Raw genomic sequence first — 144,179 nt, forward strand, 5'->3', positions numbered from 1 at the left:
CCCGGTTACCAGCTTTCGGGACATTACCCGGATGTACCGAGAGGAAAGGTGCAAACTGCCAGAACCGCACCCCAAACTCACCAGGCAACAACAGACCATCCTGCGTCGAGCGCAGGCGGGATCGCTTGCGCATCCCCTACTGATGAACCGCATGTACCCCGTGGAACATGATACGCTCTGTCCTTTTTGCAAAAGGGAAAAGGGCACCCTGCCGCACATCTTGGCCGAGTGCACAGAACTCAAGACCCCCCCTCCTCCCCTTCCCGCCAACACCCCCAATCCCCAACCCCTTGAGCGATGGGAGACCTTGTTATCCAGCCCGCCCTACCGATTCAGCTCGCACTGACGGACAGGGGCCAGGAGCTGCTGGGAACATATGGGTCCCGTAACTAGGGAACCACCCCGTCTGGTACCTGTGGGCACCACCGATATATTTTGGGACTAATAAATTTTTATTCATCATCATCAATTTCTGGAATACTAAAACAACGGTGGTTACATAACGGTTATTTGTGGGTGTCTAGAGGAATGACTTAAACTTTTCAATAGAATTTATGAACTATCACTGCGGTGGTCGATTTTCCCGTGGTAAAAAAATATCTGGATTGGGAAAGCTATACAACATCAGCCATGTTTGACAGGGTCAAACGAAATTATATTTGTTGGGAGTGGTCGCAACATTGCTGCTATAGAAGGTTCGATCATCGAGATAGAACTTTAGGCTAGAGGTGGGGAGTAAATGTTACTTTTGTGTGCTCTGCATTTTCAGCTGAATACTTCATTTTTCACAGGAATACAACTCAATGCTGAAAGGTGTCACTTTCATCATTCAATAATGCTACACTTAGGGTGTCGCTGTTAAAGGTTTATGCAGACACGTTTCAATCTGGAATCAATGTGTCATCAATGGAAGGTACACAGTATACATTTTCTCAAGACACAATGCTTGCAGTTAGAGTGTAGCCGTGAATTCAACATTACGTTCATTCATTCATCACGCTCTCGAAGTTGTATCATTTTAATTGCCGTTTAGTAAATTTTAGTTTATAGAAACTATATACAGGACACTGACGGAAAGTTTCCGTCATTTCCTCAACGTCAGCATCTGCATGAGGTCCTTTATGATGTCTACATACGATAACATCCCATCGCACCACGCGCGCCGTATGCTGTAGGTGCGGCGAAAAGCGGACGTGAGTGAACTGAGAAATGTAGTTGCTAAATGGGCATCGTTTTTCCGCTCACCAGCGGTTGTGCGCGGTAACGTGGTCAAGCTGCGCTAAGAGGGGAAACGGATAAAATCGGATAGGTGAGCGCACGTCCTCCGCTTCTAGCCCTGCCGTTGCTGCGCGTGGCGTGGCTAAACGCTGCTCAGCGCTGTCTATCTTAAAGATTCCCAGTGGCGGCTCCAAAGCTCGGGGAACCGAGGTGGCTGGTGGCTTCATGCATGCTATGCTCTCACGTGCCTCATGTAGGAGGTTTTGGCACGTAAAACCCCAGAAAGAAGAAGAAGAAAGAAGAGGGAGGTTGCACTGCCATGCTTCGGGTACGCGTTGAAGCGTTCGCTCGCCCTTGCTGGCGCTCTTCATCACGCCACCATTGCTACAGTGAGTGTCCGCGGTCTTCGGGGGACATCTGTTCATGTTTGCCATAACCCACGTGATATCGCGGTCGTTCATTTTATTGTTAAGCGAATATGTACTGCAATTCACACGGCCTAAACAAATACGAAGCTTACTTTGTGTAGGTGCCGTATAGTTTGCTATCGCTATCAATGCTTCGCCTTTCGGGCCATACGGCGATATTTTATCAGGCAACGAGCTATGACAAAGTAACGCAAGAAATTTGTGATGGCTAAGAAATAGGCAGTTGATACTCTCCTGTGGCGATGGTATTTGGCAAATCGTGCCAATCAATAAAGGCCGCAAAACTTAACGTCGAAACATTATTCTTGTTAGAATGTTTCTGCGGTAATCAAGTTTTTTCGCTGGCAAAGGATACGTGTGACAGGATGTGGCCTGTGCAACATTCGTGTGAATGCTTTGCGGAGTTTCTTTGATGTTAAAAGATATCTCCAGCGATTGCAGGGTAAATATTCTGTGACGCATTCAATCGCGTAACTGACTTATTTAACTTGTACTTTCGTCCATGGAAAACATTGTTTATTTAATATCCGTATTCCGTATACGTACCACCACTCTTGCTTTTTACTTTAAAAACACCACAGTCCATTCCATCACTCTGGTACAGTAGATACTCATCGTACGGATATTCACCTATAAAAAGAAGAAAAAAAAATGCATTGGAACGCTTTTGAAACACAGGTTGTCTGCGAAATCATACATTTCTTTTACGCTTAACGTAACATTTGGCATACTATCATAGTTCGAATCCTGTATGCAGTCAGTTTGCTAAAGCTTTACTTACACAGTGAGCTCCCAGGTACTCTCTAAATTTATTTGATATGTTAATGGTGCCAATATTGTTTGCACTGGCATATTCCAACTGTACATTTATAATCTACAGTCATTTTCAGTGAAGACTATGTCTTATCAATGTAAAAATATGGATCTCAATGGAAATTACTCTTTGCAGCGGAAGAAGAGCGGTTTGCAGATGACATTGTCCTATTGAGCAACAAGGGAGAGGAATTACAACAAATGATTGAGGACCTTCATCGAGAAAGTGCAAGAATTGGGTTGAAGATGAATATGCAGAAGACAAAGATAATGTTCAATAGCCTGGAAAGGGAACAAGAATTCAGGATCGCCAGTCAGCCTCTAGAATCTGTAAAGGAATATGTTTATCTAGGTCAATCACTCACAGGGGACCCTGATCATGAGAAAGAAATTTACAGAAGAATAAAATTAGGTTGGAGTGCATACGGCAGGCATTGCCAAATCCTGACTGGGAGCTTACCACTTTCGTTGAAAAGAAAAGTGTAGAATCATTGCATTCTACCGGTGCTAACATACGGGGCAGAAACTTGGAGGTTAACAAAGAAGCTCGAGAACAAGTTAAGGACCGCACAAAGAGCAATGGCACGAAAAATCTTAGGAGTAATGTTAAAAGACAGGAAGAGAGCGGTGTGGATCAGAGAACAAACGGGGGTAGACGATATTCTAGTTGACATTAAGCGGAAGAAATGGAGCTGGGCAGGCCATGTAATGCGTAGGATGGATAACCGGTGGACCATTAGGGTTACAGAATGGATACCAAGAGAAGGGAAGCGCAGTCGAGGACGGCAGAAAGTCAGGTGGGATGATGAGGTTAGGAAATTCGCAGGCGCAAGTTGGAATACGCTAGCGCAAGACAGGGGTAATTGGAGATCGCAGGGAGAGGCCTTCGTCCTGCAGTGGACATAAATATAGGCTGATGATGATGATGATGATATTGGCCTTTGTGTGGTTAGAAGAACTGGTAAGGCTTACGCAGTGCTGACCAATGGCCACGTCCTCTGCTACAGAGGCCTTCCAGATAAGAAAGAATCCGGGGTAGGATTTCTAGTGCATAACAACATAGCGGGCAACATTGATGAATTCTACAGCATTAATGAGAGGGTAGCAGTCGTCGTAATAAAGCTGAATAGGAGGTACAAAATGAAGGTAGTACAAGCCTATGCCCCAACTTCTAGTCATGATGATGAAGAAATAGAACAGTTTTATGCAGATGTTGAACTAGCAATGAGAAAGGTACGAACTCAGTATACTTTAGTCATGGGCCACTTCAATGCAAAAGTGGGGAAAAAGCAGGTTGGTGAGCAAGCAATTGGCAACTACGGAATTCATTCTAGGAACGCAAGAGGAGAGATGTTAGTAGAATTGGCGGAAAGGAATAGTCTCCGAATAATGAATACCTTCTTCAGGAAGTGCAACAACAGGAAGTGGACCTGGAGAAGCCCTTATGGAGAAACAAGGAATGAAATAGATTTCATACTCTCTGCCGATCCAAGCATAGTGCAGGATGTAGAAGTGTTTAGGTAACGTAAAGTGCAGTAGTCATATGTTAGTGAGGTCTAAGATTTCTCTAAATTTGAAGAGAGAAAGAGTGAAATTAGTCAAGTGGAAACAGGCCAACCTAGAGGCAGTAAGGGTAAAAGCAGACCAATGCAGGCTGGTGCTCGCAAACAAATATGCAGATCTAGAAAATGAAGGTAAAGACAACATAGAGGTAATGAATGAAACCGTAACTAGGTTGATCTCAGAAGCCGCAATTAGAAGTGGAAGGTAAGGCACCAACGCAACCAGTAGGTAAGCTCTCCCAAGAAATAAAGGACTTAATAAAGAAACGACAAAACATGAAAGTGTCCAACTCAAGAGATCAGATACAATTCGCTCATTTGTCAAAACTGATCAACAAGAAGAAAGTAAGGGAGATTCGAAATTATAACGTGCGAAAGATTGAGGAAGCCGTAAAATATCCTTGTATAGCTGTCCACTAATTGAAATTCCCAATCGTGCTTTACCTTTCGGACAAAACTGCGACTTCTTTTTTTATTGATTGTGGCGAAAGGAAAGGCTTCAGAAGGATACTGGCAGTGAACGGCACCTTTGCTGAAGCGCCAACAACCACCAACGCCGTTCACATTGTTCTCTATATCCAAGCGGGCCGAAAATGATCGAGCGATCTGGTGGTGACGGTTATGAAATGAAGATCAAAAGACACGTGGCTATTTTCCCTTCCCTAAAAATTCGTCGTCCCGATGTTAAAAATCGATTGAGTCTGGTCACAAAGACGACAATGGAGAACAAAGAAATAAAGCAAGGAAAGAAGCACCTAAGTAGCGTCGACACGGGAGTACAGTAGAGGTAAGTTATCTTGAGTTATAGGGCTTCATTCGAACAACGTATACGATTGCGGGCTTACGGCAAAAGCGACAATGGGATCACTTTGTAGTTGACATCGTTTGTGTGCTTAGAAACCACGTATGGACCAAAGTAGCAGCGCAAGTGTTTTTCGGAGTGGCCTGGTATTCGTGTGGGGCGCCACAATCAGACGTGATCACCAGGGCAGTACATGACCTCTCTTTGGCGGAGGTTTTAAAGGGGCATCATAGCGTTGCTTACACTGAATACGCAGTGGCGCAAGCTGACGAGCTTCTTTAGCCCATTCGGCAAAGGAATCCGAGTTCGGGAGAGCAGTTCTGTATGTATTAGGCATTATAATTGCATCCAATATGGTAGTAACGTGGCGTCCGTATAGTAAGCGAAAAGGGCTGAAACGTGTGCTTTTCTGATGCACAGCATTATAAGCAAACGTTGTGCATGTAAGCACATCGTCCTAGTTGCTGTGTGCGTCGGTGACGTGCAGGGACACCATGTCAGCAATTGCATTGCTTATGTGCTCGTTTAGGCAATTGGCTTGCGGATGGTACGCAGACACTGTTTGGTGTTGTTGGGTTTGGTGTTACCTGGTGATTCCATCCCGCCGTTATCAACCACCAGCTGCTGCGACTCGTGCCCGAGCGGTCATTCCGTGTTTACGTGGCTGGTGATGTGCCTAGTACCGGGCGATCAAGAGGCCCAGCGAGACGACAAGAGGAGTAAAAAAAGGTTTATTTACAGCATTTACATTTTGAGAGATTCAATGTACAAGCACGAACGAGCACTCCTCACAGCACTTAAGGTCCGCTTTTTAGGCCCTTCACTTTCCCCCTTGTTCTCATCGGGCGATTACACTGTTGTTCGCGTTCAATCACAATTGCCGCAACGGCCGTAAAATCCCGCCCCTGACGATGCGCCGTTCTGCCGTATTACGCCTCCATAGTTGCCTAAGCGCCCCCACATACGGGCAACCACTTGGCGGCTTGGAACCTCAACTTTGATGCGTTCCCACGTAGAGTCTTCCCGTTGGCCCCTTGCAAGAATGATGGGGATTTTCGTGAAGATCAGCTTAACAGAAACATTGGCCTTCACGAAGGGTGGTGTTGTCGTCGTCTCAAGTGAGCTCTTTTCTTTGAATGTCACAGCCCATACCGTGATGGAAAAGAGCGACGATGTCGTTAAACGGTGCACCAGACTGATGACTAAGAATTCGTCTCGCCCATCCGCTCCCAGCAGTCGAACAGCCTGAAGGCACGAAACACAATTGCTCGGCCACTTGTCGGATGATGCTGATCAAGTCGCCAGCTCACTGGACTTGCAAAGACGCTTGCCAGTGTAGCATCCTTTGACGAGAACAGCCGTCGGGCGCAACTGTGCTAAATTCCAATCGTAAAAGTGTGCACTGCCATTTAGTTGCATTACTTCGTGCACAAGCTGTGTTGTAAATGCTCCGTGATGACTTGTGCTGGCGCACAATGGTGGAGAAAGGTGTTATAACCAAATAATTATCGTAATGTCAGAGACGGTGGCTCGCTTAACTGCCTTCCGTTGCAGTGACCCTTCGCCTGCTGTTTGTTAACATGTGATTCATCTCCCCTGTATTCTACTGGCTGCGTCGTTCCATCTTGTATTTCTCTCGCCATCCCGTGTGGACACCACTCAGTGTACGTGTTTTTGTATTCACAGGCTACCGGATATTTGTTCTTTATTTCTTTTTTTACTCCGCCTATTGGTATTCGTGAATCCGTACGTTTTTTCTTCACTCTTACAGAGAAAATGTGTAAATTGAAGGTTAGGTGCTTGAAATCGCACTCTTGATGCCAAGTCATGAGGATTCACATAACCAAACGTTTTATAGTATATCAGACGTGTTCTACCTCAAGAAGAGCACGCGCTGCCAGACCACCGACCACGGGCGTCGCGGGGAGCTATCTCCCCCGCTTTCACTAGATAGCAGCATCTACAACGCTTGTACTTGTTTCTGGATATTGAAAAGGCGAACGACTTCAAGTGGCGCTACGTAATGCTGCGCTACCTCTCCCGAATGAGTACCAGTGGAAACATGCTAAGCCTAATAGAAAGCTATCTGTCGAATCATGCTTTATCAGAATCGTGAATGCTTTATTTAGTCATTATCATTAGAAACTAGATTAGAGGTGAGTGTAGCGCTTAGCCCTTCCTTTTATATTGCTGACATATTTCCTTTACGTTCATCAATTCCACTTACTATGTATCAAGTTGTACACGTAGATGATGAGCAGATAAGATTCAAATCATGTAACATCGCAGTCTGGGAGTTACACGTTCAGCTTGGTCAGAGAAAAGTGCCAACATCGGCTACTGAGAAGGAGTTTAATCTGAACCCCCTAATGTTCGTGTGCACTTTTTGCAAGGATAAGAAGCCTGATTCCAGAACCTAGTATTGACCTCCATGGACAGCGTTTACGTGTGAATGCAGAACGCAATTGATACACCAATATGATAGACTCTAAATTATGTGTACATCAAGTACCATAATAATGAATGCTTAAAAAGTGAACATTCTGAAAACTCGTTAGCGTCGGGTAGTGATGGAAAGCGTCTTATGAGCATGCACAATATCCTTGTAGGATTTAGAGTACGACAACGTGGTTTCTCAATCTTTTCCGCCAAGTGCACTCAAGAGACTATATCTTGTTCACCATCTAGAGAATTGTGTTGAGACCGGTACCTTCAGAAATCTATGGGCATCTATAAGCAATCAAATGCCTGGTTACTTCATCTGCAAAGGACGCACTTCACCTTCATGTGCTTCCCGCAAGTAATTTCTAAATACGAGCATCCATGCTATTCTGCCGTAAATGATACATCTGCCACTACATTTAGAACAAACCTTTAGTGAGAGAACGCTTGCCACGGTGTGTGGGGAAATTGAGTAATGAAATCGGTGTTCCACTGCTTGTGCGTCAACTAATAGACCGAGGAGGGCGGTTACCTCCGCGGCAGTCGCAACTCGTGCAATGCGACATTTCATGTGCCGAAGTAGATAGAATAATAGATAGATAAAGAACTTTATTGAAGTCCTGAAGGAATGTGAAAAAAAAATTGTGTAGCTTGCACTGGAGGCGCAATGATAAAGAGACAGCGGAACTGATGGGTGCCTAGCTAGTCCTGGCTTTTGGGCCAGGCTAAGCACTACCAAGTCATCCCCGGCATTTTTCGGAATTTATTGATAATTGATCGATTATCAATTAGCTATTTATTGGTTATCGCAAAGTATTGCCCACGTATTTGGGCCAGGCTAAGCAATACCAAGTCGTCCCCAGCATTTTCCGAAATGTATTGGTTATTGATACATTATCGACTACATATTGATTGGCTATCGATTGGCTATCGATGACTGACTAAGCTTAAGTAGTCCCAACCATGCTTCGCTAGAATTAGCCAGGCTCAGCTTCGCTAGTTTACAGAGGTATGTGCCATTGTGCTAGCACCCTTTCTGCACTACCGCGAGGATCAGCCCATATTTTTTGTTTACGCGTCCCGTACTTACGACCGGCTTAAACAGCTCCGCTTTTAAAACTGAACACGCTTCAATGATTCACATCGGTGTGTACTTCCTAGAACTTCATTTGAGGTGCTCCTGTCAAGAAGTTGATACCGATACATGAAAATTGCGTAACGGCGAATGTCATGCAGCAACCGGTCAATCCTTCACATAGTTCAAGGCCCACCTCTCTGCCTTTTTAATATATTCTCTCTCTCTTCGCATAGCTGAAAGTTCTGCCCGCGGGGACAACCAACTTAGAGAAATTAAAACTAAAAACAAGGTTATCATATTTACAGACTCATTAAGTCTAGTAAAAGTTTTACTCTCTGCGGATAAGTATTCAAACAATTTAGCCAGAGACCCATTTTCATTCATCTGCAATACCTATGCATCTAACAAGCACGTCGTTATACGGTGAGTTCCAGGCGTAGAGGCACCATTAGCAATGTGCTTGCAGACAAAATTGCTACACCCATGACAAAAAAACAAATGTTTCTATACCCAACCATGCCAAGACTCCAAGCTTTTTTGGCGCATAAAACTGTGATAGGTTTGGCAATCCATCTTTGACAAAGAAACCTCGAATAGCGTCTGTATAATTAGGCCGTATTGAAGAACTTGGCCGAAGATAACAAGAGAGAGAGAAATAGAAAGGAAAGGCAGGGAGGTTAACCAGACGCATGTTCGATTCGCTGGCCTGCACTGGGGGAAGGGCACGGTGTAAGATATATACTCTTTAGGTGAGGACACTCGCCAGACTCGATCGACCAGATAAAGTAGCAAAGGCGTGCGCCGATCGGCCCGGTGACGGCAGCGGATGCCTATCGGCAGTACGACGCAACTTCAACACAGAAAGCTTTTTATTGGTTTAATCTCGTGTTGCTATAGCAACCGGCGGTTCGCGGGAAATCCGAAATGATTGAGTGGCGCACGAAAGTAGGTCATCGGGGAGAGGACATGCGCGCGGTCCTTGTCGGCGCACGCTCTCGCCTGCATTCTAACTGAAGTTGCGTCGTTCCGCCGATAGGTATCCGCTGCCGTCACCGCCCCGAAAGACGCGCGCCCTTGCTACTTTATCTGGTCGATCGCGTCTAGCAAGCAAGCCGAGAAGTGTCCCCACCTAAAGAGTATATATCTTACACCGTGGGGAAGGGGTATAGGGATGAAAGGGAGTTAGAGAGAGTTTGTTTTGATGACCAGTTCTCGCGACTGAGCATAGAGCACACATACGTTACCCAATGTTTCTCATTAACTGGTCGTGAACCTCTCAACTGTTGTAGATACGGCAAGAGGCTGCCCCTCCTCCAGGCTTTATTGTAGTGTCTTCAAGCAGAAACTGAAGCTAAAAAGCACTTTCCTATTGTAAAGGGGGTTTATTTGGGTCGTAGAGCGGCAGCGAGAAACGCAGCACCAGCAGGCAGGGCGTAGCCAGAGAGCAAACTGGGTACGAGCCACACGATGGCAACGGGGCTGTTCAGCGTTCCGATCTTCTTCCTCACATTATAGCTTATAAAGGTCATCTTTTGCTACACCCAAGATTGTTCATGGCTCAGAATCGTTGTATGAATCAAAATTGGTTCTATTTTTCTTGAATTATTATTGTTACATGTTATCTGTCGAATAGATTTATAGCACACCCTCTCACAAGAGAATGGTGCTGTGATAGTATCGTTTTCTACAACCCACGCATTCAAAGTGGTTGGTGAGGCAACAGTGCTACTGTCACTGACACGCTTAGTGTATTGTAACATAGTTTTCATGGTGACATCACACATATCTTGTAATTGTCATTACTTTATTATTGCGATAGCAATTATATGGACACCCAAAAGCAGATTTCTGCCGTTGGCGTCGCCGTCGCCGTGAGGTTCCGTATGACGTCAATGGAGATTAAATCGTCGCCGCGATAAGTGGTTCTTGAGGTAAAGGGAAAGGTTGGCGCTATCTTCTGCAGCCTTTGAGGGAGCACGGCTCAGCGCGCGCCCAACGCTGTATGTGCGAGTGAAAGGGCGCGAGGGGCGCGCGCTTTCACGGGGAGTGAACGCACGGCGGAGAACAAACGCGCGTTCTGCGCCGTGCTCCCTTAAGGGCTGCAGAAGTAGGCGTCTCTTTCCTCCTTTACAATCACCATATATGTAGAGCAAACGAGCCTTCTTCCAATGCGCGAGAGGCCGTGGGGGAGGGGGGGAAGGGGAGGGAAGGGAGGCGACGTTTAGCTGCGGCACCAAGTGCCTATTTATATCAGAGGCTCCGGCAACAGTCACCAACGCCGCACGCATTTTGAGCGAACACGGGCAAAACGCCGACGGCGTCGACAACAGTTCTGCGTGTTGCCGGTGCTGCTGCATGTACAAGTTTATACAGCTGATAAAGCTAATATCACTACTCCGTATAGCTCTCTACCAATTTGCTATCGCAATTGATGCTTTGCCTTTCAGGTGAAACTGCGACAACTTTTTAATTATAAATTTACGTGCTGAAAGCAAGAAATCTTTGTCGCTTTACAGCCGCATTACATCTACCATTAGCATTATATTTAAGTTCTTGCAAACTATAACTACTTCTTGGTACTCGATGACCATCCATGGCCTATGGGCAACAAATTACACATCATCCTATTACGCTGGTAAGTGTTACCTCTGCTGTATTTGCTCACGTGCTATTTTACAACGAAAAACTTTTCAATCTTTGCTAAGCTTTCTTAAAAAATGGTTTGTTTTATTGCTTCCTCAAAATTTTATTGAGAGAGACTCTTTAAATGCTTCACTTCTGTGATCAATCTAAATCGCAAGCATGTGCCACGTTGAAAAAAGGCTCAACATCAATGAGAGGGTGGTTGTACTGTTGAGGCACTGCAACAGTCACAATAAATTATTGTAGACCTAAAGGAATTACTAAGATCTGCTGCCTACTTTTAGGGATTTTCTTTTTGTATGTAATATGTACAACCATGTGATCTTTATAAAAAGAATAATAATCAAGGCTTAACGCTAAAAGGACGGTACTATTGTGCTTTGAGTAAAAGGTATGATCCCACCATCGGACACGTGAATTTTCTTCTCGTCTCGCCAAAAATGCACGAAAACAGCGTGGCAGGAACCACTAACGTTTTGCCGCAAAATTCCTACGATGAAGCTACGAATCATCATCATCATCAGCCTATATTTATGTCCACTGCAGGACGAAGGCCTCTCCCTGTGATCTCCAATTACCGCTTTCTTGCGCTAGCTGATTCCAACTTGAGCCTGCAAATTTCCTAACTTAATCTCCTCATCTAGTTTTCTGCCTTCCTCGACTGTGCTTCCCTTCTCTTGGTATCAATTCTGTAACTCTAATGGTCCACCGGCTATCCACCCTATGCATTACATGTCCTGCCCAGCTTCATTTCTTCCGCTTAATGTCAATTAAATATCGACTATTCCCGTTAGTTCTCTGAACCACAGCACTCTCTTCCTGTCTCTTAACGTTAGGCCTAACATTTATTGTTCCATCGCTCTTTCTCCGGTCCTTAATTGTTCTCGAGCTTCTTCATTAACCTCCAAGTTTCTGCCCCATATGTTAGCAGCGGTAGAATGCAATGATTATACATTGCATTGTACATTGCAGGTGGCGTGGAGCAGAGGTATAACACACGGCTTCTAATCTGAAGGTCCTAAGTTCGAATCCTGCTCCAGTCCACTACATTTTCAGGCATGAAATGACGCCAGACACCGGCAAAAAATATCGCCGAGAGGTAGTGATGCTGAAATAGTCTAGAAGCAACTAAATTAGGAAGGCCTCACAAAGCTTCAACAAAGTCACTCCCTCACCAGAACAGGAATTGTACACCCTTGTACATTATTTTGCCAGTATCTCCCTCATGACGCCTACAATTAACGCATGGCCCTCAGTCCCCGGCGGCTGCGGAACACCTGACCAAGGCGGCGGTATTCGGAGTAGGACTTCTAGTCCATAACGACATAGCAGGCAACATTGATGAATTCTACAGCATTAATGAAAGGGTAGCCGTAATCGTAATAAAGCTGAATAGTAGGTATAGAATGAAGGTAGTAGAAGCCTACACCCCAACCTCCAGTTACGAGGATGAAGAATTGGAACAGTTCTATGAAGAGGTTGAATTAGCAATGAGAAAGGCGCAAGCTCAGTATATTCTAGTCATGGGCAACATCAATGCAATAGTGGGGACAAGCAGGCTGGTGAGCAAGCAACTGGCAACTACGGCATCGATTCTAGGAACACTAGAGGAGAGATGGTTGAATTCACGGAAAGGAATGGGCTCCCAGTAATAAATACCTTCTTCAGGAATGCACAGCAACAGGCATGTGAACTTGGAAAAGTCCTAATGGAGAAACAAGGAATGAAATAGATATCACACTCTCTGCAGATCCCAGCAGAGTGCAGGATGTTAAAGTGTTAGGAAGGATAAAGAGCAGTGACCATAGGTTAGTGAGGTCTCGGATTTCTCTCAATTTGAAGAGAGAAAGAATGAAATTAATCAAGAAGAAACAGGCCAACCTAGGTGTAGTAAAGGTAAAAGCAGACCAATTCACGCTGGTGCTCGCAAACAAATATGCAGCTATAGAACAGGAAGATGAAGACAACATAGACGTACTGAATAAAACCGCAACTAGGCTGATCTCAGAAGCAGCAATTGAAGTGGGAGGTAAGGCAACAAAACAACCAGTAGGTAAGCTCACCCAAATCAGAAAGAACCTAATAAAGAAACGGCAAGACATGTACGTGTTAAGCACGACAGATAAGATAGAATTCGCTGAACTGTCGAAACTGTTCAGCGAGAAGAAAGTCAGGGATATCAGAAATTACAACGTGGAAAACCTTGAGGAAGCAGTAAAATATGGACGCAGTATGATATCACTGACAGCAAAACATAATATAGGACAAAGCAAAATGTATGCACTGAAAGATAAGCAGGGTAATATCATCAGCAATTTCGATGACATAGTAAAAGCAGCGGAAGAATTCTATACTGACCTGTACAGTGCCCACAGCAGCTAAGACGCTAGCGGAATAATTATCGTCTTTCTGGGGCCTCTTTCTGCACCATGTCAGAACATTTGGTTCTAATGTAGATATTAAGAAACAATCTTCAAAAATACGGCGCAGAAAGAAAAATTATACCAGAGCTGAGCTCAGGATGGCTACGAACCGTAATGCGAATAGCAATCGATCAGTGTGGTGACAGACCACACTCTTGTAGTCACCTGTATTTAACAGTAGTCGTAATTCTGATACCTTCGTTTTTAGGCTAAGTGCCACCTACTCCGATATTGTCCCAATTTTCTAGAACCCTCGCTTGAAAGTTCGCCCAAGTGCATGAGAGCACGACGGCAACTTCATGGTGCTGACTCACTAACGACGAAATGACGAAGAAGGATTGATATCGACCGAAGAATGAAGCCGTATCACGAAGACGCTGACATCCATGAGATGTTCGTTCCTAATCGAATGACGACGACAGAAAAACGACTACGTGGCGACGATGACATGAGCACAATGAGATAACAACTACTGTATGGTGATGATAGTATGGCGAGAACCGGAGAACGAAGCGAGAATGATGACGACGCAATGACGACGACGAAATGATAATGGCGCATAATCACGATAGTATAACGACAGCAGGATAACGATAGAACGACGGAGATGGAATAACGGTGGTATGATGACGGCGGCATGAAGAGATTGGGATGACGATACTGAAGCGATGACGATGGTGAAACGAGTGCGTGACGAGGATCGTATGACAAAACCGGCATGGCGATGACGATATGACGACAGTCGGATGTCGAAGTGGCACTGATGACGATAGAACCACCGTGATGCCAATCCGAGAATGCTATGACAACGGATGCATGAGATCAACCGTATGACGACGATTGAGTGGAGGCGACAGCGGGACAACGGCATGACGACAATGGGGATGAGGGCGAGTGTGTGACGACAATGACATGACAATGAGTGTAACACAAAACATGTAAGACAACGATGGCATGACGACGACCGCATGAGAAAAAACCAATTGCGAGGCTGGAGTGACCGTGATGCCACGACTACGACAGCATTGCGACAAAGGTCTGACAATGGAGGTGTGGAAGCGACGTTCTGACGGTGATGGCATGACAGGGGGGGGGTGGGTATAATCACGATTATATGACGAATGTGATTAAACTACAATGAAGAAGAAATATTGGCGTAAATAAAACGACAAAGGTGGTATAACGACGATGGCATGATGTTGATGCCATGACGTTATAGAAGTGATAAAAACGGCCAAACGATGACATCACGATGACTGTGTGACGACGATGGCTTGCGGACGAGGGCATGACAAGAGCTCGATGACTATATGACCACAATGCAAGACCACGGTGGCATCACCATCCCGAACACATACTTACTTTCCAAAGCTATTAAACACTTGAGACAACAGGGTCGCAGTGGAAGGCGGAACGAAGACAGCATGACGATAATCAGATCACGAAGTTGGAATGCCGCCGAGTGAACGAGCACGCCGGCATCACTATGGTGCAGGGGCGTAGCCAGGGGGGGTTTCGTGGCAACGCTTCTGCGCTTGGAGTCACAGAACGCAAGGATCCGAGCACAAAGTTTCAAGGGCTTTTCGAGAGCGAGCGGGCGCGTCGCGGCATCTCGCAGCGGCCGTGGAATCTACGGACCGCATGGATTTCAATTCCGAACTTTGTGGGTATAAATACTCATAAACTGATTAATAATAATACTTATTAATTGACAAAATTAGTACTCATTATTAAAGAAAAAAACGCGGAAGCATTATTATCGGTTATTTCTGCCACAATATTGAGGACATACGAATATATTTTATATGAAAAAAATAAATATATGAAGTCACACGGCGTAGCGTGCAATATACGTATGCAGAATCTAATATACATGGCATTGGCAATGACAATGCAGTTATTATTCATGTATGTGATCCCTCGACAAATTCCACAAGGAGGAGGCCGCTCTGCAACCTGAGCCCTCCCCCCCCACGAACAACATTTCTGGCTACGCCACTGCTATGGCGGTGTGACAACGAAAGCATGACTGCTCTCAGAGGGCGATGGCGTGACGTCGGCGGCATGACCAGTGTTGAAGACCACAAAGCTGAAATATAGGTGATACAACGACCACGGTGGCTTTACGAACACGGCCATATACATATTGGCCCAAGCTATTATACAACTTGGGCTAAGTGGTCGGGTTAGGTGGCGTCACGATGACGGTTGGGCGTCTGGACGTTACCAAATAGTGCCTCATCCAGTGCTACGGAAAGCCCAAACTCGTGCACCATGTTCTCTGGACCTACGGAGCACAGTTATGCTGAAATGGGAACAATGACTTCCATAATCCCCATTCTTGGTGTTATAGAAATCCCAACTGGCTACGAGAACCCAAGCACCACTTGCGGTAGTTAGCAAATATTTAGTGCGGCATTTTGTTTAGCCGCATATGTGTTACCTACGTTATTGAGAGAATACTGACAGGCAAACATTGCACGGAGCAGATACCATACGTGGTCGTGTCCAGATCTGTAAAAGAACATCCCCTGAGCATGCTCGCGAAGACGTGGGTTAAACGACATGGAGACCAGCGGCACTCATGTTCGAGTGGCGTGTAATTTCTTCACAAGAACGTTCCTAACCAGTGCAACGGACATGGCGGCCCAGTTGCTTGGCCAGCAAGGTAGCCAGACATGTCCCCGTTGGATCTATGGTATGTGACTTGTCTCCGTTAGGTATGCGTCACGGTCTCAGGGTGGTAAACACGACGCAAGGAGCCATTGGGTTAGGAAAAGCCTCTATGGGGCATGAGCATAAGAAAAATACAAATATTAAGAAAACACGCGTTATCAACCCAATATCCAAACCCTAACATACAACAAACTATATACAAAGCTGGATAATTACAAATACTAACTTAAGTCCACGCACACGACGTATAAACAGTTCAAAATATTTACATGAAGTCCCTTGACATGGCCACGTCACGTCGTCATCGCTGCTTCCGGCGACACGTTGTTGGGCCCGCTGATTCGTCGTAGAGTCGGCGTCGCTGGTTCCGACGTTCGGCCCTCGGTTGAGCTGGTAAGGAGGTCAGGATGGTGGGGTGACCTGCGCGCCTGGAGCACCCGGTCAACTCCGCAAGCCTGCGGATCGTAGCCGCAGGGAATCCGGGAAGCAGCGCCGTCAGCCCGTAGCTGCGGCTTCCGATGGGGCGTTCGCTCAGCTCACGGGTCGTGGCCGCGGCAGCTGAAACACAGCTTCCATTGGGTTGCCGCCGTCTCCGCGATTCACCCGTCCTGTTCGGCCTCCAGCTCCTTCTGCGCCTCGTCGTCCCAGAGCGTAGCTGGGCTGCTCTCTTCGGCTACGTGTCCCTTATCCCATTGGCCACGTAGCTGCGCGTGTACTTTTGCGCTTCTTTTGCTTTTATGTTGCATTCCTTTGAGACGCTCTTATTTTCTAACTTCTTTCTTTATTTCTGTCTCTGACTCCACGTGTCTTCTTGTTCTCTTCTTCTGCTTTTTCTTTTTCTTTCTTTCTTCATTTTGTGGCTCATGACAGTGAAGGATGAAGTGTACCGGTCAAAGCCCGCTTATCTCGATTAACTTAAGCACACGGTAAGGACTGCAATAGATAAAAGTATTGGAAGTCGTGATCTGTGCGTGAAGTTGAGCGTCGTGCACAAATGTGAATTTGTGGGGAAGGGAAACGTATTGAGCACTTACTGTAAGCATTGTTTTCTCTTTTGCACCATTATGTTGAAGCATATTTATTAGCCATTAGCTTACATTTATTTACCACAAAACATTAACGATGAAATAAGTAAAAAACGGGTTGATGATCTGTTGACTAACTGAATACGCTAGTGCTAAACATCCACGACAAAATTTCAAAAGGCAGCAAGTGTACCGTTGTTCAGTAAAGGATGAAGGAAATTTCCGGACAGACGATTATTATAATTCGCGTTATCTTCCTCGTGGACCTGCGTGGACAACAGCTCCTAAATCAAACATAACACAGACCATTTAGTTGGTTTTATTTAGCCTTATTTAGCACATTGTAATTGTACTTCCGCAACGGCAACGCCTGTATAGTAAATCAAAATTAACGTTAGTATCAATACAATGGGCTGATTAGCGGTGTTCCTAACCTAAATTACGCCTCACATGTATTTCAGCGGGTTTACGGGCGAGTGGTGCGAACGGTTGGGCGGAGACAGCAAGCGGAGCGCCGCACGATATGAACTCAGTGATCCCTCGTCCGGTCGAGCAGAAAACGGATCGCTTTGCTGCTCCTGCTGTCGAACAAGGTTGGAGTTCCTATTACGAAGTGTCAGCGCACGACCCAGCCCTAGCTCCATGTTCTGGATCGCGGTCGTCCTATTGAAATGGTCGCCAAACGGCCTCGTTGCTGAAACCTCTCGCAGGATCCAGAGTTCCTCTTCAGTGGTGAAACACATCCGACGCTTTTTCGCCTGCAGGCGAGCCAGCGTCATGTTCCCAGACATGGCACGGCTGTTTGTGCGCGCTCTTGCCATCTTTATTTCGCAATAGCGCTGGTCCTGTGCGTGCGCTCCACTGGGAAGATGAGACGAGTATGTGAGTGGCCCGCTCCATAAAAGCACTGGCCACCCGAACGTACTGCACATGCGCAATGACGTCTCTGCTCTCCCTTGGGGCCCGCTGGCCCGCAAATACGCTGAGCTACGTTAGTGTCGTCTTTCTGGGGGCCTCGGTAGTGCGTGGCATTTGCGCTCTTCACCGTTTTAGTTCTCCTTTCGGAGGTAAATTTGTTCGGATTCCATCACTCCGCAAAAATTACGACCGCCGCTTTTTTTTTTTTTAGAATTCTCAGAGCTATGGGCTCGCTGCTGGATAGACTTCAATTCTCCCCTTTCACCCGATTGTCTGCGTCCGCTGGTTAAAGAGGTAATTAGTTTAATTTGTATAAACATTCCCGTGATAAATGTCTCCACTCATCTTAATATGTCTGCCAGCACAGAAAAAGTAATGCCGAAGGTGGCACCTAAATATTCTATTTTCCGTATGTTTGTGGATTTCGCACAGTTTTCTTGCAACACCTGGTATAGTAGATGTTCTTATCGTTGTTTACGTTGCAGCCTACTTCTTTCTCGAACAAAATGTACAACTTGTGTCGCTATCTGCAGTAGTGGTCCATTATAGCACCAATAGGATCACAGTATCAGTTCGACTACATCCGGTTGGAAAGAGTACACGCCGAACATTTCAGATTTACATAATTGAAGATCATGTAAAAATTTTGTCATGTTTTAGGTGAATTTGTCTTAAATGTCCAATAGACACACTCTCTCAAATAAGTTTCGCTGTTCCGATGATGCTGCTGATCAAAAAAATGTATTTATTGTAGGATGGCTCGAAGGCCTATTATGTGGAATAGGAAGGGGAGAGGGGAGGAGAAATTAGAGTCGTCCTAGAAGCTGCATGTCCTTCGCGAAACCCAAGAGCGAGTCCGGCGAAACCCAAGAGGATTAGCGAATCCGCTAATCCAGTTGCTGGCCTAATCCACTCCTCGTAGGACGACACTTGCACCGGCTTCAGGTGGTGGTCGCGCTGCTTAGCGTAGCGCTGGCACTCCCCAAACAAATCGGATGCGGATGGTCGCGTGGCCACGCTGCCGTCGGGGCACCTGTGCGGCTCCTGGGGTGCTTCTTCGTCCTCAGAGGCTGTCGAGAGGTCAGGTTCCTGCGAGGGAAGGGAGTCGGGAGAAGCGAAAGGAGGGCGTCTCCTCCGGCATAGCCGATACTGCCCCCACCGCTACAGCACGTCCGGTGTGAGGACGAAGCCGAAACAGAGCCTATGCAGCAGGACCTGCACCGACCTGGGAAGACTCACAGGAAGTTGGTTAGGCTCTAGCGGGACGCGCGCACGGAGTTCCTCCTTGCGTCAGTTGGCTGCTACACTCAGAGCTCTGTCGGGGTCATACGATGGTCCTTTTGTCGTGCTAGTTGTGCTGGTGCTGAGGGTCTCTGATGGATCCCGGGGGCCGACGCGGTTGGAAAGAAGGGCGCGCGCCGCCTCATGGGCTGGCTCATTTCCCTCGATGCCCTGGTGACCTGGGATCCAATGAAGTATTGCAGTGACCCCGCGGGCCTCCGCACGCCTGAAGGCCTGCTTGACTAGGAGTACTTCGGATGACGCTGTGTGGCGAGACTTGCAAGCATGCAGCGCATATTGGGAGTTTGTGTATATATCGATGTGTTGCATGCGTGTTGCTTCATACCTGGTCTACTGCCCACCCTATCGCCCGGAGTTCAAGTTCCGCTGGGTCGTCGGCATCAACAGTTATGAAGGTAGAATGCATCGCACAAGAACTGACTACGTGGTAGGGTACTGCTCCCTCACTGGTGCGTGGGACGAAAGCTGCGTCATTGTGCACTTGTTCTTGGCTTGGTGGTGCATCTGCCAGACTCTGCGTGTGACGCGCAACAAATGCTGCCCGACGGTGCGCATTTTTCGCGCCCATGTTTCGTGAAGTTGGTGTATTGTTGATGACAGCAATCTCATCCCAAGGTGGAATTTCCGATGGCAGTTGGGGTAAAGTTGATATGTCCTTTCCCATGTAGGCCAGTAGCAGCCTGCCTTGTCTGGTGTGCTTCAGGCGCTCCTCATGGCCTACCTTCGATGCTTCGATGGTTGGACGGAGGGTCGGCAACCTCGCATATCGATGCAGCTACTCGACACGTTTGTGCTTCAGGAGCCCCGTGATGACGCGGAGAGCTGCTCTGTGGAGTACCTCCAGCTGTGTCCAGTGCCGAGCAAGCAGGTCATAACAGCGTGCACCATATATCGCTCGGGATGTCAGCAAAGCACTCACAAGTTTTCGGCATACGTCGGTACCAGCCGCACCCATACGGAAGCAGATCCATTTTATGAGGTGCATAGTCTTGTGCCACGTCCGGCGAAGGTCAGCAAGCCACTCATCCACTGTGCCTGTGTGGTCAATAGGTATCCCGAGAACGCGCACTGGTTTTTCTGATTGCTGCAGTGTTTCACCTCCGAGAGAGAGAGAGATAAAACTTTATTTTGTCCATGATGGGGTCTGGGGGCGGCGGGTGTTGGGAGACTAACCCCCAGGCCTCCCCTTCCTCAGACGGCGGCCAGCCCTTGTTTTCTGGCGGCGTCTTCGGCCATCCGGACGGCCCAGAGCTGCTCTTCTGGGTCCAAGCTGAGCAGCAAAGTCTCCCACTGCTCGGCCGTAGTTATGATGTGTGTAGTGTTAGTGCGGTGAGTGTTGGTGGGTGTAGCTTTCGGGCATGCCCAGATGATGTGATCGAGGTCAGCGCGGGCCTCGCAGGCTTTGCAGAGTGGGGAGTATGCATCGGGGTAAATTCGGTGGTATAGCACGGGGTTTGGGAAAGTTCGCGTCTGAAGTAGTCGCCAAGTGGTGGATTGTGATTTATTCAGTGTTTTGTGTGCTGGTGGGTAGCGTAATCGCTCTCTGCAGTAGTGGAGGAGGATTTCTCTGAATATGACCATGCGGTCGCGCGCGTGTCCGCGGTGCAGAAGTAAGGGCTCATCAGGACTGGAAGATCCAGGAGACGGATGATGCGCCTGGTGTGCGAGAGCTCGGGCGGCATCGTGGGCGGCTTCGTTTCCAGCCAGACCCGAATGACCAGGCGCCCAGATGATCTGTACGCGGCGTTGCCTTGAGGCGGGAGTGTCGGAGAGTATTTTCTGTGCTTGGGGTGCTATGAGTCCTCTTGTGTAGTTGCGAATGGCCGTTTTTGAATCGCTGATGATGTAGTGTGCATTGGTAGAGGCATAAGCCAAGGCGATGGCCGTTTCCTCTCCTTCTTCGGGTTGAGTGGCGAGTATTGATACGGCCGCGGCGAGGTGGTACTGCGAGCCCGCGACTACGGCGACCGCCATGGCGTTCTGATGGGGGTATTCCGCGGTGTCCACGTAGGCTACATCTGCGGCGTGGTCGTAGCGCTTTTGTAGATGTTTAGCTCTGTCTGCACGTCGCTCCTGATTGTGTTCTGGGTGCATATTACGAGGTATGGGCGATATAACTAACTGAGCGCGAATGAGAGTGAGTGAGCTTGAGGGCAGCTTCATCTTGCGCTGAGCCTCGGATCACCGTGTACATTGTCTTCTCTGGAGATGGCCGCATACCAGTTTGTGGCAGGTAGTGGTCAATAACGTCAAGTGCTGCCTGCAGGGTATCTGCAGGCGGCACTTGACGTTGCGTATCTGCGTAAATGACGATGGCATCTGCGTAAATGGTGAAGCCTAGTTCGGAAATAGCCCCTAGTCGCTGATCCAGGCCTATTATAGTCAAGTTAAAGAGCAGGGGTGACAGTATGGAGCCTTCTGGGACTCCCACCATGTTTGGGTAAGCCTTCCCGACGTTTCCGTCTACCCGTACGGAAAAAGTGCGATCATGAAGGAAAGAGCGCACGAAGTTGAGTACGCGGCCTGTGATTCCGTGCCTCTCTGCTGCTTCGATAATGGCTCATGCGTCGCAGTGTCAAAAGCTTTTCAGATGTCCACAGCCATGATGATGCTCGGATGACGGTTTTCTCGACCGACCGTCTTTAGACGCAGTACACCTTCCTGCATAAGCAGGAGACTGTCATGAGTGCCAAGGTTTGGTCAAAACCCTGTCTGTGCTGGTTGGAAGCGACGCTCTGTTTCTATAAAGTGAGATAGGCGCGTCAGGGCGATTCGCTCCGCCAGCTTACACGTAGTAAGTGTGAGTGATACTGGGCGCATGTTCGACAGCACATCCGGCTGTTTGTTTCGTTTAGGTATGGGTGTGACGATCGAATGCTTCCATCCTGCTGGGATTTTACCGTTGAGCCACACTGCATTAATCTCATCGAGAAGTTGCTTCTTTCCGTATTCTTCAAGATTTCGCAGAGCCGCCCACGTTCCGCCATCATGGCCGGGTGCGCTGCGCGAGTTTATGGAAGAAAGTGCCTGTTCGAGCTAGAAGAGCGAGAATGGGGCCTGGATGGCCTCGTCCGTCAGTGGCGGCGCTTTCCCGGTAAATGTCAGCGGCGTTCGGGGACCTCGACGGAGGGGGAAAGAACGTCTTCGCGGCATCATCTTGGAGCTGGATGACTGACTGGTCAGTACTGAGCAAGACGTTTGAAATAGCACTGCGTGTTTTGCGCTGACCTGTCATAGCCTTGAACGTGTACCACACCTTATGGAGGCCAGTTCTTCCATTGAATGATGAGCAGTGCTGGCTCCAGCGTTGCCGATACAGGCGCTTGGCGTATCATCTAGCGACGGCAGTGCGACGTCGAAGTCGCACACGCTCGCGATGTCGTCGGTCATTCTCTACGTACGTCAACTGTGCTCGCTTGCGCGCACCCCAAAGGTTTAGCATGTGTTTGCCCGGCGCAAGTACATCAGCTCTTACCTCCGTCTCAGCAGTGGCCATTCGCATGGTGCGCGACGCCCGCTCTCGTACGGAGGCAGTCTTGGGTTGCTCCGCAACTGCTATTCTGTAATCATCCCACCTGACATTTTCGTCCCGTGTTCAAAGTAATCCACAGTGGATAGTGGCCGCTGCCCCAAGCGTCTGGATCGCATCGCCAGTCTTTCACGTAGTCTTGTGTGGACAACGTGAGGTCCGGGGTCGTGTTACGTTGTCCACTATGCAGCGCGGCTCGGGTGCGGTAGTCGGTGTCCTTTGCGAGCGCTAAGTCAGTTGTCTCCGTGGCATCTACGAGTGCCGTTCCACGGGGCATGTGATAATCATAACCCCACTGTGGATGCTTGGCTTTGAAATCGCCACCTATCAGGAAGTCGTTGTTTGGGTAACGTCGGCTCAAAGCGCAAATCCATGTGAACAAACCACGTGTGCGGGAGCTAACTTCCTGGCGCATGTATACCGATACCAGTGCTAAATTGCGCTTTGCGATCTTACAACGGACAGCTACCACTTCCTGCACGGCAGACGAATACTTAGGGCCCATTCACACGTGCGACTAGGCGAGGTCGCGCGACCAAGTTAGTCCCAAAGCGACCAGTCGCAAGTAGTCGCAAATGGTCGCTTTTATCGGAATGCGACCGTTTCGGGCCAGTCGCTCACTGCTCAATTTTTCAGTCGCGCGACCGTAGTCACAGAACAGTTGAACCAATCAGATGCGAAGGAACAGGACGCCCGTATACGCTGACGCTTATTTTATGCGGCGATGACATTTCAAGCAGACATGAACGGCATGTCGTGAGACATTTCGGTTTAGCGACTCGTTGGTCGCATTTGTCAGTGTGAACATCGTTCGTCTTGAGTAGCTTTCTGGTCGCCAGTCGTAACATTGTTTATTGTGAGGCGAGTAAATAGACAAGAATAAAAGCCTCGGCCCGCACCATATAAATATAGCATGCAATAACAGGGCGTGCGAGCCTTGTCGCAAGTGTTAATGGGCCCTTAGACATGTCAACCTGCGCTTTGCGGAATGTCTGTGCGTAAAAATACAGCCGCTTGTTCCCATATCACAATTTCCTCGGCTGCACCGGCGATACCATTGGGCTGTGGGGTTTGGTTCCGCTTCCTGTTTCGATGGTCTATTGATGGTTGGTAATAACCATTGAACTGTCGTAGTGTCGGATCTGTGCCATTGGTCTCTTGAAGAAGAAGCGCAAGAGGGCGTCCGACACAGTCAAACAAGAGGTTCAGTTCAACTACACAGGTGCCCAGCCCCGACAGTTCCACTGTAGCACGTGCGGAGTGGGACCGTCGAGAGCTGTACGTGAAGCCAGGTGGCTACTGACGCGAGGCGAAGAGCTGCAGGAGCAAGCCATATTGTCGCTGGAAGTGCTGCTCCTGCGCTTGGAGGAGAGGATGCAAAATTTGTTGTACCAGCAGAGCCAGTTCCGTCTGCTGTGTTATGGTAGTAGAGGCCGTTTCCTGCGTTTTAGTGAGCTCCTGCGGATTACGTGGCTGCTGCTGTCGCTTTGAACGAAGCCGTTCGAGTAGAGCTGAATGCCTTTTTTCATTCTCTTCTAATTTCTGCCGCCGTTCGGCGTTCTATCGTGCGAGTTCTGCGACCTCAGTTTCGACACTATCTTTTGATGGGTCGACCAGCTGCGATGGTGAAGGTGGCATCGGGGTGGTATAATGCAAAACGTTCGCCGGCTCGGACGCACTTGGTCGAGTTTGCTTGAGTGCTGCTGCGTTGGTAAGGTTGCAGCCGCTTCCTCTCGCAGTCGGTTGTGCGTAGTTCTTTGAAACAATCTCGTTCACTGCTTCCTTTAAGGTACGTGGCTGCGTTGAGACGTTCTCGTCCTCAAGGCGGTGCTATGTCGATTTAACGTCATGGGGCTGGACCTTTGTGCGGAGGCTTCTCGATCGGTGCACGCCATGCCTTTTACGACGAGAGCGGGGATGTGGGCGGATTTTCTTAGCGATGTTTGCGAAAGATTTCAGTTTCGCTGTACACTTCGGATCAATAGCCGTGTGAGCTTCTTCACAGTTGCGGCACTTGGGCTTTGTCTTTTTGCATTCATCGCCAGCACTAGTTCTTTTGTGTGTATTGCCGCATGTAGGGCATACAGCTTTGTTCGGACAGACATCCTTTTTAGGACCAAAGCGATGACATAGATTACAAACAATGCTTTTAGGTTCGTAAATTGAAACCCTGGTGATGCGGTCGTAGTAAACGACGGCGTTAGCGGGGTGGCGCCATTCAAATGTCAGCAAACATGTCCCACGCTTTCCCGGGAATTGGGCGCGTGCCAAGGACGTCGGTGCTCACAGGTCAGGGCTGCCCGAAGTTCGGTCTTCGTTTCATTGCAGTCGACGTTGTATATCACGCCTCGGCACATGTCTCGGCCGGGTGCCTAATAGACTTGTACTGGTATACGCCCGCGGTTCCCGTCTAGTTGCGCAAGCTTGAGAAGCCCGTCAGCTTGCCTCTTGTCGTGAACGAGCAATCTAATGGTGTTAGATGCTGGTTGTAACGTGTACGTCACAGGTCTGGTGTTGACGGCAGCGGATGTGGCCATCACGAAGTTGCGGTGGAGGTCCTTGCTTAGTACATTCGTGAACGCCACATTTACCAGTGGTTTCACGACTAGCACGAAAGCTTCTGGTGGTTTTTCCTTCTCGGGCCGTTTTTGGCGGTGCTTACGCTGTTGCACTTTCCACTCTCCTCCATCGCCGTAATCGTCGAATGCTTCCTAGGAGAAACCGCCGGCGTCTCGACTGGCCTCTAGCTTCTCAGCTGAGGATGCGTAAGAAAACAATTCTTGAGACGCGGGCGGTACAGTCTCTTTTGTCGTGGCCTTGTCACATCAGATTGCTTGCTTGAAGACGCCGGTGCTGCTTGTTTTTGCATGTCGTCTTCGTCGCTGGAAAGGGCGGACGCATCTTTGTAGACCGATGACGTGAAAGAGTCGCGCGGCGTTCGTTTCGACACCACGCTGGCCGTCGTTGACGAGCTTGCAGAGCGGTCTCTGTCACGACGGTGGCGGCTGCGGCTGCGTTCGTTGAGTTCCCGATGGTTCTTTCGTCTTGGGCGTTCGCGTCTATGTTGTTCGTCAGCGCTAGAACGACCGCATCGTTCTTCATGGGCCTCAGCAAAGTGTCCCATGGTAGACACTCCTGGAACGCTTTCAGGACGCTGCGTAGCCGCTTCGTTGCTCAAGTCTTGGGCTGGTGCCGTCAAAGGTGATCGTCCCAGTTGTTGCAGTTCATGGTCAACAGATGGTTGTAGCCTCGATGACCCAGGCTCGGCCATCAATGCCGCCCTGGCCATGCATTAGGCTTAGCAAGGCCACCCGGTGGTGCGAGAAAGCGGCCGTAGAACAGCCAACAAGCAACGCACCTTTCAGAGGCTTGTCTCGACGCGTTGCTCACGGATCGAATACAAAATATAGGAAAACAATATTATGTTGAACAGTGCGGATTCAAACAGGCGAATTCAAATAAATCATTTGCAAATCGTGTGCGAAAGCTTGCAGTTTTCGAGAAAAAACAATAGCATTACCTCCCATGGATCACCCACCGCAGTGGCTCAGTCAGCTAAGGCTTTGCGCTGCTGAGCACGAGATCGCGGGATCGAATCCCGGCTGCGGCGGCCGCGTTTCGATGGAGGCGAAATGCAAAAACGCCCGTGTGCTTGCGTTGTAGTGCACGTTAAAGAACCCCAGGTGGTCAAAATTAATCCGGAGCCCTCCACTACGGCGTGCCTCATAATCAGAACTGGTTTTGGCACATAAAACCCCAGAAAGAAAGAAGAAAAAAAGAACCTCCCATGGATCGGCGCCCCTTTGACTAGGAACACCACTTTTATTGAGCCTGGCATTGCAAGCCATCGCCTGGCGAGCAGGATCACATGGCATGCTTAATAAATCTCAGTAGTCACCACAAGAAAAAAAGAACGAGTGAGAAACATGCAGCAATCCGCACATCGAAGGACAAGATTGTATCAATTTCGGAGATCTCGCAAAAACAGACGCTTCCATGGCAGCATCGCCTGTTTGCGAGCGCATGCCTGTAAACAACGTAAGCACAACTGCACGACAGCCATGCTGGTAAGTATCTCGCGGTGACCCTTTGACTGATAAGAAGCGCGAAACAAACCTATGATAGCACCGCTAGGTAAAGCCACGACACAGAAATTAATAGTCAGGAAAGGTGCGGTATTTGAATTAAGGTACAGACATTTTTCCAACCTTCGTAAATCCAAATAAAACGCGCGTAAATGCCGACATAGTATATATATTCACACCGGACGCTTTGTATGCACCCACGACAGCATATGGCCGCACTTGCTTCTTCCCGTATTTTTTTTTTCGTATTTTATGTCGATACCATTTATATAGACCCTCCAAGCGCTATTCTGGCACCGTCGTCGCCGTCGTCGTCGCCGTGACGTTCCGTATGAAGTCCAATGGCAACATTTTCGTCGTCGCAGGCTGTACGCTGTGTGGGCGCGTGAAAGCATACGAGGGTGAGCGGGCAATCGCGGGTCAATTTACCGCACGCGACGGAGGAAGGCAGACCGGAAGAGAGCCGTCTTCTTTTGCGCACAAGGCACGGGGGTGAGGCGACGGAGAGGGAGGGGGGGGGGTGCGTACTGCATCGTCGGCTGCTGCTCACAGCGCGGGCGCGCGGGCGCCATATGTTGAAAGCGATCTGCGATGTGGGCGAAGTGCGCGCCCGCACGGGCCTCATCTTCACAGCGATATGCGATGGTGACAAAGTGCTTGCGCCGAGTGCCCGTAGTGTCGTATGCGCTGTTCTTTGGGCGGTTAGGTTGCGTTGAAGTGAGACGGCATACAGCGCAATGGTCAATTTCCCCACTGCTGCTGGCGTGCTTTCTCACTCTGGTGTTCTCACAGCGAGTTTACGAGCCATCAAGTGAGACGGGTTCATGTTTACCTGTGAGCGTGCGACACCGTGCTTGTCTATTTAGTTAGATAATTTTTACAACTTTACACGGCCCATTATACTGCTCTCCATGCTTCGTGTAGCTCTCTACTAATTCGCCATCACAATCGATGCTTGACCTTCCAGGCGAAACTGCGAATTTTTGGTTTCCCCCTTTCCTTCAACACTTTCTTGAAGGGCAAATTGTAGACCTATCGCACTCTATTCTCGAAACGTAATTTCGTCGCCAATAATCAGCTACGTAAGAGAAAGCTGCGTGGATTCGGCTTTGGACACCAAAAATGCTATAAAAAGTATTTCACTTGGTTCAATCGTTTAAGATATACAGCTTTTTCTCGGCATGGTACGTTAACCAATTGCTTAGTTTTTAAGCCACTAGCTACTGCGTTTTTCGAATATCGGGTGGGTGGTTCCTTTGGTTGCATGCCTAGGTACCGTACCATCATTGTATTGTACGCAAACAACAAGCTACATAATTTCAAGGTTTTCTGTTACATGAACTTGGCTTCTTCGCGTGCTTTTAAGATGATGAGATGAAAATATGTATCTACTTACCTTGAGGATAAACTTTCATAATACTGTTGTAATTCATCAGCCTTGATAGATAAGGATGTGCCTCGCCTTTTAGCATTCCAGTCAACTGCTTTTCCACCCTGTTTTGGTTGTACATGCACCATATGGTATACACTCATTCAGGCTAAAATTCTTGAACTTACCTTGTGCCGTTCCTGTAAAATATGCGCTTGAAAGACACTTTACCATTTGTTACACTTGTTACATCATACAGTTTACAAGCGGTGTTATCTTGCCCATTTATTGCTGCTGCCTCAATAATCCACAATTTTCCGTGAATTTTGAAGAACTGCAACGAATACATGGAATGCTTAGAGCTCGTAATGTATGTATGTATATGATAAGAAATGACTGATGAATATATTGTTGTTTTTGTATTATCATTTGTAAAATAAAAGTCAGTTTTGCACATCAGGAAGCTATGCCACTAACCATAGAACGAAAAGATGCAACAGACCAATAAAAATACCGGGGAAAGGAAAGGGCGTCACTGGAACTAACTTTATTCTGAGAAACTTGCAGCGCACAACTTGCAGCGCACAAGTAAACGTGTTCACAGGTTAATCCTAACGGAAAGTTCATGCTCGCTCAGCAGAATTTCATAAATACCCTTCGTATGCTGTTAAGCAAGCTGCATACTCCGTCAGCACGAAGTGCAGTACAAGTACTGGATACTCTTAATCCAGTTCTTCCAAGTCTCGAGTAAGCCCCGTGGCTCACCCACCGCCTCCTATTCACGCAACGACCACTGGCCCTTGGTTCATGTCAGATGACTTCAACGCACATTACCAGCTATGGGACTTAACTTTGGTGTCATGGTGCATCGCTGCACACACAATGCTCACTCTCTTCCTTTTTTCCTCCTTTTATTCTCCCTTCCCTTACCCCTTGTGTAGGGTAGCAAACCGGACGTTCGTCTGGTTGACCTCCCTGCCTTTACTCTCTTCGCTTTCTCTCTCTCTCTCTCTCTCTCTGCCGTTTACACATCGACCCGTTTGGCCAATGTAAAGCCTGCCGCAGCTCAGCGGAATTTCATAAACCACACCCACCCACCGCACAGGAGATGTCGGGGCTTCAATGCCTTTTGCCACATATAGATGGACTCGGCCCTTGTGAAATCCGCGGGACTGGCCTGACAACTTCCTTGGTGCAGAGAAGATCAAACCAACCTTGCACCTTTTAGCTACCTCCTTTAGGTTCTTCCCAACCTTATAAAGTTAGTTGCCACAGAAGCCCCTTTCTTTTGCCTGTTTTTTTTTTCTGTGTGTGTTGTGTGTTTCGTTGTTTGAAGCGTGTACCATCTAGCCGAACTAGTTTTACTAAGCTATGCCACTATTTCAATTCAGTGCGCTTGACGCTTGTTGAAAGTACAAAAATAACTTATTAGGATTTCCACATTATTATTTCTATTTCGTTAGGTATATCTTAGAAAAATAGGTGCATATCGCAAAATCCGGATCAATCATTGAGCGCCTTTTTGTTCCCATGCAGAGAGCGCTTGACATTTCTAGTAGGACTGCCTTGAATCGTCGTTTTCGAACAGTATGTGCTTGCTGCTTGCCATCTGTATTTGTTGATGGCCTTGTACTTGTGTCTTTAATGTTTAGGTAAAGTTTGTCTGCGACTGTATCTTCCCGATTGGCAATATGATTTGCTGTCTGAAGCGTGTTTGTGCGAATGAATACTCCATTGAATAGGACAGTAAAGGTGAATGAAGGAGAAATGCCGTGGTTTGTTAAAGCAATATGTCAGGTAGCATAGGGCTTTTCGTAAGGTTCGTTCATGTTAACTGAGATTAGTAATCTACACTTGTGCATAAATGGCTATGAAATTTTGTGTACATTCAAGAAGTAAAGAGAAAAGTAATATGCGAGTTGATACGCCGTAAAAAGCTTGCAAATATCTGCGGTTTTCATAAATAAACTAGAACGAATAAACGCCATCATTACCACTGGTCAGAAATGATTCAGAGCCTTAAGTGCTGAAAACTAATGCGGGACCTACGAATGGTACCTCACAGATCTTTCGGCGCCCAAGGAGTACTGAATAAGTTTGGTGGCAATGTGCTGGTAAATACTTCACTAGACTGACTGCGAATGGCGAGTTCCTCTGTCGGTTATAGTTTATTGTATTGCAGCGACAGCTGTATCTCGGATATCTTTCTGTTTATTTAGATGTTTCCTGGTGTCTACTTCCATCCATCGCTGGATGGAGGAAAGAACAAAAAATGCTCACTCTGCCGCGAGTATTTCAGCTCGCGAGCATTACATTTGTGTGTAGGATACTACCCCACAACCAGTTCGTCGAGGCTACAGAATCGACTATTCTGAATATGCAGTACGTGAAAGGCCTAGAAGCTGCCTATCAAAGTAGCTCGTGCCGTCAATAATAACGCCAGAATTCCGTGTCAACGGAACCAGGGGCCACAATTTGGCGCCAACCTCTGTGTACTGGATATATCTGGCATTCACACGTTGTGGGAGTGTTCTAGCACGCAATTTTCTCAAATGCAGAGTTGGTGCTAAGTTAAGTTTTTTTTCACATCTATTCAAAATGTTTAGAGCTTCTGCTTCGTCTTCATTAGTCCTCTCCTAATGTTCGGTTTCTTCTCATGTTGACAGGATGTCGCTGACATCTTCTTTTCTTCAAAACAGCATGAAGCCTATTCATGGGGCCGCCAAAATGTACGCTCGAAAAAAGCCAATACACTTGCGGAGTAAGATGCTTAAAGGCTCTTTTAGAAGATGACTTGATTTTTGTTATTTCTTGAAAGAAGATGCCAGCGCCCACCTCCTGCGAATGTTCACTCCAACAAACACTATGGAAAACAGTGTGGCCTCTTTATTCTGGAACATTTTTGAGTGAGCACTGCGCTTCAGCTCAAAAGGTGGATATCAGCACGGCTTATAGACTAAAGTGGGCACTGCACTTCCCTGCCACGCCAGAAAGATTTTAAAGAAGCATTATGCCTCTCAATCAAAGGAGTAAGAGGTTGCAGTCCAAGATTGCTCGAAAATATGGGGGTAATGCTTACTTCTCATCATATCCATTTTGTCAGCTATCGTGTACGTGCTTCGAGCTCAACGCGAAATTGTAATAATTATCGTGAAAACTGCAAAGCGCACTTTTCACCTTAGAGAGAAACTAAAGTAAGACAATAAAATCAACTTAGACTAATAAAGTATTCGAAAACTCTGCTGTCTTTAATTACACTGCAATGGTTCAATTTTTACAAGGGACAATGAAGCTCAAAGCATTTGTGTTTAAATTCGCGCGGAAACGCCAACGTCAGCACTTCAGTGTGATGTCACGACTTCTAAAGTATTTTTTCGTACTTGGGCCATGCTGGCTCAATAAAAGTGCTTGGGCTGATTCGATCTTGGGCTGATTTAAAACACAATTTTGTCAATCATTACCACTAAAGAATAACTGTGAACTAGAAGACGCCGCCAAAATCCAGGACGTCATGTTGAGCTGGTGCGGGAACTTCAAGGCGGCGTCGCCACTCGCCCTTGTGTTTTTCTTTTGTTTCTGGCTTACCAAGTGGATTCTCTCGGTAAGAGTGGTGTCTTTGCTTTGCTTTCGAAAAGGAGACATCAGAGACATCAGGCAGGCGACGTGCCGTCTTGTTGCGCTTGTCCAGTTCGTCGCGTATGATAAGTTTTATGGTCGTCGCCAGGTCAAATGAAGAGCCTATATCGATACTGGCCAGAGTGGTAACCTTGGCCAATCGGCCAAACTTTGGCGTTATTCGGGGCATCTTCAGTGCCTCGAACGTACGGTAGTGCTTCATGACATCAGACACTGAAGCGAGGCTGTCCTTGCCGATCAAGAAATTGTACACATCCTCTGCTATATCCTAGAGCAGGTGCCCCACCTTGTCTTCTTCTGACATTCATGTGTTAGCTTGCTTGCACAATTTCACGACCTCCTCGATGTAGATAGTGCAAGTCTTACCTGGTTGCTGTGCTGGCAGTGCCAGGGAGTGCTCTGCGCTTTTCTTTTTTTTTTGCGTCCGAGTCACCGAAGCATTCCTTTAGCTCATGCACGAAACGATCCCATGTTAATAATTACTCGTGATTCTCACACCACATCAGGGCTGTGTCGGTGAGTGCGAAGACAAAGTTGGTTAGTTGGTCGGTAGTGTCCCAGTCGTTGAACTTGCTTACTCGTTGGTAATGCCTGAGCCACTCGTCTACGTCTTCACCTGCTTTCCCTGCGAAAACCCGAGGTTCTCGGTAGTAGCGCCACGTGAAAGCAGGCATTGACCCCTGAGTGGCAGGCATCGGTCCATGGGCGTCTCCTTCGTTGGCCATGTTAACAGGCAAAGCAGGTAGTTCGGCGAGGCGAGGACTCCGGTGAAGAATAAATGGATCCGGGTCCGTCGTTGCTTCAAGTACCCAGCACCTTCTACCAAAACTATTAGTCCTCGGGGCGAGCCGCCAGCAGGAAAAAACGTTCTCTTTCTCATCTTCCCCGCTGACACTCCTTCGTGTTCCACTCATGCGGCTACATTGACTCTAATACAAGATATAACACGCATCACTCCCCGCGAGCTAAAGGCCATATCTCCGGTTGCAGTTAGTTCTCATTTATAAGACAGCGTACCCTCCATCCCATTTATGCAAGCAGTCCTTCTCGAGGGGATATCAAGTCTGGGCCTTCCGTCTCTGAAGCCCCGTCCGATCTTACATTGCTTATCAGACGCGTGCGGCTGCTTTTTCCCAAGCGCAATCTTTACTTCCATCCCGCTGGAACCCGGCTGACTGCTGAACATTCGACAATAGGCCCATTTGTTTTCATTTTGTCCGCAGTAGACGTATTGCCCGTCATTGGTGCAGCCGCCACCTGTCGCCTCCTCGATGGTCCGGCAAGAGCTACTACCCCCAAGCGCAAAGCCCTCGTACGTTATTCCCTTACACGCGAAATCTGAAAGTGAACGCCGACAGCGTTTCGCCGAGATCGAGGGGGTCTCCCCGTCTTCGCAAGACCTTCGATTTTGTTCGCCTCTCCTGTCCCGATCTTCGTCTCCATCGGCAACCAGTCACTACACTTCAGGAAACTAGGTGGAGCAGCAACCGGAATGGACGCTGCAACAACGCCATACAACATGTACCTAAAAATCATATTTTGTCCCTGCCTACACCTAGAATTAGCATTACAAGGGAGTTGGTAAGCGTTCATAGTAAAATGCACCGCAGGAATTCATAATAAACTACACCTCGAAGCCTATTGGATGCTGAAGTAGATAGTGTTCGTCTCAGATTTTTCGGCGACACTGGAGCGCTGCTGTCGCCTGTGAGCGTAGATAATCCTTGAAGGCTGAGGAAACTTCTGACACCCGCCGTGCCCTGTACAGCGCCAGTCGCCGACGACAACACTTCACCTGTCATCGGAATGCGCACATCACGTGAAACCACCGTCTTTTTCCCGATGTTAAGTATCAGGAAGACACTGCATACGGCCAACTCAATGCGAAGCACCGTCTATCACGGCGTCAGTGCGCAATGTGGCACACTCGCGTATATTGCAACAGTCCCTCGGTGAGTTTAGAATAGGAGGAAAAAGTTCGCAAATGAGTTTGCCTATACGCGTTGATCATTCGTAATTGCGGCTACTTAATTCAATATCCTCCAGCTGGTTGATTACGCATTGGTCTGCAACAGAAACTGAAAGTATACTCGTAGAGCACGCTTATGCTCCGCCTTTAAGGGTGGAACAAGATAGTATTCAAAGATGCTTCACTGCTTCTAACGCTTACCGGAAACTACAGCTTCTGTAACCATAACGTTTACCTGGAAACGCTGGCTGCGAACGCTATGCACGTAGGCGAGCTATCTGGTAGAAACGCAGCCTCTTGCGTGGTCCGATCTCGGAGATCGTGCACATTCACGGCAAGAAAGTTGCCTCATTTTCAGGTTTCTGTTAGTGTTTCGCACTTTAATATTTCATTCTGAGAAGGTATTACGTAAAGACATGCGCGGTGTTTGTCTTGTTTTATGTCATTTGTTTGCGGGCTGGAATTCTCAAATTACCGTGGAATAGCATTGTCAAGAACGCAAGACAAGGTATGAGCAACCTTAGTGATAGAATGGTTTGGCAACATATTCCTCATATGCCGATGTCATTTAGAAAGACATGGTATATGCATATACCTAAATATTGTTACGGAGAGATTCCATATACAATGAATATGTTTACAAGGCAAGGCACACAACACTGCAACAATGGCAAGGCCAGCACGTGCACACCAGATAGCCACACCGTCGTCGTCGTCATCGTCCAAGCACCGACCTCAACATCGGCGCTCGTGACATTACCCGCCGGTGCCATTAGGGCTTGGGCCGAGAGTGGTTCGGTTTAAAGCGCGAGACATGGACTATGTCACCCGCGATGGTTGCAGAGGCTGCCTTAGGATTTAGCGGAGCGATCTCACAGATCACATTAGCGAATTTGCGTGTGACGCCGTAAGGGCCAGCATAACGTGAAATGAGTTTATCGCGTAGGCCAACGCTACTTCACGGGAACCACAGCAAGACGAGCGATCCTGAAAGGAAGTTCACCTTCCATTGTCGGCTGTCATAGAGAAATTTTTGATTGGCCTGTGAAGCCGATAAGCGATCGCGGGCAACCTAGGGGGCGGTGTCAGCACGGGTAAGAGCATCACGAGCATAGGCAGTGGCTTTGTCTGAGTGAGGATGTAGTATGGTGTCCATGAGGAATGGTGTGTCGTAGTCAAACAGTCGATGAAAAGGCACAGTAGCCAGCTGTGTCATCAAGGGAAGAGTTGTAGATGAAGGTCACAAAAGGCGAGTTGATTACTCAGTCTCGGTGGGCCTCACACGCACATAGCAAGCATATCTGTAAGAGCATGGTTGAAGCGTTCAGTAAGGCCGTTCGTCTGTAGATTGTTCGCAGGGGTGAACTTGTGATTGGTCGAGTAGTAAGGAAGAATGTCGTCGACTACTTTAGACAGGAAGCAGCGGCCGGTGTCCGTGATTACCTGATGAGGAGCACCGTGGCGCAGGATGACATCATGTAGAATGAAATCAGCTACATTACACAGCTTGTGGGAAGTGCTCGTGTAACAGCGTGCCGCGTTGCGTAGTCAGTAGTGAGTGCAACCCATATATTACCAGTGGTTGACAAGGGGAAATGCCCTAGAAGATGAAGCCCCACCCGGAAAATTAGCTCATCAAGGATATCAAGGGGCTGAAGGCTGCTAGCAGGCAGTAGCGCAGGAGTCTTGCGTCTCTGGCAGAGGTCACAAGCCGCAACGTACTGTCGCACAGAACGGTAGAGACCAAGCGAAAAGAAGCACCTACGGATGCAATCATACGTGCGTGATACGCGTACGTGTACGGCGGTTGGTGCATCGTGAAGCTAGCGCAAAACCGCAGAGCGAAGATACGCGGGAACCACAAGCAAAAAATCAGCGCCGTCAGACCGGGCGTTGTAGCGGTGTAAGGTGTCGTTGTGGAACACAAACATCCGCAGGGAAGGGTCAGGCTGTGGAGAGTTTAGACCGTCTATAACAGGCCGCAAAGATGAGTCGCGGCGCTATTCGACAGCTATGTGGACGAAGTCTGCAATGGCCAGAATGAAGGTGCCAGGCTCATCTTCCAATAGATCAGTGGGGTCGACTGGGTATCGTGACAATCAGTCGGTGTCTTGGAGAAGCCGTCCAGATTGATAGAACATGGAAAATGAGTATCATTACACGCGGAGTGCGGAACGGCGAAAGCGACCAGTGGGGTCCTTGATCGAAGAAAGCAAGCAAAGTGCATGGTGGTCTGTAATAACGTAGAAGTGCCTACCATACAGGTATGGTCGGAATTTTGCGACGTCCCAGACGAGAGACAAGCACTCGCGTTCTGTGATCGAGTAGTTTTGCTCCGACGGCTACAGAATGCGGCATGCGTAGGCGACCACGCGATGTAGGTCCTGCTGCTGTTATGCATTGACGGCGCCTATACCGTGGTCACTGGCATCGGTACGAACATCCGAGCTGGCTTAATGGTAGAAAAGTGCTAGAACAGGTGGGTTTGTTAGTATGGCAACGAGGGATGAAATGGCGTCGGCTTGTTCACGACCCCAAGTGAAAACGACGTCCTTCTTGAGTAGGCCAGTGAGAGGGTGGGCTACTTTCGTGAAGTTAGGGACAAAGTGACAGAAGTACGGGCACAGGCCAAGAAAACTGCGGACGTCCTTGGCCGACCGCGGAGTAAGGAACAGACTAACCGTGCGGACTTTGCCAGGGTCTGGCTGAACGCCTGCAGCGTCAACAAGGTGGCCGAGTACCCAGATTTTACAGTGAACAAAGCGATATTTTGACGAGCTAAGCCGAACACGAGGGCGGTGATAAACATCAAGCATGGTGAATAGGCGAGTGAGATGCTTTTGAAACTTAGTTGAATAAACGATAATATAGTACAGGTAGCAAAGGCATATGGACTATTGATGCCTCGAAGAAGAGAGTCCATCATGTGCTCGAAAGTAGCAGGAGTGTTAGATATGCCAAAATGCATCACTTTTAATTGATAGAGTCCATCAGGTGTCACGAAGGCGGCCTTCTCGCGGCCTTGGTCGTCCACAGCGATTTGCCAGTATACAGAGCGCAGGTCGATGTAAGAGAAATATCTGGCGCCGGGCAAGCAGGCCAGCGCGTCATTAATATACGGGAGAGGATACACATCCTTTCCAATGCACTATTGTAAGGCCAATTCAATTGCTATCAAGTTTCTTCAACTCTAGCTTGAGGTCATTAATTGCTCCAGTGAACTTGGTGGTCACTTCCAGTAAAACATCTGCCGTTTCCTTTATGCTGTTTCGGGCTTTATCAGCTTTAACGATTTATCACGTCGCTCCTATTTGAAGCCATTGTAAATGCACAGTAGAAGGGCGGTCAAAAGAGCAGATGGCACCAGAGTATACCAGCAGCCGTTACCTACAAAAGCTTTAGTTCACATTTATGTAACCGTATAGGAAGCCTACCTGCAGCGAAAAAACAGGACAGCGTTAGCGAGCGTGCCCACGCAGCTGCCGAATCTGCTCTGATGGCAGTCCAACGGCGCTGTCTGCTCTTCTAAGGCCAGTAGCAACGCCTCTCTGTCTAAGCTTGATAGGACGCTGACCATGCCATGTGTTGAGGTGGTAGAACGAGCCGTAAGCGTGTGCAGCTGAAGTGGCACCAACTTGCGGAAGATCGTGACAGCATGTATATTGCCACCTGTCGATAGTGGCAGCATCCGTGGGTCGAGGGAAAGAGTGGGTCGAGCCCAAGAGAACGAAGAAGACGGCGCGTCTCTTCCATGCTCGAGAGCGAGCCCCGACGAACACGTTTTCCAGGAGCCGGCTGCTCTACGGTTTATGAAACCCACAAGGATACTTCTGAAGGCTCGTGACAAGCTGATGGAGGTGCGGGGTACACGCCCTCACGGATGTTGCAGACCCCGCCAGTGCCTGTAGGGCCCCTTCATTGCAGACGAATCCAGTGCCTGTCGACACTTCGGTGCAGAGGGCCACCCGCAGATGCGATGTGTGAGCAATCACAGTGATCTATATGGCAGGCCCATATTGAACTTGAAAACCGTACTCAGTTGGCACGGCGCCAAAGGCAGTATGCGGCATTAGTCATTCTAGATATCTCAAAAGCATATGACAGTGTTGAACATGTGATCTTGATCAATCAGCTTCAGAACATTAACCTTCCAAAATACCTTCAAGTATGGATTACAGAATTTTTAAGGAACAGAGAATTTTATTGCTTCCAAAGCGGCATTTCGTCGGCTAGGTACGCGCAGTCAAGAGGCATTCCACAAATGGCAGTACTTTCTCCTGTCTTATTTAATATTCTAATGAGTTCCATCCCATGTCATGATGATGTACATGGGATGATGAGGTACTTTTTGCACGTTCCGATCGAGACAGTTATTGCCACTGACGCTTCTCAAAATGAAGAAGAGTGTGGAATTGGAATATTTTCTCCTATTCTTGATTGGTCGTTCTCTCTTCGCCTCCCAGACTACGTACCTATCTTTCTAGCGGTATTTTTAGCTCTCGTTCTAGTCTTCCCTAAACTCAATAAATTAACACGTTCCACAGTGGTCGTGACGGACTCATTATCTCTGGGCTCCTCCCTCACAGATTCCCATAATTCCCCGGCTTTGCGAGCTTTCAGATCGTTAGTGCCCCTCACTTAGCTTTGATTAGATTGGTGTCGGTACCAGGGCATAAGGGCCTATTTCGAAACGAGATGTCAGATTCGTTGGCGAAAGCGTCACTGAATGGCCCGGTAATTCAAATCCTACCGGTTTCAGCTTTCATCATAGGGCTAGATTTCGGAGAAAAATGACGCTGCGTGAATTTCACGCCCCTTCTTTAACAAACTCCTCAGATTTTCAGCACTTGTCGCATTATTGGAATAGCAAACTCTGTCAAACGCGATCACTTGAAGTCGCAATCACTACACTATGCTGCAGAATTCCATTTTTAAATTTTTACCTACACAGAGCTGGTCTGTTTCCCTCACCTAACTGACCCTATTGTGGACAACATGAAACATTAGATTATTTTCTCATTGTCTGTCAAAGATATTCTGAATTGAGAAAAATAACCTTAGAAACACCGTTCCGCCTTTTTAGATTAGAATTAAATGTTCATAATTTACTATCATTGGGGGCCTCTACCATTGGGCACAGCGACAGGACGGTTGTCGATGCCATCCAGGATTACATTGCAGGGTCTGAAAGATTTAGATGACAAAATCAGGGCTTAGGGTTCCGAAATATCTTTACAAATTTGATGACTAGCTGTTTATTTCTTTTTTTAGTCATTATTTATTCTTTTAGTGAATTCAAGTCATGTGAGATATTCTACTTATTCATTCTCATATGCGTATATATACCAAAATTTGTTTGCATTATTTTATAAATCTCCTTTTTCATTGTTATTTCAAACTACACGGTTCTTGGCCAATCCACCAGAGTGGGTATATGCCACTAAATCCAAGGCTCGACATCTACATCTACAGCCAGCCGCGACGGTCGCGTTACCAGGAGGCAGCTGCTGTACGGTTTATTAAACCCACAACACTACTTCTGAAGGCTCGTAACAATATAGTCGAAGACAGTTTCCTAAGAGTTGCCTGCAGCGTTAGCGAGCGTGCCCGCGACGCTGCCGGATCTGCTCTGATGCCAGTCCAAACGCGCTGTCTCCTCTTATAAGGCCAATGGAAATGCCTCCCTGGCTAGGCTTGATAGGACGATGACCATGCCATGCGCTGAGGTGGTAGAACCAGCCGTAAGGGTGTGTAGCCGCAATGGAAATACCTTGCGCAAGACCGTGAGGCTACGTATATAGTCGAAGACAGTTTCCTGAGAGTTTCCGGGCTCGAAGACGGGCGACAAAGACGTGATGCCTGTTTGTGTAGCGTTGGCAGAGCGTCCCTAGGCCGAGCCAGGAGGCACCCCCGCTGCTCAAAGGAACTGGGCGGTTCCGGGAACGTCCATGGATCAATGTTCACGGTCGACCTGTGCTTGGCTGATGGAACTTACTGGCCAGTCAAGCGAGAGCACCCGGGCCTGCCCCGAAACCTGGACTCCGCCGACCATTGCTGAGCACTGATGCCATACACGGCCCTGCCCATGTGTCCCGGAGAATGCAGCTCCGACACGTTCGTAGACAGTGCTGGTAGTGATAACTCCGCTTGGCGTGGCAGACAGCATCGACAAGGACCTCTGCGGCTCGTCCTCTGCTTAGCCCTCGGCAACCACCCCGCCATCTCGGCCCACGCAACTATCCCGGTGAAGCCGTGTTTACACATTCATTGAGAATCTGACTTGCCGCGTGGTTACAGGGGCCCTGAACCGCTTTTCATCGAAGTGGAGAAATACATTTGACATAAAAATAGGCTATTTCAGATTCACTTTGCCGCAAAAAGTACTCTAATACGTTCAGCAGAAGCGGGCTTATTGGCAATCAAACACGGCCTTCGTTGTGGTCCCCTACGTTCTTCAATGTTTTGCACTGCGAAGGCTACGGCGGAGTGGAGCGAAGCCACAACGCTCCACCTCCGGGACGTCACCGTGGCGCGCAGTTCAAATTTCATTTTGGACATCGATTTTGGTGCCTACGAAGCGCTAAACGTAAGCCAAACGCGGTTGTCTTCAGCCAGCTGCTGTGCGCTTAGCCAGTGGACTCGTGGTGGCACCTCGTGGCGGCCGCGGTGTAGCCGACCGCAGCGACCAATAGCAGCCGCGTATTGGAGTGTGCTTTATTGGGAAATAAAGCACACAGACAAGAGCGAGGATCACGGTGTTTTGGAAACGAGAGCGTTTGAGAGAAAGGTGGCTTCGCGCTTCGCTTGCGAGCTCCAAGGACCGCGTACGACAGCAGAACGTGGTTGAGATGTTCAGAACAGCGTATTCTACCCGCGCACTATGTTATTTCACCAAGCCCAAGGGGTGGTTCAGGGCCCCTTTAACGGGCGGAACAGTGAAATATTTTGAGTTTCCTTATAACTGTGATCGCGTCTAGCCTATTCGTGCCTACCTGTTATAACAATGTTTTCTCCCTAACGCTCCTGTGCTGCACTAAGTATACGTTATGTCCTTTCAAGAGAGTTTAGCATGAAAAGATCAAATTTTGTATACAAACCGCTCTGTATTATTCGCACCAAGGCTGCCCTTACTTGCTCGATATTCTCTCAAGAACATGTCATAACACTAAGTAAAAACAAGCAGGGAGCAAGAGCATTCTAAACAGCCAATTATAGGCTGCCTGGATGCGCGATACAGTGCACCGCGAAATTAACGAGCTTTTCAGCTTGTAAGCCGCCATCATCCGTTTGCTGGATATTAGCTGCTAGTCTACATCTGCAGGCTACCAGTAAGAGTACGCTCAAATTTACCTATTACGAACAGCAATTTTTATACATATCAGCCTAAGGTCAGTGCATTGAAATTTTTCTCCAATTGGCGGTTTTATGAGGTCTAAATCTGAATGCACAAAATTACCTTTTCAATATCCTGGTATGGAGGCGGGCTGGGAGGTCTATATGCACACATTCCGTTTGTCATTACAGCAGCAAGAAGAAGAGTTTCAAAAACGTTTCTCCTCCTCATACTGCAGCTTGAACCTCAGGTTTACACACTGGAACATAAAGGTTTACAGATGAACATGAGAAGTAGTAGTTCACAAGGTCACAGCCAACGAAATACATTTTGGCTTGGTTTTCTTTTTAAGTGGGTATGGCTGAGGCAATGCAATTTTTTTAACGCGACTTGTTTCTTTTCTTGCAGCGGAGATGTTTCAGCACTTGGTTAGGCGGCGTAGTGTGAACAAAAAAAAAAAAAAAGAACTGGGCCTGACGATGACGTCACCGCGCGTTGCCTTGCAACGCCTCGCACCAAGTATGCGGTGCGTTGCTAGGCAACGCCCCGCATCGTGTGACGGCGAGGATACCACCCCCTCCCGGTTACCTTCGCCACAGCGCGAGTCGAGCTGGACAGCTGGAGTCGAGATGAGACATGCTACATTCGGTACCGGTCTCGTCACCCAGAATTGTCCGCATCCGCGTCTCGTCGAGCAAGATGGGCTTATGGATACTGGTAGCGACACGTACAGTGAGTTCGCAGTTTGGTATTATCCAGAAACTCCTAGTTTCGTATAAAACGCACAAGCGCCCAGGCGGCGCGGCATGGCATGGCACACACGTTGGACTATAGAGGGGCCGGTTTACAGCGATACGTCGGCCACGCCTCGCGCTGGACTATATATAGAGTGCTGCGCTTTCGCTGGCGTGGCGCCGCGGAGTGTCGAGCGTGCTCGCGCGTCAACGCTACATCGGACTATAAAGTGGCATTTAGAAGACTGCTCGGCGAAGTTTGGCTAAGAACCAGCCAAGCCAAACTAAGTTGAGCAAAGGAAAGCGAAGTTAAAGCTAGGACAAGGCCGCCAGCTTCGCTGTTTACCTAGTCTTCAAACCACTCACTGTGAAGCTGCTCCTAACTTTTTTTTGAAATATCACAAGATTTAAAACATACAACGGCAGCTACATATGCTACTAAACAGCCGATAATATCCTTCGCCAATATTTAAATTTCTCTCATCGATATTTGCACTCCAAGTAAACCTTCAAATGGCTAACCTTATCCGAGGTATAGAAAAGTGTATACCTTTTTACAGACTACTTCTCAAGTCAAGTCAAAAAGTCTCAAGAACAAGTCACACAACGAGCTAAATGAAATGGATGAAATCAGTTGATAGTATCAATACATCCCACAGTATGGACGCAAGAGTTACAACCTTTCTTCATGGCTTATAAAAACACGCGCATGTTCATCACAACCGCTTCGCAACCACTACATACCGCTTCGCAGAATCAAGGCAAACGATCGCCCACCTTGGTTCACACCATGGCTGAAACGTTTCCGCATTAAAAAGCAGCGTCTCTTCAGAAAAGCCAGGTTATCAGCTGCGCCCGCACGCTGGACAGCATACCATGCCACAGAGAGCGAGTATACGCATGCTCTGTCACATGCCAAGCTTAAATTTTTTCAAACAACGCTTTTGTCTTTGTTAATATCAAATGCACTAACATTCTGGCAAGTGGTAAACAGTGATGCAAAACAAACAGTCGAATTAGCCACTGCCGGCGATGTTGCTGTCTCCAGGGATGAGTTTTGCTCCGTACTTAACGCTGTATCTCGATGTCATTTGTTGATACTGAGCCAATTGCATTTCCTGAAATTACTACACATAATTTTCATATGGACCCTCTCATTATACATTTTGATGGAATACGCCACCTAATTCATAAAATAAAGCTTTCTTCACCTCGTGCAGACAGTATAAACCCAATGTTTCTGAAAAATACTGAAACCTACTCATTCATCATACTATCTATGATTTTTTGCAGTCCCTCGAACATGGTGTGCTCCCGAACAAGTGGAACATATGCAAGGTCGTTCCTCTGCACAAAACTGGTAGCAAACATGATCCTGATAATTATAGACCCATTTCATTGACAAGTATGCCTTGCAAACTCATGGACCATGTCATTTATTGTCACCTATTAGAAATCTTGGAAAAAAACTCTTTCTTCACTGCACAGCAACACGGGTTTAGGAAAACCTATTCCTGCGAGACACAACTGCTGTCTTTCACTAACGACTTATTCTCCGCTCTGGATAGTTCCTCTTTCATAGACTGCATCTTCATAGATTTTGCGAAAGCATTCGATTCGGTATGTAATAAATTGCTACTACTCAAACTACGCGCTCTGAATTTAGACCCTAAGGTACCTAAATGGATAGACTGTTTCTTGTCAGGACGCAAGCAATTCGTTACAGTTAATGACCATAACTCTGCCACTTGTCCTGTGACATCCGGAGTACCACAGAGGTCAGTACTAGGACCCTTGCTCTTCCTTGTATACATTATTTACCTGCCTAAGAAGATTTGTTCGTCTTTAAAGCTGTTCGCGGATGATTGTGTTATATATCGTGAAATATTAACTGTTGCCGACCACCTAACGCTTCAATCGGACCTCAGTACTATAGATGCATGGTGTGAGACCTGGTTAATGAAACTGAATACGAATAAATGTAAGGCAATGAGAGTTACACGACGTACCTCTCACGACACATCATTTACATATTCTTTTAATTGCATTCCCCTAGCTCAGGTTTCCACTTGCAAATACCTAGGCATTTATATTTCTAAGAACCTTTCCTGGCAAACTCATCTGAACCATATAACAAGTAATGCTGGCCGTACTCTTGGTTGTATAAAACCTAAATTTAGTCTAGCTTCCCACCAACTTAAAACTTTTGCTTTTTGGGTCACTTCAATGAAATACAATCTCGATTTGCCTAAACTCACTTCGTCGTAAAATCGCGCGTCTATGTCTATTTCATTAAATCTATCATTGTAACCCTACTTTAAGAGACTCTCTTTTGTCACCACCATTGTACATTTCTTCCAGAAACGATCATCAGTTCAAAGTTTACGTGCCATGTTGCCGCACGAACACGCACTTCAATTCATTCATTCCAACAACAAGCAGCGACTGGAACCGCCTTCCCGCTTCCATTGTCTGACTCGCAAATATGCACGAATTCAAACGAGCCCTTCTTAACCACCTTTTGTAACCTCTCTACGCTGCTAAAATGTTTTTTTTTGTGTGTGTGTTTATACTACCCACTCCTCTCTGTAATGCCTCGGCCTTGAGAGAAAATAAATGAAATAAATGAAATGAATGAAAAGGAAAGGAATATGCATTCTTGGCTATGTTCATATAATCATGAAATCGTTTGCGTGCTTCTGCATCCAGTAATGTCTAAAATAACTTTAACAGACTTCTACTGCCTGTTCTCTCAAAGTGTTTCTGCGGTTTGGCAACCGCGAATGGTAAACCTGTCAGAGTTACATTGAGGCTCCAGCTATACCCAGTAATATCCGATCATCTGTTAACTCCTAGAAAAACCAACGATCCTTTGTGTCATTGCTGATTTCACCAGTGAATGCCTGCTGGTAGAACTTTTACGACTTCCTAGAGTCCTTGTGTTACAAATGACTGTCTTTTCATGAAGCACGCCATGAGTGTTCAAAAAAGAGTATTGGATCATCGCACACGAGTAAGGTACGAAAATAATTGCGAAAAAATGCCAAATAAATATTTGCCACTAAGAATGCAACAAACCTCCTCCATAACTCCATTAATTAATCCATGGCCCTCACTCCCCAGCGGCTGCAAAGCACCTGACCAAGGCGGCCGACAGACCTGCGACGCGGCAGAGGGTGCTAAGAATCGCTGGGTCTCGACAGGCCGCCACTGCAAATTGAACCTGGCAACGTTCAACACGCGCACCCTATTGAGTGATGCTAGCTTAGCACGGCTATTTGGTGAATAATCACGTATTGCCTGGGATATTATTGGCCTTAGTGAGGTTAGAACAACTGGTGAGGCTTATACAGTGCTGACTAAGGGACACGTCCTCTGCTACAGAGGTCTTCCAGATAACAAAGAATTGGGAGTAGGATTTCTAGTCAATAAGGACAAAGTGGGTAACATTGATGTACTTTACAGCATTAATGAGAGGGTAGCAGTCGTCGTACTAAAGCTGGATAGGAGGTATAGAATCAAGGTAGTACAAGCCTACGCCCCAGCCTCCAGTCACGATGACGCAGAAATAAAACAGTTTTATGAAGATGTTCAATTAGCAATGAGAAAGGCACAAACGCAGTATACTGTAGTAATGGGAGACTTCAATACAAAAGTGGGGAAAAAGCAGGCTGGTGAGCAAGCAATTGGCAACTACGGCATCGGTTCTAGGAACACTAGAGATGTTGGTAGAATTTGCGTAAAGGAATTGACTCCGAATAGGCTCCGAATAGCCGGAAAGGAATAGGCTCCGAAGATGTAGTAAAGGGAAAAGCAGACAAATTCAGGCTGGTACTCGCAAACAAATAAGCAGCTTTAGAAAAGGAAGATGAAGACCACAACACAGGTAATAAATGAAACCGTAACTAGGCTGATCTAAGAAGCAGCAATAGAAGTGGGAGGTAAGGCACCAAGACGACCTGTAGGTAAGCTCACCCAATTCACAAAGGACCTAATAAAGAAACGGCAAAACATGAAATTGTGAAACTCGAGAGTTCAGATAGAATTCGCTGAACTGTCGAAACTGATCAATAAAAATAAAATAAGGGATATCCGAGATTATAACGCGGAAGAGACTGAGGAAGCAGTAAAATATGGACGCAGCCTGAAATCCGTGAAAAGAAAACTTGGCATAGGACAAGGCAAAACGTACTCATTGAAAGATGAGCAGGGTAATATCATCAGCAATTTCGATCACATAGTTAAAACTGCGGAAGAATTCTATGCTGACCAGTGCAGTATCCAGAGCAGCAAAGCTACTTTCATTCTATGTAGTGATTAACAGGATACAGAGGCTCCTTCTATATCTAGTGATGAAGATAGAAGGGCCTTGCAAAGACATGACCAGGGGAAAAGCTGCTGCAGAATATGGAATAACAGTCGATTTAATAAAAGATGGAGGAGATATCATGCTTGAAAAGCTTGCGACTTTTTATACGGAATGCCTCACGACTTCAAGTGTACCACAAAGCTGGAATAACGCCAACATTATACTCATTCATAAGAAGGGAGACGTTAAAGAATTGAATAATTATAGACCCATTAGCTTGCTTTCGGTATTGTATAAAATAATCACCAAGATAATTTCCAATAAAATCAAGTCAACACTTGTCTTCTGCCAACCAAGAGAACAGGCTGGCTTCAGGAAGGGATATTCTGCGACGGATCATATCCGTGTGGTAAATCAGGTAACAGAGAAATCTGCGGAGTACAATAAACCACTCTATATGGCTGTCATAGCTTATAAAAAAGCATTTGATTCAGTATAGATACCAGCAGTCATCGAGGCATTAAGTAATCAAGGAACACGGGAGGCATCCGTGAATATCTTGTCAAATATCTCCAAGAATTGCACAGCAACTTTGGTTCTCCACAAGAAAAACAGAAAGATACCTATCAAGAAAAGGGTCAGGCAAGGAGACACAATCTCTCGAATACTATTCACTTCGTGCTTAGGAGAAGTATTCAAGCTCTTACACTGGGAGGGCTTAGGAGTGAGGATCAACGGCGAATACCTCAGTAACCTCCGATTTGCAGATGACATCAATAACGGGGACGAATTACAGCAAATAATTGAAGACCTTAACTAAGAAAGTGTAAGAGTTGGGTTGAACATTAATATGCAGAAGACAAAAATAATGTTCAATAGCCTGGCAAGGGAACAAGAATTCAGCATCGCCAGTCAGCCTCTAGAGTCTGTAAAGGCGTACGTTTATGTAGGTCAATTACTCACAGGGGCCCCTGATCATGAGGAAGAAATTTACAGAAGAATAAAATTGGGTTGGAGTGCACACTGCAGGCATGGCCAAATCCTGAATTGTCATTCCACTGTCATTCAAAAGACAAGTGTATAATTATTGCATTCTATCGGTGCTAACATATGAAGCAGAAGCTTGGAGGGTAATAAAGAGCTCGAGAACAAGTTAAGGAATGAGGAATTAGGAATTGCGGAGAGAACGTCATTATTAAAAATTTTTTAAAGGAGTGGTCCTAACACTTATCGTAGAGGAACGCCGCTGGTTACCATTTACGAAGAAGACGTTTGGCCGTTGACGTTAACAAAACATGATCTATCAATAAGATAACTCCGCAAAAGATTTACATTTGACGAGTCAACACCAAAGTGCGTAAGCTTGATGAGAAGCAGTGAGTCGCTTACCACATCAAAAGCTTCACTGAGGTCGCAATATATGGCGTCTACTTGCCTCCTTTGAAGTAACGGCGCGGAGATACGTGTCATAAAGCTTGCGAGATTTTTGATAGTGGAGCGGCTGGTGAGGAACCCATGCTGATTCCGAATCAATGTGTTCTTCACAGAACAAGACGATACGTTGTGAACAGCAAGATCAAAGACCTTAGACGGGGCACAGAGAAGAGAAATCGGGCGATAATTTGAGACATAGGTCTTCCAGCCAGACTTAAATACAGGAAAAACATGAGCAGTGTCACACATGCGAGGGAAAGTGGAAGTATTCAGAGAGCTATTAAATATAAATGTCAATACTGGGGCAAATATACCGCCGTACGCTTTAAGATTGCGGAAGGGATGCCATAGGGACCGCATGAAAGGGAAGGCTTCATGCGCTTAAGGCATTCGCTGATCAGCTTTTCACCAAACACAGGACTAGATGGAGGAGCCGTTGTGTGCTGGTGACTGACACCAGCGTTGAAGCCGGAAGGTTTATATAAGGAAGAGAAATGGGCAGGAAAACAATCCGTGACTGCTTGGACGTCTACTCCGCTAGAGTCCAGCAGGCGAAAACACTTTCCGCGATTACTAGTACGCTTGCGGATATACTTCCAAAATTCCGCCGGTCGGTCGGAGAAGCTCTTCTTCAAGAATGCAATAGATGAGTCATGATCCCGCTTATTGAGGTGTTTGCAGAGAGTTAGAAAAAAGCGGAATTCTTCTCGCCACTCTTTAGGCACAGGAATTCTGGATTTACGGCGCGCGCGATCTTTATGCTTTAGGGCAGTTATAAGTTCAGATGAGAACCAGTGGGGATATTTAGAGCGCCTAGGACTGTACTGAGGAATGTATTTGCGCATACCGCTTAAAACATGCTCCGCATCAATATTTGTCATCAACATTGGTTTTATCTTTGACCAGGGACCAATCTCTGGTGGACAAGAAATCATACAAGCCAACATAATCACCCCGCTTGAAAGCAAAGCGAAAACATTCATTAATGCCAGTGGAGACGCTCTGCCTCAAGGCTGACACAGAGGTAGTTATCTTAAGTGAGAGGTGAAACTTATCGGGACGGACAAGGGAAATGTTAGAACGGGAGACATCTATAGCTTGAGCGTTCGAGAAGGAAAGGTCTAAAACGTTGCCACAGAAATTTGCGATCAAGTTGTGCTGCTGAAGAGAACAGGACAGAAAGTCTAACAACAGGCTACATTTGTTCTTTATGTAATGATTATAATGAGAATTTGTAAGCGTGTTCCAATCAATTCCTGGTGTGTTAACATCACCAATAAGGATTACTCTTTTTTGTGATGAGGAATAAGGATTATAAACAGGGATAAGGTGCCTCAGACAGGCTGGCCAACGTTTCGATAGGAGGACCTATCTTCGTCAAAGGCGGCCTCGTCATCCTCGGCGGCGGCCGAGGATGACGAGGCCGCCTTGGACGAAGATAGGTCCTCCTATCGAAACGTTGGCCAGCCTGTCTGAGGCACCTTATCCCTGTTTATAATAAAAACTAACCCGCCGAGGATGACGAGGCCGCCTTTGACGAAGATAGGTCCTCCTATCGAAACGTTGGCCAGCCTGTCTGAGGCACCTTATCCCTGTTTATAATCCTTATTCCTCGGTTTTTTGTGATGGGAGGATAAGACACTTTCAATAGAAGATATGACCTCGTCAAACAAGGCAGGAGAAATATTTGGTGGAACGTAGAAGGTTCCGATTAACAATTTTTCACAATGCGCTAGGCAGACTTAAAGGCGAATCCATTCCTGTACACTTTCTATGTCGCTGCGCCTTACCCATGTCATTGAGCTGTCAACGGCAATAAGTGCGCCACCAAATTTTTGTTTCACTCCACTGAAGTCCCGGTCACTGCGAAAGGCGTTATAATGTGGCGGAAAAAATCTGAGGTGGAAATTTCACTGCAGAGCCATGTGTCGGAAATAACAAAAATACGAAAACAAGACGAAATGACATTGGCGAAAAATTCACGTGCCTTGGTGCGAAGTCCACGAACATTTTGGTAGAAAATGTCCAGATTACACACCACTTTGATCGTTTGGAGTCTTCTATGAAGCATGCCGTCGTGGAGCACCCCACGGAACGGTTTAAACAGGCATCCCATTGGCCCCATAGACGGGTCGTTAATGGTGCATCCAGACGAAGGAACGAATCCGGATTTTTAGAGGACGCGGACGACTATGCCACGGACCGTCCGGCTGCAGGCGCATCCACACGGCGGACGAAGCCCTAGCAGACGACAGCGCCACCGAGCCGGATTACTCTCGACCGCAGCCTCTGCGCTGGCTAGCAGCAGACTGGTTTGAGAGTTTCTTCCTACAAAATGGAGGCCAGCAAAAAGCGACGTTTGGCCACGATGGCTGTTGTTCTGTTCGAGATTGACGAGGACTTTGATTTGTTTCCACGAAAACGGCGTTGTTGGCGGAAAGACTGGATGGGAAGGAAATAATTGGGGGTGCAAAACCTGCTCTACGAAGAGCTCCTGAAAGCTGACCTCGACGAATACCGGAGGCTGCTTCGTGTAAACAGAGAGCAGTTTCTGCAACTGCTGTCGCGCGTGGGGCCCCGCATACGAAGGGAGGATACTGTTATGCGCCGTTCTATGTCAGCGGAAACCACGGTGTAAGAAATATACTCTTACACCGTGCTGCAGGTCACACTGTGGTACCTTGCTTCAGGTAAGTATCACACGTTTCCAAGTTATTACAGAGATCGCCGTGGTAAATGTATGTCGGTTGAAAACTGAGCTTGGGGCTGATCGAAGGCCGCTACACATGTGTCTTTAAGTGCGTTCGTGTGGTAGTGTACAAGCTCAATCGCGCCCAAAATATTCAGTGCACATCCAGAGGGTTCACGTGGAAGGGGTATCACGAGTGCGCACAAGTTTTGTATGGCCGTGCTGTCGGCACCGACTTTCTGCATAAACATGCATGAGATAATATTGATCTGTTTACACTAACTACACCACTGAGTGTGATTGGTTTTCACTTATACTCTATTCATTTACTGCTCTGAAACAACCAGATATCAGATGTATTCGTACACGTCCTACTTTTTTTGTAGTCTGCTAGCGAGCAGTTGACTGAATTTTTTTTTCTTTGCAGGAGAGTCACTATTCCCTTATTGTGACGGTGTCCGCATAATCTGCATGACTGAGGTCCACCAAAGTGGGAAACTCTTCCACGCTGTGGTTGAAACAATAGGCGGCATCATCGCACACAATCATTGTTCATAGAAGTGAACGAAACCAGGATCTTTGAAGCACTGAAACCAGGCGCCAGCAAACAAAGTACTGATGCTGACTGCAATGCGGCTGTCCTCGAGCAGGAGAGAAGTGTACTGGTTGCCAGAAACTGCGTGTTTATAAGCTAAAGCTGCGGCTTTTCCCCGCCAGAATCCGGATGTGAAAAACGGCTTGGCGTTATCCGTCCGCGCGCCTCCCGGACGAGGCGCGGACGAGGCAAATCGCTGATGTGAGGTCACGTGACGCGCCGTCCGGCCCTCCAAATCCGGATTCGGTCCTTCGTCTGGATGCACCATAAGGCGCATAAAAGCTTCATCGTCGACTGCTTCATCAGCGCAGATGAGAAATGAGGCATATGAATTATGCCTCGTTTTGAGGCGTTTGCAGGCAATCGGCGGTGCTCCGACGTTTGAAAGGTGGGCAGTCAGATCAGCAGACTTGGTATTATGAGAGCGCCTGGACACAAAAATGGCTTTCGGTTGAGGGCGCGTTTCGCTACAGATATTGCCTTGCTCTCCCCAGCTGCAAAACAAGCAGGCCGACGTTCACTCCGAGTTGCCTTGGAGAGATGGTCAGCGGTGGCAGCACTCGGCGAAGCAATCTGGATGGTCGCAGCATACCTTTTCTTGGACCGGTGGAGCGGCACCACAGTTGGAGAAATGGGAGACGGCTTGCCAAGCGCATCACGCACGGAACGCACCTCGACCCGTAGCGCACCTATAGTCTCGGCCTGCTGAGCGGATGCGAGCGCGTTTTCCCTGTGCAGACGCTCGTTGTCACTCTGCAGTCGCGCCACCTCATCGCTGAGGAAGGATATTCCCTCGAGCGCCTGAAGTAGAATGCCACGTAGGGCCGCCATGTCACCAACCGCCTCAAAACCGGTCCCGGCGAGAGTGAGGCCCGGTGGAGGGGCCGTCGATGGGGAAGCAGCGGGCGTGTTGGCATCGCTAAGCCTAGCCGCTGGAATGTCGGCGTGGTCGGCGTTCTGGCACAGGTTACACGTAAAAGCTTTCGCACCAGACTTCAGAAGCTCAAGTTCCTCGACGGGCTATGCAATACACTTGAACGAATGAATGGATGAATGAATGAATGGATGAATGGATGAATGAAAGTCCTTTATTTAGAAATAACTTGACGTGTGCACGTTTTTGGCATGAAATACAGCGATGAAGCTGCTGTTTTCCGTAAAAAGGCTGGGAGCACAGAATACAAAACGTCCGTGCTAGGCGCCATCTTGTTATAATAATAGTAATATTGTTATTATTATTATTAGAAAGTAGTAATAGTATTAGTTTTAGTAGCAGTGGTCGTGGTGTCGGTGGTAACGGTAGTAGTAGTAGTTGTAGTAGTGATTCTTAACGTTGTTACCTTCGTTTTTACACGCTCATGGAAATGGTCAGTGGCTGTTTTTGAGTGAAAACGATAGACTAGAAGTGACATGGATGTAATAGAAGACACGAAACAGACGCAAGCTTTGAGATGGGAACATTGGAGCACTTAAATCAACAAATAGCGCAGATAACTTTACTCTTTATTGATTTAGAGGCTCCGAGGGCACCGCACCTTATGTTACAGATGAATTGCAGAAAGGCAACGCAGTTCCAGTAGTGCCACGGCTTTGCGTAACAGTTTCATAGGATGCCTAAGTTTTCACCAGATGGAACACGAAATCAGAGGGCGGCCGTATTGGTTGTCGAAGTGATATATATATGTATATATAACGCTCAAGGAGCGTGCTAACTACCACTCAGTGCCTACGTTAAGTGTAATAAATACGTTTTATGATCTCGAAAAGTTGATTCGGGGTCACATGTGGCTCGGAGATCAGTGAATTTAATTCTATGCATCATATCATGGAAAAAAGAAGTAGCTCTTGCCTCGGCCAAGGGACTTCTATAGCCATTTTAACCAAGGGGAGAAAGTCCCACATATTTTGATCTACTGCAAATTTCCGTAAAACGCTTTTCAATGTGTGGTACTGTTTCGTGTCTTTAAAAAGTATTCACTCTCGCGGATAGGTAGCTCGTAGCAAACGAAAAGAATGAGTTGGAACGAGAAAGAAAATCGCCTTGCCTGTAAATTTGAAATTTTAGCTGACCTGCTATAGGCTTTTTTGCATCCTTACTGCTTCTGACGTTAACAGAGACGTCGCTTCAACTCCAGGAAACAGACCCGAGTACAGAGGGATGAACGGCATTTGCTAGCTCAATAAATAACTATTTACGTGGTTTTGTGGCCATGAACCCGGTTAAGGTACTACGTCATTAGTTGTAATTTGTCCCCATTGTTGCTGAATAGGGCAAAGTCATCTGCAAACCGGAGGCTGCCGAGATAATCGCCGTTGATCTTTACTATTAAGCCTTTCCAGTCTAAATGCTCGAATGCTTCTTCTAAGCATGTAGTGAAATTGGAGAGATTTGGTCTCCTTTCCTGACCGCTTTCTTGACAAGTAACTTTGTACTTTTCTTGTGGAGAACTGGGGGTAAGCGAAGCTTCTGGCAGGATAACGTTTTCTCAGGCATTCAGCTTCGTTTGCCTTAAACTCAAGCTACAAGGTATTTCCCTGACGCTTGGCCTCAACATCAAATTCCAGAAACTCGGGGTCTGCAACTCTAGGTTTAGTCTGAGTTTCGGAAGCCCTCGCACTAGAATAGGTTATGAGGTTATCAAGCCAGAGGCAGCCAGAGCGTCTGCGTTATGACCAGCAGTTCCAGAAGACGAGCCAGCGGTATGTCGTCATGTTATTACTGTTTGGAAGGAGGACGTATCATATCTGATGAAAGCGCATGGCGCTATCTACACGCCCGATTGCCACGTGCATATACCTGCCCCTCACTGTTACTAACCCTTTCCACCTTCGACTATAAATAACGATGCAGAATAAACGAGTTCGTGTTTTCCTTCTTGACAACCCAGCTGTCCATTCTGTTCGTTGCACACATGAACAAAACAGGCAGTAATGCCCCAGGGGCGGAGGGTGCACGGATCAGGGCCCATTTATAACGCAATGTGACGAACCATTCCCTTCCTAGTAGGCTTCCTGTATATGGACGGCAAGGCCTTCCATATTTTTCTCTCTCCTCCATGCCCCGCAAAACTTCTGCATGGGAAGTTGCACTGAATTTCAAATAAATTAAACTGGCGAACAGAGGTGCCACACCCCACACTCAAATCCAAGGCTACATGCCTTCACTTCGGCAGGAGGACAGGATATCGCCGTGAGAAATATGGTAAATTGCGTTTGATGTTTTAGGGGCACAATCAAGTGAACGTGCGCTACCCACTCAGGCGCACAGAAATTTGCTAGTAACAATTTCCACTTAACGCTGCTGCATGAATTCAGTGTGAATTTCTACAATTATTTGCATTGTGGCTATAGAACCATCCTTTTATCATGAATCATAACCGTTCACTACTTATGTCAATAGCCAAAACTGCGAAGATACTTACGGAGTGTGCACGGTAGCGATATGAGAGAAAGTCTAGGCTGTGGTGTTTAGCAATTGTACGGCAATGGCTGCTATAAGTACGGTAGAGTGCTATAGCCTGCGTGTTTCTCATGTGCATGTAAGTAACCCTAAGCACAAGAATTGTTTCGCAAACGAAGCAATGAAGAAAAAAAAAGCTTATACAACCAGACAGAAGTACAGGTAAGTATAAAAGGATGAATTGCATGAACTTTGAAATACAAGTCGCTTTTTGCCATGAAATATCATTGTTCTTTTTGGAAAATGAAAAAGAAAACGTCATGAACAAAACTATTCATGCTGTAAGTCTAAATGCTCCTGATGCCAATACTCGGATTTTCTGTCCACCACACAGAAAAGTAATATGTCACGCTTTGTACGACGTGGCGCAATCATCTAAGTTTCCAGCCAGGCAACTGTCTTCAAGTACTTTCCGGTTTTTCAATAAAAAATTGCATAGAAACAGCGCAGCAGCGAACATTGTCTTTTTGTCCCTCCGCCGATGCGCTCCATTTAAAATGGTTTACCAATTAGAACGGTCCCAACTATTGTACAATTACTTGAGAGACAGGTGCTCTGAAATCTTTATTTCTTAAAAATATTATTCGGCACTTTTTTCTCTTTCGTTATGCCTCCCAGTACGTAAAATTCTCTGGACTCCTTTTTTTAATTACAACAACCGAACCATACTTTGACACCTACCGAAAAATGACAACCAATGAATTTCTACACCTGATTCCACATATTGCTTCACGTCAAAGCAATTGCATTTTTTTACGATTCCACAGAGCATCATAAGAATCCACCGAGCAATTTAAGCGCGGTAGAAACGGTGGTACGCTTTCAATTCAGTGACTTCGAATCATTTAGAAACGCATAAAAGTGCCGATTAATAATTTTTACATAGAAATAAAGTTTTCAAAGCATCATTCTGAGGCTTTATTGAATAATTATTATATGTCTCATACTAATATCTGAGTCGCAAGTGTAATGCTTACTAGTATTTTTATGGTTTCCTACGAATTTAAACTCGGCGTCAAATACTATTCTTCCAGGGCAATTTCACATGCTACCCTTACATTGCAGTTACATGTGGATAATGCTTTCCTGCATGAATCTAATACGAGTATTACGTGTCAAATATCGAATTGAATATTCATAGTCAAGAGAAGACGAATAAATTTATAGCATTATTTTTTTTCAGTATAACGAGGTAGAACGCTTGTATAAGCAGTGGAAGATAGCCTACTAAGTACCCGCGACAATGAATCAGTTTAAGGAGTAAGATCCGGAATCGTCATATCTGAGCAGTACGAATAACCCCGCAAGATATTTATACATCGGCTGCAAACAAGCTTTCCGAGAATAAAAAAAGCTGCTGGCAGAGTATCTTAAAAAAAAAAGAAAACTTTAAATTAATGATTCGCGAAAACCGATATCAAGTTGGGGAAAAAGAAAAAAAAAACAGCGGAAGAAATTGTGGGCGTAAACACATATAATCAGGCCCGTCTGAAGGAAAACATACCGGTTGGAGCGTAAATGATCACACAGCTACCTTGCCGCACTTACAGAAGTATAAGTGGCAGATCACGAGAAACAGTCGTTGTTTTCATGTAGGCTTTCATCGCGAAACAAAATTAAAATCTTGCCTTACCGATTACTTTGAAAACTTATACTGTTGTTTCACTTCTGATTATTTGCGATAGTTTGTTTAGCAGGCAGCGAAAGGTACGAAGATGTTATGAACCGGCTGCGAAATATTTGGTTGGTTTCGAGTATCCCAAAATGACGAATATTTTGCCGAATACGAATACTTAGGGCTTAATCTTGGATTCGTATTCGCATATTCGACGACCCTTAGTAACAATAACAAACCATTCATACCTTTAAGGCTAAATGTTTTGTCAGTAATTATTCAAGAGCCCTAAGTTGAACATTAAAAAAAAAACATTAGAACGACATTATTCGTGTACGTTATCAATTTGTGGTGTGTATTGTAGGCGCTTGTCTCGGCCTCTGCTGGCTAATATATGCCTTGCAAATGCTACAAGTTCTTGAGTGCGGTGATAGTGACCAGCTGTGATTGCGTGTCTGTGCTGCCTGTCTTTCTCTGTCTCTACACTGTCATTCTTTACTTCCTCCTTCCTTAGTATAGGGTAGCGAAGCGCAATTTACATTCGGGTAAGGCTTCCTGCCTTTCCCGTTTCTACTGTGTCGCCCTCGGTTTCAAGATGTCATAACAGTCTCAGGACCATAAGTACTTCGGTCGGCTGCCCGAGAGGTAACTCCAGAAACTGCGTCGTTTGTATGCCGCGAACAGGTAGGTTGTTCAAAAAAAAATAAAAGTGCTTGTGGAGATCGCAATGACTTTTCACCGTAGCATCGACGCCTCTTTGAGTGAGTCCACCCGTGTTATGTCATGAACGTATAGGGAACCTCAAAGCTGCAGTGTAGTTTCGGGGTAATTAAATGGCGCTTGCTCAAGGTGATGACGGACTGCCGCTGCCAAAAGAAATTAACTACAATTAGTACCGAATGGTACTCTGCTTATACAGGAGATGCCATGGTTAGACATCGGTAAACCTGTCGTGGCGCTTTCTCGATCCACAAGTAGCGAAACGCGTCCTAATATTCACTGGTGACACTTATTTGCACGACCGGTTTTGTCTATGTGTGCTACTATAAAGCGATATGTGTTTTACGAAGCGAAGCAGCAGCCCTATAAAATCGGCATTGAGGTTCAGCGTGGAGTACGGGCATTCGTTCTGCGAGAGTTCTCATTTTACATATGAGGAAGCATCGAAGAACACTTACGTTTACTATGCGGTCCTTGAAGATTACAGCCTGATGTGGTATGTAATACACTGGGACTTCATCATTATCATCCGTGACCTCGGTTGGAGTGTCGATGGCACGCTTACGTATTGGAACATCATATACGTGAAAGTCAATGTATAGCAACGCCGATAACAACTACGAAATTAAAATCAACATATTGTCAGAAAGCTTCAGTCAACTTGAAATAAAATTTATCGAAATAATTAGACAGGTCCTACCATTGCCACGGGTGAAGGCCTGAAAAAACATGGAAAAGCCGTGCCTTTTTTCTAACCCCATGCGCTTACACGTATGCGCATTTAAAGGCCTCTTCGTACAGCCTCACCTTTAAACTGTGACGGACCTTCACTTCCTGATGAGGTACTCAGAGGTGAACTTGACACTTCTTTACCACCAGAAAGCGAAATATAGGTGTGATGATTATGGACGTTCGTCACTTGTCTGTGCGTCTTAAGACGAGAAAAGATGCACAAGAAACGCTAGTAGGCAAAATTTTTTTTTCTTTCAAGCGCACGATGGGCAAGGAAAGGAAATGAATGCAAAACAAAACAATGTCACAAAGAAGTTTCACACCCAGTTTGATGTACGCGACGCTCAGTCCTACACCACCGTTCGGTGCGTGAAGAGTTCCAAAAAACCATCTCACGGTTTGGGTCGTGACGACCCGCTTGTCGTTGCCGCGGTACGGTTGCCGAGGCGAGCCGAGGCAGAGGTGGCACGGCTGCTGCTGCTGGAACCGTCTCCGGCACACGGCTGCGCTACCGTGTGCGGCGCCTGGCTATGTTGAGGACACCACTGCGATGTCCGGCCGCAAGTCATGAGGACCGCGACCCAGGGTCGACCCACGCGGACATCACCTCGGTAGGCCTCGACCAAGAACGGCCCTCAGCAAATGCGCCCTAGCAGGAGCCGCTCAGCAGGCCTCGTCCTTGATCCCGGAACAGGCCTCCGCATCTGGCCCGGGTAGGCACGCCTTGGTCACTCGGCCGCAGCAGAAACAACGGCCCGAGCTCTTCTTCACGAGCGTCGCACCCGATCTGCTGCCACCGTGGCTTCGCCTCCCGAGCTCCGCCGCACGCTCTCCACGTAGCGCTTCTTTTCCTTCGTTTTGTTCTTTTTTCTTTCCAGATCCCGTGCCACCTGCCCTCATCTCGCCATCTTCACTTCGGTATGCACTTCTACTAAGTCCACAAGTCGCGGAGTACACCTAAAAAAATGCACATAAAAATTATTGTGTCCTTTCCCCACAATATCCCCCCGCTCAAGAAAGTTGTTAAGAAAAACAACATTTAGAAAAAAAAAATACACACATGAGTTCATTTGTAAACGGTGAAACGAAAAGTATGAGAAGTCCAGAAGTCAAACGCGGCTGAGGTAGTCGGCACCTATGTTTTCGGCGCCCTTAATGTATTCAACCACGAAGTCGTGTTCGGTTAGCAAGAAACTTCAGCGGAGCACTCGGCTATTCATATGTTTGGCAGAGTTTATGTGAGGGAGAGGCTGGTGCTCCGTTTGCAGAACGAAACGTTTGCCGAAGAGGTACACATGAAACTTTTGAATAGCCCACACAACTACCAGGGCTTCTCGCTCGATAGTTGAGTAGCGCGTTTCCCGTGCGAGTTTACGGCTGGCACAGGCTACTGGATGTAGCACCCCGTCGTGATGCTGCAATGAGACGTCGCCAACACTGGATGAAGATGCGTCCGTGCGCAATATGAAGGGCTCTTGTAAGTCCGGTGATCGTAAAACAGGACTAGACGATAGTAGGCGTCGCAACGTTTCAAAAGCTTGTTGCTGACATTCTTCCCACGTGACCCTGTTGTGACCTCGGTTCTTGGTTGTTTCCCGTTTGTGTAGACCAACAAAAGGTAGTTCTTTCACTTGTGCGGTGTCCATTTGAACAGCAACTGCGGCGTGTTGCAGGACGTCCGTCGTGGACTTCCTTTCCTCGTATTTCTTTAGGAGGTTGATATGAAATAGGCTCATTCCAACTCCAAGGTCTACCAAATAGTCATATTCATTACGTTTTTCGACGACTGTAAAGGCCCCTTCCATGTCAGAATCAGCTTGTTCCTATCTGATGGTAGGAGCAGCAATATCTTCTCACCTGGTGATAGCTGTCGAACTCTCTTTTTTTATTATATTACTTCTTTTGTGTAATGTTTGCCTTTTGTAGTTCTTCATGGGCTACCTTGCAGGTGTTTTGCAGGCACTCCTGGAGCTCTACAACGTATCCATAAGTTGTCTTCATTTCGGCATCGACGTTATCGACTGTCCACAGTTCCTTCAGAATGGACATCGGTCCCCGGACGAATCGACCGTAAAGTAGGTCGAATGGCAAGAATCGAAGGCTTGCTTGGGGAACTTCACGGTATGCGAAAAGCAAGGGAGCCAGGTATCTGTCCCACTGTTTAGGGCACTCTTGGCACATGCGGCGGACCATTTGTTTGAGAGTTCCATTGAACCTTTCCACCAGTCCGTTTGCCATGGGATGATAGGGAGTTGTAGGAAGTTGCCGAAATGAAAGTAGTCGCCCGAGTTCTTGCATAAGGCTTGATGTGAACGACTTTCCACGGTCGCTCACTAGTTCTCGTGGGACTCCAACCCGGGCAAACATTTCTAACAGTGCTTCTGCTACCCGCTCGGTCTCAATGCTCGGAAGTGGTACCGCGTCCGGATAACCATCGTTAGCACGTATCTGTTTCCCTTAGCTGAAGTTGGGGACAGGGGGCCAATAACGCCGACGGCGACCCGTTGAAATAGTGTGGCAATGACGGGCATATTCCCCAAAGGGATGCGACCAACGAGGTGTTTTGGTACTGTCCTTTGACATATGTCACACGACTTTACAAAACGTGTGACATCCGCCTTTACACCAGGCCAATAAAATTCTCCAAGGACACGGTCTGTAGTCCTTCTTTGCCCCTGATGACCAGACAGAAGACCTTCATGTGCCATTATCATCACTGTGTCCCGGAAATTCTTGGGCACCACAAGTTGCTCCAAGTCTCACCGTTCTACAGTGTGGTATCGCCGGAACAGAACGTCACGTATCAACACAAACTTCGTAACTGCTGATTTCTTGGATGTGGTTTTCTTCCCCAACGCTGCGAAACAAGTTTCTAGCGTGGGATCGGGGCTCTGTAATTTCCGCAGCTCTTTCGGGCTGATGTCCAATTTGTTAATCCACGGAACTGACAATTCTCTTTGTTGCTTGTCTTCTTTTCCTACAGCTGCTGACACATTCTTTTTCCGTCCTCTATTCGGTGAAGTTATGCGCTCACTTTTGTCTTGATCGTTAACCTGATACGTGCGGACCAGTGTGGACCGAGGTCGCTGTGCCGGCTTCGGGATATGGGGAGTATCGAAAGTACTCCGGTAACGTTGCCTAGCACAACTTCATATAAAGGGTTCTCCATGCAAACAGCAAGAACCTGTCCCTTGAAAAACGGAGAATCAATACACACTTCTGCTTCCGGTAAACTCTTCGTAGACTGATCCAACAAGCGGATAGTGAGGATGCTACCAGTTAGTTTGGAGTCAGGAATCAACGACCGTTTCACCACAACTGTATTGCATCCGGTATCCCGTAATATGGTCACTAATTTTCCTTCGAGGTAGCCCTTTGCTGTCGGTATCTGCTTCGACCCGCCATCACCAGTCGCATTACTTTGTGTGCCGTCGCAAATGTCGTGACTCGGGGTTACCATCTTCCTTTCATGTCCAGGTTCCACTAACTCTTCATGCTGTGCTTTCTCGGATCCTAAGAGAGAGCATGATGCTTCCCTTCTTTTTCCAGAGTCAGAGGGGCAACTATCATATCTGTGTCCTGTCTTTTTGCACGTCCAGCACTGTGGCGACTTCGGTGCTCGGGACCTGGTCCAGCAATCCGCAGCTCTGTGAATATGCCTGTTGCACAGAAAGCAAAGCAGTTTTCCTTCGCTTTCGTTTGTAGTGCCCACTTTACCAGCAACCAGATTTACCTTTTTCTTCTTTACCCTTTGCAAGATTGACGATTCCCTGGGCTTCCAAGTACTGGTCTGCCGTCGTTGCCAGCGCGTCCAGATTACGACATCCTATTGCCTTCAGAAAGATAGCCAACTTCACGACGCACGCTCTTATAAACTGTTCGGACACCATCTTGTCTCCTAGAGCTTCATAAGTCTTCGACGTCTTCGCTAGCTCTTGCCAATGGTCGAAGTATCCCAAGAGGCGCCCTGTGAACTGTCATCCTGTGTCAGCATTTTTGGGCCGGCCATCCCGAAACTTCACGCGGTATCCCTCCTCTGTGTAACGGAACCGCTGTAACAGCGTCTGCTTCAGCTTTGCGTAGTCCGTAGAGTCTTCAGTAGACATGTTTCTTACCACCGTTAATGCTTCTCCCGTGAGACACAAACTTAGCGACAAGGCCCACTTGTCTGTTGGCCAACTTTGGCTTGTGGCCACCCTCTCAAATCTCTGTATGTAGGCATCCAATTCATCTCTACCCTCATTATACGGCGGAATCATCTTGTGCGGGCTGCGAAAACTCAGACCCCCCTCCGTGCCGTCGCCTACAAAACTCATAATCGGACGCTGCGCCTCTGCAGCTCGACGTCGCTCCTCAAGGACGGCTCGTTCAGCCTCCATGCGAGCTAGCTCCCGCTCATGATCTGCCTTTGCTGTTATGCGCGCCTCTTCTCGTTCTTTCGCTCTTTGGTCCCTCATTTTCTTCTGCTCAGCACTCACCCATGCCTGTAACGCCTCTCTACTCAGCCCCATCTCCTTCCCTAGCTCCACTAGCCTTCTCTTCTCGTCCATTCTCGCCTACTGCACACAAACAACGTGAGGCTCAAAGATGGAAAGAGAGCTTCGTCCTGTTCGCGGACGCCAGACATTGTGATGATTATGGACGTTTGTCACTTGTCTGTGCGTCTTAAGACGATAAAAGATGCACAAGAAACGCTAGTAGGCAAAAAAAAATTTCTTTCAAACACACGATGGGCACCGAAAAGAAATGAAAAGAAAACAAAACAATTTCACACAGAAGTTTCACGTGCACTTTGATGTATGCGACGCTCAGTCCTACACCACCGTTCGGCGCGTCAAGAGTTCCAAAAAGCCATCGCACAGTTTCGGTCGTGACAACCCGCTTGTCGTTGCCGCGGTACGGTCGCCGAGGCGAGCCGAGGCAGAAGTGGCACGGCTGCTGCTGCTGGAACCGTCGCCGGCACACGGCTGCGCTACCGTGTGCGGCACCTGGCTATGTTGAGGACACCACTGCGATGTCCGGCCGCAACTTACGAGGACCGCGACCCAGGGTCGACCCGCGCGGACAGCACCTCGGTAGGCCTCGACCAAGAACGGCCCTCAGCAACTGCGCCCTGGCAGGAGCCGCTCAGCAGGCCTCGTCCTTGATCCCGGAACAGGCCTCCGCATCTGGCCCTGGTAGGCACGCCTCGGTCACTCGACCGCAGCAGGAACAACGGCCCGAGCTCTTCTTCCCTAGCATCGCACCCAATCTGCTGCCACCGTGGCTTCGCCTCTCGAGCTCCTCCGCATGTTCTCCACGTAGCGCTTCTTTTCCTTCGTTTTGTTCTTTTTTCCTTTCAGCTGCCGTGCCACCTGCCCTCAACTCGCCTTCTTCACTTCGGTATGCTCTTCTACTGAGTCCACAAGTCGTGGCGTACACGTAAAAAATTATATAAAAAATATTGTGTCCTTTCTCCATAATAGGGTAACCAGGATACTTCGGTTGTGAATGCGGCACCTAAAGTATGAACGTGCCATGTTACACATATCGCGTTGTTTTAATGCGAAACATTCTGTAGGAAGCTCTCAGGAAGGCCACGCAGGATCACTTTAAGTGCGAGGCACTTTAGGGGCAAGGGCTGTGGACGTCTATCGCGTGATTACGCTCAAATGCAAGTGCTCAAAACACAGTCAACACAAGTGCAAAACTGATAAAAGCCGGTTCAAAATAAACTAACGTGATTCAGAATAATTTAAAGAGAGAAATAATCAATCGTTAGGCGCATTCATTCACTGAAATTTGTTGAAATCGCTTCTAAATATCAGCAAAGGCTTTGGGTCCATGTGCGTGGCGGTTTCCCACCAGTTGACAGTATCTTTGTCTTCTGCATATCAATCTTTAACCTCACTCTTACACTTTCTCGCAGGCGTGCAGCAGAGGTAGAACACCCAGCTTCTGGTGTGAAGGTCGTAAGTTCGAATCCTCCTCCAGTCCACTACATTTTCAGGCATGGAGTGGCGCCTGCATGAAGGCCTCAAAAAACAAAAAACAAAAATCACCCAGAGCTAGTGAGGCTATATGGTCCAGGTGCAACCATATTAGGAAGTCCCACTAAGCTTCAACATTGTCAATCCCTCCCCAGAACAAGAATTGGCCTCCCTGGTGCACTATTCGGCCACTACTTACCCCATGACTCCTACAATTAACCCATGGCCCTCAGTCCCCAGCAGCTGCGGAGCACATGAACAAGGCGGCGGTCGGACCGGCGACGCGGCAGAGGGTGCTAAGAATCTCTGGGTTCGCAGAGGCCGCCACTAGAAATTGAAGCTGGCATTCGTCCAACACGCGCACCCTCTCGAGTGAGGCTAGCTTAGCCGGGCTATTTGAGGAATTATCAGGCATTGCCTGGGATATTATTGGCCTTAGTGATGTTACAACCGGTGAGGCTTATACAGCGCGGAGTAACGGCCACGTCCTCGGCTACAGAGGTCTTCCAGATAACAGAGAATTCGGAGTCGGATTTCTAGTCCACAAGGGCATAGCGGGCAACATTGATGAATTCTTCAGCACCAATGAGAGTGTAGCAGTCGTCGTAATCAAGCTGATTAGGAGGTATAGAATGAATGAAGTAAAAGTCTACGCCCCATCCTCCAGTCACAATGATGAATAAATAGAACAGCTTTATGAAGATGTTGAATTAGCACTGAGAGGAATGAAAACTCTGTATACGGTAGTCATGGGCGACTTAAATGCAAAAGTAGGGGAAAAAGCAGGCTTGTGAGCAACCATTTGGCAAGCACTTGCGTAGCAATAACTTGGCTAAACACTGGTACAATTTTGTTACTGAGCCAGGTTTCCAGCGATACATAGGCGTTGCGTTTGAGCTTGAGCGCTTCCATTGTATCACACCGCTGTGAGCAGCCAGAGATCGGTATGTGGAATCAATAGCGAGAAAGGTGATTGCGTTAGGGCTATCACTGTGGGTCTCTGTTCTGATGAGCTTTGGCACTACTTGGAGGAAACCAATCCTTCTAGTGCGCGGAAAAAGGGCTGTATTGAGAATACTTCATAGCCCTGCTCCATGGGTTGCTTCACTTGCGCGGGAGTCGATGTACTCGAACTCCTCGTCATGTTCTTCATCGTTCTTGTTACAACACCAATCTCATCGCTAGCGGATTTCAACCTCCAGCTTGAGATTTCGTTATCATACCATTGTCTAAACTTAGCATAAGCGTCCTTGCAGCATGCCAGCTGCCAGTGACCCCCAATATATTTCCATCCTCACACCTTACTCAGACACCATGGTTCCCAATACCGCAGTTGTATCGACAATCTTGTGCGGAGTTTTGATAGTACGGCATCTGAAATAAGAGTGGTTTCACTTAGAAATTGTTCTTAGAAATTTGAGGATTATTGTTATTTACTAAGAGGAGGGTCAGACAAAGTCAGAGCAGTGTGACTAAAACGCGGAGTTATGCCAAACATTATTCCGAATGCTTACTTGCGAAAACGATGTAGAAATAACACAAAAACTCTGGAGGGGGAGGGGGGCACGCTTGCCAATAGTACCTGTTATGGGATTGCGGAGTGCAGAAATTAAATGTGCTTCTCGAGAAACAGTGCTTCTCGAGTGATGAAGCAGAGCCAAATAAACAAGGAGGCTGCGTGGCAACAATGCCGTTGCCGTCACATATGATACCACAGATGTTGTGGAAGGAGAGTTGTGGATATTGGCGTCTCCTGTAGGGCAGCTGTTGTGTTATGTTATTTGTTATTGTGTTATTCGTTATTGGCAGAATCGTGTTATTTTATTTTTCTTGTTATCTGTAAGTGGCGTTACATTATGGAATGGGCGAGTGGCACGTGCAGGTAATCAGTGTGTCTCGTAAGGAGAAAACCAGAGAAGAAGGGAAACCGAGGGGCTCAATTTTGTTATTCATGACCGTATGAAGCCAACATACAATGATGCCAAAGAAAGCATCGGGGAAATTAGCTGTGGTTGAAAATGAAATGTAGAAAATAATAAGGAAAACAAAATCAAAGTGGACGAAAACATAACATGTCGCCGGAATGAGACTAACCCATAAGCTCCGTATTACGCGTGCCTTAAACTACCGACTGGAAAACGGGGATGGCTATCATTCCGTCCATTAACTGGAATATTTATGTTTGATAGTATCTACAGTCGTCGCCGTAGCACAGCCGGCATTGCAGCCCATACTTATAGCGAAGATTGTGGCTCGTCTCCCATTGGCGACAAATGACCTTTTCGTCAAATTTCATTTCCCTTTTCTTAATCACTTTCTGCATTTAAATTTCTACCGCAGCTAATTTCCCCGATGCTTTCCTTGGCATCATGGTCTGTTGGCTTTATATGGTCATACGGAACACATGGTGCAATAACACATTGCTGTAGTTTTCCACACTACTTCGTAGGTTAGTGCAGCGTAGAATAACATCAGCTGACACCGTTATTTGATTGCCAGGTTTACCAATGGTAATCGCCACAACTGGGTATGCGGTCAAGTCGAAAGTCGGCGGATAGGTTTTCCGCACACTAATGCATAGGTCGGAAACTATTTGATGGCAAGTGTTATTGCCCGATGTGATTTCACTGACGCCAAAATTGTGTTGAAAATTCTAATTCTCAAAACTAAGCACATTTGCTGACACGCTGGTAAAATGCCAAAGTTGACTATGCGAAGTATTCTGGGCCATCGTACGCTGAGCCACGAGGCTCGCCACAACTGCTCGGGCAAAGTCCACAGAGTCCTACTGTGATATGTGCAGTGCGCGAGTGCCGTGCTCGTAGTGGGCAAGTGCCAGGAGTGAGCCACAAGCAAGGAAGCAAGCAAGCTACAGCCATCGTGGCAGACGTGGAAGAAGAGGGAGAAGAAGATGCCCAGGGTGCGGGAGTAGCGGCCAGTCAAGATCCTGGCCCAAGGCCGCTCCAGGCTCCCACCTGGAATCAACACGACGTCCAACTTCTTCCTGCAGCCTGTGGTTGGCGAACGTCGGCAGGGCGTCCGACCCAGGCGGCCCAGCGTCTCCAGTGCCGTGCCCGAGCTTCGGTTGGCGAACGCCGCAAGGGTGTCTAGCCGTTACCCGTCTCCATTATGCCTGTCTTTACAGCAGTGTCGATCATGGCTGCCTGATGATAAGGTGCCGAACGACATGGGAGAAATGAAGCCCTTGTACCGGTCGCAGAGGTGAAGCCCTTGGACTTGTTCTCCGGTGACAAGACCTCTACCGTACCAAGGATATCTATCCATGTTCCCAACGTCACAGTGGAACTGGCGCAACTTACTCCTGCATTATTGGATCCCTGGTGTTCGCCTGGGGGTGACCAGGATTTTCATCGACGGCGTCTATTTTCGAATACGCTACTCCACTTCGTGCTCCACCTCTGTCACCGCTTCTGGTTCATCTCACAGCTCCAGTGCGAACCATGAAACTGTAGGCCCCTTCTAACTTTGATGCTTTCTTTCTAGACTTAGTCCTCTTTTGTTTTTGTGATTAGTTTTCTGACTTTCGTTTTCTCTTTTCTCGGTATTTTCTTTAATGAATGGCTGGTTGTGGTAACAAACGGCTTCGTCATTTCATGCGCTGAGGCTGTGCCTCAGTAGCGAGTAATTTATTGAAAGAACCTGCATCACACCTACCTACTCAGACATACGCCCGCTGCCAACTATATAAACAAAGCATTCCGACGTTTCATCAAAATGGCATGGTGGATGAGATGTTAGGTTAACATCTTCAGAATGAAACGGCCTGATACGAACGAAAGACAGACCACGCAATTCGGGCGCTCACTTGAACCTAATTGTTTTAGGGCACTGAGAGATCATATAGACTCATGCAATAGTACGTGGTGCATGACAGATTTGCAATTCGGCCTTTTGAAGTATATCCGCGCGTCTTAACTATTGCTGTGGTTAGCCCTGTTTCAGGAATCAAAGGTTCTGTTTCGAAATAAAAACGACAAAAAATGCGACGTCTAAGAAACATAGAATATCGACTATTTTGTGGTGTTTGTGAGCCAAACGTCTGTCAGCATGCGCAAAAAAAGTGAACTACATGAGCGACATGGTTTACTGACGCGGCTTGAAAATCAGACATGAAGCAGCTGGCACTGTATGTTTGTATTTATTCTTTTAGGTGAAATATGCCATTCAATTTCGATATTGCGCCCGTGTTGTGTGACTCTTTGTTCTTGCATTTCATTTCGAAAATGAACCGTCTATGCTTGGCGCCTAAGACCATGTGACAATATCTCCTTGAGATACGAAATATGATCGACTGTCGATGCATATGTGAAACATACATAATTTTATGCCAAGGTGCTCGAAACTCCACTGAAAGCAAATCAGGATGGTAGAATGACTCTTTGTGCATTTTATGATGAGTCATCATAATTACCGAGTAACTAAATATTTAAATATTGTAAAGTCAGTCCTGTAGTGTTCCTTCATAAAATGGATTGAATCGCCCGCTCGAAGTACATGCACAAGTTATTTATTGGCCACAAGCATTTCAACAAGGAAAACAAACATTTCGAGGATGCTACCGACGTGCCCACTCAAACGTCATGTAAAACGCGGTAGTGCCTTTAACAAAGCGGTACTCTGTATCGATACATATCACTCAGAAGTAAAATGGAAGTAACATAGGTTAGCACAATGTTGAATGTGCCCTAATCTTCATGTTTGTGCTTTATTCTTTGCTCCCACTGGACAGAAATTCCAAAAATAGGTCGCGTCCCTGAATATGGATGCCCTGTCTGAAGGAGACATGCGCGTGCAGAATACTTTTCCAAGGTGACTAAGCCAAGTAGTAAACGTGCACCGCAACCACCAGTATAAAATGCGCATACACTGGCAACAATGGCGAGAATATATCATTTTGTGAACTGACCTTAAGTATTGATATTACAATTCAAAAATAAGATACGTTAGGCAGCAAAGTGCTGTGTCTCATCTAGTCTATTGTTCGGCCCGTTCTTGAGCTCGAAGTAAGAATAAAAGTATGGATGGGTACGTGGTGCCGGTAGTTCCGCTTGATAAAGATCGCTATCAAGTACACAACAAGCGGTAAATTGAAACAGGTAAGCGATATTTAAAAAAAAACTGAAAGATTATATATAATATAGGGATGTGGTTTGTTGAAATTCTTCTTTCTGTTAGGACGAAGCAAATGTGTGCCTCTGCCGTAATATATTGGACCATAGGTCATTAAATATCTGAAACCAAGTTAACTGTGGCAGGGAGAAGACTGTCGACGAAGAACTTATTTAGCAGGATTGGCGCCACTCAAATAATCTCGAAGGCGAAGGAGTACGTCGCCATCTGAGCAATAGATGTAAAGAAAGGATAAATATTCTGTGGGTAGAAAATATTAGCAAATCCATTGCATCGTTTCGGGCGTTCAAATTGTACTCCTCATTTAACGAATGTGCGTAATATACAGTGCACAGCCCACTTAAATCAACGTGCCAGTACGCATTATGCTTGAGGTCTATGAGCGTTCGAACGTGTTTTTAGTGATACGTTTTAGTTATGAAACAGCAGCGTTGTGAACATACTTGTTGGCGTTCCACAAGAATCAATAGGCATAATAACCCGCACACCCATATTTTGACACAGTTTTCTTTTACGTGTGTATGTATATTGCCCAGCAGTCTCGGGCGTTTTTTACTCACCCTATTGTCAGAATGCTGCGCAGTTAATCAGGGTCGTGATATTGGCTTTTGCCACCTTGGTACGGACTTTTAAGAAGTTTCATCATTACCATCAGTTAGTTCATGAGTTTTACAACTATATTATATAAATCATAAGCTCTGCGACACCTAACCGTGTGTATTGGCCTGGATAGCTATGCCGTGCCCACTTTCTGACAAAGCAGAAGCTCGCCTTCTTACAATACCAACCACCCCTTTAGCGGACATTCGCAGTGCTGCTAAGGAAAAGTTTGTTTCGCATAAATAGATGGTAAACCAGTTAGATATATAAGATAGAGTGCTACTTTTGTACTCTGCTTTTACTTGCGCTAAATAGCCTTTTTCTTAGTATTAGCAAACAAAAAGCCAAGACTATTACAATAAAGACCTTCACAGCAGGCAACAGTGCCTGCCAAATATGTTCCGAGTTTGAAAGCCACCGGACGAGGAAGTGAAAGAGTGGTGGCTACAAGAACGACGCGCTTTTTCTGCCAACTCCAATGAGGACGTTGCATGTAAAGTCATACTTCATTTTCTAAGCTCAAATGAATGCAACGAGTTTTACCGCATGCAAATAAATTGCAGATAAGGTAGAATTGCAAAAATACGCCATAAAACTTCCTACACGCCTTAAAGTCAGCAGGGACAATGGGTATGTCGCAGACTCTCCAGTTCAAACTGGCGAAGAGTGCTCCATAATGGCGGTACGTTTCTATGACGTATTTTCAATGACGCAAAACTGTAGGCGTTTGGCCGATTCTGTTCATGTCATCTTCACGTACGTAGCCCACAAAGAAGGGGGGACAATAACGACAGACAGAGCGAAACGCTGCGCTACGTGTGTCTAGGTCTCTCTTTGTCGTCCTCCTTTTTCGAGCCTTTCATGTAAAATTTCATTCAAGGGCATTTCTGCTACACTTTTGTAAGTAATCGAAACAATGAAATCGAGTTCGAGTCTATGACTTCGGCGTGTGAAAATTAGATTTTGGTTGCGTGGAGAAAAACCGTAGTGCTAATCAGTTTTGTTACAAAGAAATAATGGAACATATTCAACATAAACTATTTCACACGATGCTGTGGCACTGTGCAAATGAGCTGTACTCAGGGTTCTGGCATGCATAAGTTTGCAGGGCAAATTATTACATATAGCGCACTTATTTTTATTGCAGAAAATAATTAGAAGATAATTTTTCGTTGTGATTGTTTACTACCGTGAATAAGCAAGAACTTATGCGAGTCTGTTGCTTTACTATGTATATTTATCAATATTGAGAAAAATGTTTACAAGCTTCACAATGTATTTATAACTTATTCAGTCTCAGTAAATTTTGCAATAAATAACCTAAGAATGAAAAGTTTAGAGTAAGACAAACCTCTCACGTATCTCTAGAACCGGCAACCAGTGATAAAGCGGGAAACCAAATGAGCTATCTAAACAGACAAACAGACTGGAAATAAAATATTCTAGAAAACAGTGGTAAATACTGCACTTCTTGAAACCAGGAGTTAAATATAACTTCGCTGTCATCCTTAGAAGTATAATAGGTATTATTGATGCGTTCAATTGCCATTGTGTACATGCATGGGAATGAGCAATGCTGATGAAGTGGGCGGTGTAAGAAACTGGTGAGTCAACGAGAGCTAGAACTTTCGACTGGAAATTTGCGTGTCCGAAATGAAAATTATTAAAGATCACCTTGTGCATCTCGTCCGTCACCGACAGACCTCAATAGAACTCGGGCCGCGAGCCCCTACTGCAGCTTCGAAGGATGATCTATTTAATTGTAAAACAGTAAAGCAGGCACTCCGCGAGAAACGTGGAGTAGGTAAAGATTTGGCAAGACAGTAGAGGGGGCTTGGGCTTGATAGGGGAACAGCACAAAAAACACGACAAGCAGACAAGAAGGGAGACGCAAACCAGCGCTGACTAACAACTGAATTTTGTATTCACTCGTCAGTCAGCGACTGGTGTTTGTCTCCCTTCACGTCTTGTGTTTTCTGCGCTGTTCCCCTATCAAGAAAGATTTCCCAATTTTGGCCAAAGGCCGTAACAATGAAGGCACTAGGAACGTTTAGCAGTATATAGGCTGAAGCTCCACGGATGGTGTTGCCGCAGAAAGCTAGGCGACACGTGGGCAAGACGCAGCGTGCCGACCAACTCTTTCCGTGTAGCTGAAACTGGTATCTGTCATCTGCTAGCCGTCTGACAATGCTGGCGGGACGAGGCACGCCGCCAGTGACGGTACAGGCGCCACACCTTGATGGTGCGCGAAATTAAAGCGAAGGAAAACCATAAGTGTATGAAGCTCTATTTGCACTGTCGGCTCTCTTAAGGGTACTGTATACGCCACAGTAAAGTGTACACGCTGGTCTTTGGCAGGAACAATAGCGTGTGTGTGTGCACAACGCTCATGCCTGCAGTATAAGTTAGAATGCGGCTCTAGCTCCTCTGCAGAGCTGACTGTGGTATGAGTGAGGATGCCTTCACTTGTCTTTGTCGTTTCCCCTGACATCATTCTGGAAACGCTCATCCATTCTCGCACGGGTGGTGTATAAGACGCCGATATTGTCACTGCACCACCAAAGCACGAATGTGCCACGCGTGGCCATAAAAACATTATCGCATTGAAAGGACAGTTTACGGGAGGGAAAACGTCGAAGCAATGAGGGCAGCAGTGCATAATATTTGTGGGGACGGGGGCTCCCAGAGCTGTGACCCACAGGAAGAACAGCAATACCAAAATCAGCCACGTTTTGTTCTTTTTAAGGGACGGGAGGCTATATAGGATTCCTAGGCGTTCTCAACCAAGATGATGATGATGATGATCAATAACATCCCCTTTAAAATGGGGCAGTGACAAATACGCACCTAAACTGCTTGATTGAATCATGTATGCTATACATGAGTTTTATCCAGCATTTTTGCATACATCTCGTTAATGTATTTTTTTCTTTCAAAATCTACCTTGTACCGCTACCTATGACTGTAAGAGACCCCATCGTATCAATCTCCTAAATGTTTCTTATAGCGCAGATTTTAATCGCCCGTTCCTGCGACGAGCGTCGGCGGCGTAGCCGAGCGAACGAGCACAACACGCAAAGGATGAAAGAGAAAAGCGCAGAGTCGATGATCGCTACGAGAGGGCGCCAGGATACAACGCGTCATATGTTCACTGCGCTTCACTTCGGTCACTGCGATCACGGCGTTTCAAGAAATGCTAAACGTTATACCTCGATGCACGACGCGTCAGCATGTATGAGAAGTTTCTGGAACGTTATCAATAGTTCTATCGGTTGGCTGTTGTCACGAAAGCTTTTCGTAACCTGATTGCATGCATGCGCGACGCGAGTTGTGTAGTGCTTTCTGGTAGCCATGCCAGCAGCAGTGATTACTCTGGAACCTTCCACGAGTCATCTATACCCGTGTACTGGCTGCGACCAAGCCTACTTGTATATAACAAATACATTTTCACTAACCTCTATATCAACCAGTATCGTTGTTGGTAGAGGTGCTGGGCTTCGGCTGACGACGAAACTGCGTGGATGACTTGTCCTCTGCCATCCTACCTTGCCGACAGACGCAGCGACAGCTTTCACGGCGCCCGCGGCGCCATAACAATGGTTTATCTTATCCCAGGGGCGTGTCCTTGGGACCTTTGCTACCACAGACGCCATCGACGTCGATGAATGGCTTGGCACATACGAGCGCGTCGCTACGCACCACCGATGGGGCCAGACAGTGATTCTCGAAAACATGTTTTTATAGTTGAACGCAAAATCTCGCGTCTGGTATAATAATAACCATCATCAGCCTGCATTGATGTCCACAGCATGACGAAGGCCTCTCCCTGCGATCTCCAATGACGCCTGTTTTGCGCTAGCTGATTCCAATTTGCGTCTGCTTATTTTCTAATTTCATCCCTCCACCTAATTTTCTGCCGTCCTCGACTGTTTTTTCCTCCTCTTCGTATCCATTCTGTAACTCTAATGTTCCACGGGTTACCCATCCTACGCATTACGTGGCCTGCCCAGCTCCATTTTTTCCCTCTTAATGTCAACTAGAATATCGACTATCCCCTTTTCCACCGCCCTTACAAATTTTCTCGAGCGAACATTCGAGTGACCGACCGTCTTCAGCTTCATCGCGTGCGACCTCGGTGCTTTCCACGGCGTTTCACGGCGCCTGCGGCGCCGCAACAATGGTTTATCTTATCCCAGGGGCGCGTCCTTGGGACCTTTGCTCTCACAGACGCCTTCGACGTCGACCAATGACTTGGCACCGACGCTTTTGAAGAAGTAGATTTGAACGCATTCTGAGTTTTTTTATTGTTATGGCAGAGGATTGTGGGCTTCCATGGAAGCAAGACATTGAAATGAGAATTGTACATCTCTACCGTGCTGCTTAATGAATCAAAAACTGCATTTGCGTCGTAGATCTTGTTCTGGCAATGAAATTTCAACCCCAACATTTCTAGGCTGCAGTAGTTAACTGTGGTGATGTTGCGGTCCCTCACTGCCGCCTTCAAACCGACTGTCTCGCTGCAGTGAGTAACGGTAGCGCATTAGGATACAAGTCTCTGCAGTGTCCAGTTCAAGGAAGTCTCGACGGCTTTGAGTCCGCTGTCCAACTTCTGTACGTTGCTCGTCACAAATGGACAGTAGTAGTCACTGCCGGTTAATCTATAGGCATCCTTTGCACTTTCAGCTTGGTCGATGTCAATGAAGCAGTGAATTTGGTGCTCAAGCTTGTCGGTAAAGTCTACTCAGCCATGGAACGGATTCGTCGCAGACCTTTGTCGTGACGAAAGGTTCGATCAGCAGTGAATTGCAACTCTGCACTGCACTGAGGTTGGCAAGCACGCACCGGATGGCCTTCCCGTCATGATATCTTAGAAAATATATTTTGGTAAGGTCCGCGTGATCAATACCTTGGCAATTTAGTATGTCATCCGATTTCTCAGTCACAAAACAGCGCTGTCTGCCTCCATTCAATAAACTCGAACAAAACTTTACTTTCCTGTCTAGCTATCCAAATCAAAGCGGTTTGGAGATATACAAGCTGATATCGTACACCCCACGATGCAAGTAGTCGTGCACCCCAACCATTGCTATAAAATGTACACATGTATAAGAATGACGAAAATATACTGTTTTGTGAATGGGTCTTACGTAAAAAGAAAATAGATGCACTAGGAGTGAGTGAGTGAACTTTATTGGGTCCACAATAGACACGAGTAAACTCGACGTCACCTGGCTAGGCCCATCGGAGGCCATCAGGTCAAACCTGATGGCCCTCTCGCGTGCCCTCTGGACTGCCAGTATTTGAGAGGTCTGATCCTGGGCCTTAATAAGCATCATCACTTCCTCTTGGGTGAAAGGGGGACCGGCAGATGCGCAGCCCCACAGGACGTGCTCGAAGTCCGCATAACCACCACACAGGGGGCAGTCTGGGCTTGGGAACCGTTCGGGGTACATTGTGTGCAGGTCTGCAGGGCTTGGGTAAGTGCTGGTTTGTAGAAGTCTGAGAGTCACTGCCTGGACCCTGCACAGTGAGGAGTGCGGCAGAGGCAGGAGTCTTCTTGACAGGTAATTGTGTTTGCATATCTCGTTGCACGAGCAGAGAGGCTCGGGTCGCCCTAGAGAGGACGCATTACCCGGCGCACGGTCAGTCAAACCTCATGCAGCCGAGTGTGCCTCCTCGGTGGGGTTGAGCGAGGCACCTTCAATGTTTCCAACGTGCGCAGGGAACCAGGCCAATGAGTGATATTTGAGGTCTTTGGCGTTTTGAATGATACGTAGGGCCTGGGAAGCCACCATTCCCACCTGAAAGGCCCTGATAGCGGTCTTGGAGTCTGACTAAATCGTATCATGTAAATCGTCTGTCAATGCAAGAGCGATGGCAACCTGTTCTGCAACGCTGGAACTAGAAGTGCGGATGGTAGCACAGCTGATGATTTTAGAATCACAGTTGATGACCACTGAGGAGAAGGCTTGTTCTTGATCGTACGAAGCAGCGTCTATGAAGCATGTTCGATCCTTGTCCAAGCGGGCACTGGCGAGCAGAGCCTTACCCCTGGCTCGTCTTCGTCCTTCTTTGTAAGTCGGATGCATATTGCGTGGCATCCGGTGTATGGAAATCTTGGATCTTATGTCGTTGGGCAGGCTTCACGGCGTCGGGACCAACGACCGTACGGTTACGTCCCAGCATGCCAAGTATGGCTCGGCCCGCTGGGGTGCCGGACAGTCTGACAAACTGAGAAAACTCTTGGGCTTCAACAATTTCTTCGAACGTGTTGTGGATGTCCAACTTGAGGAGGTCTTCCGTGTGCGTTCGGACGGGAAGGCCAAGGGCAAGCTTGAATACTCTTCTGATTAGGGCATTGCTCTTGTTACGCTCCGACACCAGCCAGTTGTGCATAGCCGCCGAATAAGCGAGGGGGCTATGCACAACTGCGTGGATAATGCGTGGATGCGTGGATAATGCGTGGATAATCCGGATCAGATTGTCCTCTCTGATTCCGCGGTACCTGTTGGCGATTCTTCGGATCAGTCCGAGGGCGCTTTCGGTCTTGGATCAAATGCGTTTGACGGCGGCTCCATTGGACCCGTTAGACTGGATAAACATTCCTAGGATCACGATAGTGTCCACCCGCGGAACTGGGGAGCCGTTACCAGTGAATAACGTAATGTGGCTCTCCGTTGCTGGCTTCCAGGACCGGTGAGAACCGCCTCTGGGCCTCTTTTTGTAGAGTAAGAGCTCGGATTTGGTGGGCGAGCACCTTAGCCCAGTGGCGACGAGATATCGCTCCCTCACATCAATGGCCTCTTGCAAAGCACCCTCGATCTGACCCTCACATCCGCTGGGGCACCAGTTGGTGATGTCGTCCGCGTAGATCGTGTGGTTAATGTTAGGGATCTTGTTCAATTCAAGGCCCTCGACAGGTTGATCATGGAGATGTTGAACAGCGTCGGGGAGATCACCGCTCCTTGAGGTGTTCCCTTTGGCCCAAACTGAATTTCGTGGGTCAAAAACTCGTCAATCCTGAGTCTAGTGGACCTCGAGGAAAGGAAGGAGCACACGAAATTGTACGCCCGCTTGCCGACGTCAAGCTCTGTCAGGCTCTTGAGAATGAAGGCGTGCGATATGTTGTCAAAGGCCTTTTCTAAATCCAAGCCGAGAATTGCCTTAGTGTCAGCGGAGGTGGAGTGAATGATCTGGTGCTTGATCAGCCTCATGGCATCCTGAGTCGAGAGTCCCGACCGAAAGCCAATAATCTTGTTAGTATAGCATTGGTTAGACTCGAGGTGGTCAGTGAGGTGGTTAAGCATGACGTGCTCGGCCATCTTCCCTACACATGACGTCAGGGAGATGGGCCTTAGATTGTCGATGCTCGGCGCCTTGCCTGGCTTGGGTATGAGTACTGCGTAGGCTGCTTTCCAGCTCTTGGGAATGTGGCCGCTGCGCCAGATTTCATTCATCCTGTCTGTAAGAAACTCGATTGAGTCGTCGTCGAGATGCTTCAGCATTTTCTTCGTGACCCCGTCGGGCCCAGGGGCAGATCTGCCGTTGAGGGATGCGAGAACCCGCTTGACCTCAGCCACGCTAAAATCCTCGTCCATCGATGGCGCGTCGCGCCCTTCGTACTCGGGAAATTGGGGGGGGGGGGGGGCATCGTATCGTCCGTGGCCGCCAGGTACTTGTCTATCAGCTGCTCCGTGACCGCCTCATCTGGAGTCGAGTCGGTGGCCAAATGAACAGCTTTCACCAAAGCTCTCTTCTGATTGGACTTGGTGTTGCCATCGTGCAGTAGGTGCCTGAGGAGTCTCCAGCTTTTACCCGTTTTGAAGTGGCCCTCCATCGAGTCGCACAGCTCGTCCCATTGCTGCTTGCATAGCACCTTGCAATGAGCCTCTATCGTACTGTTGATTTCGGAAATTTTCTTGCGTATTCTTCTGTTATGGCGCTGAGTCTTCCATCGCGCGAGCAGTGCCTGCTTGGCTTCCAACAGATGCGCGAGCCTACTGTCCATCCTGTCCACCTCCAGATCGGTTGTCACCTCCTTGGCGGCTCTAGCCACATCCTCTTTTATCCCGTCGCACCAAGAGTCTAGGTCCGTATCCTGGGTGAGGACGCTCTCGGAGCGGTTGGCTCTAAACAAGTCCCAGTCAGTGAACTTAAAAGTCCTCGTCTTGTTATGGGCAACCTTGATGACCACTTCGATGATGCAATCATCGCTACCGAGGTCCATGACTGTGTTAGTCCACTTGACGTTTTCCAGGTTCTTGACAAAGGTGAGATCCGGAGTCGTATCTCGGCACACCGAATTCCCCCTCCTTGTCGGAAAGTCTTTATCGGTTACCAGCGTAAGATCTTCTTCCGTTGCCGTATGCCCTATGTCTCTACCCTTCTTCGTATTGGTGCGATAGCCCCACGCCTGATGCTGCGCATTGAAATCCCCCATGACAACTAGAGGTTGACAGCCGGCAAAATGCAGAGCTTCTTGAGAATACCACCAACCCTGGCTCTGTGAACGCTAGGTCTGCAGTAAACCTTGAGTATGAAGATACTATTTCTTCTTAAGCGCCGCTTAGGGGGGTTGACAAGGAGTTTGGTCATGACGTACTCGACCCCATTGTCCGCGGGACCGAGGTCTCGCTGAATGCACGTGAACTTTTTACTGACCAGAGTAGCGACCCCCCTTCCCCCTTCAGTGGAAGCCACCGTTAGAAAACCGGGGAGCTTGATGGGTGCTGATGTGATCGTTTCTTGCAAGGCGATTATTCGGGGTTTGTCCTTTACGCTTTTTAGGTACTGCCGCAGTGCCGCAGGGTCGCCCGTTTGCTGACAAACCCTGCGCAATTCCACTGCCACATTGTTATGACGTTAGTTCCGTTATCCATGACTGCGCTTGGGGATGGATTGCGAAAGTGCCGCCTCCAGGATGGCACCCTCCGTCGGTGGGGCAATAACGCTGTGCAAGTTTGAGACTTGTGCTGTCGATGTGCTTGGCAAAAATCCGTGGCTTGTCCCCTCCAGCCTAAGTAATCTCGTGCTGAGGGCGACCAGGCCTAACTGGGGGTGCGCGATCATTTCTTGTACGTGAGAGATGATGATGATATATGGGGTTTAACGGCGCAAGGGCCAATAATGGCCAAAGAGCGCCAAGCCAGTGTTAATGAGTTTAAATTGAAGCGATGGATTACGAGTGGTGGATATGACGTGGCTGTAAAGGGGCCTAAAATTGTCGCTGTAAAGTGTATAAAATCTACAGGTAATAAAATTATGGGAATGACTAATGGCGTGTGCTATGAACATTGAATATGCATTGCAAATAAATATTACTATTTCCAAAATATGTCCGATGGGAAAATTGGCATGAAGCACTATTGCCTCAACAGAGCCCTTGAACATAAAGGCCTGGAGGCATGTGCTATACTAAACACTATTGCAACAGCATCCTCTGGCGGGAGGATCTGCTACGAATATCTAGGGCTAATTACATGTAGTACCACGTCATTCAAGAAACCTAGGACTGCTTTGGTATTAAAAATCGGTTCTTTGCCAAGAAACATATTGGGATGAATAGAGATATGGTATCGGTATGCAAGAGGAAAATGTTTCCTTCTCTCTGTTTCTGCTTCCCGGCACTCCAGGAGGACATGGAGGACGGTCAGCCTCTCACCACATCGACCACAGGTTGGAGGCTCGTTACCAGTCAACAGAAAGTTGTGAGTTCCATACGTGTGTCCTATTCTGAGACGGCAGAATAGGACATCAGTTCGTCGTGTTTTAGTTGTACAGGGCCAGAAACCTAACTGTGGCTTAATCAAGTGGAGCTTATTATTTGTTTCACTGTCCCACATGCGTTGCCAGTGGCTTCGCAGTTTCGTTCGCAAAAAAGTCTTGAGATCGGTGACGGGAATAGCACAGCTAAGATTGGTAGCTTGAGATGTAATTGATGTGGCCATTTGGTCTGCAATCACATTACCGTCGATGGATCTATGACCAGGAACCCAGCATATTGTCACATGTCTACCAGATGAGTAAATATTGCACAAATATGAGTAAAGTTCAATAAAAACAGGATTTTTGTGTTTCCTTAAAGACATTAGTGCCTTTACGACACTTAAGGAGTCCGTGAATATTATTGCCTTCTGTAGTTTTAATTTCCTGATGTGTTTAAGCGCACACAGTACTGCATAGGCTTCTGCAGAGAAGATACTTGTATATCGGTTCAATACGTCCGATTCAGAGAAAGATGGACCGACAGCCGCGTAAGATACGCCAGCATGTGACTTTGACGCGTCGGTGTAGAATTCAGAGCAAGAGTATTTCGATTGGAGTTCGCGGAAATGCATTTCGATTTCGAGTTCAGGAGCGTGCTTTGTGACCTCTACAAAGGAGATATCACATTCTATCACCTGCCACTCGCAGGGCGGTAATAGCTTACCTGGAGGCATTAGACAGTGTTCAAGAAGCGGGACATCCATCTCTTCGCCAAGCTCCCTCACGCACAGTGAGAAAGGACGTCTCACAGAGGGTCGGTTATGAAAAAGTGTAGTACATGACAAATCGTTAACAGTTTTATAACATGGATGTTCATGATTAGAGTGGACCTTGAGGAAATACGTGAAGCTGATGTATGTTCTCTGGAGATGGAGTGACCATTCATTCGATTCTACGTATAAGCTATGAATAGGGCTTGTTCTGAAAGCGCCGGTGGCCAGGCGGATACCTAGATGGTGAACGGAATCTAGCATCTTTAGTGCGCTTGGGGCGGCATAATGATATACTACAGCCCCATAATCTAGTCGTGAACGAATCAGACTCTTATAAAGGTTCAATAGACATTTCCTGTCGCTGCCCCATGTTGTGTGAGATATAATCTTCATTAGGTTCATTGTTTTTAGGCATTTTACTTTGAGATATTTGATGTGTGGAATAAACGTTAGCTTGGAGTCATGTATGATGCCTAAAAACTTGTGGTCTTTGTTCACAGGTATTTGCTGTCCACACAGTTCTACACAAGGATCTGGGATCAGGCCTCTCTTGTGAAAAGAACACAAGAACTTTTGTGGGGGTTAACTTTGAACCCGTTTTCGTCTCCCCACTTAGACACTTTGTTCAACCCCTGCTGTACCTGTCTCTCGCACACGGCCAGGTTACAGGACTTGAAGCCCATTTGTATATCGTCCACGTAGACACAATAAAAAATAGCCGGTGGTAATGAGGCACGAAGTGTGTTCATCTTCACGATGAACAGTGTGCAACTGAGCACGCCTCCCTGGGGCACACCAGTTTCTTGTATAAATGGACGCGACAGTGCATTACCTATTTTAACCCGGAATGTGCGATTGTGTAGGTAGCTTTCAATAATGGTTAACATATTACCACGGATGCCCATTGCCGACAGATCGCGCAGGATTTCGTAACGCCAGGTCGTATCGTACGCCTTTTCCATATCGAGAAACACGGACAAGAAGTATTGTTTGTGTATGAAAGCATCACGAATGTTTGCTTCGATGCGCACGAGATGGTCGGTTGTAGACCGTCCTTCTCTGAAGCCGCACTGATATGGATCAAGAATTTTGTTTGACTCGAGGAAGTGTAAAAGGCGATGGTGTATCATTTTTTCAAAGAGTTTGCAGACACAGCTTGTCAGGGCTATTGGGCGATAACTTGTTACTAATGTGGGGTCTTTACCTTGTTTCGAAATCGGAACAACAAAGGATTCTTTCCATGCAGTAGGTAGGTACCCGGTAGCCCATATAGTATTGAAAAGGGCGAGTAGCGTTATTTGAGTGTCACTGTGAATGTGTTTAATCATGTCGTACATGATACTGTCGGGTCCAGGTGCAGAGCTCTCAATTCAGGAGGCTCTCAATTCAGCGATGTTAAAAGGCATGTTATAGGGTTCGTTCTGTCTGCATTTGCGGTCAATAGCCTTGCGTTCTGCGATTTGTTTGTACTTTAGGAATGCCTCGGAATAATTATTTGAACTAGACACGCGCTCGAAGTGTTCGCCAAGAGCGTCAGCTTGGTCTTCCAAGCTGTTCGCTTCATCATTCACTAGCGGCAACGGATGAATTTCTTTTCCCTTTAGCCTGATTAGCCGGTCCCATACTTTTGCCTCTTGTGTATAAGAATTGATACCTGAGAGAAACCTCTCCCAACTTGCCCTCTTAGCCTGTCTTCGCGTCCTTCTTCCCTGGGATTTAACATGTTTAAATTCTATTAGGTTTTCAGCCGTAGGACATTCACATAGTTTGGCCCAAGCTTTATTTTGTCTCCTTCGTGCCTGTCTACAATTGTTATTCCACCAGGGGACCCGCCTTTTGAATGAAGTGCCACTTGTTTGAGGAATGAATTTCTCAGCGGCGTCAATGATAAAAGCAGTAAAATATGATACGGCATGATCTATAGTAAAATTATTTATAAAATCTCGTGATAAGTACGTGGATTCCTTAAAGCGTTCCCAGTCAGCTGCGGCCAGTTTCCAGCGTGGGACATGCGGAAGGGAGTCATGTTCGGTTACTAAATTTAGGGTTACTGGGAAATGACCACTTCCGTATGGGTTTTTAATTACACGCCATTCTAAATCAGGGAAAAGTGAGGCAGAGCCAATCGACAGGTCTATTGATGAATATGAACTATGATGGATATTGTAATATGTTGGTTCATTCTTATTTAGGAGGCACGCACCGGAGTTAACAAGAAAGTTTTCAATGAGTCGACCTCTCGCGTCGCATCGCGAGTCTCCCCAAAGAGTGTGATGAGCATTAAAATCACCAGTGATAATGAATGGTTCTGGAAGCTGGTCGATGAGGCTGTAAAATTCCGTTTTACTGAGGTGATGGTTGGGAGGTATATAAATGGAGCAAATGGTTATAAGCTTGTTGAATAATATTGCTCGCACAGATACAGCCTCGAGAGGCGTGTGTAGGACAAACTGTTGGCAAGCAACAGACTTATTTACAACGATGGCTACACCTCCGGATGATGCAGAAGCGTTGTCAAGATCTTTACGGAAAATGGCATATTGCTTCAGAAAGTTGTACTGTGTAGGCTTTAAGTGTGTTTCTTGGACACACAGCACCTTCGTATTAAATTCATGTATGAGTTCTGTGATGTCGTCGAGGTTACGAAGTAATCCTCTGACGTTCCACTGTAGTATCTGTGTGTTCATGTTGCAGACAATGTTTGTGCTGTGTGTCTCGTGTGAAAACACTAACTTAACTTACAGAGCCCTTGTCGGGCCCTGTGATGCGGGCTTTTTCTTTTTTGGAGCGGTCGAGAGATTCTCGCCGCTCTTTTGGCGCTGGCTGCGCCGTCTGGCTGGAAGATGTGTCCATTGGCTCTTGTAGAGCGCTGGACACCCGCTCTTGAGAGCGGTTTGTTCGCGGTGAAGGCCTCGTCTCGAGGGACAAGACCTTGGAGGCCACTAGCCCGGAGGTTGATGGCCCCTTCTGCTGGGGTGGCGGAGCAGCGCTAGCTGCATCCGCCGAGGGTGCGGATGGCGTCGCTGGCAGCTCACTGTGTGTGAGCCGGACAGCCGCCGGAAGCCGCTGTGGCGCTGCCCCCTGACGCGCCACTTCGGCAAAGCTGGTTTTCGGCAGGTGCAATACCCGCCTGCGTGCCCCCTTGAAAGTTATGTTTTCCTTTACTTTAATAGTTACTATTTCCTTTTCTTTTTTCCAGGATGGGCACGACCGCGAGTATGCGGCGTGCTCCCCATCACAGTTCACACAATGTAGAGAGCTTTCACATGACTCAGAGGAGTGTTCATTACTACTGCATTTCGCACAGGTTTGGTGGCCTCGGCAGTTCTGGGAACTATGGCCGAACCGCTGGAATTTGAAACATCGAAGAGGATTTGGCACCTATGGCCTAACACGAAGCTTGATGTACCCGGCCTCGATAGACTCGGGCAGAACACTTGAGTTGAAAGTAAGTATCAGATGCCTGGTCTGGAGTTCTTTGCCATCTCGCCTCATTTTAATCCGTTTTACATGATGACATTCTGCTCACTGAAACCCTCCAGGAGTTCAGCCTCACTCAGCTGCAACAGATCGTCATCTGAGACAACGCCACGGGTGGTATTCATAGTACGGTGCGGGCTTACTGTTAATTGGGCATCTCCAAATGATACTAGATTGGGCAGTTTTTCGTACTGTTTCTGGTCTCGGAGCTCCAAGAGGAGATCACCGCTCGCCATCCTAGATGCTTTATAGCCTGGTACAAAAATATCAGTCAAAGTCTTTGACCCAAGGAAAGGTGAGATTGCTCGGACAGATTTGTCTGTTTTTTCTGCGTGAATCACATGGAACCGGGGAAAAGTTTCTCTTTGACGACCAAAAAACTGGAAGACTTCATCGGTGCGCCCTCGTTTCCGACGGCGATCGGATAGTGGGGGGAATGAACTTGCCATAAGTATATAAGGATTTTTCGGCAGCAACGCCGGCCACCCACCATGGAGCCCAACAAGGGGACGCTGCAGGGCCTGATAACACAAGACCTGCAGACGCCAGCCGTACGTCACCACTATAACCAAGTATGGAATATCCAAGGTTGGCTACCCACACAAGGTTAACCCTAGCTGCCTGGGAAATTGGAAATAAAAGGAAGTGAAAAGAAGACAGGATAGATTGAAAGTGAGAGAGAAAGACGAAGATTCAGGAGGAGGACAGGCAAAGGCAACTGCCGATTTCCCCTGGGTGGGTCAGCCCAGGGGTGCCGTCTATGTGAAGAAGAGGCCAAAGAGGTGTGTTGCCTCCGCCGGGGGGCCTTAAAGGTCCGAACACCCGGCATCGGCTCAACCCCCAGGATCCCCCTTTCCCCAGACACGGCTCAGCCGCGCACGGCTACATGCGGGAAGGTCCGACCCCCATGTGCTCGGGTCCGTGGTGGCGCAACTCACCAAACGCCTGCTTGCGCAGACGCCCCTGCGGGGTGTACGTGAGAGAGACCTGTCTGTATTTTGGAGATTGCATTCTTGAGCTCCGAAAGGAGTTCTACCGTCTCGTCTCCCCTCGAGTCATCCAGGCCGCCACGCTTCACTGCAACTGTCTTGGCGGGGCCTCCGCCGTGTCCATAGCGGCGGGCTTAGGAGCCGGTGGTGTGAGCGCCAATCGTCGTATTTCGGCCATCTCGGCGGCTAGCCGACAGATTTCACGCTTGAACTGAGCGTTTTATTTCCTAAGACTATCATTGGCACGCCTAAGCTCTTCGAGCTCGTTCGTGAGACGCGGGTCATGCGAGTCCTGGGAATTGGACGCCTGCGTTTGGTTGCCACAGGCCCTATTGGCCCACGTTAGGGAGGACTTCACTTGCCTTTACCGCCGGTGGGGGTCTTGGATCATGGCCTGTTGGACGAGTTGCTCCCGGTGCCGGACTTCCCTATTGAAAAATTTGTACGCGAATTGTGCGAGAAATGTGCGAGATGTATGCATATCGCACAGATTTGACGAGAAGTGTGCGATGTGCTACGCACATTCAACGAGATATCGTAGAAAATGTGCGAGATCTGTACGCATGAGCTGCGTAGACTTCACGAAGTGTGCGAGATCTATGCGAGGTGCTACGCGAATGCATGTGCGAGATGTACGCATGTGCGAGATGTGTGCGATGTGCTGCGCCAACCTAACGAGATTCTGTACGAGGTGTGCGAGATAGCGCGTGATGTGTACGCACTGTAGTCATATGAGCAACGAGATCTTGGCCGATGACTACGAATTGCATACAAAGTGCATGCACCTAAGTCGTAGTGTATACAGAAGCTCGTGAATGACAGCAAGATTTTATGATGAATCGTTTGTAGCACATGCAAGGACATAATCAATGTGCTGTATGACGACGTCGAATCATTGTGCCACATATAGCAGCATAAACTGCAGAATAAATAAGAGCGCCAGTGTTGAATTTCTGCAATTTCATATAATGGACACACACATCTCCATCAAAGCTCATGTCAGTCCTAATGATGCAATGATTTTCACTTGGGGACATATTCTCGGATAATCACTTAGGGCAATACTATTGCCTTCGTGTGACGCATTGCTCAACCAGCCAATAAGCGCGCACTGACAGTGATATAGACAAAAGCTGGTGTCTGAGAGTACGTCCCTTGTTCAGAGTGGATCACCCGAAGCTTTTAATGCAATATAGGGTTGAGTACCTTCACAGTTTCGGAAAAAAATGCTATAGGTTTGTTTTTATGCAGAATAAAAGAAGCTGGCAATGTGATTATAGCTCACTGAAAACACATCCAACACGGACGAGTTGGCAAATGATTTTATTGCATGCAGTTTGATCAGTAACAGAAGATGCACGCGCTTTGTCACTGCGTAATCATATTGCTTGCGTCAGAGCTGTCAGTCAGAGGTAGCAATGCAGAAATTTCAAGCTGCACATTTTCCAAACAGCTAAGTGTGCCCCCCCCCCCCCACAAGACGAGTAATTAACGAAGAAAGTTGGGTTAGTTGGTGTTGATGCAGTTGCTGTGACTAGTGCGAACAACGGAAAAAAAGGTGGGACAGGACAGAGCCCTCTCTCGTATCCCACCTTTCTTCCGTTAGTCTTGTTCGCGTTAGTAATTATGTCACAGCCCCCACAAGACTATCAAATCTGCTAGTCACTTTTTATTGCCCATATTTTAAGAGGTTGTTAGTGCCTGTTTATGCCAAACTGTAGCAGGCAGGCATAAACTGGCCATGCATGCCCACATGTAAAAAATAAAAAGAACCACAAACTCAGTGTAAATAAATTGGTGAATAAATAGCCAAAATAGCAGCCAAAATCTATCGCACTTTGACAGAAAAAATAACGAAATTACATAACCATCAATCACTAATGCTGTCATACGATCAGCACATTTTGCCCAATTGCTGCTTGAAAAATTATTTGCACTAAGTCTTTCACAACTTGTGCACTGTATGCTGAGAGAGCTTGACGTAGTAAAAAAAACCTCGTATTTGCTGCTCAACAGCAGCAAATACGAGTTTAGCGTGGCAACTGAGCATTATCTGTGTATATACTACACAAAACTGAATTTGAAGTTAACGGAGAAATAACTAAGTAGTTCGTGCAGTGATGGTTCAGAGCAAGGCAACGCTTTGCGATTCGTTAAAAGCTGACCTCGAAACGACCAAAATGTCAATGTCCCTACATTCAAGCAGGGTCGTTAAATGACGAACATGCAGCATATCCTGGCGTTCGCGCACGCCGGAAACAAACTAAAAACACTTTTGCAAATCGCGGACGCAATAACGACGCATATCAGACGCGCGCACACACGCACGCACGCATACACACACACACACACACACACACACACACACACACACACACACACACACACACACACACACACACGCACACACACACACACACACACACAGAACACAAGCAGTGTCCGAAAGCACTCGCGACAGACAGTGCGGACGTTCTCGCGCGTTGGCAAATCGAGCCGGCGTGGCAGCAGCGTCCGATGCACAGACGGCACTCTTCATGAACTATACACATCCGCAAAACGGCACACAAGCCAGAACAAAGTGCGTCGACGACGGCACTCGACACCAAATGCGTCGTCGATAACGCCGCATTAAAACACGGACACCTTGTAGAATTCACAAACATTCACAAACCAAACCACAATATGCTGCGATTTAACGGCCCTGACTGGTTGATACGGCTGCTCCGCAGGTTGCTGTCCTCGATGTTGAAAGAAACGTTGTTGAAACACGCCGCATCACTCGCATAACATGTGAATACCAGCCGCCACCATGCATGCGATCACGATTACCATGGAGCACCGTGCCGATACAGTGGTGCCGAGGAGCCACAGACCAACGTTGCCCGAGACGACAAAACGGTAGACGACGATGTAAACAATATGGCCGCCATGACGTTTATCCGGGACTTGCAAAGCTTCCGGTGCCTCTATCTTGACGGAATGACATCATTTTCCCGCGTTCGGCTGTCAAAATGTTACCAGTCTAGAAATGTTGGGCTGTCGGTATGTGAGCGCAGCACGAATATTTTCCTTGCGGACGGTCGATGTGGTAGTTTAATCATATTTCCGCTTTGCCGAGAGAAAATGTGCTCTTTTTTGTGCGCATCAGCGATCGCTAAGCCCCTGGGCCTGTGCAACGCTGCTAGCTAGCTGTATCTTTCGTGCGGTGCGGCGTTGTTGGTCATCGTAGTTCGGTCTATTCGTGCTCTTTGTTCCCGTCTCATTAGCAGCCTCTGGTACTCTCGCCGATCTCGCAGCGGTTCACTGTGCACGGAAGAATGTGTTGGAAATTGTACTATTACGTTCATCCGCAATTTAACAGTGTTTATGCCAGAAGGACAGTTCGTCTAGTCGATGCCGCCGGACCTGACACGAAGGAGCGTTTGCCGAGTATGTCTCGAAATCTAAGTTCGGCGCTTGGCGCATTTTTATAGTTCGTGTAGTGTGCCTTGTTAGGCGGAGCACAAGATGATTAGTACAGCGGCAAAAATTATAAAAGTGATTTCCTAATGTTTGTTATTAATGCCGTAGTACACATTTAGCAAAACGTTTTATGAAAATTACCCTCAAACAAGTATAGGATGTTGCCAAGAGCTTCATATATTGTTTCTTTGCTTTCTGTTATGAAATACACTAGCGCCGAGTATCGTTTAGTCTGAACGGGCACAAAAATTGATGCCGCGAATGTCGCTGCTTCTGTACGTAATTTCTCAGCAAGAAATGGTATATGTGGTGAAGTACGTTGACGTATTGTCTTCACAGCTAACATCTGCGCGAGACGGCACCGGATTGCTCTGTCTGACTCATGAGCACATTTTAGCTTGTATGCAAAATTTTCTGCTTATATATTGTCAAGACAACCTGTGTTTCTTGTGTTGAGTGTTCTGTATGTCTTCGTCCATTTGACAGGTTAAATAACTGCCCGTGATGTCAGAATAAGATATTTGCACAACCATGTAGCTGAGGTCTTTTCACAATTTAACGCGGTGTTGTTAAATCACAAGTTTGCAGTTTCAGCAGTGATTGCAATAAACTGAACGTTTCTTATTGTTTAGGGATGTCACGATTTCGTGAGACGGAGGCATCTCTGCACCACATGGGAGCCTGTGGAAAAATGCAGTCTGAGCAGCCCGACAGGGAATGTGATCTGCTTGCTTTGACAAGGTGTGTACAAAACAGTCACTGCCACTTATGAGTTCTAGGTTCTGTTGGTATAATTCGTACGTGCCATCGGTCCTGAATCTTTTGGTGAGATTTACGAATTTGGACTCTACAATTTTACTATTGTTGCATTGAGTTATGAGAATGAAATTCTATTGGGAATATGTTGTGAGAATCTTGAAAAATGGGGTGGTATGAGATTGCCAAATTGCATCTAAAACAATAAATTGTGATGGCACTTGTGCTGATTTATTAGCAATGCAATATCCCTAACGAGTATACCGGAGGGGCACTTCCTACCAAGCCCGATTCAGATCAAAATTAGCTACTGCAATTGGCTTCCTCGCGCAGCTTGCACAAAAGAGCCAATCACAAGTGAGAAATTCGATCCGGATTGGGCTTGATCGCAATGAAAAGTGCACTGTATGACACCCGCATTAGACGAGCTTATTGAGATAAGTTCGTAAAGCCGGCTAAATCGGCAACAGCAAAAGCACTGAAAAAAGCACACTGATCTAAAAACAATGTCAGTTTCTGCTGTTCCAAGTTAATGGTTAATAATGTGTCTCTATTGAACAATGTAGGCGCTGAGAGAAAACTTTAAGCAAATACATGCTGACTTTCCAACACAGCATTGTGTCTAGGATTTTTGCAAAACATAAAGTTCACAGGCTGGCAGGTTTGGCATAACGTACAACACTTTTGCTTTAGATGCCATATTCATAACTTCCAGTTTCGACATAAAATTCGAGTACTACTTGAACTGTATATTTTAAAATATCGCCTACCTTCAGTTTAATCAATATACCTAAGTAGCCTCCTCTGAGTCAAGTATAATTGGGGCTTGAGTAGATATACATGATATGCTACTTACTGTCTGTATAGTGACGTATTTTTTAGGAACTGTGTTTTGAGGCACACATATCCTTTTATGTCTTGTTATGAGTTGCCCGACGAAAGCAGAAGGGCATTGCAAGTTATTGCATATATTACTGCACTTAATTCCTTACATACATGCCTGCACAGATTCTGTGTTCCTAGATTTATTTCTCTAAGTAGTCAAAAATCATGTATTACACTTTTTTTCCTCTTTTTTTGGAGGGGGCGGCTGTTCATTGATTCCCATTCCTAAAGGGACGTTGAAAGTAAAAACCACGAAAGGTGGCTTGAAAGTGTTTGAATTTTCTGTTTAACCTCTTATTATTTATTCTTCTAAAGCACTACAAGCATGAACACGTTTCTGTTCACTTTTATAAGCTAGCTGCCAGATAAGAAACCACAGTGTGAAAGAGTATTTATTTATTTTTTTACTTGTTTTATTGTATGCTCTTTATTTGGCTCACAATGTTCTACCTACCACCTTATGCAGTACTCCAGCTGGAGCCTATGAGGTATGTTTATAAATGAATAAGTAAATTCCTGAAGCTTGTAACAAACCATGAAGCATAACATTTAAATGTAGTCAGTTCATAATACATCCCTAGAGCAGCATAGCATCAAGCTTGAAGCTGATCTCTGATGTCCCATAAATTGCAGATTTGATAATGTGGTATCACAAACTGCTGGTTACGCATTATCAGTCAGCCTGGTGCAGTAGTCGCAGGTGAGAGTGTAACCGAAAGCTGGGTATGCTTTGCCCTTCCGCATTTGACATGGGAGGGAGCTTGAACTCTGCTATTGCTTCTCTTATAGTTCGGACCATCTCTCTCACCTTCTCCTTATTATTCTGTCAACTTGCTAATATGCACTTCTACAAGCTTAGTTATGAGGTTGACTGCTGAACTTGGATGATGTGCGTTTCAATAGTTAGTGGGACCCTCAAAACCATGCTGTACTTTGTGTGCATTTCAAATGGTCAATTTGAAATATGCGATTGTCTGAGATTCTCAGGGAAACAAGGTTTTTGTTCTGAATAAGGCATAGACTGCTTCCCGAAAGAGTACCAGAAACAATACTTTCTCACCTAACAAAAGTGTTTAGGCACGCCGTGCTCAGGCCATGCTGACCTACAATAATTAGATCATAATGTGCTATATCGACCGTTTTTTTGAATGTGTACAAAATGACTCCGGACACATTTTTTTTTGTTTGGAGACAGTTTAGACGCATCGAGTATTCTTTCTTTTTGTGTTAGTTTTGTGATGACAGGTTTTACATGTTGTTAAAAGTGGCAGACAAAAGTCATAATGCACTTGAATTTCACTGTTAAAATGTGTGTGGCTACCTAACATTTAGCCTTAGCCCCTTTGACGCAGACACGATTAGTGCAATAGATGCGTATGTCATTACCAAGCTTTTGGGATAAGTACAGACTGAATAAGCACTTGTCAAGATTTTGAGTAGTACTATAACCTGAGACCCGCCCAAGAGTTGATTTTATTTTTATTTTTTCATTTAGACCATGGAGTCACACGTCTCTTAAGCCTGTGCAGATACGTCACACTAGGCGAGCCCCATTCATTTCTCCCTTTACAGTGAATCCTGTTTTTCAGTTTCATGTTGCATGACATACAAAGGCACTTTAAGCAAGGCCAAAAATAAGTGGTTTGAATGTGTACAAAATGACTCCGGACACATTTTTTTTTGTTTGGAGACAGTTTAGACGCATCGAGTATTCTTTCTTTTTGTGTTAGTTTTGTGATGACAGGTTATTTATTGCAAAACGAAAATGAAGGTTAAAGTGGCATTTCCTGCCAAATTTTGTGGCGAAACATCGTACGTTGGAGGACATCATGCATTCCAGAGTATTTTCGTATATTTTGGCTGTTGCGGTTCAGTACACTTGCTCCAAAATTGCTAAGTTCAGTTCTTGCCTCTTTTAGAATGCAATATAGTCAATTTTTGCCAAAAACAATTTAACTAGGCCTTAGCAGACAGCCAGCAGGTGTGGGAACTTTATTGTGGTTTCACCACCTGTATATCGTTCTTGTGTATTTTCTAGCTTATCAAGCCTCTACTTTTGGATAACTGCAGTTTTTCTGGGTTTGCGGAAGAGTAATTCAATAATGCATCTCAAATAATTATTTTTCCCTTAAGTGCCCCTTTAAAGTTTTGTCTGATTGATGTGGCATAAGACAACACTGCCTGAAAGTTATCTTGCATGTCAGCAGTTGTGTTGCCATGTAATCACCAGTATTGTCTTTGAGGTGCTCAGAGATGTCACTGCACTTACTCTTCATTACCCAAGTCCCTAAGAAGCCATAAAGAGGATCTGTTTGAAATGTCCTGCAATAAGTTATATCATACTGTATTCACTGGGGCTCTGTTAAATGCTTGCAGTAGAAAAGCACAGTCTTCTCCAAAACATGCATAGTGTGTTGGGAATTTGTCAACGATTCTTTTTACCTCAACAGTCATAGAAATATTGATTTACCGTGTTCACTGGCAGATTTATATCAAGCCTGATCTCTGTAGCTGACTAGGCTTTTTTATTACACAAAAATTAAGCTGGTTTTCAATAATACCACCTTTTCACAGTACTGAAGCACCAGTTTTCAAAAATAATAGAATAAGTCTAACTCTATTTTTTGTAAAAGCAAGCTGTTGTCTTACACAGCAACTTCAGTGAGTTTTTTAAGCGCGGCAGGCTTAGGATGTTGGTTGAAAATTAAGTTGCTTAAAGACGTGTTGCATCAGAGAGCATGTTTTCTTTTATCTATTGTAGCATTATCTGGTCTCTTATGTTCCTTTCCATGCTATTCACAGTGCACACTTTCTAAGGAGAAAAGGGACAGGCAGATGGTGGCATTCACAGCTCACACATTCCAAGGCACTAAGGGACACACAGAGTGTGAAAGAGGACAGTTATTTTTCGCTGTCTGCCTGTCGCTTATTATTTTGGCATGTGTGTGCCATGAACACCATCAAAATGAACTGTTACCAACTTTCCCAAGCTTCAGCTCTTGCGCTTGGTGTTTTTGTCTACAAAATGCCCATATGGCAGTAGTAGTGTTGCTGATATTTGCGTGTATGAAAAGGGGATGCTTACTTGATTGCAGAACAATTTGATTGGTTCTACACATGGTACTGAACTTACCAATGTCATTTTAAAGGTGGGATTTTAGGTAGGAAGCTATTGTGGTACTGTTTAAAGTGCCCTTGTGCAGATGCTTAAAGCTTGTCTTCTGTTGACAAAAATTGGGCTCAAGCCGTAGGAGGATAGTTGTCAAAGTGTAATGAAAGCCTCCTGGTAGACATGCTGAGTTATGCTGCTGGGGACACTTATTGGTTAGCCCTATTGGGTAATGCTGCGGATATCAGTTTTGAGCTTGAGTTTTGAGAAATATGTTGAGATAGAAGACACAAGGGTTGGCCTTGGTGATAGATACACGTGTGTTTCTTTTCAAAGTGCTCTTTTTGAAATATTCTTCGTGGACCTATTTTCAGCAAATGTTTACATTCCTTAATTGCAAACTGCCATGGAGCTGGTTTATGCCTTAAACTAGCACTCTATCACCAAGAAAAAGCCTTATTTAGCATAAAATTCATAGGAAAGGCAAGGAGGTGACAGGACAGAACACTACTAACACCATCCAATGTTACTGCTTGCACAGCAATATAAAGCGGGAGTTGAAAGGACGAGGTTTGGGTTTGGTGTTCGTTGGTTCTATGGGTTTTGGAGCCCCACACAGCTTCTTTGCTAGGCAGACAAGCTTGTGGGATGTGCTTATGAAATTTGTACAGCACACTAACATTGCAGGTGCGGGCCTCATCTTCGGAAGGAAGTGCACTGACGGCACCATTCACGGCGCAGATGACTCTCATAGAGTCAGGCAAGGCACCAGTGTTGATGTTTGTTCCCTTGCCCAAAACAGCATGTTTAGGTTCAGTGTAGTTGTAAAAAGACAAGTTAAACATTACTTTCATGGTTTGAGTGGCTGCATTTTTCTTAGAGCACTGAATTTCTTTTCTTGCAACTGCCTGCCCTGGTGTTTCCTTAGCGTCGGCATGAAGTTGGCATGGAGTTACGCATCCGGGAACTCGTGAACAATGACCCTGTAGTTGACACTTTGCGAAGAATACATCGGCTTCCAAGCCCTTCATTTTCTGTTGGCATACTTTTACTTGTACTGTTAGCAATTTCTTCTCGGCTTGCTGAATTATCCTGAGGCCCCACACTGACACTACTGATGTCTTCAATTGAAGACTTTTCAGGATAAGACTCCTGGCTTTGCAAGTGTGGTTTAAAAAAAGGTGGCACTTACAGGTGGCTATTCAAGACCTGAGTGAAATGAACTGGCAAGTCTTGGTTACATCTTCTGTGTAGTCCTGTTGGAGTTAAACGTTTCACGAAAAATTGTATCGTTACTAACACGATGATTAGCACTTGGTCATTCACCACAACTTCATAGTCGTTACCTGGCTAAATGAATTTTCGTCGAACCCTTGATAATACCTTCTACAAAACTTATGTACAAAACATTGTTACCAAGACTTACTGGTTGGTCTCACTCGAGTCCAGAATAGAAATCTGTAAGTGCCACCTTTCCTGCAAAGAACCTTATCATGAAAAGTCTACACTTGAAAGCATCGGTAGTGTCAGCGTGGGTCCTCGAGATAATTCGGCCAGCTGGGAAGAAATTACTGGCAGCAAGAGTTCAAGAGTGCTGACAGAAAATCAAGAGCGTGTGAACTAGAGCAGACCATTATTCGGGTCTTCTGGGACACACAGCTGAATGTCAACTTCACAGCGAGACTAACGGACCACCTGTGCGGGCAGTCACAAGAAAGCTTGATGTATTATGACCAAAACAGCCTGTTCAAACAAGGAAGTTATCTTGAGTTTGTCTTCCTACAAGCCCACTAAACCTGAAACTGCCATTCTGCGCAAAAGACTTCAACACTGGCACTTCACCCAACACTGACGAAAGTAAGCTGCATCGTGTAACGTGCCAGCAGTAAGCTTTCTGAAGCAAGAGAAGGGCCCACGAGCTTACCTTCCATGGTGTAATTCAGGAACCTGTCTCGGCTCCAGAAAGGGAGCTTTTTTGGCTTGGCTTGGGTCAATGACCATAAAATTATCATTACCAAACAGAACGCATTAACAGTTGCAGACTCAGGGTAATGTCGTTACTTGCTTGATTTTGTGGACAAAAACTGATGAAAGGGTGCCCAATGTGACTAGTTATCCTGTCCAGGAGTCCGTGAGTTCAAGAATTTTGACAATCATTTCATTGGCTAACAATCGCAAAGCATACTTGTGCTGTCATTTGAAACAAAACCATGCACTTTAAGGAACGGTGACAATTTCTTTAGGTGTGGGGAGCACCTGCACTGCATATTAATTTTGGTTAAAAAGAAAGTAAGGCGGAATGGGCCATATAAAATTAATGACAATTATTTTGGCATAAGTAGATTTTTCCTCAAACCATCTGAACGTTTCTTGTTTTAGAAAGTATTAAATTTTGTTAAACGTAGCTGCTGTCAGATGATTCTATATAAGCATTTGGCCTTATGCAATACTATTTGCTTTAAATAAAATTTTTGGGTTTTATTTGTCAAAACCTCAATATAATTGCTGAACGACATATTGTAGGGCAAAGGCACAAATACACAGATGATATACGAAAAAATGTCACAGGTGCTGCTAATAACTTAATTCGAAACACAACAGGATACTGTATATATACTCTTCCGAATGCACAGGCGCACTGGCCACTTCGGGAAGACAACAGAGGGCGATTATCCGTGCTAACACAATCATTTTGAAGATCTAAAGAAAGCAAGTTCCACGTCGTACAAAACCACAGAGGTCTGACTTACACAAGCACTACTTTTTTATGTAAAACGCTTTGAGTAGCTTACATGCAATTTTATCTTTACTTCTGCCTGGGATCTTCACATCATAAAATCTCGCACGACAAGGGCAGGCTTTTTTTTTGCTGATAGATGCGCATTCAAGTCTGTCGTCATGTTTTTAGCATACTCCCTCATTCAATCATTGATGCAGCAGCCAGTTTGTCCTACATAGGACTTTCCACAAGGCAGTGGGATTTCATAAACCACACCGGGACCACATTGCCCGTAAGGTGTTACATGTTGTACTTAGCAGCTTACCTTAGATCTGCCCATTATGCGGGGACACGTTCGCGCCAGCCTATTGGGAACAGAGAACAATAGAGGCACTCCATGCCTGTTCGCCACTTTCTTTAAATTGTGGCTCAACTTATGCACATACTGTACAACTTGCGGTCTTGGGCCACTCGGCTCACCAGCTCTGGCCTCATTCACCAATGTGCTCGCTTTTGTAGTGTTCTCTTTTCCCAATATGCTGGCCCAACTGTGTCCCCGCATAATGGGCAGATCTAAGGTAGGCTGCCAAGTACAACACGTCACACCTTACTGGCGATGTGCTACCAGAGGGGTTTATGAAATCCCACTGTCTTGTGGAAAGTCCTATGTAGAACAAACTTGCCGCTGCATCAATGATCGAATCATGGAGCATGCTAACAACACGACGAAAGACTTGAATGCGCATCTTTCAGCACACTGTAAAGCCTGTCCTTGTCGTGCGAGATTTCATGATGGGAAGATCCTGGGCAGAACTAAAGATAAAACAGCACGTGAGCTGTTGGAAGCATTTTACATAAAAGAAAAAAAGTAGTGCTTGTGAAAGTTGGCCTATATTGTTTTCATGATGTGGAACTTGCTTTCTTTAGATCTTCAAAATGATCGTGTTAGCCCTGATAATCGCCCTCTGTGCTCTGCCCGAAGTGGCTCGTGCGCCTGCACGTTGTGAGGAGTACATATACTGTATATCGCTGTGCTTCAAATAAAGTTAGTAGCGCCTGTGACGTGTGTCTGTGTATCTTCTGTGTATTTGTGCCTTTGCGCTATGTCGTTCAACAAACAGCAACTTGCCTAACACCAAGTCCTTCTGCACAATATGATTATGGGAGACACTGTAGTGGGGAACTCTGGATTAACTTTGAACACCGGGGATATGTGCCCAATGCACCTTATGGGGGTGTTGTTGCACTTTGCTGCCATCAAATGTGACCGTTGTGCATGGGATTTTATCATGCGCCATTCGGCTTAGCAGTGCAATGCCAAAGCCACTACGCCACCACGATTTTTAGTTTTGCTGGCAGAATAGCAGTTTCCAAGTAATTTAATTAGCTCGACCTGTTGATGCTGCTCTCTAAAAGTAGATTTTATGCATGTTACTTATGTTGCTTCAGTACTAGTAATTATTATTACTCAAATAATGCCTTTTTTACTTTAATAACACTTGTTTCAGTGATCTGCTATTGTAACAGGTTATTCTACGACACTATAATGCACGTTTCCTTAGGAGTCATAAGCATTGCAGGAAACCACTTATTTTCAATAAATTTTGTTCAGTATCGCATGTTCTGAATGCTAAAGCATTCTTACCTGTGTGAATGTCAGCTAAACTGCTTTTGCCATGAGTTGTCTTATTGCATGTGTGAAAAAAAACTGTTGGCTTTTGTTTACTTTTTCAGGTGCGCGGCAAGCTCTCACTCAAGCAACACATTCCAGTGGTCTTCTGTCAACAGACTGGGTGTATTGAAGTACCATTACAAGGTCCAATAAACAATGCTTGCGAGATGTGTGACGTGCTCTTGCTTAAAATCGGAGGACTTCACTAATAATGTAAGCTTGAATAGGTGTGCTGAAGAACCTGTGTAACGTGTACTTGTTTATTAACAAGTACAAACCATTACCTCACTGACATTTTTTTTCACCTCAACATAACTCTTTACTGTAGATTTCTGAACAAACCATTACAGCAACACAACACTGCAGTAAGGTCAGCACAAGTGTTCATGCATGAACACTTGTATTTACAAGAATTGTATTTGCATTATTATACTAAATATGAATATGAGGTGCGTATCTTTTTCAGGCTGCATACTCTCGCAGGTCGTACAAGCTCGTCATCTTGTACGCACTCAGCTCGTAGAAACGAACTCGTTCATAATGTACGATAATCTCGTTCAGTGACAAGAACGCGATCTCGTACACATGTGTGCGAGAAATGTACGCGATTATTGCTGCGTAGACTGTACGAGGTTCTCGTAGACTCAACGAGTTCTCGCAGACTGAACGAGTTTCTCGCACAGTCTATGGAGCAATAATCGCGTACACTATTTCTCGTACATTCTCGTTCACATTTTTTTCAATAGGGTTGGAGCGGCCTCTGGAGTTGGAGCGAGCTGGAGAATGTGACATGGGTCGCGATCTTGATGCAGGAAAGTTCTCTGCCTCATCTAGTCTATCGTTCGTCCCGTTGTTGAGCTCGAAGTAAGAATAAATGCATAGGTGGTTACGTGGTGCCGCTGTTTCCGCTTAATAAAGCGCGCTATCAAGTACACACTAAGCGGTAAATTGAAACAGGTAAGCGATATTTTAAAACACTGAAAGAGAATCTGTAGTATAGGGATGTGGTTTGTTGGCATTCTTCTTTCTGTTAGGAGCAAGCAAATGTGTAGCTCTGCCGAAATATATTGAACCATACGTCGTTAATTATTTACAACAAATTGACTGCTGCAAACAGAAGATGAGTGCCAGACGAAGAACTTGTTTCGCAGGATTATCGCCGCTCAAGTGATCTCGAAGGCGAAGGATTGGCTCGGTTCACTCAGTAGCAGATATAAAGAAAGGACAAGTATTCTGGGGGTAGATAATAACAGAAAATGCATTTCATTGTTACGGGCGTTCAAATTCTACTCCTCATTTAAAGAATATGCTTAATGTACAATGCACACCACAGTTTATTAAATGTGCCAATACGCATTACGCTTGAGCTCTATTAGCGTTCGATGGAGTTTTTAGCGAGACCATTTTAGTTATGAAACAGACCTTCCTAAAGTTTCCTTCATTTTGTGAACCTACTTGTTGGCGTTCTACACGGATCAATAGGAATAATAATACGCACACCCATATTTTGACACAATTTTCCTTTACGTGTGCATTTATATTGCCCTGCAGGGCCGAGCGTTTTTTACTCACCCTATTGTCAGAATTCTGCGCAGCTTATCAGGATCAGAAAGATTGCAAATGTTACCGTGATATTGGCTTTTTCATCCTTGGTACGGACGATTAGGAAGTTTCATCATTATTGTCATTTAGTTTATCATTTTACAACTATATCATATAAATCATACACTCTGCGAAACCTAACCCTGTGTACAGGCCTAAACAGCTAAGCCGTGCCCACTTTCAGACAACGCAGAATCTCGCCTTTTCTTAGCCTACAAACCACACATTCAGCGGACATTCACAAGCTAAAGAAAAGTTTGTTTTGCACAAATACAGGGAAAAGGAGTTAGATGCATAAGGTCAAGCGCTACCCATGTACTATTGTTTTTATTGCGCTAAACAACCTTTTTCGTGGCATTGGCATAACAAAAAGCCGAAACTATTACAATAAAAACCTTGACAGCAGGCAACAGTGCCTACCAATTATGTTCCGAGCTTGAAAGCCACAGGGCGAGGAAGTGAAATAAGGGTGGCTACAAGAACGACGCACTTTTTCTGCCAACTCAAACGAAGAAGTTGACTGCAATCTGAAGCACTACCAGGTAGTGTGTAGCTATAGCCGTCGTTGTAAGTAGTTTGACAGTCAGGCCTTTTATCTTTTTAGTTTTTTTGTGCTCAACTGTTTCAACAATGACGTTGGTAAAGTGACGAGCTGGGACGGCATTGTGGATATATAATGATGTGATTTGAAGATTAGCTCACGCATTATAACACGGCATAGCAAACATATAGCACAGTTGAACTGCAAGGTTGTACTTGCCTGATGCACAATACGACACCTTTTTTCGCAAGTGCAAGTGCTTTATTTTTCTTCACATGAACATGATTATGCAGATATCTGTACCGAAAGCCAGCTAAGGCTAGTTTCCGGTCCAGTGTCAAAATATAACAGACAGGTGAGGTGCAGAATTTAACAGAAAGGAATCCCGGAACTTGTCATGATTTATTACAGAAGAGAAACCTTAAGAATTATTCCTAATTAATTGAAGCGAGTAAGTCAAATATTCTGGTTGTCAAGAAAAAAGAATTTGCTACAATGGTTAAAATTACTGCTAAGTGCTTTGAAGCACTTAGCAATAGTGCCCAGTATTTACAAAGACGTTCTTACGCTAGAATGGTAAGTAAGAGCAAATGTGCGCCATGTCAAATGATGTCAATACTATTAGCGAAAGCAACCAGCCAATGGCAAACAGCTGTTCGGAACAAGAAAGTATGTAAATGCGCGCCCATGACAACCAATATATCCGATGATCCAAAGTGAGATATCGCTTAGCAGCAATATATAACTACAGTTCTCCCATTACCAGAGCAGACCTCAACATCTTGTCCAATTTTGACGGAAGCACATGTCCTATCACACCCATGTGACTTGCCCGATAAGCAGTGCTTAAAGTCTGGCTTAAAGTACGGTTCACGCAAAGGTGGAGAAGGAAATAAAGAGGGAGAGAGATAAATCGGCTGATAGCGGCTGATAGACACATCATTTTATACAAACGGGTGAAATAATTTTGAGAGTTTTTTTTGCACAATTTATGACGCAGACCTGAAACAAGCGATACCCACGCCCTGCCATAGTGCACGACGGTATCTGACGTAAAATAGCTCACAGCGACACGAAGCGTCGGCACTTGTAACTAATGTAATAATGTTCGCGAAACCACTGTATTATAGTAAGCGGGACATCAAGGACAAAGGTAGCGTTTCTGAACAGTCTCGATGGTCTGGTGCGACAGAGACTTTGTAAAACGAAGTAGCTGTAAACTTTTGCAAACAAAATAGTAGTTGATTTACCCGTCACACAAAAACGCGAGATTTAATTACACTTCATGCAACCATTCAACAAATGGTGGTAAATATTATTAAAATTACTCTGCAAGTGAAGGAAACAAAAATTATCAAAATATATTCCGAGAACAACAAAGAAGTCAAGCGACGGGGCTGTCCGATTCCTTGTCAATACAGGTGGCGGGTATTGACCAGCCACTTGTATTGACCCGCCCAGAAACACCCGTTGACATTAAGCATTGCATATATAATGATGTGATTTGACGATATAAAATAGGATTGTCTGCTATAGAGTGAAATTGGCTCTCATTATCGGTTTAATTGTAAAATAAATCTTCTGCAATTTATTACGCTGCAGAAATGTACATAGTGAGCTATTTATGTCAAAAGATACTGCCTTTAACGTACAGAAATGGCACAGCGGGTCATGGGAGACCCTGTTGGTTGGGAGAGCTTCAGTACTATTTTGACTTCGTAAGGTTCTTTATCAAGCATCTAATGTCTAAGTGAACCAGCGTTTTTCGAGGTCGTCCCATATCGGAAATGCAAGGATTGGTAATTCAACCACGAATACCGGCACGCTCATTTCAAATTTTCTCTCTTCGTGATAGCTCTGCGCAAAGCTACAGTCCGTTGTCACCGCACATTGCGTGCCTGCAAAGTTATTCTGTATTTTCTAAACTCAAATCAATGTCACGACTTTCACTGTATGCAAATAAGGTAAAATTGCAAAATACACAAGAAAAACTTCCTACACGCCGTAAAGTCAGCAGGGACAATATATATGTCGCAGACAATAACTGGCGAAGAGCATTCGAGAAGAGCGGCACATTTCTATGCCGTATATTCAAGGACACAAACGTGTGGGGCTTTGGGTGATTCTGTTCATGTTACCTTCACGTACCTAGCACACAAAGAAGCGGGGACAATAACGACAGACAGAGCGAAACGCTGCGCTACATGTGTCTCGGTCTCTCTTTTTCGTCCTAATTTTCGAGCTTTTCCTAAGTAATGTAATGCAAGGGCATTTCTGTAACCCTTGCGTATGTAATCGACGCAATGAAATCGAGTTGGAGTATATGACTTCTGCGTGTGAAAATTAGATTTTGGTTGCGTCGACAAAAACCGTAGTGCTAATCAGTTTTTGTTGCCAAGGTGTAATGGAACATATTCAACATAAACTATTTAGCACCATGCAGCACTGTGCAAATGAGCTCTACCCAAGGTTCTGGCATGCATAAGCGTGCATGGCAAATTTATTTCATACGGTGTACTAAATTTTTATTGCACAATATAGGTCGAATGTAATTTTTCTTGTTATTGCTTACTCCCGCTGAAGGACAATAACTCTTACGGGCCTTTTGCTTCACTATGCTCATTTAGCAATATTGAGGAAAAGTTTTACGAGCTTGTGAATATATTTATATTTTATTCAGTCTCAGTTGTGGATGATATAATTTTTTATAACATACTCCGGACCACAAATCTGTCCTTGCAGGAAGGGCACTCAGGCGTACAAGGCAAATAAGTAAATTTAAAAATTAAGAAAATACAAAGAGAAAGGCAAGCAATACAAAAATGCGCAAATATAGAAATGTAAGTACACTACAGTAAATACAAGTAAATATGCATAACAGAGTACATATGAGCAACGCACTTTATTAGGAAGGTTTCAAAACATTGCGTGTCGGGAGTTCCACTCAGACACTGTTCTGGGGAAGAAATAAAATTTGTATTTATGTGTCCTGGCGAAATGAGGGTTTAATGCATATGTGTGATCGTGACGTGTACGCCTTGTGGACAAAGGGGTCAAGTATACCGCAGGGTCTAAGGATAATGCACGATTAATTAGTTGCTTAAGGAAATTCAAGCGAAACTCCTGCCTCGGTGTCTCGAGGAGGGGGATGTCATTTGCCATCATTAGCTGCATTGGAGAATCGGTGTGCTTAAGCTTAGAATAACTAAAGCGAACAGCCTCTCTCTGAATTCTCTCCATGATTTTAATGTTATGTTTAGTGTATGAATCCCATGTGATGCAAGCATACTCTAGTTTAGGTCTGATGTCAGTAAATGTCTGATGAAACTCAAATAACCTAATAATTTATTGCTGGCAGGTGAATTTCTCAGTTCGTGCTTTAAGAAGCAAAGTTTGCGGAACGGAGAACAACAGCTATTGCTAATACGCGTATGTGAATTCTAGAAAAGGTTGTTAGAAAATGTTACGCCTAGATATTTATAATTTTCAGCTTCCTTTAACGGTGAAGCGGCCAGTGTGTATTCAAATTTTAACGGGCTTGTCCTGCCAGAAAAACAAAGACTAACTGTTCTGTCTTTGTTCAAAGTCATGATCGACCTCTCACACCATCCTTATATATTGTGCAAGCCTAGATCAAGTAAGGTCTTGCCATGTACTGAAGATATTTCCCAAAATAAGACGCAGTCGTCCACAAACAATCTAATTTGTGTACCTGGTGTAACAACGGTGACAATGTCATTTATATAGAGTAGAAACAGCAATAGCCCCAAGACGCTATACCCTGGGGTACACCTGAAGTTACGGTGAGACAGCTGGAGTTGTTACCTTCAACTGAGACAAACTGCACGCAATCGGAAAGATAAGACGCTATCCTAGAAACTTTAATGTTAGGAATATTATTATCTCCAAGTTTAGGAATCAGTTTATATTGAACGTCTCTGTGGAATGCCTTACTAGAATCTAAAAAAGAGAGTCAATTTGACTGTTTCTATCTAAGGTTTTGAGAATGTACGAATTACCTTGTCATCCCTTTGCCTTGTAATCACATTGTGAGTATCAGAACACTATTGGGCAGTTTCGGTATCTCATGAAATTGTGTTTTATTTTATCATCTTGTTTTTAAGGAGCAATGTGGTCGCGATATGCCAATATAAGGCCATGCGCTGCATTCCTATTTTAGCACACATGTCTTAGCACGATGCGTGGGAACGAAGTGCATTTTATAATGAAGCGAGTTTGGGAAAGCTGCTCTGCTCTATTGGCTTTCCAGGCAATGTACATGTACATGAGCTGATTCTGACTTTTCGTATTCTAGACATTTCATTTGTCCTGCAAATCTACAGCAAAAAAAAATGCTTCGCACAGGTTTGCCAATATGAGCAACATCTAAGTCAAAGATAACGAAGCTGTCCACGTGAGTTTTATAAGTCTCATCAATGATAAGGAGTATGTATGATGGTTATTCGCACTCATGATTCAAAAAATTAAATTACGCGGTTTCACGTGCAAAAATCACGATGTGATTATGAGGCACGCAGTAGTGGGGGACTCCAGAATAATTTGTACCATCTGTGGTTCTTTAACGTGCACCTAAACCTAAGGACACATGGCCTCAGCGAAAAAAGATTAACACTAAAAAACCATTGAAATGGGTTCGGACGTGGGTACTAAGTGAAGGAAGTACTAAAGGATGCTGCTATAAGTCATAGTCATGAGCATGACTCAAGAAAAATGACAATAATCAGCGAAAGTATATTGTCGCGGGCGAAACAACAGAGCCAGCCAGAAGTCCACGTCTTCACCGTAACCAGACCAAAAAGAAGAACGTTCTGTTCTTCTTCCAACCCCCAAGCATGTACGTGCCACAGAAGACGGCTCATATGTGACGGCATGTCCATTACCCCCTCTCCTAAAGAAGCATCGTCTCGATGCTGTAAATGCATCTCGAAGCTGTAAATGAGGGTAAAAAATATAGAAAAATGAGGGTGACAATATAAACGAAAGAAATGTGTCGTAACGCGAAATAACAATCTGTTGCTGTGAAAGAAGGAACAAAAGTAAAAAAAACACACAACACAACCAAAACGAACAAAAAAAAACAAAAATAAGAACGACGCTAAGTCGTCAATGTAGTATGGTCACTCGACGGTCGAGTCACGGCGCAAAAAATATGGTTTCAGTCTTGAAACATGAACCACCTCAGTTGAGGAAGCCGACGGGAGTTTCTCGGGGTGCCTTCTGGGAGAACCTCGTAGGTAACGTCACTGAGTCACCGTACAATCTTGTAGGGACCGAAGTAGTGACGCAGCAACTTTTCTGACCGGCCCCGCTGTCGAATGGGGTCCACACCCACACTTCATAACCAGGATTGTAGGCAACCTCTCGGTGGCGAAGGTTGTAGCGCCCGGCGTCTGCGGTTTGCGACACTGAATACGGCATCGCGCGAGTTGACGGGCCTCCTCGGCGCGCTGGGCGAACATGGCCGCATCCGTGTGAAACATTCCCAAGTTGTCGGGAAGGAGCATGGCTTCGAGCATCGTGGTGACCTCTCGACCGTGCACTAAGCGAAAAGGAGTGAAGCCTGTACTTTCTTGAATTGCGGTATTGTACGCAAAAGTGACGTAAGGAAGGATATCGTCCCAGTTCTTGTGGTCAATGGCCACATACATTGACAGCATATCCGCGATTGTCTTGTTCAGGCGTTCAGTCAGTCCATTTGTTTGGGGGTGATGAGCCGTCCTTTTGTGATGTGCAATGCCACTTAGCCTCAAGACTTCCTGTAACATCTCGGCGGTGAAAGCTGTCCCACGATCGGTAATGACGACCGCTGGCGCTCCGTGACGGATGACAATGCTGTGCACGAAAAAATGGACGATGTCTGCTGCGGTAGCTTTTGGGAGTGCCTTTGTTTCGCAGTACCGTGTTAGGTAATCGGTAGCAACCACAATCCACCGATTGCCGGACGAAGACGTGGGGAATGATCCCAGCAAGTCCATACCAATCTGATGAAATGGCCTCTGCGGTATTGCTACTGGTTGTAGCAGTCCTGCTGGCCGCACAGGTGGAGTCTTACGTCGTTGGCAGTCCCGACATGTGCGAACGGACTTCTTCACAGTCTTTGCGAGACGTGGCCAGTAGTAAGAGCGGCGAACTCGTTCCAACGTGCGTGTGTACCCCAGGTGACCGGACGATGGTTCGTCGTGACAGGCACGTAAAATATCGTCACGAAGCGAGGTCGGCGCAACTAGCAGGTATGTAGCTTGCGTATGGTCAAAGTTCTTGCTATAAAGGACGCCATTCCGGAAACAAAAGGAGGCTAGCGCGCGTGGGAAACTTCGAGGAAGACTTGACGTGTGCCCTTCCAGGTAGTCAATGAGAGGACTCAGCTCCAAGTCGTCGCGCTGTTGTGGAGCCATGTCTGTTACTGATAGGGCAGAAAGAAAACTGTCGTCCTCTTTAAGGTCAGCGGGGGCACTTCCGACTGGTGCACGTGAGAGACAGTCAGCGTCGGTGTGTTTGCGTCCTGACTTGTGAACGATGGTGACGTCAAATTCTCGCAGTCGAAGGCTCCGTCGCGCCAGGCGACCTGAGGGATCTTTGTGATTCGCGAGCCAGCAAAGCGAATGGTGGTCGCTGACTACTCTGAATGGGCGACCGTACAAGTATGGCCGAAACTTTGTTATGGCCCAGACAACGGCTAAGCATTCTTTTTCTGTGGCAGAGTAGTTTTTCTCGGCAGCGGATAACGTTTGGCTTGCTTAGGCAATCACACGCTCTATGTCATTTTGCCACTGGACCAAGACAGCTCCAAGGCCGACGTTGCTGGCGTCTGTGGGCAACTCCGTGTCAGCGGTCTCGTCAAAGTGACCGAGTACAGGTGGGGCCTGGAGAAGGTTTCGGAGGGTATCGAAGGCGAGGCACTGATCCTGACCCCAAACAAACGGGATGCCTTCCTTCGTAAGTTGGTTGAGGGGTTCAGCGATTTTAGAGAAATTTTTGACAAAGCGTCGGTAGTACGCACAGAGCCCCAGAAATCGGCAGAGATCGAGCTTATTTGTTGGCACGGGAAATGCGGCGACGGCGCTCGCTTTCTCGGGGTCTGGGCGGATGCCGGCATGGCTTACAACGTGACCTAGAAACTTCAGTTCTTCGTACCCAAAATGACATTTCTCGGGTTTTAAAGAAAGTCCAGCTGTTCGAATTGCCTGAAGAACTGTCTGAAGGCGCTGTACGTGCTGTGCAAACGTGTGCGAAAAGACCACCATGTCGTCGAGGTAAACGAGACACGATTGCCATTTCAGCCCAGAGAGAACCGTGTCCATCATTCTTTGAAAAGTAGCTGGTGCTGAGCATAATCCAAAAGGAAGCACCTTGAACTCGTAGAGTCCGTCAGGAGTAATAAAAGCGGTCTTTTCACGATCACGCGCGTCAACGGAGATTTGCCAGTAGCCACTGCGTAAATCCATGGAAGAAAGTAGCGAGGGCTGCATATACGATCCAAGGAGTCATCTATTCGGGGCAGGAGGTAAACGTCTTTCTTCGTGATCTTATTTAATTTTCGATAATCCACACAAAAGCGCAAGGTACCATCTTTCTTCTTTACTAACACAACTGGCGAAGCTCAGGGACTGGTCGATGGCTGGATGACGTCATCTATAAGCATCTGCTGAACTTGGACACCGCAATTTGAAATTGAAAGATTTATTGCAACCGCTACAGTGAAAGCGTACTGAAGCATCTGGAGGTCACTCTTGTGCATTTTTGTTTTTCCATGTGCAGGCTATCACCAGACTGATGGCGGGTAAAAAAGCAGTTTAAAGCTAAAGCTGAAGCATAACAGCAATGAAATGACTGCAGAAAGAGACGTAAAGACTACAGTAAAGTTTATTATGAAGAAGACTAATCCTGGGATGTATTGATTAATCAAGCAGTTTGACACATCTATTCGCATATGTCTCAGAATGCGATTTTTCGACTTAGTACCTTTTTCTATAAAAACAGCTGGGTGTACGTGAACTAAATTTTGTGAACATGTCAGCTAGTGCCTGGTACAACTTTGCAACTGGAAGGAATATCTTCACGCTCATGTGAATTTAGAAAACAAATAAAATGCATGTCCTATAGTGGCAATTCACTATGTAAAAATAAATTTTCCCCCAATTTTTTCCATGTAAACATAGTTCTAGTTCCACTTGCGTAGCATACCATTCTACTTACTTGTGCAAAATGGGAATGTTCTGCTACTAATATATACGACAAATAAGGTATATCTATGAAAAACTACAACCAAAAACTGAAATATATATTTTTAAAATTTTATGTTGTCTAGACAGCCCAAACATAGCTGATGCTGTATGAACAGCTTAAAAAGCACAATCATGTTAATGACTCCTCAATCCTTCCATACCATACTAAATTTTGTGAACATGTCAGCTAGTGCCTGGTACAACTTTGCAACTGGAAGGAATATCTTCACGCTCAAGTGAATTTAGAAAACAAATAAAATGCATGTCCCATAGTGGCAATTCACTAATGTAAAAATAAATTTTCCCCCAATTTTTTCCATGTAAACATAGTTCTAGTTCCACTTGCGTAGCATACCATTCTACTTACTTGTGCAAAATGGGAATGTTCTGCTACTAATATATACGACATTTAAGGTATATCAATGAAAAACTACAACCAAAAACTGAAATATATATTTTTAAAATTTTATGTTGTCTAGACAGCCCAAACATAGCTGATGCTGTATGAACAGCTTAAAAAGCACAATCATGTTAATGACTCCTCAATCCTTCCATAACACCTTTCAATCTCACGCCACCTTGATGTTTGTATCTATCTTAGTAGCTCAGATTTATGTAATGCTGAGAGAAGTTTTCTTCGTGTTTGAAATAATGACCATGTCTCACAAAAAAGCTTACGGTATCAAACATAAATTTGCAAAAGCGCCAAGAGGCTATCAGAACAAATACATTCATTGACGTATTCATTCATTAGCCATCATAAATGCTATAGGGAGTTAATAATGTTTGAAAAAAAAACACCAGCAATTCAGTCTTGTTTTCGAGAACCAGAATGTTCTTCAGTGCATTTTTTGTTCTATCGTCCTAGGCCTTTTTCTGCCGTAATTTTTTGTCTTCCCAATACTTAATTAGGCTAAGTTTGCCACTTTATGGCTCAGTTTTTGTCCTTCACAATGCAATACCTCTTTAGTCACTTAAGCTAGAAACAAGTTTCCCCTCAAAAGGAGTGTTTACAGATGCATGTTCTGGTCGCTTTTTTCGCCTTGCTGGGGCATATTTTTGCTCATCATACCCATGCATGTGAAGGGACCAGTTATGCGCCTTCCGAGTGCATGGTACCAACACGAAAAGGGGGTGGGGGGTCATGGTGTGTTGATAAGGAGGTATTTATATAGGGGTGATAAAATTTCTCTCCAAATTACGTATTATAACGAGCGATTCGTGCTGTAATCAGTCTTAGTTGTCACAGTCAGTGATATTCGCTGTTTGTGCATCATTGTTCCTGCATAGGAAATGGCTCCTTTTTGCCATGGCAAATGTGCCCACACTTACGAAGTGCTCTTCCAGCATTCTTGACTTGTCACTAACTATAGTAAGTAAACTTGAGCATGTGGAGTGATAGTCTGTGATTTATTTGTTCATTTATTTATTTATTTGTACATACTGCAGCCCTATCGTGCTATGGCAGGAGTGGGTGTGAAAAGCAGAGGAATGACAAATAATAAACAATAAAGGCAATACGGACAAAGCAAATCAAAACTATTCAATGGCTGCTAAGAATAAGTTTAAAGGAAGAGAACGAGTAGGACCAGGCAAACAATTCCAGTATTCAATTACACGAGGAAATAAACTGTATTTAAAAAGTGTCCGTACGGGCAAAATAAGGCGCGATGTTTAGGTGATGGTAACTACTAGTACGAGATGGTTTTGCAGGAGGTAGATAATTATCTGAAGATATACGGCAAGAGGAGTTAATAATGCAATGCAAAAACTTCAGTCATTCCGTGCGTCGGCGGTCTGAGAGCGGTTGTAAGCCCCCAAGTAACACAGAACGTAGCGTAAACGTTGCCTGATTGTAACAAATGTCAGGCAACGTTAAACAGCCAACCTCAACGTTGAATGTACGTTGCCAGCTGTACGTTCAAGTGATGTCATAAATAAATGTCACAGCAACGTCCTCACACCCACGTTGTGTCAACGTTGCGTGTAAACATCAATTTAACGTGTAAATGGTATCAATGTAGCAACGTTACAAAACAGCACGTTCCCAGAACGTTGCCGGATGTCACCAATATTGACATTAATGTGATGCCAGGCTGCTGTAGCATTTCGCATGTATACGTTCATGCAACTATAAGATATTGTAATTTTCAACTGAACATTCATCTTTATCATACAGTGAGGTATGGAGATGTATAGTGGTTATGCAGTAATTAATATCTTCTAAGGAACACCATGTTAAATTATGTTTATTATGCTTCTCCACAGATAAGATCTGCTACAAATTATATCAAATGGCAGAAGCATTCACATGAAAAAATGCTAATTGTTGCAACGGTTCACCTATAGTAGACAAAGTTACGCATAAAAGTATTCCCTTCTTCCACACCAAATGCACAAGACTTTGTGACTGCTTGCACGCCACATGCCCCTAAAAGTGGAAACATTAAGCAAGGGCCATCATGAATAGGCACAAGCCCCATGATACGAGCTGCATAAAAATGACGAACACATGCACACTGCACAGTGGATACACACAGATCATATCTACTTGTCCATATAAAAAACAGTGCATTTTTTTCAGTTCAAGTATAGTTTACATCATAGAAACGGCACTAGAGCAAAGGACTATAAGCCACCAATAGGGCTGCAAACACACCGTACACCAGCGCACATTTGTTTCACACACCACACAGGACACATGCACGCAGCAGACATGTTTTTTTAGGAGGAATCTTCGCGAGCCGCACGATAAACACAGAAGGTACGGACGACAGGAGTAAAACCCGCGCACATTCAACACACCGACACGAAAGGAAATGCGGACGATACGGGTGTAACCTGCGCCACACGAGCTATCAACCCTCGTGGATTTGATCCTTTCCACCTGAAACAGTTACAACGCACACGAAAACATCGAACACTGCACATCTGTACCTCCGATATCGTGTCAACAATTCCTGAGGCAACAATTCATGTTCACGACATCAGAAAGTTATCTAAAACTAAGTGACGGCGTAGGAAAAGTAGGCAGCATCGCTAAACGTCATGAATTGGCTTCGAGACAGCTTCGAGACAGCCCAAACCGTTCAAATCAGGCCACAGCGACGGCTTGATAAGGATAACCGAAGCTCATCTCGAAGGCCATGCTTATGCTGGCTGCAGATGGCGGAAGCAATTCAAAGGTAAAATACGTTTTAGAATTTCTTTCTACGCCAAACTATAGTGTAAAATATAGATTGTTCTACAGTTATTTTGTCTCGCAACACCTATACGTAGTTGTGTGTAACCCGGCACAAAATTTTAGTATGCGAGTGTACTGGTTAATATTTTTGTCATCACAGAGGCCACAACATTCTCACAAGTATGCAGGTGGCGCTATTGTTTTTCCTCCGTGTTCTGTGATGGCGGTCGTATGTGCGGGGTGCTACGAGCGTCGCGTTTGCTTGATCGTGTGTTTTTGTGTTTGCTGTTATGAAGTAGGTCGCAGTTAGCGTGCACATAAGTGCCTGAAGATACCTTGTGTCACGCTGCAAACTCGCCGTATGCGTGGCGCGCCAGGCAAATGTGGCCCAACGATTTTATACCGTGGAGTGCGGTTTCTTTGTTCTCGTTCTGGAAAGTTGGGTGGACGTCGCAAAGAATGTGTGTTAGCGCGCCTCAGCTCGTCCACTACGCAGCGGCATGTATGCGGGGAGTAACATCGTCGACGCAGCACCGGCAACTTGAAGAGTGCTTCGCGACCACGTCGTACCATTCAAAAGGTAAGTAATCGTGCTGGCTAACTACGCGCGTGTTGTGTGAGCTTCTCGTGTGTGCATAGCGTGCGAGAGCGTATGAAATAGAAGTCCCGCGACAACAGTGATACCTGTGCTGATGCTTGCTGAACGCTGGTTGTCAGCGCTTAGTTACGCAAGTTTATTGCTTCGATGCGAAATTGAAAATCTTGATAAACGTTTTCTTCCGATGAAAAATATAACGTTCGAAAATAATCGTGTTCATCATGTGCGTGCGGCGCGTGAGCTCCCGCTTTTCTCCTGAAGTTGCATAATGACTCATTTGCCTCTTTACCGATTCTTATTGCAATGACGTTTCCTTGCTTACATGGCAAGGAAACTTGTTTCATATCTACTTGTCCAAGAAAACTTGTTTCATATCTACTTGTCCAAGGAAACTTGTTTCCTTGCCATGTTTCCTTGCCTCAACGTTGTAAATAATATCTGCTTACGAAGTTTTCGGTTTACGGCAGCTTTAGAGAAAAAAAATTTAAGCAATCACAGCTTGCTACTAGTCCAACTTTTTAAGACAAGATGTTTTGACATACCTTATACGTAACTAAACATGACAGGGGCAAGTTAAACTGAGTCATGAAAAAAAAATGAATTGTTTTGTAAACAAACATTTCTTTGCTATGTGCTGCTGCATGTCAATAATTTTACTGTGATCAAAGGGTCCCCATTATCAAGACATTCGTCAGTGACTTCTACTTTGTGCTCTGTTGCCACCCTGCAATAATGCAAACATTGTTTTTGTGACTATATTTAGATGCTCCATGCATGTCTAGACAATTTGACAGCTTTATAAAGCTGTGTGCCACTGCTATAAGTTAACACAGAACTTATTTTATAGTGGCGAGGCTGTGACCCATAACAGTGCCTACATAACGGAGGAGCCACCAGACCCCTTGGCTATGCCTGCCGTAGTGCAACATATAATCTGGATGGTCGAGTCAGGTATGTATGTAGTGTACGTGTTCCAAAAAGTAGCATCTTGGTATCATTTGTGGATAAGTTAATCGACATTAGTCAACACAGCTTACTAAATAGGCCAAATATTTATGCAACTTGCTGTTTATTTGTGTTCATAGCTGTTATGCACACCTTATTGTGTTCTATATAAAAGTAGACCTAACATGTCCTGATGTTAAGTATTTTTTCTTGCATCAATCGCTTGGCTGCAAGTTACATTTTAATTTTGCTTAGTACACACTATTTATTACTTTTCATTTTCGTTTTCTTGTTTTGAAACTGTTTCCTATACTGTAGGATTTTATTTCCGAATTTTTAGTGTTTACACTACACTCTTGTGCAGCTTCTGCGCATATAAGAATTCAAAGTGTAATGGGCCAGATATGTCATAGGTGTAAGCACACAGTGTGCTTACCATTGTTTAACATTCATATTCACGATTATTTCTGTCTTGTTCCAACAATAACTGCCACTGGAAAATACACATTTGATGAGCTCAAACTTCTTGAAATGATACATTAAGGCCAGTATTCACTGTGCTGCAGTTACTACAGTTCTGAAGTGTTTTCTAGTAAGCCTGCTTTTTTCTCTCCCATTTTTTAATATTCTTGGCAAGCTATCCCTATTCATGCAAGTAGGCATTGTAGGAGTTGCAAGTCTATGTCCAGTTACATTATTTTTCTCTTTTTTTCAAGTCAATACAGCATAGAACACATAGCTAACTGGTAGGTAGTTCATTGTATTGATGCTCTATTATTAAAAAAGCACACTATTTTGCACATGTCTGCTTGCTCTTGCCATGTTTGCTGGTTATTGCAATGTTGCTCGTCAAATGAATTTGATTTCAACTACACCATACAGAACAGTCTTATTGGCTTTAGTGTAATTTTAATAGTGACAATCAACCAACAAGCCCTAATTCTACAGCTGTCAAGAAGTATTTCTAATACTTTGGGGTCCCTTTCCATATTTTCTGTTTCATCCTGTGTATTTGGTCAGCACAGTGGGCATTCGGTCTATTCATTCTGCTTGGCGCTGCTCAGGTCAGAATATGTTCAACCTGCAAGTCCAAATTATAATATGTGTACGACTTCATTTACTGGCTGGATGAATTGAAAAAGCATTATATCTGATTCTAAGAGTATTTTTGTCAAAAATACCAGTGTCTAGAATAAGCATCATATGCACTGCAACTCTATTTAAGTTAGGTAGGCAAATATCTATAGGTATGTATACTTGTGCATATACTTTCTACATATTGGCTAGTGTTTTAGCTACACGAAACGGTCTATGTTGTCACTACTCTCAAGTCAAATTTATGGTTGATGCGCCACTTGTTTTTGTTGTGCACTTACACTTCTGTGGTGTCATAAGCACTGTAGATGCCTGACAGCTGAAGTATTGCAGCAGTAGACAGTTTTAGTTTAGCGTACGCTATGTCATTGCGTACGATATAAAATAGTGGGTCATTCACTGCGCATGTGCAGAATGCTATCCGACCTCTAGTGTATGCATGCTATTTCTCAGATTTAGCATTACCGTCTGTGCGTGGTTTGCGTAGTTTACGTTAAACATGGCGGTGGTCCCCGCTGCCCACTTCGAATTGCATTTGGCGTGGCTTTTGCAGAATTCGCTTCGTTCGTAGAAAATGACTGTGTAAGCAACTTTCGCTTACCGTCAGGCCGCTTTGACAACAGTGTAATATGGTTAACCTTGTGGAGTTTTCGAGATCGCTTCTCATTTCGAACGACACGAAGCCTAACAAGGGAAACCGACATATATCAGCGCCACCTGTCAGTGAAGTCGAGAGATAGGTGCGACGATGGCATATGGCCTCTGAGATCGGAAGATCTCGCAGGCCAACTAAAACTAATAAATGTGTGCTGTTTAGCGTACGCTGTACTATAGCGTATAGGCGTACGCTATTAGTTGCATATGCTATACTAAAACTGTCTAGTGTTGAAGCTAACTGGCACTTACTATTGCTACAGTATGCCAACAGATACCTATCACCGTATTTGTGCATTTTCTAAGAACCAGCCGTGTTTGCTAGATGAAATTTGTAGTGTACGTATGAGTTTGCCGGTCAGTTCATGTAACTTTTCAGGATAGAATTTACATGGGGAGGAAAAGGGTACCATACAACATGACTGCTGCTAACTGACCATTTATTTTGATGGAAGGATTAAAAATAGCAACACTGGATGTGTGCTTATGTTGTGCACAATTTCGTTCAGAGGGAAGGCGTAAGTTGTAATATAAAGGCATAAAATCACAATAAATGATATTTGTGTAAAAAGGAAAGTAAATATGGGCGCAGACTAACTTCAATCATTTGTCATCTAGAAAGGACGCCTTTTATTTCATGAATTGATCATGGGGTCTGGCTCGCATGTCTTGTTTATGTGGTATGCCTCACTGATCTCTCGTGTCAATTTTTCACCGTAGGTGAAAACAGATGATCTTAATTCAGCCTGAAGTCCTATCGCGGCAATGCACGGCCAAACTGGATGAGCAAGCTGGTCTCTTGAGTGAAATATGGGAACTTATTTGGCACATTTAGTTACCCGCCAGTCTGCTCTGTGTACATTTGACCAGATGTGAAAAAAATACAGTGAGCTGCCTCTCATACACACTAGACAAATTTGGTGGTATCTTTAACCAAGCAAACCTCCCTTGCCTGCTCGCCTTTCTGAATTCACTTGTGAACTCTCGTGCATATCATGCCTACTTTATTTTTCTCTGGAAATGTGCGTGCATAGCAGTCCACATGAGAATTGAGGCTTGCTGAGGTAAAGATGCAACCCAATTTGTCTTGTGTTCGTCAGGGGTAGCATAGTCTGTTCCTTTGATCATGTATATATTCAGTCAAATGTACATGGGGCAGACTGGCTGGTGCCTCAACTTGTGCCCAGGAGAGCACCATAATTCACTCAAGGGAGAAATATGTTTGTGCCACTTGACAATGCACTGACACGACTGGTGCTGCGCGCCAAATTTCGATTGTTCCTCTATGGCAACCAATTGACCATCAAAATCAGTGACGAATACCACATTAAGGAAATGGGACATGTGTCAGTTGTAGAGATACAAGCTATACTTTGGCTACCACTAATTGCTGAGAGGGTGATTAGAGACAGTTACTAGGAGAGCTCTTCATCTGGTTGGCTGGCACAAACTGTACCTGTTTCTGCACTGCAAAAAGCTGAAAGACTCTACTTGGGCTCACTGAAACTGCTCTTTAAAATAAATTTGAAACAGGGTAAGCTATATAATTTTGTGTGCAGCCCCCACACTAATGCCACTGGACGTACCTGCCATTTCCGGTTACATTTATCGCACGGTTAGACATTTCTTTTTGCTACCAGCACTTATTGACATAAAACCGATGGCCTATTGCACAAGCAATAAAAGCACATCAAAACGCTTGGAGTAATGTGAAATTTAGGTAGGTTCATGTAAACAAAGCAAATTAATTGCTTTAATAAGAAAGTTGTGCAGACTGGGTAGGAATAGAACCTGGAGTGTGAAAGGAGCACGCTTCCCTTACGCCACGGCAGCTCTTTGGTTCTGGCTGACTTAAGGTGTGCCTAGTGCGTGTCACACTGTGCACGTCACATTGCAGCCATTTGGTTGACTAAAGGTGCTTTCACGTTCCCACACGCAAGCTGTCTTAATGTGTCTCTGCCATCTTTTATTGCAGGTACACCTAGGAAATGTTGTATACATTGGCAACGATAACTGGGGCCTGCTCCAGTGCCATCGCCGGGATTCCCTGTTCTGCAAAAAACTCACATAACTGATGTGGGGAGCCCTGGCGCTCGGTGTAGGAGTATCACAGGGGCTCCTTGTCGGTGCTTGAAGGACGGCAATGCTGTTGTGAAGCCGACATTGAGCCCCGATAAATTGGAAGCTGTGGGTAGTAAGTATCATTCACATTTTTTCAAGTTTTTGTAATGTTTGTAACAATGCATGTATTGCACCGAAATGATTAACTTTTCAGATGCATTTGATGCATATCTTTCGAAATGTGGTACCCCTGAGGAGAAAAAAATCATCTTCTCATGCTTGGTTTTGGCCGAGCGGTTGAATCGAGTGACAAAGTTTTTCGCGTTTAGGTAGCCTAAGAAGAAACAAAAGCAGAATTAACAAACCAGCTTATTTGTGGCTACTCATGAGTTGCATTTCTTTGTTTAAAAGTGCCTGTGAAGTGGCGCTAACCTACTTATCAGGTCCAGAATTTTCGATTAACACCGCTTCCAAAAGCTCGCGTTCTAATTTGGTTTTTTCAAGGCCAGAACTTCCGTATTCGTCATCCGCGGATAGCAACGGCAACTTTTGCAGTGTAGAGCAATATTCAACCCTTCTCCCGATATGCAACACCTGTAGCGTAGTTGCAGCTGGTCGTTCAGGCACTGAATTGCTGTGCAGATGTAGGCAACAACACAAGAGTTAAGACGAGAGACATGCGGCAACTCTTTAACAAAAAGCTTTATTTTTGCTAGCCCATGTTTATAGCTGTCAGTCACTGCATTGCACATGCACAATTCACACATTAGGAAGAAAGTAAACTGTCTGACAAGTGTACAGAAGGTGTGCTGATACACACAGAGCCAAGTCGCGAAATCTTTTCAGCCTCAATTATTTTACGTGTTAGTTGATCACCGCTTCTGCTGGAAACGGTACACTGAGCAAACGACGGTTCACAGTCACGCGAACTGCAATGACATTCAAGCCTACTGTCACGCACATTTTTCTTGACATTGTATGAGTGTTCTCTCAGCCGGTGATTGATGCAGTGTCCCATTTGACCTATATACTGTTTACCACAAGGGGGATACAATAAACCACATTGCTAACACAGGTGACAAACGGAATTTGGTGTTTTGTTGCATATGTGTGGCGTGCTGTGACATTGCCTTTGATTACACAACTTTAGAATGATATGCAATTTTCTTGATATTGTGAGAGCTTATGAATGTAGGGTATGACGGCCAGTTTTATGTCTGTCAGATGCAGTGACCACATGACCTCTACTCTGAAAAGCGCATGCACCGAGTGGTTGCCATGTGATCACTCCAGTATCTGACCGACTTAAAGTGGCTATCATACCATACATTCATAAGCTGTCTCACAATATCGTGAAAACTGCAGATCGTTCCAAAGTTAAAGTTGTCTTCTTTGCACCTCAGAAGCTTATAAAGTTGTGTAATCAAAGGAAATGTTTCAGGGCAGCACACAAGTGTAACAAAAAGCACAAAAATCCGTTCGTCACCTATGTTAGCAACATGAATTACTGTACCCCTCTTGTGGTAAACAGTACATAGGCCAAACAGGACGCTGTATCAATGACCAGCTGAGAGAACACTCTATAATGTCAAGAAAAACGTGCATGACAGTTGGCTTGCATGTTGTTGCAGTTCATGTGCCAGTGAACCATTGTTTGTTCGGTGTACTGTTGTCAGCAGTAGCGGTGATCAACTAACACGTGAAATTATTGAAGCTGAAAAGATTGCGCGACTTGGCTCTATGTGTGTCAGCATCTGTACACTTATCAGACAGAGTTGACCTACCTAAGGGTGTGAATTGCGCGTGTGCAATGTGATGAGTGACGGCTATAAACATGGGTCGCTGAAAATAAAGCTTTTTGTTGGAAGTCAGCACACGTCTATTGTCTCGTCTTTTCTGTCGTCAATATCTGTGCTGCAATTCACCAATATGTTGTACCAACAAGTCAAATTTATCACTCACTCATTGGAACTTTCTTTCATCACGAATGAAATGTGGTTTTGGTACCGTGGTAGAGCATTCACATCATTTGTTAATTTTTGTTTTCTTCAAAGACTGAACTGGATGTAACAAGCAGCCGTGGCATTGCAAGGAAGCTTTATGTTAAAGGAATATATTGATACTAACGTCTTAACTGCTTAGCGCAATAAAGGAAGTTGTGGGTATTGTTTATTGTGCTTTCCTTGCTCTTGTGTCCAAACTTATAGCTATAATGGTTAGGTTTTACTGAAATTTGCTTTTTGATGTTTTGCATTATTCTCCTGTGTAAAGTCACTATTGTTTGTTTCACAGTTATGCGAAGCTTAAGTTGTTTGTAAGCATTTTTATAGCCTGTTTTCACAGTAAACATGGCTTACTTCAGTGTTTCAGATGGCACTTTATAGTTTGATGTAATTGATGTCTCTGCAGGTTACCGCATTATTGACTTGGAAACCAGTGAGGTCTGGATGCAAGTGAAGCTACCGAGGGAGGCATGTGTGCATCACTTGTGCTGCTGGCCATCCTCTGCAAAAGTGATGGCTGGCAGTCAGTGCTTGGATGACTTTCTGTTACTCTACGCCTTGGGCTGTGTTGACTACTTCACACTTGCTGCCATGTCTGCAAGCTTAGGCAAAAAGACCGGCTGGATGCTTGGCAGGAGATAGTATCCAACCGCAGTGTTACTGTGTTGTGTTGTACATTACAAAGTGATGGAGGACAGCATTTGTGCTGTTATTAAGAAGTATAAATTGTGCTCTGCCATTGAAATAAGGGAACTCGACACAAAGCAAAAGATTTCGAAGTCTGACCTACATGGGAAAGCAAAATATATTGTGTTGTAGTTGTAGCTGTTAGTAGAGTCTTAATATGCGATAGAAGACCTTGATGTTTAATAGAAAATATATTTAAGTGTGTTATCAGTGTGTTATCAGTGTTTAAGTTACTGTTATGTGTCATTTGTTTGCCAGGATGATGTAAGCAGACAGTAAATAAATGCATGGTTTGAGATTATAACCAGGTTTGTCTATGGCATTCACTATTATTTAAGGTGGACCAATGCATATTCGTGGGTGCATATTCAACCACCACATTCCTCCTGCACAAACAATTCCTACATACTAGCGTTTGGTCTTAGCAGCTGATGTTGGCTATTATACAATTTCTTGAAAGCACATGCAGCTACCGACACATGATTTTTAGAGCAGTAAGTCGGAAGCAAAGACTGATTTTTTTCTGTGGTCTAAGCTTAAATGATATGTTTAAGGAAATGAACATTTGTGGAATATATTTACTTTCCTGCTGCGAGAACCTTTATACGAGAACCTCTGCACATTGGACGTGCATGCTGCTTCTCTTGCTGTTATAGCCAAAATGAAAAATTGTTCTTATGAACCACTTCGCAGCTTTGCATTGTGCACTTTTACTTGCAGTTAGCATTTATATGCTGTGCTATGGACAACAGCAAGACAAGTCAGGCAAACCACCATGTGAAACACTTTAAAGATTCTGGCTTAGGGCGCGTTGGTACTATATATAGTGCAAGACAGATGAGCTGCCCGTACAGCAGCGCTGTCAGCATTACACGGCTGACAGCACCGCAAACCCTTAAATTTATATTTGTTTGACAGATAATGCATTCTAGTAGTTTTCATGTCGTATATGCATGAAAATGTAAACAAGAACTGGTGAAAACAGCATTATTTTACGTGTATAGTGTACCTTACCACAAGGTAAAGTACACAGATATCTTGGTAAACTACACAAAATATATACGTAATAAACGCTGTTTTTCACTAATTCTTGTTTCACATTTTCATGCATATGCAACATGAAAACTACTAGAGTAAATTATCTGTCAAGCAAATATAAATTTAAGGGTTTGCGGTGCTGTCAGCCGTGTCATGCTGACAGCACTGCTGTTATGCATGTCTACAAATATTCTGCAATGTCAGTTGAGTGTTGCTTGAACGTCACATACGTACGTTGCCTGAAAGCTCAAGTGACAAAAGCAACATCGACATTACGTTGCCAGGAAGTTCTGTTAACGTTATGTTAACGTCGTGAATGTGCTGCTCAACGCTGCCACAACGTTACGACCCAACGTTGTGTGGCGATCAAAAAAGAGGACATTAGCAGCATGTAGGCAACGTTATACGCCGACATTTGTGCACATTCAGAGAACGTTATGGCAACATTTTGCGTTACTTGGGCCTAGGGATAAAAGCGCTGTAGAGGGTGAAAAATCCCTGTCGTACCTACGGCATATGAAGCGGATCGCTTTCTTTTGGATGGCCTCAATCTGGTTAATGTGGCATTGTTTGTGTGGATTCCAGACAGGAGAAGCATACTCTAGTATCGGCCGGATTAGCGATTTATACATGAGTAGTTTAGTGTCCCTTGGGGCTGTGGGCAATGTGCGGCGCAGATGGCCTAACTTTTTCAATGCCTTTGAGGATATTAAATCTATGTGCTTCGACCAAGACGTACTTGGTGTGAAAACAAGACCAAGGTATTTATATTCACTAACGCTCTGAATTGGAGTATTATTAACTTTGTAAGTGAAAACGGAAGGCGTCGTTTTATTAGTGAGTCATAACAACCGTTTTACGGATGTTAATGGTCATTTGCCAGGTAGCGCACCAAGAGCTAAAATTAGAAAATGATTTTTGAAGCTGTAAATGGTCCTGAAAGCAGGAAATTTTATGATATAATACACAGTCATCAGCATACAAACGTATATTGAGGTTAATATCTTTCAATTTTTCTCGCTCTTCTGGATTTTGTTTATTTTAATGAATTCATCTTTTTAAGGCTGTGTGCTAGTGGTGTTGCGCATGTGTATAATGAAGACAAAGGACAGTGCAAGGAATTTTCGACATACACTCTGCCTCAAATGCCCATTGACATTGCTGCAGACCTCCGAAATGTCACAGCAGATGTGCCTGACAGACTTCGAAAGAAAATCATTGAATGGATTGCCTACAATTTCTCATCTCATACAATGTAAGTTACAACACTTACCGACATGCAAAGGTCAGCAAAATAATGAGAACTCACTCACAATCACCAAAATTTTACTCAGTCGGGCTCATTCAGAATAAGGTTCACCGAAATTCGACTCAGCCGGACTCACGTATTCAGAGATCAGTCTGAGTGACTTGACTCGTATCTCAGTTTGCCGACCGATGCCCAGATGTAAATAAAGTTGGCATTGAATGTACCAAATCAGATTTCATTCCACAGGATGTCTCTTAATTTTGTCCAGTCACACATTTTTCCCAACCTTGTATTTCACCATGAACATTGAGCATAATGTAAGTTAGAAAGGGTATTGTGAAAGATTGATAGCACGGAGATCATTTTAAAGAGAAAAAATTTTAAATACCTTATATTCTGGCTATACAGTACAGTAGAACGAAGGAAAACATTGCAGCGTAGGGCGCAACGTCCATTCTGTCTGGTTTCTAAAGAGCATCTTCACACACGCACACACAGTACGTCCCCTCTTGTCACGAAACTCCACCGCTCCTACAAGATTTAAACACAACAGGAGCGATGCCCTGCTCTTCGTCAGTCACCGAGGGCACAGGATGCCTCCATCGAGGTGGTGCCGTCTCTACTCTCCATTCCGGCCAGATGAGGGGTCCATTTCGCTTTCTCTAGGAAAGGCATCTCGTTTTTGTCTAATTCATGATTAAAACTTGGGTGCTTCATATAAAGGTCTATTCATTCATTCATTCCCTAAAGGCTTGCATTGGGGCAGTGGGCAATATAGAAATTTTCTAGTACATCTTAAGCATTTGTATATGACATTGTTTGTAGAAAAAGCTTTTATCGCTGATACATTGTTGACTAGTTCTAAATTATAGTTTACTCGTTTTAGGGCTGCGCATTTGCCGGTCCCCCTTTCACCCAAGAGGAAATGATGATGCTTATTAAGGCCCAGGATCAGACCTCTCAAATCCTGGCAGTCCAGAGGGCCCGCGAGAGGGCCATCAGGTTTGACCTGATGGTCCCCGAGTGGGCCTAGCCAGGTGACGTCGAGTTTACTCGCGTCTATTGTGGACCCAATAAAGTTCACTCACTCACTCACCTCAAAATTCGCATATTCATTGGCGATGCCAACTTTGCAGCCCTGAACCCAGTTCTTGCTATTCTGGCTAACAACATGAACCCAAACACTCCTAGGACTACATTTAACGCATGTATACAGATACTACCAAGCGAATTGGATGGATGGTGTAATGTGTAATTAGTGGAATCGGTAACCACCAGCAACATGTATTCCACTTTCATTCTATTGAAAGCTGTAGAAAGGTTAACTCTCAGTGATAATTAATTTTGTGCTTCAATAGTACAATATCTCCGATGGTTTCTTTGGCGTGAGACATGAGTTAATGAGGCTACTACAATGATGCCTCATTGTAGAGCCTAGAGCTTCTTTAGCTGCTGATTACGGTTCTTGTACGTAATGTGCAGTGCAAAGTAAACGAGGACGTAGATTGAAGTGGGGGGGGGGACTATCAACTGCGGTGGTATTATTCAATGTGCCGAATTTATACAAGGAAGTGAAAGAGCTATCTGAAAAACAATAACTACTGAAGACAGAAGCAAGAAAAACAAATGTGGGTGGGCAGAAAACGGTGAAAACAGAAAATTGAGATACACGAAAAAATGTACAGTTGCACCACAAACGCCGGCCACACGTGCGACTTCCAGAAAAACAGAAAAGCTTTTTTTCTTAACGGCAATCAGAAAGGCACCTGCAAACTCAGACATAAGATCCGGTATGTTGCCTCTACTTAGGAGGTTGTGCACAAAACATATGTTTCATGTAGTGCTTGTACATGGGGCAGACTACCAGATGCCTTCGTGAGAGGTTGTGTGAACATGCATGCAATTTGTGGAACGGCAGTGAGGGTTTTTTGGCACATCATACCAGCATGTGAGGCTGCACTCCTTGGTTTTCAGTTATTCACAAGCACAGGGATGATCGTACCCGTATCATACTTGAAGTGGCACACATGGCGTGGGAACAGAGTGCATGTCACTAACATCACCAGCGAGCCATCCATTGCCTTATCAGAAAACGAGCTCAAGTTTCTGGGAAGTCATGCGCACTGTACACATTTTTGATACAACTTTACATTTCTTTGTGTGCCTCGCGATGTTCTGCTTTCCTCACTTTTTTAGTAGTTCTTGTTTTCAGATAGCTCTTTCACCATATTGTATAAATTACACATATTGAATAAGAAAATCACCATTGGTAATCGCCGCTTGTGTCTACAACCTCGTTTAACCTACATGCTGTACACTCCCGATAATGGATGAACAACTAGCTTAATCAGCCGCCCTGCTAAGTTCTTATAGAAGATGCTTCTTCAAATTAATATTCATGGCTAATTTTCCCTTGTGTGTATTTCTTGGTAATAAACTCATTTGAAATATTAATTAAAATCTTTTATAATCTGTTTTGGTGAAAGCATTGTTAGAGCGTGAACTCTGGCAATCATCATGAGTTAATCTTGGCTATTGAAGGACAAAAGGATTGAGTGCGGCCCCTCTCCTGTGTCAAAGCCATCCGATAAATTTTCCAGCCTCTGTCTCGTCATGCACCTAATGATTTCATGGAGCAGGTAACCTAACAAGTTCTGCCATCGGATGAATCACAGTTCACCTGCTGCACATGATTTCATGGAAATTGTTGCATAACAGTGTGGCTGCGTATGTTTTTTGTATATTGTTTTATGTAGAAGGTTTATGCACACTTTCGTGAATATCAGGTACCCTAATAAGCTTTACAACATTGCTGCAAGGTGTCTCGGTAAACCAGTACCCAGCCCTGAGGAACAGATTGGACTCTGGCTATGTAAGATCATTTCCTTCTAAATTTCCTTCATTTTGATTTCTTTGGCACATTTAGAGGCTAAAACATGCTGTCAAGGTCTTTCTTAGCACTTCGTAACGTTTATGACGATTGTTTCTCGCAACTGTTCACGTCTGTGTGCTGGTCATTGAGTAGACATGCTGTGGTCTATAATCTTTGCAGCTTGACTAAATGTGAAGATGCCAACAGCAGCTCTGCATCTGGGATGCAATACGGTACCTTTTGTAAAGCTAATTTTATGCTCAGCTAAATATACAATTGGTTGAATAACATATTTTGTACCTGTAGTAACTTATGCATTATTATACATAAGTATTAACTATATAAGCATTAAATACATAATACATAAATACAAACACTAATACAGAAAGAAATTATTCAACTCTTCTGTTGAAACGTGTGCTAAAATAGCTCGACTGGTACATTTTAGCACATGAAGGAAAGATTGCTAAAATCAAGTTAAGATTAGGGCAACTCTGTTTTTACTGTGTACTGTTTTCAATTTCTTCTCCCCACACTGTTTCAATCTCCCCACATGCAAGATGTCAGTCTGGCGACCGATTGGGGCCACGCTGCAGTCGATCTCGTAGTTGACAGCTGAGATTTTGCGTATGATCGTATACGGTCCTTCCATTATTGCACTGAGTTTACCGCGGTTGGGGTGCCAGGGTGTCTCGTATAGAACACAGTTCCCACTTGAAGCTCTGAGGGAAGAAATGTCTTGTCTATATGAGCTTGTTCTTCTCGTGATATGCCAGGGAATTGCGGACCGCGTTTGCGCAAGCTTCCTGCAGGTTCTCGGTAACGTTGGAGAGGAGCTGAGGGTAGGATGGTGTGCCATACATAAGAAAGCAGGGTGGGTAGCCCGTGACCTCGTGGGGTGTCTTGTTGTACTCGTCGACAGCGTCAGAGAGGAGACGCGTCCATGGTTTTCGGGGTTCGTCGTTGATCTTGCAGCGAAGGCGAGTGACGATGGATTGATTAGTGCGCTCATTTAAGCCATTACACTGTGGGCGTTGCGAGCTTGTATACAGCTGATGAATGTTGTTATGCTTAAGGGATTGCTTGAATTTGCCAGCGGTGAATCCTGTGCCGCGGTCGGAAAGGAACTTCCGAGGCTTTCCAGCAATAAAAATACTCTTTCAGGCAGGTAATGTAGGCGTCGCAGGTCTCATTTCTGTGTGCAAAAGCCCACACATAACGGGTGGCGTGGTCAACGGCCAAGTGAATGAATCTTTTGGAGGACCCGTAGTTGGCAAAACCTCCGATAGTGTCCATGGCCAGAAGATCAAATGGTTGCTCCGCGGGTGGTAATGACTCTAAGGAACCAAAACGTTTGGTTTTAGTCTTTTTGCAGCGCTGGCAAATATCGCAGTGTCGAACGTATTCGGAAACGTCGGTGACGATGTCAGGTCAATAATATTGTGGAGAGAGAAGTCACAATGTCTTCTTTACTCCGACATGACCGAAAGCGTCATGAGCCTTCCGAAGAAGAGAAGACCGGAGAGCAAAAGAAACGTAGACTTTTCGTATCCCTCTGCGTGTCACTATGGTCATTCCATTCTCAATGGTATGCTTGCGAGGCGGTTTGTCGTGGTGGTGCTCTCGCAGTTGTTCAGCAGATAGGAGCTGAATAATAGGGTTTCTAGACAGTGCATCGGCTTCGATGTTGTTGATGCCCTTTTGATGCTTGATGTTTACGTCGTACATAGAGAGCTTTAAGGACCATCGGAACAGACGGCCTCGAGGATTTTTGATGTTCTTAATCCATTGCAACGCCGCGGGATCGGTGATCACAGTGAAAGGTTTTCCATGTAGATAACAATGCCATTTATCTATGGCATCAATAATTGCTAAACATTCAAGTTCTGTGATGGCGTAATTAATTTAATGCTTGAGCAGCTTGCGAGAATGGTATGCAACTGGATGCTCTTGTCCTTCATCATTAGCCTGCTTCAAGACGGCGCCGATACCTTTGTTGGATGCATCGCAGTAGAGCACACATGGTTTGGTGGCATCGTAGATTGCAAGGATGGGTTCTTCCGTTACACATTTTTTAAGCTGAGTGAAAGCCAGTTCACAGTCAGGGTCCCAGTTCCAGGTGGCGTCTTTTCTGAGTAGGCGTGTCAATGGATAAGCGATTTCACTGAAGCGGGCGATGTACCGACGGTAAACATTGACGGTGCCGAGAAAACGCTGTAACTCTTTAGGGCGTGTTGGCGTGGGAAACCGCAGGATTGCCTCCACGTTGCTAGTGTAGACGGGTTAAGCCCAGCAAGAGCCATCTCCATATCGGCGGGCAGGCCGTCGATGAGCCCTGATATAAGGTGCGCGTCCTTTAGGTCGGCAAGACGTCCCCGAGACATTTTTTGATTGTAGAAGTCCTTCAGGCTCTGGCCCGGTTTTAGCTGACAATGAATGAACTGACGGAAAGGATCCGCGACGGTACTTGTTATGCGTTGCGTCATGCATTGAGTGAGGGTTTCCCAAAACGCGTCAGTGTCAAAAACCTCGGTAAGGTACCATCGGAAAGCCTCACCTTCAAGGTAATCGGAGAAATTGCACAGCTTGTCTCGCTCTGTCCATGCAGCGGTCGCAGTCTTCACCTCGAAGAGCTGGAGCCTCTTGTCAAAGGAGACGTCCTCGGGTGCTCCCGAGTACTTCGGAATGTTGATGGCTTTCTTGCATGTTGTCATGATGTAGGGCACGGTAAATCCTGTCGACTAGTGTAACGCAGGAGACATGGCGGTCGTGCGAAGCTCTGTTTTTTCGGAACTTCTTCTTCCTTCACCACATTGCACCGCAACGTCCTTGTGCGGCTCGTCACATATATAATGTCGGCTGCTTTCCCTTGATTCTAGTTCTCCTGGTACATGCACCTGAGAAACAAGTACAAAAGCTTAAAGCTTAAATCTCCTAATTTATCTAAATTGCACTGTTGTTCCCACTTGCTGCTGCATAGCAGTCAACTGCCTCAGAGCTGCTCTTGTAAAATCATGTGCGTACTAGGTATCCTGCAGCACGCAGCAAGAGGCAAACCATTTGCGTAGCGCTGAGAATCTCGAAGACACTTCAGTGTCTGTTACTGAGAGCCCATAAAAGAGGCAAAAGTGCCTGCACAAAGAAACATGCCACCCACTTTGTGGATAGGAAGGTTATTGAGGTGGTTAGCAAGATGGGGGGGGGGGGGCACTTTCATGTGGAAAGTGTTATATCGGCCAGACAGGGAGACACCTGAAGAACCTCATAAGGTAGCACAGGATCGCTGTTAGCACTCTAGCTTGCAGCTAGCCACTTAGCTGGTCAGTGCCACAAATGTACATGTTTTCCGTGCTTACACAATGCATGTGTGCTAACACTGCTGAGTAGGTAAAGTTATAGGAAAATCTACGAAGCTTTTTTGTATAATAAAAGCGGGTGATAGATGCGTCAGCACACCATCTTTGACACTCACATCGATATTAGTTGTGTCTAAATAGCGACATTTGGGTCAATGATTCGTAGTGGCTTATCATCTCTGGTTTTATTTTCTTTATGGACTTGTATGCTCATTAATTCACGCATTGGTTTGCGTATTTGCGCATACATACAGACATACTTGCCAGTCCTTGATTCATTAAAATTTGTCAGTTAAATTTCAGTGCACTGTCCTGTACCCTCACTTTTTTTAGAAAATGTTTTCACATGTGTAGTTATGTTGATGCAAAAAACTGTACCAACTAGCCCAACTCTCTTCTCTAGTTCGTTTCCAATTCACTGTGCATACTGTAGCCCTTACGCAGTAAATATGATGAGTTATTACTGTTACAAGCACGCCTGAAAACTTTCACTTACAAACCACCTGGTAACCGCAAATAACTGCATGCTCTTGCTAAGGTATTTAGTCGGATTAAGAAGCTCTGTGACATGAACTATTGTAACGATTGTGTCACCGCTCACAGCACATTTTGAATCCTCACAGTAGGTAAAGTTATCAGAGTTATATTTCTTGACGTCCAGCTTTGAATGATTTGTTATGCAGAGGGGCAAGCAGAAGCCTCACAGTTCTCAACAACTGTCCGTTACGCAGCTGCAAGGCTGTGCTGCTCTCCTTGTGACCCTATGTAATCACATTGCCTTAGTCCTGTTGTCTGCAAAGTCACAGCACCTTGGTTGACAGCTCACTGATTTCAATTACTGTCGACCATGCTTCACATTGTTTCCATGAACAGGCTTCAAGCTATGTTTTAATTCTTACAGACCTGCAATGAATGTCAGTGCCTGACAGGTGTATTCCCTGATAACGCACTTCTAAAGGCACTTACAGATTTCAGCTAGCACACAATGCAGCAAGACTTAGAAGAGCAGCACTGTCCAGTCTGTGCACTGTGCAGGTGGAAGTGGCGGTGGATAACAGAATTGCGAGAAACTGTAACTCTGCATGATTCAAACTCATGAGTTCTTCTAGGGGGCCAAGTTCATTAATTATTTCCTGCAGTATACTTTAGTTAGTCCATCGCCCGATTTATAAGCAGCTTTGAAAAAATCGAAGTTTAAGTGTTCAGGAACATTTGTGCCATATGAAAATTTTCCTGCATCAGCACACCTTAAATTGTAGGTCAATTGTCAGATTGCACACATTTTGCCTCCTATTACTGATAAGTGCTGTACCATTGTAAGCTTCTGCTAATGCTAAACACAACATAATAACTAAGACGAATAATGCAAAAGAACAGTATCTGAAAAAGCATACCACCATGTTTTACAAGTAGTCCGAAGTGTTGCTCTGTATCATTGCTGTGAATTGTCGTTCTCTCTCGCATAAGAAGGCCTTTAGATTAATAACAGTACACCTACTTCTGTAATTTTTATTTCTTGTCGTGAAATAATGCATACAAAATAATAAATTTCACAATCACTTATTTCTGTAACTACGATGACTGGCCTGATGTCATTTAAATGTTCATGCTACAGGTTGCTTTGCATTGACAGAAAATTTGTTTAAATTTGCAGGCCACACACAGTCATGACTGAAGGGAATAAAGTGATGTTGGTCACAGGCTATTTTTCAGCTTTAATTAAGGAAGCCACAATGCTATTTGAATATAAAACTTATTCCCAGTGAATAGCTTCAGCTGACTGCCAAAGAACCGTGGAGTGCAGTATAGCTGCAATATGGTACGCAACGTAAGATCCACTCATAATTGATTGTTTACATGCCGTTGAATTGAAACGTGCTACTAAGTCACGAGAAAACACAGCAGAAAGGGAACTGATGATACCATTTTTTATTGTAGCTTGTTAATGCATTTCACTTCGACATGTATACCGAACTAGCCCCAAATTCAGGTGTGAACAGCGCTAAGGATATAAAGTGAAAGCACATTGATGAAATGACACGTTGACCTGAGCATTTTTTTATGCGTCCTCACATAATCCATGTGTGTCCACCTGAATAGGAGTAACAAACTATCCAATATGTTCACATTAGCTTGGCCCATCCTTAAGCTTTCTGGAGTTAGCATTACATAACTCTATGGAAACTATAACTTGAATCAGCGCCTGTATTGTATGCTTTTCAAATACGTAATTATTGCTAAATTTTGTCTAAAACAAACAAAAAAGAAGAATGTGATATGAATTAGCAAGGTTCTCATGTTTGGTCCAACCATAGAAAGGCCAAGTGAACCACAGCGGAAATTAAATATGGTTTTATTGAACTGTAGAAGTCATAAGAAAATATAAAAGATAACTTGCCACTGGTGGGAGCTCAACCCACACTAGCGATCGATTGCATCAACAATAATCTATTAGACTTCTAGCGATGACAGCGAAGTTATATTTAACTTATGATCTCTACTAGTGCTTTAGTTACCACTGTTTTCTGCAAAACTGAATTTTAGCGTTTTTGTGTGTTAAGGCACAGTATATACTTTCCCTCTGTGTCAATCGTTGCCGGTTCTACAGATACTTGAGACACTTGTCTTACTGTAAAATTTCCTGTCATAGATTATTTCTATCAAACTATATTAAGACTGGATAACTTAAAAATACATTGACACACATTCTAGACAGTCTCCCAAACATTTTCCTCAATATTGCTAAATATCCATAGTAAAGGAAACGATTGCAATGTGTTTTTGTTTTCGTGTTGAAGTAAACAAACACAAAAAATTATTTTCGAGCTATCTCGTGCAATAAAAATTGAAAACTATGAAATGAATTTGCAGTGTAAGCTAATCCATGCCACAAGGCTGGGTGGCACCTAATTTGCACAATGCCACGGATTGGAGCAAGACGGTTTTCCTTGATATTATACTTGATGACAAAATTGATTAGCCCTATGGTTTTTCTCGACGCAACTAAACCCATTTTTAACATGCTGAAGTAATAAACTGAAACTCCATTTCATGGTTTTCATTACTTACAAAAGTGTTACAGAAATGCCCTTGAATGACATTCTATCGGAACGGCACGAGAAATGAAGACGGCAAATAGAGACCGAGACGCACGTAGCGCAGCGTTTCCCCCGGTCTGGCTTTATTGTCCTGCCTGTTTCGTGCACTACGCATGTGAAGCCAACATGAACAGACTCGTCCAAACCGGCACACTTGTGCGTCCTTGAATAAATTGCATAGAAATGTACCACTGTTCTGGGAATGCTCTTGCACAATTTGAACTGCAGAGTCTGCGACACATCTATTGTCTCTGCTGACTTTAAGGCGTGTAGGAAGTTTTTTGCATATTCGAAGATCAATACAGTAACATTCGTTGCAATCATTTGAGCTTAGAAAATGCAGAATAATATGCACGCAATGGGCGGCGATATCGGCTTGTAGCTTCGTGCACAGCTATCACAAAGAGCAAAGATTTGACATAAGCGTTTGATAACACTTTTGAATTACGTACCCTTTCATTTACGACGCGAGACTACCTGCAACAACGCTGGTCAGCTTAGATATTGCATGCTTGATAAAGAACCTCACGTAGACAAAATAGTACTGGAGTTTCCCCAGCCATTAGAGTCTGCCATTACCCGCTGTGCCATTTTGGAGCTTAAAGCTAGTATCTTATAACACAAAAAACTGAAAGTGCACATTTCTACAGCGTAATACATTCCGGAAGATTTATTTTACAATACAGTCAATAAACCGACAAAGAGAGCACCTTTAATTCTCTTGCACACGCTCATAAAAGAGGGGAATATTTACTCTTAACATTCGGGTGGCAAAACAGGCTTCCGTTGTAGAAGCATTGCCGAACATTTCACTTGATGAAATTTCTGATATATTTGAAAAAATGTATTGTATGATTGTAATAGCTATATATTGTTTACTTGTAGGTTAAACAGTAAATAATTTGTGAAGCAGGCCTTGACTTTCGGCTATATTGTTACCTTCTGCATACTACAAGAAAAATGGTTTTGCAAAAAAATTGTTCGCTTGAATTTACTCCTTTCTTTTTTAATGTTGAGCCATGTGGTGAGAATAGGATGTACAACACTTGATGGATAAAACCAACCATTCATCTACGCGTATACTGGACCCCCAGGGCACCTTTCTGGCAGTCTAAAACAACCTAAACGTATACGCTCCTTTCCAGCAGTCTCAGCAAAACTACCATCTTCCTGCCAAAAATCAACGATAATCGTAGGTTGTGTTCAAAGGCTGTCTTGCAGACGGAATGCACGCATATTCTCTATTCTAGCCAACGCATCACCGCATGCATAAATGTTGTGATTTACCGTAGAGTGCTGCGCGATTCTAGGGCAGAAATTTCAGCTCCCGGTTGGTACAAATCTGCCCGAATATACTAATCTGGCAGGTCAACCAGGTCGGTAAGGACGAGGGCTTTCCTCCAAATGTGGCATGATGTTGAGATCTGTTTTTGTAAGCATGGAACTGTAGATATGTATTGCTTGAAAGCAATATCTCACTTTGCATCAAAAGGTACATTGGTAGTCATGGGCTCGAATTTACGATTTTCTTTTTTCGTTCAATATCGTTGTAGCCAACTGGCTGGTTGCTTTCGATAATGGTATGTTCATCATTCGGATTGGCAGGTATTTGCTCTCACAAACCAGTGTAACTTTTCTTGTTGTATATACTGGAATTATTGCGTAATGCTTCACATGAGCCGTAGTGTTGTTCGGGAAAATACCATCTTTGAGCTCAATTGTCGTAAAAGTGTTGTACATTCAGTAAGCTAATCTGCAAAGCACGTCATTGATTTCTCCTGGAAATCCTCCCGACTCGTGAAGATGTCAACGTGATTCTTGAAGCAGACGAGCCTCAAAAAAATAACAGGCTGTGAAACTTCTTACAGCTGTTGTTATAGCTGCACCCTCTATGATAGTGCTTGAGGCTGTAGTCAACATCTTCATTCGAGCCGGCAGAAAAAGTGCGTCGTTCTTGTAGGCACCACTATTTCACTTCCTCGCCCCACGGCTTTCACACTCGGCGCATGTTTGGTAGGCACGGTAGCCTGCCGCGGAGGTTTTCCGTGCAATAGGTTGAGCTTCTTGGTGTGCGAATACTAACAAAATCATTATTTAGCGCAAGTAAATGGAAGAATAGATGGGTAGCCCTCTCGTGTATTTTTACTCATTTCCCATGTATTTGTTGATGAGCTGAAATATTATGAACTAAACAATGGTAATGATGAAACTCGGTAAACATCTGCACCTATCAGGCAAAAGTCAAACTGAATGGAACATTTTTAATCTTTCTCATCTTGATAAAAGGCGCAGAACTCTGACAATAGGGTGAATTAAACACGCTCGACGATGAACCAGAATATAAAAGCGCACGTAAATGAGAATTGCCTCAAAATATGGTTCAGTGTGTTATTGTTCCCATTCATTCTTGAGGAAACACCAACAAATAAGCTGATAAAGTGTAGCAAAGTTTGCGTAATCTGCCGTTCCGTAAATAAAACGGTGTCACTAAAGACTCTTTCGAGCACTGATAGACACTAAGCAAAATTAGGAATGGCACATTGGTGTAACTGTGGTGTGAATTGCATAATATGCACATTTCTTAACTGAGCAGTACAATTTCACCAGTCCAAACAATGCAATGTATTTGCTAATATTATCTATCCATAGCCTATTTATCCTTTCTTTATATCTTCTACTTAGTGAACCGACTCCATCCTTCGCCTTCTAGACAACTTGAGTGACATCAATCCTAATAAACATGTTCTACGTCTGACAGGCTTGTTCTATTTAAAGAATTCCATTTTTAGTGCGCTTAAATGATGACCTATGGTCCAATATATGCTGGCACAGCTACACATTTCTTACCACCTAATAGCAACAAGAATGTCACCAATCTACATCATCCGTATATTGCACCGTATCTTTCAGCGTGTTAAAATATCGCTTACCTTTGCACTGTATCGCTTCTCGTGTACTTCATGGCGAAATTATCAAGCATGAACACCTGCTACGCGAACACACACATTATTAAATCGTTATTTCCAGCTCAACAACGGTACTGGCCTATCGTAACAAACATAAATATCGGCTATGAAAAATAAATGCTCAAGTTAGTGAACCGATTGATAGCCGTCACCGTAGCACAATTGGTAGTGCAACACACGCGTAATGCATCGCTCGTGGGTTCGTATGCCAACGGCGACAAGTTATCTTTACGTTTACTTTCATTTACCTTTTTTTCTACCTTTCAATTTCAGCCACAGCTAATTTCCCCGATGCTTTCCTTGGCGTCTCTGTCGGTTGGCTTTATACAGTCATGATTATCAAAATGAAGCCCGTCGGTTTCTCTTGTTTTCTAGTTCATTTATAGCGAAGGTCTGGAATCTAGTAGGCTTGACGTAAGTAGGTGGCATACGAGGTTTTCTTAGCCACGTGCTTGCTCTCCTAAGTTCACGCTGCGCGACGCCATCGAGCAAAAAAGGTTGTTCCACCTGGCTCTGAGTATCACTGGTTAACACTCCTAGGACTCGATCGACTAAAACATAAATACTCAAGTTAGTGGTTGGATTGATAGCAGTCAAAGTGGTACAGCAGGTAGTGATACGCACGTGCAATGAGGATGCTGTGGGTTCATCCGGAAAATCCGCTCGACGGGACGAGCCTATCCCATTAAACATAAATATCGGCAATCAAACATAAATACCCAAGTTAGTGGACGGATGGGTGGCCATCGCCGTAGCACAATTAGTAGTGCAAGCACACGTATTGCGCAGCTTGTGGGTTCGTCTCTCACCGGCGACACTTCATATTTTCTTCCGCTTTTATTTACCATTTCTTTACAATTTTGAACATTTCAGTTTCAACCACAGTTAATTCCCCGATGTCTGTAGGCTTTATGCGATAACGAAGAACAAAATCGAGCCCCTCGGTTTCCATTTTCTAGTTTTATCCATACGAGAGATACCGATTACCTGTACGTGCTAGTCGCCCATGCGATTGTGTAACAACAATTACAGTTAACAAGGGTAACCCTGCCTTTAATGATACGCCAATATCCACAACACCTGTCCTTCCACAACACCATCGGTATCATTAGAGATGGTAAAGGCACCGTTGCAGGCAGCAACTTTATCGTTGACTGCCTCTACTTCATCTACTTTATCTCAGAAACAAGCACATTTCATTTCTGCATTAAGCAATCCCATAGCAGCTGTTGTTCACCAGCGTGCCACAGTTTCTGGGCCGTTTCCACACGTTTTTCAAAAGTGACAACTTCAGCCAATCTCAGCATAACACCGCGTTTTTAGCACCCTGCTCTTACTTGGAACAGTCTGGCCCTCCTCTTTGCAAAAAAAAATAATTCTCCAATTTCATAATAATCATTTCTGAGTAAACCACTCTGGTGACCGTGCCCATAATTTCTTAACTCGGAGCAGTTGCGGCATCGGGAAGCTGGTGTCTCTGCAAGGCGCGAGGATGGATATATATCTGGGTTCATTGGTAGTTGGCGAGCTGCAAGAACTCTAATGCTGAGCTTAGGCAACGGGTTGATAACGAAATAAATATGGTGCATACAAATGCGTCAGGAGGCGCGAGTGGCGATGATTCGATTCGATTCCAAAATGCTGAGGTCAAAAAACTAAAGCTGGAGGTGGAAATCAATTAGTGATGGCATTGGTGTTGTAACAAGAACGACGAAGAAGATGAAGATGAGTTCGCGTACATCGGCCTGCGTGCAACAGCAGTACCTATGGAGCAGGGCTTGAAGTCTTTCAAGTAAATCCCTTTTTCCATGCACTATGTTCTGTATATACTGTCACGTAGTAGTGACGATGAAGCAAACAGTCGTAAAACTGGGAATGACGAAACTGATTCTTTATTGGGCGAACCTGTGCCCACAAAAGCAAGTTACACTTGAAGCACAACGATAGCGGCGAACACAGTCGGCGATCGTCGGAATCTGATCAGCGGCGAAACGCGTCGGCTTTTATACCTGAGTCATCGAAGGTTCCAGATTAATCCCTGATGCCCGCGTGTCTTCCAGAAAGTTCTAGACAATTCGCATCGGTCACACAATCAGATAACATAAGCGTCTGTGAAAACAGGCAACGGAAAGAAGCATCGATAACGTTCTAGAAACCTTCGACACAGGCGCGTCCTGCGCCGAGCGATAACGTTTAACATTTGTTAGCCGGTGGAAAGCGGCCACCGGTGAAAGATAAAGATGTATACGTGTCAATACCCTCCCCTTAAAAAGCATCGTCCCGATGCTACAAGCACGAAAGCGAAAACAAAACAATGCGTTATAAACAACAAAAAAACAATAACAAAGTAACAAAGTACCTAATGTCGTCAGCGGGCGTAGAAAGGTTTAAGACGCACCACATGGATGACTTCAGGTCGTGCCCGGCGCCGCTGTGATTGCGAAATGCCGTCTGGCACGACCTCATAGTCCAGTGCGCCAATACGTCGGATTATCTTATATGGTCCGAAATAGCGACGCAACAGTTTCTCGCTAAGTCCTCGTCGGCGTATCGGAGTCCAGACCCAAACACGGTCGCCGGGCTGGTACTCGACGTTGCGTCGTCGAAGATTGTAGTGTCGGCTGTCGGTCCTCTGCTGGTTCTTGATGCGCAAGCGGGCGAGCTGTCGACCTTCTTCGGCACGCTGCAAATAGGTGGCAACGTCGAGATTTTCTTCGTCGGTGACGTCCGGTAGCATGGCGTCAAGCGTCGTTGCCGGGTTCCTTCCGTAGACCAGGTTGAACGGCGCCATGTGCGTCGTTTCTTGCATGGCCGTGTTGTATGCGAAGGTCACGTACGGAAGGATGGCATCCCACGTCTTGTGTTCGACGTCGACGTACATTGCCAGCATGTCGGCGATGGTCTTATTTAGGCGCTCGGTGAGGCCATTCGTCTGCGGGTGGTAGGCGGTGGTGCGGCGATGGCTTGTCTGGCTGTATCGCAGGATGGCTTGAGTTAGTTCAGCCGTGAATGCCGTACCTCTGTCGGTGATGAGGACTTCTGGGGCACCGTGACGCAGGAGGATGTTCTCAACGAAAAATCGGGCTACCTCGGCGGCACTGCCTTTGGGCAAGGCTTTTGTTTCGGCGTAGCGGGTGAGGTAGTCCGTAGCTACGACGATCCATTTATTCCCGGACGTCGACGTCGGAAAAGGCCCCAGTAAGTCCATCCCGATCTGCTGGAACGGTCGGCGAGGTGGCTCGATCGGCTGTAGAAGTCCAGCTGGCCTTGTCGGCGGTGTTTTGCGTCGCTGACAGTCTCGGCATGTCCTTACGTAATGGGCGACGTCGGCAGAGAGGCGAGGCCAGTAGTATTTTTCTTGTATCCTCGCGAGCGTGCGGGAAAAGCCGAGGTGTCCAGCCGTTGGGTCGTCATGGAGAGCTTGCAGAACCTCTGGACGCAATGCTGAGGGTACCACCAGGAGGTAGTTGGCTCGGAGAGGCGAGAAGTTCTTCTTTAGAAGAATGTCGTTTTGCAAGAAAAACGACGCCAATCCTCGCCTGAACACCTTCGGCACAATGACGGTCTTGCCTTCCAGGTAGTCTACAAGGCTCCTTAGTTCCGGGTCGGCTCGCTGTTGTTCGGCGAATTCGTCGGCACTGATGGGTCCCAAGAAAGTGTCGTCATCCGGATCGTCCTGTGGCGGCGGTTCGACGGGGGCGCGAGACAAGCAGTCGGCGTCAGAGTGCTTTCGCCCGGACTTGTAAACGACGGTGATGTCGAATGCTTGAAGTCTCAGACTCCATCGTGCGAGGCGACCTGAAGGATCCTTCAAGTTAGCTAGCCAACACAAGGCGTGGTGGTCGCTCACGACTTTAAAGGGCCTGCCATAGAGGTAGGGGCGAAACTTTGATGTAGCCCAGATGATGGCGAGGCACTCCTTTTCTGTTGTGGAATAATTTGATTCCGCCTTCGATAGCGACCGGCTAGCGTAACTTACAACCCTTTCTAGTCCGTCAGTCCTCTGCACAAGAACGGCGCCGAGTCCTACGCTGCTTGCGTCGGTGTGGACTTCAGTATCGGCGTTTTCGTCGAAATGCGCAAGTATTGGCGGCGATTGCAGGCGTCGCTTCAGTTCTTCAAATGCTTCGATTTGCGGCGTCTCCCACTTGAACTCGACGTCGGCCTTCGTGAGATACGTCAGTGGCTCAGCGATCCGTGAAAAATTCTTGACGAAGCGCCTGTAATAGGCGCACAGTCCAAGAAATCTACGCACTGCCTTCTTGTCAGCGGGCGGAGGAAAGTTGGAGATGGCCGCAGTTTTCTGAGGGTCGGGGCGCACTCCAGACTTGTTGATTACGTGGCCCAAAAACAAGAGCTCCTCATATGCGAAGCGGCACTTCTCTGGCTTTAACGTGAGTCCGGAGGTTTTGATTGCTTGAAGAACTGTTTCAAGGCGCCGCAGGTGTTCTTCGAAGCTTGAGGCAAACACAACGACGTTGTCCAAATAGACAAGGCAAGTCTGCCATTTCAAGCCTGCCAGTACTGTATCCATGACGCGTTGGAAAGTCGCAGGTGCCGAGCAAAGACCAAACGGCATGACCTTGAACTGGAACAGTCCGTCTGGTGTTATAAAGGCAGTCTTCTCCCGGTCCCTCTCGTCGACTTCAATTTGCCAGTAGCCGGTTTTGAGGTCCATCGACGAAAAATACTTTGCGTTGTAGAGTCGATCCAACGCGTCGTCAATCCGTGGGAGGGGGTATACGTCCTTCTTCGTGATCTTGTTGAGGCGACGATAGTCGACGCAGAAACGTAGGGTTCCATCCTTCTTCTTCACTAACACCACGGGGGACGCCCACGGACTCTTGGACGGCTGGATGATGTCGTCGCGTAGCATTTCGTCGACTTGGTGCCTTATGGCTTCACGTTCGCGCGCCGAAACTCGGTACGGGCTCTGACGGAGTGGGCGGACATTTTCGTCGGTGATGATGCGGTGCTTGGCGACAGGGGTTTGTCGAACTTTTGACGACGACGAGAAGCAGTCCTTGTATTGCAGGAGCAGAGCTTTTAGTTGTTCTTTCTTATGCCTGGGAAGGTTCTGATTGACGTCGAAAGTTGGCTCAGGTATTATAGTCGTCGTTGCAGGTGCACTGGAATCCGTGAAGGCGAAAGCACTACTGGCTTGTACTATTTCGTCGATGTAGGCGACCGTGGTGCCTTTGTTAATGTGCTTGTATTCAGGGCTGAAGTTCGTGAGCATCACCCTTGCTTTCCCTGCACGTAGCTCAGCTATGCCTCTAGCGACGCAAATTTCACGGTCGAGCAGTAGGTGATGATCGCCCTCGATGATGCCCTCCATGTCTGCAGGCACTTCGGTACCGACGGAAATCATTACGCTGGAGCGAGGCGGAATGGTGACTTGTTCTTCAAGCACATTCAAGGCATGGTAACTTATGCTTGTATCCGGTGGTAGCGCGTTGTGCGTTGAAAGCGTTATCGACCTGGATCTTAAGTCGATGACTGCACCGTATTGGTTTAGAAAGTCCATGCCTAGGATGACATCCCTGGAGCAGTGCTGCAGGATTACGAAGCTCGCCGGGTAAGTGCGGTTGTTTACCGTGACTCGGGCTGTGCAGATTCCAGCCGGCGTTATTAGGTGGCCTCCAGCTGTCCGGATATCAGATCCTTGCCAGGCCGTCTTCACCTTCTTTAACTTGGCGGCGAACGCGCCACTGAAGACGGAATAGTCGGCTCCAGTGTCGACGAGAGCGGTGACGTTATGACCGTCGATGAGCACGTCTAAGTCGGTAGACCGTCGTCTAGCATTACGGTTAAGTCGTGGCGTCGGATCACGGCTGCGTCGGCTTGCTCCGCTGCTGCTACGTCGCGTCGGCCGGTCTTCTTGCGGCGGCGAAGTGCTGTCAAGGCTGTTGCTAGGCGGCGTGCTGGTATCTCGTCGTAATGATTCGCGAATCGTCGTCGTCGTCGGCGGAGGATCTTCGGCATTGCGTCGTACAGCAACCGCACCTCCATCGGTTGCTGCCTTTAGTTTCCCCGGTAAGGGCTGGGAGATCGGCCCCGGGTGGGACCGGTGTACTGATGACGATGCGGCGAGATGTAGCGGCCTGGTGACGGCGAGCGTGAGGGTCGTCGGGGTTGCCACTGGGCTCCGGCGAGGTAGTCGGCAATGTCGCGCGGTCGTTCACCCCGCACTGGACACGGCGCGTTGACGGCGAACCCTCGTAGGCCCATCTCACGGTATGGGCATCGGCGGTAGACATGGCCGGCTTCCCCGCAGTGATAGCAGAGCGGGCGGTGGTCGGGGGCGCGCCAAATGTCCGTCTTCCTCTGGTAGCTGCGCTGGGCGACGGGCGGGCGTGCTGGCGGCGGCGGTGGTGGACGTCGGAACTGCGGCGTTACGGGGCCCTGGCGCGAGCGCGGAGGGGGGCCTTGACGACGGGCGACGGCGGCGTAGGTCAGCGCTTCCGGCTCGGGTTGCGGCGATTCGGGAAGTCCTAGCGATTGCTGGATTTCCTCCCTCACGATATCGGCGATGGAAGCAACTTGAGGCTGCGACGACGGTAGCAACTTCTGCAGCTCTTCGCGTACTATCGCCCTGATGGTGTCTCGTAGGTCGTCGGAAAGTCCTTGGACTTCGACGTAGTGTGGCGTCGAACGGCGATTGTATTGCCGGTTGCGCATGTCCAGTGCTTTCTCGATCGTCGTAGCCTCTGAGAGAAAGTCTTGGACTGTTGTTGGTGGATTCCGTACCAGTCCGGCGAATAGCTCCTGCTTAACTCCCCGCATGAGCAAGCGAACTTTCTTGTCTTCGGGCATAGCTGGATCGGCGTGCCGGAACAATCGAGTCATTTCTTCAGTGTACATACTGATGCTCTCATTCGGGAGCTGTACACGGTTTTCCAGCAAGGCTGCAGCTCTTTCTTTACGGACGACGCTCAAGAAGGTGTCCAGGAAGGCGGCTCGGAAGAGGTCCCAGGTTGTTAGTGAACGTTCCCTATTCTCGAACCAGGTTCTGGCGCCGTCTTCAAGAGAGAAGTAAACATGGCGCAGCTTTTCGTCGCAGTCCCACTTGTTGAACGTAGCGACCCGGTCGTATGCCTCCAGCCAGCTTTCGGCGTCTTCACATGGCGAACCGCGGAAAGTCGGCGGCTCCCTGGATTGTTGCATCACGACCGCAGATGTTGGCACAGGGGCTGTCATGGTAGCTGCTGCCGAGGTCATGACTTTTGTCCTCTTGGTCTTCTCAGGTAGGGGTTCGTACTCCGGTGGCAGGTTCAGTAGCCTGCGACTAGCTCGCTGGTCGGGGTAGGCGTCGACGTCTTCTAGACGGTGTGGGCTTGGCTCACGGCTGGACGGGGGGGTCCGGTACAAGGACATAAAAGCACCTCCACCAGATGTCACGTAGTAGTGACGATGAAGCAAACAGTCGTAAAACTGGGAATGACGAAACTGATTCTTTATTGGGCGAACCTGTGCCCACAAAAGCAAGTTACACTTGAAGCACAACGATAGCGGCGAACACAGTCGGCGATCGTCGGAATCTGATCAGCGGCGAAACGCGTCGGCTTTTATACCTGAGTCATCGAAGGTTCCAGATTAATCCCTGATGCCCGCGTGTCTTCCAGAAAGTTCTAGACAATTCGCATCGGTCACACAATCAGATAACATAAGCGTCTGTGAAAACAGGCAACGGAAAGAAGCATCGATAACGTTCTAGAAACCTTCGACACAGGCGCGTCCTGCGCCGAGCGATAACGTTTAACATTTGTTAGCCGGTGGAAAGCGGCCACCGGTGAAAGATAAAGATGTATACGTGTCAATACTAACCCCAATGTCCTTCCACAACACCATCGGTATATTTCAGATTTTTGAATTTTTTTTTTTGAACTAGAAGGCTTGTTTTCCATCAAGTGGTGCCAAAACTCGTCGCAACAGAGACCTACAACGATACCCCTAAAATAATCGCCGACCGGGCTAGTGATTCAACATACCGATATTCGGCTGCTCACAGTGGTGCTAAACCATGGAAGTGCTCAAGCTCAAACACAATGCCGAGGCATCGTATCTTACACGGCTCATTACCGAAATCGCACCAACATTTAGCCAAGTCATTGTTATTTATGGAAATCAAGCTTTACACCTTGAAGGAGAGCCTCGATAATCTGTACACCGACTTGAGGACAAGTGTCTCCGACACACGCCCTCTGCTTTTTACCATGGATGCTGAAACAGAGGTTGAGCAGGATGTGGAGAACAATAATTGAGGCACCGCCAGGCCCACGAAATTCAATATTGTATGCCTCAGCTTCTCTGCTCACCCACCTACACGTCACCGACGAAGTCAAACGCACCAGCTCAACCGACGCGTAAATTCCGTGTTCACCATCCTAAAATTAATCTTATATTTTTCCACGGCGGACCATCGATGCGGCCGCCTGTGTGGCAAAAATTTAGGCTACTGATTCGCAACAAAGCCCTCCTCAGTGAAATATACCAGGTTACCTATCTGCCCTCGGTCTTGACCAGCTGCGCTGAATTGGGGATTGCGGGACTTCCAGAAATTGCAAGATGCTACACTGATGTCCTTGACATTCTACAAAGGCGCTCTCCTAAGTATGACTCGATCATTTAGGACCACATGCATCGAGTCCTGGACTTGCAGCTCTTTGTACCTTCCCAACGAAATTCAAGGACTTCGAAGCTTACAGCACATTGTGCAGTCCCAGACACGGAATTAAAGAGCCTCGTAGGTTCAGAAGTATATTCTTCTTCTATGCTATATTAGTAGTACTATTAGTAATATTAGTGTGCTTCGCCTCCTCTGCGTACCGTTCACATGTTGCGTTGACATGGAACGTTAGAAACAGCGAAGGATAGCATGCGCCCGGCGCATGGTATGCTTCGGATAGAGAAAGGGGAATAAGCGAGATAGAGAGAAAAAAATTGTAGCAGCACCAACGAGGCAACGCGCAGACCTTATGCCGACGCCGTTTGCGTTTCCCTGTTTTCCCGCGTTCACGCCGAACGCGCGCGTTATCCGTGACTGCAGCATACACACCTCGAGACGGCTCGGCAGGTTTCGACCAGCCACGCCCCGGCAAGTGTGGAGGTGCAGCTTGGCCGTGACGTCATAGCTGACATAACGCTCTGAGTCGCCGCTACGGCGGCAAAACTCTCGTTGACTCCGTGACGAGTACATGTAGCCTTGACATGGCACGGCCAAACAAGATCCGGAAACCCAAAGAAGAAGCCGGTCATCTTAAAGCGCATCGCGCAGCCATGCAAGAAAGAACCTGTGCGTCAGCAGGGAGCCGATTCGCAACACCCGAGCCTAGGAGCATTTAGCATTTTGATACCAAAAGTTAGCCAAGCGTAGTAAAACCTGGAAGCTACGTCGATCACCAGCTCAGGTGTTTACTCCAGCCTTGCACCACTAGTGCAAGCTGCCAATGTTTTTTTACGATCGTTAGAGGAAGGACAACTTCCGAATGAGTGGAGGATGGACCGAGTGGTAGCAGTTCATAAAAGTGCTGCCAAACAGTGCATAAATAATTACCGTTCAATCTGTTTAGCCTCCAACACTTGCAAACAATCACAGCACATAATACATAAACATATTATTGAGATATCAATTCTATGAACACTCCAAGCCGATTTTTGCCGTCGTCGTCGCCGTCGCTTTGATGTTTCGCATAAAGTCCAAGGGCAATAAAATCGTCGCGGCGCGCTGTATGCTGTATGCGCGAGTTAAAACGCGTGAGTAAACGAGACGTCTTCCGTCGTGCCAAAGGTCGTGGGGGGATGGGAGGGAGGGAGGGGAGGCGACGTTGAGCTGCGGCACCAAATGTGTATCTTGCGACCGGGCGCAAGGGGAACTGACGACTCAATCGCCCACGCGAAAGGAGGAAAACGGGAAGGCAGCGTGGAAGGGAGGGAGTGCGGCTTCTACTCTGCCAGCAACTGCGGGCTGTCGCGTACACCGTATCTTGAAATCGATCTCTGCACGGCTTTTACCTTTGTATGCGCTGTTCCTTCGCCGCTCAGTTTCCGTTGAAGCGATAGACCGCACGAACCTTTGCTCGCTGCTGCAGCCGCGCTTGCTCGCGCCAGCGTTTTGACAGCCGTCTGCGGTCATCGAGTATAATGTATTCAGGTTTGGTTGTGCGGGCTGACCTCATGCTTGGTTACTCAGTTAGTAAGCGAATGTGTCCAAGTTTATGCAGCTGATAAAACTACTATCCTTACTCCGTACAGCTCTTTAATAATTTGCTATTGCAATTGATGCTACGCCTTTCGGGCGAAACTGTGGCTTTTAAGATTCCTCCATAAAAATACCATTTTAACCGAATTTCAAGACGGTTCTGAAAAGGGTATTCAACTTGCACACAACTAATTGCCACCGTCCATGATTTTGCCAAGTCATAAATAATGTAAAGCAAATTCGTACGATTTTTATAGATTTCTCAACAGCTTTCGACTAAATATCACATAGAAAACTAATATTTAATTATATACTTTGCTTAGAAATACAGAGCTTATTAACTGGATATCAGCGTCTTTAAATAATCGCGACCAGTTCGTTCAATTCAAAAGCCATCGATCCGACCATTTACTAGTTATGGGCCACTTCTTTTTCTCATGTACATAAATGAAATAGTAAAATACATCTTTGTTGAACTAAAACTGTATGCAGACGACTGTTTTTTTGTACGGAGAGGTAAACCATCAATCGGATCAGGTATTCTTAAATTAGAATTTTCAGGGCGTTGTTTCATGATGCGAGCGTTGGCAGATGTGTATTAACTTCGACCAAACTGATAGCTGATCCCTCGGTATAGAACGCGCTTGGAGTTTCAGTACGAACTTAATTATTTGTTTCTGTCTGAGGTGTCCTATCACAAATATCATGGGTTATGAATTTCTTATCATCTTAGTTGCAATAAACGTATTCTATACGTTACAGCAAAGGCATACTATAAGTTATTTTACTTGACAAGGGCACTAGCCCTAGCTACCCCCGCTGTTCGAAGATTAGCGTATAAATATTTTGTAGGGAAAATTAGACATCCACCCCATCATAGCAATTGCTGCAAAGGAAACCCATACGGGTAACTCGAAAGAAAAGCCTCGCAGTGGAAGAAACATTCGTCCTTGTGGGGGACTCGAACCAGC

The sequence above is a fragment of the Dermacentor silvarum genome, chromosome 7 (genome assembly GCF_013339745.2).
Source record: "Dermacentor silvarum isolate Dsil-2018 chromosome 7, BIME_Dsil_1.4, whole genome shotgun sequence".
Lineage (NCBI taxonomy): Eukaryota > Metazoa > Arthropoda > Arachnida > Ixodida > Ixodidae > Dermacentor > Dermacentor silvarum.